We start from the raw sequence: 121221 nt of genomic DNA, 5'->3' as shown, positions 1-121221 counted from the left end.
ACATCAAACTCGTGCTCAGTGTCATATAATGGACATGGGAAGTACCAATGATTTAAGTAATACAAAACTCTTCTCCCAAGAGATGAGTACTGACTAAGCATGATATTGATCGATGTCTTTTTTTCTGAAAACCTAACCCTAAGTTGATGAGTACTCATCTCAGATACTGTACCTGTACGCCTCTAATGCACTACTAACATAGATCAGAATGTTCACTGTGCTGAAAACTCGAGAACATATTCAAATGACTGCTGCTGTTCAAATAGGCAGTCTTCAGGTGCTTCAACATGCTTTGTGAAACATCTATCAGAATAAGCTTGTTGTCGCAAAGCCAAATGTAATGCGTCAAACTCATAAGAAGACAAATAACGAGTAAACTGTTATGCAAAATTGGCATCCCTTCATGGACATCAAACTCATTCCACCCAACACTATAATTCCAATTCAATTTTTTTGTAAGACCAAATCACATAAATCAAGCACCTCCAAAGGTCGAGTTAACATCTCACTGCTACAACTATCATGTCTCTATGCATCTTACTTTATCTGAGGGCGTCCTCGTATCTTGGAGGTATTGCAAAGATGCTGATGGGAAGAAGCTGTATTTGATCTTCTGTGCCTTGAAGGATGCAAAACAGTTTTCTGAGCACCATAGCCCACAACCCCATCTGTTTCACATCCAAGTTTAACAGACTTTGGTGTCAAACTGGGTGAAGCCCTTCCATGTCTTTGAGCATCCTTCCTAGTGGCTTGTGGGTTGCTCTCTGGGAGCCTAAAACTAGTTAATTTTGACCCATGAAATCCTGCAATGCCAACATTGCTTTCACCTTTACGAGGTGACATGCATAGGAATTTCTCAACATCCAGGTTGCTGTACAAGCTGTGGTCAAATGGCCAATAAAGAGCTTCATCTGAATCACTATCAAGGCTCTGAACTTTACCTCCCTGACCAACAGATTTAAGAGAAGTAGAACTGGGAGACTGAATTTGTCGAAGTCGCATAGCACCAAAAGAAGGGCTGGGAAAATCAGAGCCAAATATGTCAAACTCTTCGCCTCTGTCAGATATCAATTCAGAGTCTTCATTATCAAGATCCAATGAGGAGACCCATATGCCAGTTCTATTAAAATCCCATGATGGTGCGTCTACATATGTAGTAGGCAATGCACATGAGCTGTTACTGGTTGATGGGTCCTCAAATAGTGTCCTGTAACAACTGGGCCTCTCTGAATGGGAAACCGAATAATCATTTCCAAATGTTCCTTGTTGTATGAGTTCCTCCACATCTTTCCCTGTGGAACTTGATGCTCTGCTAAGAGTTAAGGATGTTTCACTTCTGTGACTAGACTTTGACTCACCAGAAGCATAAAACCCATTGCCCTTATCTAATAAAGAAACATCAGAGCTTCCAGATAAAGATGACATTGGAGAGAACTGAACTTGCAGAAGTAGATTCATGCAATCAAAATCCCAAACATCTTGTGAGTCATCTGAGCTTAGCAGTGAAGATGACAAACTATCTGAATTTAACCACATATAGTCACTATCCTCAGACAATCTGTCAATAAAGCTAATCTGATCCTCAACATCAATGCCTTTTAATTCCGGTCCCGGAAAATTAGAGGCAGTTTTCTGCAGGTGAGCCTGATCCAAGCCAGATACCTCTTTAAGTCTGCTTTTATTTTTTGAGTGGTTATAGTTACAACCATCCTTTGCTACTGCCTTCAGTCTAGGTGACACCTCCTTTCTTCGTTGAGAAGATGGATCTGTACTGATGCATCCCCTTTTTTTATTATTATTGGTGAGACTGGTCATTTTTTGAGAAGATCGAGCTCTGCTATTGTTTTGATGAGCTTGATCCAAGGCTGCCTCCTTGACTCTCAAATGATTTTTTGACTGATTATGTGTATTACTAGTCTTTGGTGCTGACTTTGTTCCAGGTGAATCCTCCTTTGTTTGTTGAAAAGATCGATTTCTGCTGGTCAATCCCATTTTCTGCAAATTCAGTGTCCAAGATTTCTGCATAATGATAAATGAACAATTCATGAAGCAGAAGGGGAAGAAATTTAAATTAAATAATACCAATTGGCCAATTAAGACAGAAAATCTAATGGAAACTAAACAAATCATGGATTAGAGAAAAATACAAAAAGAACATAAGATGTGGTTGCATGAAAGCAGATGACATTATACATATTTGGAAAAAAAAGTATAAAACGGTCTGCAGCAAAAGGTTAGTTAAACCAAATTGGAAGATTTGCAGTTCAGTAGGCTACTAACTTCCAGATCTGGTGAAATTAAGTTCACTTATAATTAGCCATATTAGAACTTCAATTGCACCTAACAGACATTTAGCTGGTTAACTTTTAGCAGAAGAATCTTAATTAAGTCAAACATATGCCAGCATATGATCACTTTGGAAATAGTTCCATTCAAATATCACTTTGTGGAAGTATAGCTTGCATTTACAAAAAGCTTGGCCACTAAAGTTTGCTATTAGCTAATACGTTCATATCCACTTAAGAAACTGCAGGAATAGATAGGTAAATTCACAATAAATGCATCTGTTGACAATACCTTAATGTCTTACTATCAGGAATTTGTTACAAGGTGGGAATGTGGAAGCTCACTATTGCAAACAGTGGCATTCAACTATATCATGTTAGAGCAGAAATAATAATCTAACATAATTAAAATAAAAGGACTAAAAGGAAGTTTACGAATTAAACTCAGAAGCACATTATACACTGTCCTAAGGCTATTTCTGAACCCTCGTGAGGGTTGAAATCGAGAAATCCGCCGCAAGATACGACCGGGAGTCGTTCGGTTGCATGCATGAATGTGGGGATGTTGAAGACGATCCATGCACCAACAAGAAATAAATTTAAATTTTCAGAAAAATAAAATTAACTTTTTTCTTCCGCCATATCCCTATGTGGTTTGGTTAATACACCGGGGAGAGTAGTGCTCAATAACTAATGTTGGACTAAAGGGAAATTAGGTTTCCCACTTTGGGTTCCAACATATCAATCAAGCAAGAAAGAACTATTATTGAGTCAATAATAATGACAAGTTACCTGCTTGCTGGATACCAAGACCATCAGTATGAATGGAATACAAAGAAGTGGGAAAGCCAGAGAGACAAAGTACAACAGGAAATAAGAATAAAAACCAATTGACCACAAATGAAGTCAGAAACAAATAATATGTACATGGAAAAATCATGAGACTGATTGAACACAAAATTTTAGTAACCACTAGCTGTTTTATCGAAAGTAACAAAGTGACCAGATGGAGCTCTTCTGTTCCACCATTTCTGAATCCCACAAACAACTTGAAAGGATGGTCGGCTATCGTGAAATATACATTTGAACTTGCAAAGCTCTTGAATTTGACTATTTTGTTATCAGAGGACTATACTTCAGATAACAGGTTTTCATACGAAATATGCCTAAAAATCTTTTATACAAATCTAATCCAAAAACTTTCTAGACCCACCTACATTAAGCACATTAAAGACAAATAAACGAAGGTAAAAACTATTCTCTTTAGGTAGCACGGATAAAAAAACCAGATTAGTGTGTCAACTTTCTTATTCAGTATTAGATGGGCAAAGCACAGATGCTTACAAGTTTCGAGCTGGATGCAATAACTCTGAACATGACATGAAAGCGGAAGAAATAGGGTGCCATGCATTTTCTTGGTTCAAGATCTCCCGTGTAAGATCAAAAATTTTTTTTTTTGTTTTAGAGAAGCTAAAACGGCGAGACAAAGAAAGAGAGTGGATATGATATATCACCACCTAAAACAAAATCAGAATTTTCCTAATTGAATATCTCAGTGATTTTTAGATCTTCAAGATGGATCGAAGCACTTATATTTATCTTACAAAGCAAGCAGTCATTCTTATCAACAAATATCATCACAAAACAAACAAAATCATAAAAGAATAACAACTCGCAAAGTCACAGCTGGAAAAAAGGGTTTTTTTTTCTTTTTTGTTTAAGAATATAATCTATCACTTCGCTTTACTAGAAAATGTAGAATTTTCTCTTGTAAATCTAGAAAGGAAAATAATTTTCGCGATCCAATGTAGTGTACGATAGGCATTAAACTTGCACTAAACAACATAACAAATATATATATTAGTTCTCTGAAATCCTAATAATTGACGCCCGCACAAAAATCGAAGATATAATCCAACTCAATCGATTCACAATCACAGCACAAACGTGCACAAATCAACAAAAAGGTACAATCTGTATCAATAACAAAACGAGAGATGATAATGATTTCACTGCTTCGTCGACGAGTTCGAGACGAACACATGCAAGGGCAGATCCTATCCTGTGCCGAAAACAACTCAAAAAACACCTTCTTTTACCCAGAAAACACAAGAAAAACAGACGAAAAACTGGATCAAACCAAAATAATATATAAGCATCGACGTTCACGAGGAATAATGATTACGAAAAAAGAAGTATTACCCGAGGAGAAGACTTCTCGTGAAGCGAGTCAGAGCGAGAGAGAAGGGGGGATGTTTGTGGGGGGTTTTCCGCTTCGTTCGCTAATGTCGATGCATTCCGTCGCAGTCGAGTACGTTTTGTTGACGGAGATTTCCCGCGCCCAAAATAAAGGTCGTCGTACCACTTAAATGTATAATTACTCAAATACCCTTATCCAGCTCGACTTTTTATGCATATGTTGGCAATCACGTCCTTCCCGTGCAGATCGGACGGTAGATAGAGAGTATCATGACATGGGCAATATAGTCATTTAATGAATCGGGAAGAAGGGTAGTTTGGGGAGACAAAAAGCAGAAGCGTCAGGCACGTAAACGGAGGCCTGCTTCTGGCCGCTCGATCATGATCGGAATGATAATAGAGGATGACATGATAACTCCGTCAACGTCAGCCGTTAGACCTATCTGATAAATAGGAACGAACTCTGTCTGATTTACCAAAATACAACTGAAGTGGCTATCTCGTACGGATGCATAGATAAATACTTTTCCAACCTCTTCGGGATCAACGCATTCTCTTACCTCTCTTTTTACAGCGATTAGTGAACGGGACAAGGTGGGTCCAACAATGGACCCACAACACGCAAAATCACGAAGCGGGTGAGGATTCGGGGAAGAAGGAAAGTTTAGGAAGTTGTTTAGAGAGCACTTGCTTTTTCTGACACGAAGGTACAGCGCATCTGCCATTTGGGCACACGTAGCAATTAATTATGGTGATTGTGTGGGAGGAAGGCACTCATTGATGGAAATCAATCAGTGATGGAATTGTAATCACAGGTTACTGTGATGGGTCGAAATGTTAGAATTAGTTGTTTTCCTTCATTTACATGATTATTTATTTTGTTATCAGAATGTTAAAATTACTTATTTTCCTACATTACATTATGACTTGTTTTGTTGGGGCCAAAAATAATTTCCTTAAAATTTATTGTAATTCAAACAAAAAAGGTGGACAATTAAAAAAATAATAATAACATTATTAAGTCCTTAGCGTTCGACGTAAAATATAAAAAAAAAATCATAAAGAGAGAAATAATTAATAAACATAAGAAAATTTTATAAGTTTCCTACAAATATATAAATATCTACTACAATATTTATAATTAATGTAAAAAAACATAAAAAGAACTCGAAAGACTCTTAACATAAATTATACTAAAAATTATAAATAAATATTTTTAACTTAATCAAGTATATAATTTTTATATATTTCAATGATGACAAGTGATTCATATTGTCGATCTCTCTTGTATTGATATGTGTCTTCTTGGATCATCTTTAAGTATAATATGCATAATATAAATTATATTGTATAGTTTTTTCATCTCGAATTTAGGAACACTTTATGCCAAAATGCATTCAAATTGGACATTCTTTAATATGTGTTGTATATTGCATCGAGTCGTTTAATTCGAGTTTGATTACACTTGGATCGGTTTTGGATCTGAGTTCAAATTAAATACTTGATCGATTTTAAGTATCCAAGTAATAATTGGTAGAAAGAAATCTTTTATTACCCTACTCGTCGCTATATTATTAAGTTAATACCTATGACTCAATTAAGCATTGAATTATCATTTAATTGGCTTCAAGTTCGGTTAGAATTTAAATGGGCACGACTTATGGCTGAGTCGATAGCATGACTAAGCCTACTTGATATCATTACACTTATGATAAGACTAATTATATACTATATTGAGATTTTTATATTTACGAAACTGAAATATTGAAATCATATATAGGATTAAAAAGATATTAGAACAACAAAGTTAAATATTTTACTTTCGTATATATAAATATTTTAATATAATTTTTAAAAATATAAAAACTAAAATACGCGATTGACTTGATGACGTTGTTGACCTGAGGTCAACAAAACACCCTCAAACACATTCATATTGACAACACCCTCAAACTAAAATATGTGATGTGCCCTTTCACGATCTCCTCATGTATTTTAAGTAGGTAAAGCATAGTCTTCTTAATGAAAGAGTCTTTTTGATATTGATGTGTCCTCATTAGGCAAAGTGTGATGTTGTCGATGTGGCTTTAGCAACCAAAATCTCTCCTTGAGCTTAACATCTCCTAACTAAGCAAAAGCGTATGATGCTCTCCACATCCAAAGCATCTTCAAAGCAAAAGTGTGCAACACATCTGATACAACCTTCATGATGAAAGTACTCCCTTGTGCTCGATGCGTCGTAACCGAGCAACGGTGCATGACATGCTTTAGGCATCTAACCAAGCTAAAGTACGTAGAGTACCTGATGCGACATTGATAACCACATCATGTCATTGTGCTGGTTAATTGTGCTATTACTATGTAAAGATTGTGACTCACTCAATATGGCTTTCATAGCGTCTCTTTGCTCTCGACGCACCCTAACCAAATGATGTACGTAAAATTCTTAATGAACCTTTGTAGTCGATACATCTCCTCGTGCTCGATATGTCCAAACTATAGGAAACCGTCTAACTTGTCCCATGCGATCTTCATGGCTAAAGTATCTCTTTGTACTTGGCGATTCTAATGGGCAAAGAGTGTTGTAATGAATTTAGGTATTTTTGTTTAATTGTACGATACCGTTACGTGACAATCCATAAATGATCAGCATCCCAGAAAGATAAGATAGATTAAAGAAAATATTTAATTCGGGATTACATAAGTAAACATTTCAGTAAACACTTGATAATATAAATTACAAACATATATTTCATAAGATTTGAATGATCACACAACAAATGATCTAAGATGGTTTGCTCAGATGACGTTATTAAAGAACAAGACAACGAATAAATCCTAAACAAAACCCCAAAAACTTATCTAGTCATGTGTTACTTTTGTAACTCTAGTGTGCTATACTAACTGACACTCTGCTCCACCTTACGAAAGTGTGCAACACATCTGATACAACCTTCATGATGAAAGTACCCCCTTGTGCTCGATGCATCATAACCGAGCAAAGGTGCATGATATGCTTTAGGCATCTAACCAAGCAAAAGTACGTAGAGTACCTTATGCGACATTGATAACCACATCATGTCATTGTGCTGGCTAATTGTGCTATTACTATGTAAAGATTGTGACTCACTCAATATGGCTTTCATAGCGTCTCTTTGCTCTCGACGCACCCTAACCAAATGATGTACGTAAAATTCTTAATGAACCTTTGTAGTCGATACATCTCCTCGTGCTCGATATGTCCAAACTATAGGAAATCGTCTAACTTGTCCCATGCGATCTTCATGGCTAAAGTATCTCTTTGTACTTGGCGATTCTAATGGGCAAAGAGTGTTGTAATGAATTTAGGTATTTTTGTTTAATTGTACGATACCGTTACGTGACAATCCATAAATGATCAGCATCCCAGAAAGATAAGATAGATTAAAGAAAATATTTAATTCGGGATTACATAAGTAAACATTTCAGTAAACACTTGATAATATAAATTACAAACATATATTTCATAAGATTTGAATGATCACACAACAAATGATCTAAGATGGTTTGCTATAGTTAAAAATCTCCACGAGTGCTCAGATGACGTTATTAAAGAACAAGACAACGAATAAATCCTAAACAATACCCCAAAAACTTATCTAGTCATGTGTTACTTTTGTAGCTCTAGTGTGCTATACTAACTGACACTCTGCTCCACCTTACGAAAGTGTGCAACACATCTGATACAACCTTCATGATGAAAGTACCCCCTTGTGCTCGATGCATCATAACCGAGCAAAGGTGCATGACATGCTTTAGGCATCTAACCAAGCAAAAGTACGTAGAGTACCTGATGCGACATTGATAACCACATCATGTCATTGTGCTGGCTAATTGTGCTATTACTATGTAAAGATTGTGACTCACTCAATATGGCTTTCATAGCGTCTCTTTGCTCTCGACGCACCCTAACCAAATGATGTACGTAACATTCTTAATGAACCTTTGTAGTCGATACATCTCCTCGTGCTCGATATGTCCAAACTATAGGAAACCGTCTAACTTGTCCCATGCGATCTTCATGGCTAAAGTATCTCTTTGTACTTGGCGATTCTAATGGGCAAAGAGTGTTGTAATGAATTTAGGTATTTTTGTTTAATTGTACAATACCTTTACGTGACAATCCATAAATGATCAGCATCCCAGAAAGATAAGATAGATTAAAGAAAATATTTAATTCGGGATTACTTAAGTAAACATTTCAGTAAACACTTGATAATATAAATTATAAACATATATTTCATAAGATTTGAATGATTACACAACAAATGATCTAAGATGGTTTGCTATAGTTAAAAATCTCCACGAGTGCTCAGATGACGTTGTTAAAGAACAAGACAACGAATAAATCCTAAACAATACCCCAAAAACTTATCTAGTCATATGTTACTTTTGTAGCTCTGTGCTATACTAACTAACACTCTGCTCCACCTTACGAAACTATAAAACTCAAAAGATGATTGTTTATCGTTTGTTCTTAAATAATTTTACATTTGTATGATTATACATAACTTATATTTACATAACTAAAATAATAGTAAGTCAACTAAAATGAAATTATCAAATCTATTACAAATTCTCAATATGTTCTTCGTATAAAGTACAAATAAAATTAAAATATATTAATATATATAATATTAAACACTTTTTATACATATTTATAATGTGTCGCATATGGTCCCCGAAAGACCTATTTACAAAAAAAAAAAGAGTGTGATGCACCTGATGTGACCATCATATCTAAGGAATCTCTTTCTACTTACTTAATACACGTTAATCGAGCAAAAACATGTCGCACGCCCAACATAATTTTTATGGTCAAAATATCTCTATATACTCGATGCTTCTTAACATGCTCCACAGAGTCTCTACGCTAAAACGAAGAAGACTCTAAAGCATCTCTTCACATTGGACATGTCCCAATCGAGCAAAGCCACTTACATGCACAATATAGTCCTAACAAATGAGGCATCTCACACAAAATTATTCTTTGGAATACTTCTTATTCAAAGAATATTCCTCTCTCTTTTCTTTATAAAATAAAAGCATCTCATCTATTGTTATGAGTTTTTTTTTTTTTTTTTGGCCCTCGTATCATATCGCGAATTAACTTCAACATCATAGTGCACTTACCAGACGTTTTTAGCATAAATGATGCAGAAAAGATTTGCCTTAAATGGAATCATTATAAGGAATCACATCAATTGGCCGTCAATTCCAATACTAAGATTATAGTCAAAGAGTGTTGCGAGAAGTGGAAACATAAAAAATCTTACAAGATTATACATAACAGTTCCAATGTTTCTAATTTAATTTAAAAAATTATTTTTAGATAAAGTTGATAGGACATATTATGGTACCACTCTCACGATAACAGTCAACAGTCAGCAACCATGTTAGCGCCAACCTCAAGACTGATATGATGCATTGTGTTGACGTGACATCTCAGACATGATGGGATGATCATATGTTCCCGTGTTGTCCAATGTCGTACGAGACAACGTTGCATAGCACAAAGTCACTATGGAAAGTTCGAAACGGTGTCGTATGGTACAAATCCATACAAGTCGATCGACGCTCGCATGGGAGGTACAAGCTAATTGCTCGAAAAGTCAATCACCATTAATATATCACGTATAATCGACTCTCATTCGCAGGTATAGAAGCTAACTCCCTAATTGGCGTCATAAAAAGAACTTCAAGTATTTAACTTTTTTTTACTTTACTCAATACTAACTTAATATTCGAAAAGGTCGAGTCAGAAAATCTCTCTCCTAGCCTCAGTCTATCTATAAAGACATGACGAGAAAGAAGCATATCACTCGTCAAGAAAAAAAATCACACTCAAGAGATGAGACTCAAATTCAACTCGACCCGATGCTCACTTCCACCACACCGGAACATCTATGAAAATTCGTTAACACGAGTAATAACAAAAAGAAAATCCATACAATTGATTCCGAACATAACTGTCTTGCTGTTATAAAAATCAATTTATCCACTGTACTACGTCTCTATCCACTTCGCTCTGTGATGATATCAAGCCTCGTTTCAAACCCATAATGTAGCTTCGTCACCTGCCGTCATCTCTGTCTCCGTCCTTATCTTTAATATTGTCGGCGATCCATCAGCATCGTCCATCTTGGCATCATCGTCCATCTTAACGTCATCGTGGCCGCACGCTCTGCTCCAGCTCGGTTTAGGTTCGGGCTCGATAAGACGAGATAAAATTACACGTGGAAGCGAAACTTTGTGCTGTGGGACCCAGGCTTCACCCACTCGCACTTCACGGCATTGCACGCTGTTTCCTGTGTGGGAGGTAACAAAAGTATTCTGCTCCCTTATCCGTCCCCTTCTGCGACCTCTTGGGAGGGAAAGGGAAAGTTTACCTGTTTGTTTCAAAACAGCAAACGTAAATCGAATGACTATTTGCATTTGAATGTGTGGGACCCAGTAATTCAACCACCAATAAAGCGCACTTGACGCTGCTCCCAAGGCGAAGCTCCTCTGCTGATCTCCAATTGCCTTTGGAAATGAGACAGTGGCGGAAGGAAAAGAAGGAGACGAAACCGCGCCTGTGTCGTCTTCCGACCTCTGCGGAGTAGCAAATCCATCGATAAATTACGCCCCCAATCGCTTTCCTGCCGTTTTGGTAAAAGAAATCGAGCGAAGAAGGCTTCCCCACAGTTCCCTTAATTTTGTTTCCTCAAAGCTTTTTTCGCTTTCAATCGTGGATCAGAAGGAATTGGAACGAAACATCGGCTTGATCCATTTCGGCCCTAATTGATTCTACGAGGTTGAAAGGTCGTGATTTTGGAAGGTTTAGGTGGTTGCTTCGATCGAAATTTGAGGACTGATCGAAACCATTTGATGTTCTTCTATCGAATTGTCTGAAAATTTTGGATTTTGAGGGGAGTTCTTGTGGTGGTTTTGAGATCAGAATTTGGGGACTGAGCGGGCGGAACGATGACGATCCAGTCGTTCCCGGGAAGCTCGGGAATCATTGATGCCTCGCCGAAGAGGGACATATCCTACTTCAGCAATTTCTACGTGCTCGGTCTCACTCTGACGGCTGGCATCGGTGGTTTTCTGTTTGGCTACGATACGGGTGCGTTTTCCGTGTTGCTTCTGCTTTTTCTTTCTTTTCTTGTGATGAAATTGTTCTAGTAATATGTTAGCGTGGTGCTGTTCATTTTTTGCACCGAACTGCTATTCAAGTACTGTCTTGTGAGAAATTTGGCATATTTATACTGTTGAATTTAGGCATTTGCAAGTTCAAACATCAAAGAGGCATTTTGAGCTAATGAATCCTATATTTTAGGTGTCATATCTGGAGCCCTTCTATATATTCGTGATGATTTCGCTGCTGTTGCCGAAAACAATGTTTTACAGGTAGAGTAAGAGCTCTTACTTCTGTTTGAAGCTAAATTGTATCGAGAAAATATTGATGATCTGGACATGAGAGCTTATTGTTTTGGAGTTACTGAATTGATATACCTGTAGGAAACTATTGTTAGCATGGCAATAGCAGGAGCCATCATCGGAGCTGCAGGTGGTGGATGGGTGAATGATGCCTATGGGCGAAAGAAAGCTACCCTTCTTGCTGACATCATTTTTGCCATTGGATCTGTTGTAATGTGTGCTGCTCCGGACCCATACGTCCTCATTTTTGGAAGGCTTCTTGTTGGCTTGGGCATTGGAATAGCATCTGTCACTGCTCCTGTTTATATTGCTGAAGCTTCACCTTCAGAAATTAGGGGAGGTCTAGTTGGCATGAATGTACTTATGATCACCGGGGGACAGTTTCTCTCCTACCTTGTAAATCTTGCTTTTACAGAGGTAAATTCATCTTCCCTCTTCCGTTTCCTGTTGCAGTCCACGTAAATTTATCACTCCAGAGAATTTACATTCTTGGCTAATTGTATGTGTAACAGCTGCGTCAAAGCTGACTAGACAATTTTCTAATGGAAGTAATAGTTGAAATAAAAATACTCAAACTTGATTCTTGGAGCAGCAGGTACCAAATCAATGTAGTTGATTTTTTTGAATCAGTTGGTGCAAGCGACATTGATATATATCTATAGCATGTACTAAATAATTCATGGAATATATTTTGGTTTTGTAATTTTCTTTCAGCGTTGGATTCCTGGAACATAGTTATCACTGGAGAAACCTGCTCTATACATATATCTTTTTGCTATTTCGTATATGCATAATTTTGTTATAATCTAAAAATTACAAGCATCAATACGTAGTTGCATCATTAAGCATGCAACCAATGTGACACTTCAGATCAATTTTTTAGCTAGTGAGCCAATCGTTAATTGTGTTAGTATTCTTGCAAACGTGAGTAATTCTCACTTGTTTTGTGCCAAGAAGAAGGTATTTTCTTCTTTACAATCGCTGTATTGGGTGTTTGGTGCACTTTACCAGCTTCCTGGAAATGGCGAGTAACAATTTCAAGTTTTTGACCATCATCAGTTGCTTGATATTGTTTCCATTGCCATTTGAAGCTATCATAGACATATATTGTCAGTACTATGGTTGCTTAGATTATTATAATTATTTCTGCATCTGCTGTTTTAATATGTTGGTAGCTGCTGATCCTTTTAGCTTTACCTTGTATTAAATTAAATTAATTATAACATAGTTTGAACTGGCCGTTTGTTGTTTCATAGTTGAAGCTTAGTTGACGAGAAATGCCATGAAGATATAAGGCGCTAACTTTATTGCTAAGATCCGGGCATCCAAATTTTATTTTAATTGGATCCAAGGGTTTCAGAGTGCAATGTGTTCTATTCTTGATATCCATGGGTTCTACAAGGGCTACATCAAAAAAGCCTTTTCATTGGTCATTTACTTGTTTAATCAATTTTAGATCAAGTGGTCATCAACAAATTGTGGAACTATGCTTAGTTATTCAACCGAGTGCGAGATCATTCTGAACAAGCATTTCCATGAATTTCTTCTATAAGGCCTTTTCTAAGTCTGCAATCATTAAATTTGGCTTAATATGGTTTTTCTACATATACTGATAAATTTTTAATATAACTTTTAATGGCTATGGTTCTAAAATCTTGTAATCATGGCTATTCATCATTGATCACTGCTAGGTTATACATTTTCTTAGTGCATGTAGATTGTCCAAGGAGAATATTGTTTATCAATATCTAGTACTCTTTTTTCCTGGTCATTTGATGAGTCAAAAGCCTATGTCATGGAACAGGTACCTGGCACTTGGCGCTGGATGCTTGGAGTTGCTGCACTGCCAGCAATTATACAGTTCTTTCTGATGCTGTTTCTGCCTGAGTCACCTCGCTGGCTTTATCTGAAGGTGAACAACTCTGCACATCTTTCTTGTATATTCTTGTAATTACATTTTGTTTTCTGTGTCCATCAATATCCAACCTTCATCTATGTCCAGAATGAGAAACCTCAGGCTATTGCAGTACTTGCAAAAATATATGGATCTGATCGCTTAGAGGAGGAAATAGATATTCTGGCTGTTGCTTCTGAGGAAGCTTTTTGCTCCAAGAACAATGTCAGATACTTGGATGTCTTTAAGTCAAAAGAAATGAGGCTTGCATTTCTTGCAGGAGCTGGCCTTCAGGTGAGAAGCTTTTCACGTCCATCGACACTTCTTTTAGCATTTGTACATGATCAAATCTCATCAAGCTTAAAAGTGAGAATACCACTCTAAGGACAGCATAAAAGAGAAAATTTCTCCAATTGTTCACAAAAATTATACAAAAGATATTGTTCTGGTTGTTTGCTACAAAGATATTGTTGCAGTACATAACTATTGTATACATGTCATAGAAAAGGATTCAAGTCAGATTCATTAGTAGCTTTTAATATGGTGATGGATCTCACTACGGATTTCATACTTACCGTGGGAGTGAAGTGTTTGTAAACAAAAAGACAAATGAAGAAAAGGACATTTGTTAAAGAGTGTGCGAGAAAGATCAGGATTAATCTTGAATTACTAGATTTTTATTTTTTATGCAATGAGTTGTTAGTTTGTCAAACGGTTAAGACTTGTTCCCTGCCTCCTCTTCCTCTGTGTATTTTTTCTTCTTTCTGTGGTAGATGACATTACAAATATGGTGGCAGATGAAAAATGCAATGCAGCTAACAGTGAATGCAAAGTTGGCAACACCTACTCTCTGCTACAATCGCAATCACATGCTCTTTTACTTCTCTTCTACTTCCCTGTTCTTCTCATTCCGCTCCTTCAACTACCACTTATGGGAGTCTTTGAAGTTGTCAAATCAGTCGGAATTGGCCCAAATCAGCTAACTTAGACAAGTTTGATCGAATCTAGTCAATTCTGAGAAAGTTACGTTGATCTTGGACAACACCAGTATAGATCGCTCATACCTTTATAGAGATTGGCTGATATAAACTGAATTATGATTTTCTCAATTATGTGTTTCTTCTGCCACACATTTTATCATGCGTTGGAAACTAAAGATGATTAGACAATGAAACATAAAGTTATGGAGAAGAAATATATGGAGAAGAAGTTCTTGAATATTGATCCAGTCTGTTAGACAATGAAACATCTCTTAAATATAATCAATTCTTCTGGATTAAGCAGTGTAGAAAGAAATTGTACAAAGAATAATGCTTTTTCTGTTTTACACCCGCAAAACTTAACAATAAAGAAAAGAAATAAAACTCACTGACAATAATGTAAATGACATCTCTGAACATCATTTCACCACATTTTGAGCTGTCTCGGCTGTTTCTCTTGTGGATGATTGGTTGATATCCAAGCATTGCTCTTACAAATTTCTTTCTGCTAAATTGTGTTTGAAATTCTTTTTTATAGTAGTTTCAACTAGTTTTTCCCTATGCTGGTTGTAAGTACAGCAACAAGAGGATGCCCTTGTATATGGAATTAGATTTGGTACACACCTTTAAAAGATACATAAGCATTTATATACTATGGGCATGTCAGCAATAAAGTACACTGGCATACCAGTACATGGTTAGACCAGAATGCTATAGTGCACCTGAGTTATCTCATTCCTGTCTTGTAATTGTCTTTTCAGTATTGTTGACACTTACATGTGCAGATTTATTAATTTTTCAATTTTTGATGCCTCACGTGCAGTTTCTATACCTCTAAAACATTTTATTGTCAATCATCAGTCAGTACAGTCTTGTAATCAAATTCCTACAGAGTGTTACCCTTCATATCTTGACTGACTTAATACAGCATATTATGTAGATGCAAACTTCACTTTTCTATGACTAGAAAATGGAAAACATGTCCTAAAAGCTGTCTCTGTATCTGGATCCTCTATGAGCATTTTGAATTGTTAGAAGGTGACTTTTCTCAAAAGAAAGTGAGCAGTTAATGCATCTATTCTTGGAATGACTGACTACTGTGTACCCATCTTTCCTTGTGACATGATCAACATGTCTATTGATTTAGCCCTCAAAATACAAGAAAATGTGGTCATCCGAGTCTTATCCTTGCCCCCTATCTTTCATGCATTAAAGTTAAAATACTTCAGCAGCCTCGGCATTCTTTGGCATCTGACAATATTTTACGCTGTCCTTCAAGATGATAATAATATTCAAGATTGTGTTAATTATTTTGTAACTCCAAAATTATATATAATAATGACAAATGAGATACTAATTGCAACTGACTTGGACCATTGCTGATCTTTACTTGCTCTCATACTTGAATGGAATACTCTGTAAAATAGCTGGATATTTTTAGATCTATGTTATTTACGGACAATTGCTAACCAAATTCCACTTGGAGATGGCGATTTGTGCTGTCTTTTATGTGCAGATTTTGTTGCCTTTTATGCATATCTGAGAAATACATGTACATGGATAACATAAATCTTTGATCTGCTTTTGGGCAGGCTTTTCAGCAGTTCACTGGGATAAACACAGTTATGTATTACAGTCCTACGATAGTCCAGATGGCTGGTTTCACTTCAAACCAGCTTGCTCTGCTCCTCTCCCTCATCGTTGCAGCCATGAATGCAGCTGGTACAATTGTGGGAATCTTCCTCATTGACCGCTGTGGCCGGCGTCGATTAACACTCAGCAGTTTGTCCGGCGTTATCATCTCGCTTCTCATACTTTCTGGGGCATTCTTTCTGCAGTCATCTGAACTCAACTCCGGCTTATGTGAGGTGCAAACCCTTCATGGCACTTGTGGCACAAGCCTTGGATGGATTGCTGTTCTTGGTCTTGCTCTCTACATTGCCTTCTTCTCTCCAGGGATGGGCCCTGTTCCATGGGCAGTTAACTCAGAGATCTACCCAGAGGCCTACCGTGGTGTGTGTGGGGGCATGTCAGCCACGGTGAACTGGGTCTCGAACCTGATTGTTTCACAGACATTCCTCTCGCTTGTCACTGTTGTAGGGACAGGGGGAACGTTCTTGATCATTGCCGGTGTGGCCGTGGTGGCATTCATTTTCGTGGCGCTATTCGTGCCAGAAACAAAAGGCCTGAGCTTTGAGGAGGTGGAGAGGCTGTGGAAAGAAAGGGCATGGGGAGGTGAAGATGTGCGCCGGGGCCTGTTGGTCTGAGAAGGCTTCATCTCTAAAGAAATTTGTGCTTTCAAATGTATACTACTTGTATCTTGAGTCTCAGCTAAACAGCAACATGGAAGAACATTCTGTCTTGCTTTTTAGCAGATAGCATTCCTGGTGTTAGCTCATTGTTTCAGTGCAATCTCCATCAGTATCATTGTAAGGGACTATTTAAGAGGCATTCAATGTGTTCTCAACTTCTAGAAGTTGTTTTTTCTCTCTGTTTTAGACACAAAGGGATGATCAGAGATTATTGCAACACCATTCTTGCATCATATTTAGATGAGACAAGACATGAAATCTTGTGGCACATTTAATTTCATTTGAAGGGCAAAGTGAGCAAATAGGCAACATGGTTGCAAAAGATGGTTCTTCATCACCTGAGTTTTTGGATGGCTTTCATGATCAAAGGATATGCATGGATATGTCATTGGCATCTTATTATCACATTTCACTTGTTTAAATGATTTCTAGCTTTGTCTCTGAGGAGATATTCTGAGGGTTACGATACTATGCAAATCAAGATCAAAGGAGAAAAACAAAAAATAGTTGTTGAATTCAAGGACAAAGTGCCATGATTTGTCACATCTCTGAAATGAAGGGCTATGTGAGAATGAAATTAGAATTAGGTCACTTAGTTCACATAATGTCACCCAAAAAACATTTTTTTCACAACCCTCTTACTTTTAATCTTTTCATTTTGTCTGTTTAATATCATATGACTCACTCTAATGTTACTTGATATATTTTTAAAATAATAATTCTCCTCATGGTAATCTTGATTAATTAGAGAGCTCTGATAATAAACATGGGGACAGGGTCAACCAGCTTAACTCTACAATCACCCACAAACCAATTAGAAGTTTCATTATTAATTAAGAAAGCAAATATAGAAAAAGACATATAAGCATTGGATCCAATCAAAAAATTGGCCAGGAAATTTAATATGTTCCATGTCAGATCAAAAAGCTTGTAGGAATGAATGCCTATTATAATTTTTTATGACAATTTAATCAAGATAAAAGGTAATACAAAATTCAAATTAGGAAAATAACTTCTCAGATATTAAAGCCTTCTTAAGAAAGCTGGATGGGAAATGTACCCAATAACTCTCCCCTCTTTCTACCCGGCTTCTCACGGCCCTGAACTGCGGGCCCCGAATGGTTGGTGAGTTGGGCCAGCGACTCGGTGGAAGCGACCCGTCCGCGCACGAGCATGTGCCAGGCGTCAGACAGCGAACACTCGTCCCCACCAATTAAGTTTCGGAAAGGGGGAAACAAGAAACAAAAACGATTCCGAGAGAGAAGATAGCAAATAAGTGTTTTTAGAAACAAAAATCTCCACCCAAACTCTCATCTTAGCCGTCCATTTTCTGCTCTTCTGATCATCCGTATCCCGCTTCGACATGAAGCTCTTTCCTTGCATACATCTGACTCACACCCAATCGTGTCCTCTTTCGAATTCTATTCTGTGTGAGATGCGTCTTGCACTGTTCAAGAGGAGTGGAAAGAAGGAAGAGGAAGGAGGAGATAGCGATGGGAGTTGCCAAAGAGAGCAGAGCGCTGAGGAAGGGCAAATCGAGCCTTAGCCCTGCCCCCGGAGCGGTTCCCGGAGGGGCGATGGCGCCGGAGGTTGCCCCCGTCGCGTTCACCGTCGACGGCGCCGACGAGGATGAGCGCCTCCGACTCGCGGGTGCGCTCGCCCGGGAGGAGATGCTACGCCGCCGCGCGCGCCGGACAAGGCAGCTTGCCCGTTGCTACCGCCGCCAGTTCTGGGCCCTCATGGAGGAGGTCCGGGTGAAGCACCGGGATTACTATTGGGAGCACGGGTTGAGCCCCTTCGATGAGGGAGATGACGGCTGTGGGAAAGGACGGGCGAAGAAGGAGAATGGCGGGCGGGCGGCAGCTGGGGCTTTGGATGGGATCGAGGAGAACGGGAGGGCGCGGTTAGGGTTCGGGGAAGGGGAGGGCAGTGGTCGGACGATGACGGGGGAGAGGATGCGGTGCGCGTTTCCCGGGTGCAAGTCGAAGGCGATGCCCTTGACGAGGTTTTGCCATCCGCATATTTTGGCGGACGGGAAGCAGAAGCTTTACAAGGCTTGTACGTATGTGACGAAAAGGTGTGGACTCTGAACTCTCTGCAAATTAATTCTCTCTATCTGGTGTGTTCGATTAATATGTTAGATGGCTGTTTCTTTTTGTGGGTTTCTTCTGTTGAGGGGGTTTGGTTCTTGTGGTGGAATCTTTAAGGCAGATGCAGTTGATTAGAAACCCCAAAATTTGAATTAACAAGCAAGCATAAATCATGCTGCTGGGTTGCTGTTAGATTCTTGGTTTTGGTTGAGTGTGTCTTTGGAATCTTTCAGGCAGACGCAGTTGATTAGAAACCCCAAAATTTGAATTAACAAGGAAGCACAAATCATACTGATGGGTTGCTGTTGGGTTCTTGGTTTTGGGCAAGTGTTTCTTTGCCACTATCTTGTCTCATTAGTTACGAGTGCTAATGACTTGAAATATCTGATAGCATCTTGGTACTCCCTCCCTTTCTCTATGATGCTTTTCTTGATAGTGATGCATCATTTATGCCTAATGTTGCAAGACATGCTGGGCCTGGATGAGACTTGTCTTCTGTTTATTTAGTAGCTACAGAACCACATTAATGCATATCCATCAGCTTCTTTCTGGACATCCAACCTTTTGTTTCTAAAGCAAAAGGCTGCAAGTAATGTATGAATTTTTCATCTCTATTAGCCATACATGCTGGTCCTTGGGCATGTGCTGTTGTGGGTACATGATGCGCCATTGGTAGATAACTTCGCAGCTAGGATACCTGTCGACTTTTTTCTAATTTGTTAACTGCCTTCATTTAATTGTCTTCTCTCACAATAACAAAGAAAGAAGTTTCAAATTCTTATACAAAAACTATATGAAACATTAATAATTAACTGATTAACAATGTGTTTTTGTTGCCACATTTGCACACATTAAATATCCATATGATAGGAGTATTGGGGAAGTTCAATCAGGTAACTTGAATAGCACTATCCTTTTAATAGTTTGTAAATTGTTACAATCACATGATTGAAAATAAATAGATAAATAAACATATATTATGCAGGACATGCAGTTCACGTGATTGAGAACATGGCATATAATATGCAAGTTTACTCTCGAGATTTTGTTTGTGCCCATTTTTAACTGGCTGGTTTGTGGCACTATTTGGTAGTGTGAACTTTGCATATAAATGTTATGTTTTATTGGATGACATAGAATATGCCATCTGAAGCTCTTTTAATACTTAGGTCAATCTGCAGCCTTCACCTAATATCTTGTTCATAAGTTCCCATTAGTCAACCATTCTTCAATCTATTTGAGGAATGGTATTGCATAGGAGGCTTATTTTTACGTATGAGTATGTAGTCATTTAGCATCTTCTGTTGTGGGGAAAAAAGGTGAAGCCTAATTCATGAATCATTTGTGATGCATGCTTTTTGTTGATTTAAGTTTTGATGATGTCTTATCCTTTGTTATTTAAGGAATAACTTAGTTACTGTTTTCCCATTTGGCTACCTTGCTATTGGCTAACGGAAATTAAATAGAGTGCAAAAGCAGGCATTGCAGGGTTTGAGGATTTGTGATAGTTAAGCACCTTAGTTACTTATTTAATAAGATTGAAATACGGAAGTTGATAAAAAATTGGTAATTGTCATTTCTCAACTAGAAAATAACCATTAGCTTAGAAAGTGATGAAACAATGAATGAGCAAAATGTCATGGTGAAGGATTAACTTAGGAAAGATATCTAGTGCAATGGTAGATACTAATGATATGGTGGGGCAATAGGAATATAAGAGGGATCTTTATTTTTAAGGGGAAACGGCAATTGAGGTTACAGACTATGTGATCTATTACGGAGTACATGTAGCTTTTTTCCCTTTTTTTTTGTTAATATATTGATTTATAAGTGGTAAGCCTCATATAATTATTCTCATGAAAATTTAGATTAAAAAGGAATTTAGCACATGACAAATGTGATGGAGATATTTTTGATTTCTATACCTTTTATGGTGTTGGATGCATTAAGGTGTGAACCCCATTGAGGCTTACAATATGAGCCTTTCCTCATACAAGCCTCAAAAGCTTCATTAAGGCATGCCTCAGGCATGTGCCCCTTGAGCTTTCCAGAATGCTCAGTGCTTTCACATTTTTCATTAGATTTATCATTGTAACTAACCATGAGATTCTTTTGTTATACAAGATATAAACTAGATTTATATTGCGATGGAATGTCAATGACTTTATGTAATAGTAAGTTGACTTTTCTTTGTTTTCATCTTGGTCACAAGTCACAAGATTTTGCACTATGATGTGTTCTGATATTATGTTGAACATATAAGTGAAAATGGATTGGCCTGTCTCTTTATCGGTAATAATTGTATAGGTTTGTTTTTACTGGTCCTTTGTCTTTTTTGTTTAAAGAAATTGTTTTAGCTTCATTTACATGTATTGCTGAGTTTCTTGCTTCATTTGCATGCTTTAGAAGAATCAAGCAACTTTATAATTTAGATTCTAGCAAATAGGAGCTGTGATGCTCACTGTACAACAGCCTAATAGATATGCTTAATCTCTAGTTGCATTTAGCAACAGCTCCTTTCTAATGTTGATCATGTGGTAAAGCACTTGATGGTTATTGATTTATGTTATTGTTTTAGTCACAGCTGTGGGCAAAGCGGGCCAATTACCTGTGGGAAGCCAGTCCTGAGAGTTGCTGAGCCTTCTCTCTGTCATGTCCACTTCCTGAAAGTTCAGAGGAGTATCTCAAAAGTTTTCAAAAGTGGTGGACTTAACATATCCTCTTCAAGCAGGGCTGCCCATAAACTTAGTGTTTTAATAGCTGAATGTGTTCGTCAAATTCAAGACACAAGAAGAGAAGCATTGCAATTTTATGTGGATTAGCTGACGTATGTTTGTATGATGTGTCTCATAAATGCTCTTTACCCTCTACTGGTGGTGGAGGACCTCATCTTTCTGATCTGGAGATCATCTTGATGCAGCACTTTTCTGTGTATTCATTTTGAATATAACTGAAGGTATGCCCACTATTATCACATATTCTAAACAAATTGTATGCCTTCATTTTTCCATATGGTTTAAATATGTTTGTTTTAGGCAACAGTCCTCTAGCATTTTTATTACATTTTTCCTTCTTGCTCCATTGGCAATTCAAAATTTCTAGTTGATAAATTTCATATGATTGTTTTGTCCATGACCATTTTCTTATTGTAACTGTCATTCTTGACCTGTTATATTTTAGAAATATTGCAGGCTTGTCGCCGGACGAAATATGTGGACAAAAGATGGTCTTAGTGCTACTTAATATAGCAACAGATTTGTTGCATGGATGTGATGGCATATGATATCGACCGCAGAAGACCCAGTGATTATTATCACACTCATGGAACCTTAGATGTTTGGTTTATTATGGCTCTTGATTGATATACTGCCCAGACAACCTGAGTTCATGAATTCTCTGCCAAGAGGAGGTATCACACCATTATTCTTTTGGGTGACTTAGCAGAAACAAGTCATATGCCAACAAAATGCTGCAAATTCATACATTATCCTTCAGTCTTTGCAAGACTGCCTGCCTGCCTGTTTTGGATCAAGAATCCAACCAAATTGCTGCTGATATGGGTTTTGTGTTGGCTCTGACGTGGATAAATATTGATTTGATGATATCAAGTTTAAGAATATTTGCCTCCAGTGGAAGGCTTTTGATTACCACACTGAAGGATGACTGATCAGTGACCGGATGCTGTGCTTCACAATCTTGAGATCGTCTCAGTGCAGCCTATTGTTGGTATATTCATTGACCACACTTTCCTGGTTGTCAAGCAACGTTACATGGAGATTGGGGTTCCCTAAAAGATTAGGTGGCAATGTAAATGACTTATGGTGAATGCAAAACACAGACCCTTCTTTCTGAAGTATTATTCTACTATCTATCGTAAGTGCTTTGTTTATGTTTGTGTTCTTTGCTTCTCACATATGCTTTTTTCGATCTTTCTATCCGAGAACATTATTTTGGGTGTCTAATTAATTATTACCAGTCATAAAGCTTCAATTTTTTTCTTTAAAATAATTATTCTCAATACAAAGTGGTAGTACGTTGTCAAATGGTTCGTAGTATTTCTTATGCAGGTTATTAGATGATTTTAGCGTCTGATTTATTAAATTACTTACCTGACAAATGAATGAGTCTAGCAACTGAAGTTTATGCTACACAAACCTTTTTTTGACCTCTTAGCATCCCTATAGATTTAAAAAAATATATTAAAATAATTATAATTATGGAAGTTAAATATTTAATCTTATTTATCTTAATATCGTTGATTTTATTGATGGAAGATATAATATGTGATAATATATACGTGAATAATATAAAAATAATAAATAATAATAATAATTTTAATGATGGTGGTAGATAGTGATGTTGTGGGTGGTTGTTGTGGTGGTCGTCCGTAACAACGACGTGGTGGTTGGCTTTGTCAATATTGATCTGAACATCAATGACGAGGAGGCAAAGTGGTGAGACATTTGCATTAACATTAGAGAAGAAAGAGGAGAGAGGTGAGGCATTTACGTTGGCATTATATCACTCTGCCTTCTCTTCCTCTGATGCAGGTGAGGCATTTGCATCGATGCCATATTTAAATTTTCGAACGATCGCTTCGTCCAATGGTACGACGGATTAAAGGAGGGGGCAGTGGGCGACGAGAAGGAGGGAGAGATTGCAAGTAGGCACGACAAAGAGGTGCGCCTGCTTCGAGCTCTTGAGTTTTACTCAGTGTGTGAATGACGCGTACACCCTTGCCATAACGTGACTTGCTTTCGGATCAGCTCTGCCCATTATTAGAGGGGATCTGATCGGATGACAAGGATTGACAAAAGAGACAACAAATCTTTATCCTCCTTCTCACTCACCTGTTGCGTTATGGTGGTAGAGGGAGTATCAGAAAGATGGCGATGATAGATATGGCAAGTGCGAAGGAGGATGAGGGTTTGTTGTCTCTCCTGTTATCGGACATATACTCTTCGAACCTCCATTTTTTATGGCAATGATTAATTTGTTGTTCGATCAAATCCCTTCCGGTCGTTGGCAGAATTGATACAGAAGCAAGTCAGCAACCATGCCATTGTGGTCGAGCCGTATGCATCGTTCATGCACCAACTAAAGCTTGAGAGCTCAAAGCATGTGTGCCTCTTTGACGAACTCACTAGTAACCTCTCCCTCCTTGTCACTCACCGCCTCTTCATTGAATTCGTCATGCCATTGGATGAAGCAACCATCCGAGGATTTGAGCATGATGCTGACGTATATGTCTCACGTGCCTCTTTTTTCTCCTTCGATGCCGACATATATGTAGAGCGATGTTAGAGGAGGAAGAGCAATGTGATGCTAGCATAAATATCTTACCTCCCTCTTCTTTCTTTTCGTCATTGATGTTCAGATCAATATCGACAAGGTTGACCATCACATTGTTCTCGCCAACCATGGCATCATCATCCGTCACTATCATTAAAATTATTTTTTTGTCTATCATTTTCATGTAATTTATGTATGTGTTAGTATTTTTCATCGATAAAATCAACAATGTTAAGATAAATAAAATTAAATATTTTATGTTGATAATTATAAGAAATTTAATATAAATTTTTTAACTAGAGATCGAAATAATAAAATGTCTAACTATATGGGGTAATTTGTAATTAATCATAAATCTTGTTATGTTGTGATTAAATTGAACATAGTGTTTTCACCGAAGATGCGATCATTTTCATATGTATTTTCTTCTTGTCTTTTTTATTGGGCACTTATATAGAGAAGTGAATTGGTTGCAAAATTTTGTTAGAATTAATAGGCAAGTTTGTTTCATGAGAAGTTGTATTATCCACTACGACGAACGTGCTGTTTTCGTACTCGGCTGCTTTGTTTTGATTTAATATATTTTGTTTTTGGAAAAAAAATCACTTGCATTACTAACATTGTTACTTTTGTAGAGCCCTTGAATTGAACTTGCGTTTTGTATTATGCCTTTAATTAGATCGGAAGTTTTTGGTTGGTTGACGTAAAATCGAGGCATACGTCTAAATTGAATTATTATAAATGAACAGAATTAGATGTTGAAAATAAGAGAATTCATAATTCATATCCATTTTGTAGAGTCGACCAAACAAATGGGATAAAAGCAAGCAAAAATTAACTCGATTTTTCCTTAAAACCCAAGAAAAAGAAATATAATTGGAGCGGAGGAAATTTATTTTTTAGTATTTTCCTTTTCCAATTTTCTTTCCGCCCTGAATGCTTGCAATCACATGGGAATCGCGTTTCAGTCGGGGAAACGTTTCTCCTGTTCCTTCCCCATCTTTGCCGCAAAGCTCTGCGCTTAAAAGGGCTCCCCATCTGCTACTCTTCCCGACGCCGCTGTCTGAAGGCAGATGAACGCCGCGAGCTCCACCGCTCCGCCGGTGCTCCTCCCCTCCCATCAACACCGTCTCCGGAGGGCGTCGCTCGTGTTCTCCTCGCTCGTCCTCAAGCCCCGCCCTCCCCTATCCATATCCTCCTCCCTCTTCGGACACCGCCGCCGCCGCGGCCCCCCCGACCCTAAATCCTCCTCGCACGACCGAAACCTCGAGGTCGCCATCGATCCCAGCGCCATCGCCGCCCGGGCCTCGGCGGCCGCGGGGCGCCTCCGCCGTTTATCGGAAGAGAGACTCCGCCGCTTCCTTTCTGCCGGCGAAGAGGCCTACCACGATCTCCGGACATCCGTCAGGGTCGACCGATCCCGCAACCGCGTCGTGTTCTCATGCCGCGAGTCCTCGCTTCTCTTCGTTTCGAATCTGTTCCTCTGGAGCTTCGTTGCCATCCTCGCTGCCAGAGCTCTTGTTTGGCTGGGGTTAGGGTTCCGGTCGCGCTGGAGGTTCGGTGATTGGGCTGTGATTAAGAGAGATCGAAGTCTGGGCGGAAGGGAGGTTGTTGTCGGCAGGAGTTTTAGGGGGAGGGACTGGAACAAGAAGAGTTTCACGGTTTCGAGAAGTCCTCTTTCGCCTGTGAGAGGGACTGAGTTGAAGACCGTAGAGAATGTGGCTAAAATTCGGAGGGAGAAGCAGGAGAAGCTGCCCGAGTGGTGGCCAGATTCAATACCTGCACCGGTGATTGTGGCAGGAAAGCAGGATTACCAGAGGGAGGTTGATAGGCTAGTCCGAGGTGAGTATTCTTTGCTAGTGTGTTGTCTCAACTTATTTCCATATTTATTTGGAGGCCAGTGGCTGTGATAGATATGCGATTATATTGTCCAAGTCTCTATAAATAGTTCTCTGCATATAATTTATAAAATGAAAATTGTAGAATATTGTGATGTGTTTTTAATAAAAACGTCAAAAACACTGGTATAAAGTATTCAACGAAAAGTTAGAACATGAGATGAGACCGTCATTACAATGCCAGATATGATTTGCACATTCGTTTGGTCTAATCAAATTGTGATCAAGGTTAACAAATTTAAATTCCAATCACAAATACTCAAACTAGGAGAACTAAATTAATCTCATTTTCTGTCTCTTTATTTGCAACAACCAACTAAATTCACTGGAGCACATTTTCAGGAAATGACATGGGCAGTTTCAACTTTCAACCGAACAAGCATGTCCTTACAACAAATTCTCCTTGACTTCTAGCTGTTATATTTTGTCTTTATATTCTGATGACATTCTATTTCCATTACATTAGAAAATAATATATTTGAACTTTCATCTAAGTATCTTACTTGGACGGGTTAGAGTTACATAAAATATTGTGGAATCTCTTAAGGGTTAAATGTGGATGCAAGCATTTCATGAGAATTCTGTCCTAAACGTGATTGTCTCCAAGTTAGTGGGACTTTATTACACCTATCTTATGTGCTCCCATTCACAAGAGATATCGTCTGTTAGGTTAAATGTGATTGATATGAGACTGCTAAACTGAAAATCACTCAGCTCAAAAATAAAAACTGACACTATCACATACCTACTTAGATAATGCTTTAGGAAAATGGTCATGGAGATGCAACTCAATATAATATTGTTGGAGGGTATCATGGTACAATTGGGCACTTGCAAAACACACAAATGGTGGCCATTCCATTCTAGTGAAAGGTATTCATTTCAAATTGCAAGTCTATGGAGAAGGTGTCTTTCTTGGCAAACTTTTATGTGTTTTAAGTAGTATTTCTTTTTTCCTGCATATCTGAAGGGTCAGGATCTGTGAAGTTCTTTAACAAGCTATTATTTTCTGAGTTTGTCAATCTCTTCCCATAATGAAGGGTAATTCAAAATTTTGCTTTTGTTTTTTTTGCAGTCATAGAATAAAAAAGTACATATTGTGTTAACCAATCAATAGAAGTCATATATCATTAAAAGGGAGTATTAGCCCAGGAGATTGTGTTGTACAATTTCATGAGATGTTGAGCAACAAGCTGTATTTCTGCAATAGTTTGGATTAGTTAGTACTTTGGATTTCTCTCTCATTTGGTTGGTGTTCATCAATTACATTAATGTGTTTGATTCTAGCTGCTCACTGAGTTCTTGGAGATTATTTTTGTATACAAGGGAAACTAGAAACTAGCATATGACTGTTCTTTTTGCTCAAGAAAAACAATAATTGTCAATTGGAAATAGCATTTGGTTTCTGAAATGATTTAATTACATCGGGGTTAACAAAATTGATCTATAATTAGTTTCAAACTTTGAGGATTTGTTCTTTCTTATAGTCCTTTCCTGTTTAAGATATTGTAATTGTCACTTGTTTCTGTGTTTACTGGTAAAACTAGCATATCCCCATTTAAATTTGTCTATTGAATGTCAATGACATGTACTTTCTTGAACCTTTGAGTTTGAAGCAGTAAGCTATTGTCTCACACAAATGATATTTCTTCTGTTTTGTCTTTTGTAGGTAAATACTTCTATCCTGGAAATGATTTTGTTGAAGCTACACTCATGCTACTCTCAAATCATTGCACATTTACTTGTATCAGCGATATTGGATTATAGAATGAGCGGGAAGGACTATAGATATGATGATATAATCCAAGTTAGTGTTCTTGTAACCTATTTGAGATTTGTGCTACCATGTGTCTTATTTATTTTATATATTGTGTCAACATAAGTTTTCATAATAACAAGGCCTTAGATTTAAACATTATTTCTGGTTTATAGTTGATATTTTATTATTTGGAATCTGTTATATTCGATGTCTTTAGTAGAAAGATTTAATGATTTTTGCTAGTTTTCACCCTTAAATGTAATCCAATGTTGTCCAAATTATATAAAATGCAAAACATGTATGATTAACTGAGAAATAACCAAGTGGAAGTAGCAAATAATCATATGAAAATGAAACTATCACATGTTTTCTAGATTCAAGAAGATGACCCTGTAATGATAATTCCCAGTCTTGGATGCAATATATTAATTATGCTGAATATAGAAACAATTTCTTTCATTGAAGTACACAATCCAATCAGGATTCTCACAATTATTGTTATGATTCATTCATCAATTGGACTGCTTTTGGGAGCTTCTTTAAAGAAAAAGATTTGCCTGTTTACTGCAGAAAACGTGGATCGCTGTTTGGGGGTGGAATCTAGAAGTCAGAGTAGGAATATTTTGAGGCATGTGTTTGGAGAGGACTGTTGGTTTTTAGATTATCAATTTTGGAGGAAGAGAGCTATTGGGTGTTGTTTCAAGGATGAAAGAAGTTTGCATACTGATCTTCTGTTTCAGTATTATGTTTACATGTTGTCCTTGGTGGGATTTATGAGAAAAACAGTCTTCTGTTGCAGAACTTCTCAGGTTTTAATGTTTGGAGAAGGAAGAATGTGCACAGGTAGAAGTAGGTGTCTTTTATTTCGGTGTCTCAGGTGTTACTACCTGAAAAGAGAACAGGAGAAAGAGAAGAGAAGAACAAGAGATATATAGGCACTCACTTAGGGGCAGGCCTCTCAACTTGTCATTGCACAAGTAGCAAGAAGTTGAAAGAATCTAAACAATTTCAACTATATCTGAAATTTAAATACTATAAATGTCTACAAAAATATTCGGTTAATAGAACACACTTGAACATGGTTGTTACTTGTTACTATAAATCGTGTTATTTGCTTTTATAAATAGAAATAGGATAAAAACAGACATTGGAAGTTGCAATTCATGGCCCATTCTTCCAATTTAAAGCCTAATCAAGTAGTCTTGTCTCCAGTCACTTCTGAATCTGCCTTACGTGTTCCTTATGTTGATCGAAGGGCTTGACATCTAATGAGAATGATGATTATAAATCATAAGCCATTCATGGCCTCCATAAATTTTCGTGGCAAATAAATCTTAAGCCATGATTATAAAATGAGATGTTGCACTTATGAAGCTCCTGATGATCCATTAAACTGTTTTGCAATCAACAAACAATTATCTGTTCAGTTCTAATTTTTGAATACTTAGATGGACTGAATTTCTTCCCTTATTTCTTAGAGTCAGATGTTCTGGTCATAATAGCTTGGGAAGTGACTATCAACAGTATGGTTCGTCTTACCGGTCTGTACTGGTGTACCGACCAGTTGTTAATATGGTGCGTACTGAGCATACTGACACACGGTACATAGAGGCATATCAATATACCGCCTATAGCCTTCCCCTATCGGACTGGTACATATTGTACAATAGTATATTTGTGTGCTAAGAACATTAAGTAACTTGTTTGGCTTTCTTGGTAGTCCCTATATAGTTGGGACTTTATGGCGTTGTTATTGTTTAGCTTTCTTGGTAGAAGAGGAATAGGATCCTGGCCTTGAAGCTCCTCTGTTTTCCTTGATCACATTAGTCTGTATGTGGATGACTTCTATTGCTTCAGTTGGCTGCCTGGATGTCAGAATTTTGGCCACTTAGCCAATTTGAGTTGGTGGATGAGGGTATCATCGCATTCCTCATAGTAAAACAAAAAAATTTTCACATGTCAGTTCAGGTTTCTATTTGTAGCAGCCAAGTGCCATTAGTCTTCTTTCAAATAGTCTGCCTAATTAGACTAAGGTGTGCTGATTAGGACACTAAAGGATAGAGAATGGAATGTATTTTGCAGTTTACCACCGACACTAGGAACATATAGCAGTCAGTTGACTGGGAGGTGGACTACCTTGTTTCTATCTGTAATGACTATGATGCTTTAAGTATGAATCACCTTCTCCACAGAAGTTCTAGCTTACACTGGCATGCATATTTTCTTCCCCTTTCCTTTTTTAATCCCTCCAGCTTTTTCCCTTTCTTCCTTATTTTTCCCAGCAGGACACTCTGATGGTACCAGCCTATATACAGCTATACCAGCTTACTGAACTGTTTCAACCATGAATTGGTATATTAGTGCTAAAATGACAATCCCTGTTAGAAAATCTATCGCCCCTGAACAAGTTTCAAAAGAAGCAAACAAGGGTAATGGAGAGGAAAATGTAAAAAATGTCAAGAAAACATTGTGCTGTCATATATATATATATATATATATATATATATATATATATATATATATATATATATATATATATATATATATATATATATATATATATATATATATGACAGCACAATGTTTGTGTATTTTCTATCATGAGGCTGTCAAAAATATGTTGCCAAAGAGAAATAAAAGATAACATCCAAAAGTTTATAAATAAGACATACAGAAGCATTAGTTCAACTTTCTTTAATAAGATGGTTTGCTATTTATCTATCTCAAATTTGTGAGGTGATGTCTTCTGTCTGTGAGTGCAGCTTCGTGAGATATGCAAGGTGTCTGGTGCAAGGGCCTCTTTTGAAACAGCTAATGCACGTGATTCCTTTTATCGAGCATCTGTGGACTTTGTTCTTAACTCATGCAGCAGGTAATTTGCTATCACATTCGTTGATGGTTCGTTTCAGTCATGCCAAGAATTTGTTTTTTCACTTGGCTTTTTGATGTGAAAATGAACCCTTCTTTTTCCAGGTTGTTATTTCTTGGTTTCTATCTTTAGATATTCTACTTTGAATTTTTTTATTATAAAACAATCAGAGCAATAATACCAAGTGACAAGCCTCAAATTGGCGGCGAGGATGTCAGACAATTTATTGCTGGGCTTGCCGTTAACATTGGACTTACTAACTCCCGTGCTATTACACTTGTAAGTGCAGCTGTTGCAGCTCGCACTCGTTCATGTTTTCTACAATGTTGGGTAAGTTCTCTTTGTAAGGGTGGCTTTTTGTGTCCTTAGAGTATCTTTGGGGGTCATTGAACATATGTTTGCACGGATATGATGGCTCAAATGATTGAGCGACTTAAATCTCTGTTTCAGGCATTGGAAGTTCAGGGAAAACGAACTGAAGCTCTGGAGGAATTATTAAAGATTTGTCTTATCCATCGGACTTTCCCACCAGAAGAACACTCTGTAAGCTCTTGATTAACTTTTCTAACACTTTTTTACCATCTGTTTGCATTTAGTTATTCCCTGTTATTCTACCATATGAACATATAACACATATCACTAGTTCTATATACTTTGTGCTTATTTAAGTCTCGATATTTTTGGTTTCTAGTACTATTAGGTATTTAAGTTCTATTTAAGGTTCATCCTCAAATGACTTCATCTATGACCTCCCTAAATTAGGAGTATATTGCACCCTTGAACATTCTGTTGAGCTAAGATTCTAAATCATTGAAGGTCTCAGAGATGCTAAATTTGTTGTTTAGCCATGTCAAAGGTGTAATATGTTCTAAATAATAGGTAATAAAGGTGGCTTAGTGCATGTCTCTCCATCATTGCATGGGTTTGAAACATGGATCAAATTTCATATGTAGTGGTGCATATATGTCAGGATCGGATAGTTTACCATTGATGCATATTGAGATTAACATATCATTTTTTGTGGTCAATATACTGTTATGGTCTGGCATTGATGAAATCATATATGAAAATTTGCAGGCGGAAATGGAGATGGTAGGTAGTGGTCTCAAAAGACATCTAACCATAGAACAAAGGAAGCACTTGCTTAGTCTGTACAAAGAAACTTGTGGTGCTGATGATCACAGATCTATAGTGGAAGCTCTGGGTCTGGTAAGCATCCTCTCTTTTCAAAACCACCTAAATATATGAGCCTTCATCTCTCTAGCTATTATGGGATGTATATAACAAAAGAGGTTATATTTATTTTGTACTTTGGCTTTTAAAATATATTGAGTTGGTTTTTATATATGGTGCTGAACTTTTTCAAATCATCTGACTTGGCCATCGTTCAGGAGCGGTAGCAATGTACGACTCTCAAACCTGTGGGATATCCATCCTGGGAAAATTTTGATGAATTTGTGGATTTTTTTTTTCTCGCCAGACAACATGACAGCAAATTCAAAGTGGGATGCAGTATCATGATTATCTTCAAATAACATGATGAGTAACATTTGCTGAGATTCGTACCTATCTTTTCCTCCTGTAGAAGTCAAAGGCATGACACAGGTTAGAAGGCACATTCAGTGGCTGGGAAATCTATAAAGGACCAAAATAAGGAGGTAGACATCTCTGCCTCTTTTCGGATCGGTTGAAGATTTATATGTACCTAAAGATGATTGTAGTCTTCATTTCTTTGCACTTGTCATATAATACATGATTGGTTGTTAAATTATCTCAATTCATTTGAGCTTCCTTTTCAGTCTTTGTACCACTACAATGGTTTCTTTTGATTTGATTCACAACTTGTTGTTTAATGCGCACTTCAGAGAGTTGTATAATACATGATTGGTTATTAATTAGCTCAGTTTAAATTCTCGCTTTCTGTTCTGCTTTGGAGGAAAGATTGTGTAAGCACTAGAAAGTTGGGGTTTAGATTTTTCGTTTGTCGGAAGTATTAACTTTATATGCAATGCTTGTGCATGCAAGAAAGGTTAAACATGGCGAATGGCTGAACATTACTATTTGTAACATCATATTCTTTCCTTTTTTTTATTGATTCCCAAAAGCTAAACTCATAAATCAATGCATGGAAAGTGAAATTTTGGAGAAAATCCCAAGAGAAAAAAAGAAAAAGAAAATATACATCTCGTATTCGTGGGGAAAGGATAACTGTTTGTTTTACTTTGGCAGTTTGTGCTCCCCGCTTTGGATTATTGTTACTTGTTTCATGTCGTGTATGGTGAAGATTCCGTAAGTGCAAATGTTTATTATCACGTGATCTACTGCATTAATGTGCATCGTGTTCCACATCTTTTCTGCCGTAGATATAATGTGCATAATTATCTCTCTCTCTCTCTCTCTCTCTCTCAGCGAGTGACAGAGGCGTCCACGTAAAAAACGTGCTCACTACGGTTCCCAGGCTCGCTGTTCTATAAAGACGCATCAGTTCTCTTCAAGTCTCAGCTCATCGTCACCAACTCCGGCGAGCTTCCACACCGGGTACCCACCCTCCCGTCTTGGTTCTCTTGCAATGGCTGCTTTCAGGCTGCTCTTCTTGCTTGGACTGTGCTTGTGTCTCTCTTCTCTGGTCTCCTCTAAGTCCGCAGACTTCATGGCCTTGACCCTTGTGGTATGCTATGTCTAAGTTTCCTCTACTGATCTGTTGTGTCAACGCTGCTCTTAGCTTCCAGCTTATTTGCTATATGGTCTCACTCGCTCTTACAAGATGAAACAAAAACTAAAATCAAACATCAACTTCCTTATATATAAAGCGAGGAAGACGAAGCCATACTCTGACGTTTGATGTTCTTCTGAGTGCAGTGGCCGGGAGCGCAGTGCACCGGCGACATCTTGAGGATATGCTGCAAGCCGTCCTCAGGGATGCCGGCGCGGGACTTCCAAGTGCAAGCCATGGAGACCTACGACAGCAATGGCAAGCTCGTCAAGAAGTGCAGCATCTGCGCCTTCTCCGCTGACAGAGTAAGAACTCGATCTGTTGAGACCCCCACTGACTCAGGGAGACTACTGTGAATACGAATCTGTTACTGATACTTGGATAACGCACTAATGGCAGCTCAGCGACCTCCTCCCGACGCTGCACGACTACTGGAGCGACGTGAGCTGCCCCAGCAACGACGGGGTCAACCAGTGGCAGAACGCCTGGTGCACCTACGGCACCTGCTCCAGCCTCACCCAGGTGAACTACTTCACCCGCGCGCTTGAGCTCCGGGCCGAGGTGGACCTCCTCTCCCTCTTCAGCTCCTACGGTAACGTCGTCGACCCCCCTCGCCTGCACATGTTTAGAAGATGGATCAGTGACTGACACCGGCCTTCTCTCTCCCAAGGAATCGTGCCGACGAAGAGCAAGCTCTACGGCTTGGAGACCATCAAGGGCGTGCTGGCGTCCCACTTCGGGGCCTCCACCTGGGTGGAGTGCAACATCAACAAGCTGTGGTTTTTGGAGTCGCAGCTCTACAAGATTCACATCTGTGTCGCCGCCGACGGCAGCTCCATCATCGACTGTCCTGTCACCAAGAGGAGCAACTGCGGCGACACGGTCAGGTTCGTGCCCTTCCCCTGGACAAGCGCCGCGGCCGGCGAAGGCAAACTCGAGTCCGGCCCTTCCGGGAAGGCCATGGTCCTGTGATCGATCAACACATACCATGAATCCGGTGATGCCTCCAAGTAGAATAAATAAACGATCCCTCAAAAATCTCTGAATACCGAATTTGAGGCTTCGTCTTGTACTACTGCTTCTTAGCTCATGTCACACATGATGACCAGTAGCATATGCTTTCCCCTCCTCAGTTCCTATGTTCCTATCGGATGACTTGCTTGTTCTCGACTTTGTTGAATGGGAAGAGAATCAAAGGGTTGAAGCCAATAATTTCAAGAATACAATATGGCCTACTAAATTAATAACAAAAAATTTCTAGCCAATTAAGTTCCTTTGATATCCCTTGACTTTCCTCAACACAAGCACGATAGATTCAGACCCACCCACCATGTGAGGAACTCAAGGACAAATAATGTTGTCTTTGGCTTATCCTTGGCCGATGAGAATACTGCATTTTTGGCCACTTGATTAGATTTCTGAAACCCCACCAGCCTCCAAATTAGACTGCATAAAGAGAGGATGATGCTGTCAATAATAAGGCCACTGGCTTTCATTTCCAGGCTTGTCTTCACACACAAATGTTAACCCACACTACAAGAACATTGGCCTCATCAGTAGAAGCTTGGAATACGCCCATTCTTCCTTGGAAAAGGGGACGAATACCAGCCGACTGTACCAGTAAAGGTTGTCCATGGAAAGCATCTTAAATGGTGACACTGGTCATAAGAGAAAAAAAAAACAGATTATTAGGCATTTTTATGTGAAAACAACTGCTATAATTCACCATACTGTGTAATTAAAACAGAATAAAATTTGTGAGCAGCTTGCCCTGAATCTACTTATGAGATGAAACAGAATTGGAAACAATAGGTGTTAGTCATCGACAAGCATCTTGAGAATTGAGAATATTAGTCATGCAAATCCAAAAACAGTTTCTAATAATTTTCATGCTAGGGCACTAAAACAGACTGCCGGATGGTATCGGGGAGCAACTTGCTTGATTACTTCAGGACAAACACAAACACTGCTAGATCATTCAACCATGCATCAACCATGAGATGTCAGCCAACAGAAGCAATAATCACAGCAAACATCATAAGAAGGGAAATGAAGCCGTAAAACTCATATTCCATACAATTGTGTGAATTTCCCGAAACGCAATAGATGATGTCGATGCACTACATTCCAACTCATGTTTGATAGATAAGCATCAAATGTTGCAAGGATATATGTCTTGTTCAAAAATGTGAATAAGAAACCTGCATTTTCTTAAAAAAAAAAAAAGTAAGCAGTGATCCCTTCAAATGCTATAGTTTTCATCACCTGGAGAGATTCCATATGAACTCTTCTGATAGTAACCATGCTATTAAGCTTCTGCTCGGAACATCTAGTACATATGTTACAGATAATCCAAAGCCATATCTAGATAGAACCTATACAGGTAGATTGGACAATTACAATGCATATAAGCAAATATTAACAGAATTAGCTTCGAAGATTTTGTTTCAAACATGAGTTCATAAGCTACAAACAACACAACTATGAAATATGCAATCAAATAGATACAAAATTAGTTCAAAAAGGTTTTACTTTAGGCACCTAATTCATAAGCTAAGCAATACCTGAAGACATTCATCAAAAAATATATTTTCTACCACAGAAGAAATTATTGAAATACTGATTCTATCATAGGCATCCATCTAGAGATCACACTGGTGAACCACCACAAATGAAAGCTAATACACAAATTGATGAGAATTGGGATCGCTTGGAAGGTAAAACTACTTGCAGGAATACAAAAGTTAAATCCGCATTCCAGTATTATCTATTTATTTTTTATCTCAAGATCAAAGAGAACAAATTAATTATCTGAAATAATCTCTTAGATAAAAAGATTCAACCTGTATTCAACTTATATCAACGCCACCAAACAGATCAAGGATGGGTGCAATTGAAGATGTAAAATGACAAGAAGCATGGAAAGGCGAAAGCTTTATACCCTAGATCTTGATAATCTTGGCAGCTTTGACCACAGGATTAGCCTTAGCAATCTCCTCCCTCCCCAACGCCTTGTAATCGAATGAGCAATCATGGACGTCGGAATACCGGTGGCGACCGCAAAAGAGATCCCCGCATCGACACCGGAATCCAGTCAGCCCCACCTTTCTCCCGCAAGTGGAGCACCTATTGCTGAATCGTACCTGCGGTTTGGATTCCTCCTCAGGCTTCGACTCCTTGTCGGTCTTGGGCGTGGTAGATGCCGCGACGGCGGTCTCCGTAGCCGGAGTCCCCGCTCTCAGGTTCGGCGATTCCTCACAGGGTTTCAAAAACAGGGACGGCGGTACAGGGGACGATGATGGAGGAGCAGGGGTCGACGGAGAAGGGGAGGAAGGTTTGAGGATTTCGGCTTCGTCTTTGTCAAGATTACAGCTTTCTCGAGCCATTTGATGCCGTGGAAGAGATGCGAACACAAGCAAATCGAGGAGATTGAAGCCGAACAGGATTATTAACTAAGAATTAAGTTTCATAGATCGATAAAAGATGGATCTTCGAAGACTCGAATCGGAATGATGGGTGGGAAAAAAAGGGGGGGTTTCAGGACGTATTTAAAAGAAATCAAACAAAATTCAAGCTCAAACCTAAAAAGGAACGATTTTTCCAACAAGAAAAAAGGAAAGGAAATATCAGTAGTCAAGAAGGATTAAAGCTGCAGCGGATCGATCAAGAAGTAAGCTTTTTTGACAACCAAATCAAATCGGAGACAGGATGAACGAATCCGGCTCAAAAGATCAAGATTTCTCCCCGTGCTTCTGACGAATCAAGATTGAAGGGCAGTAACAACTGACCGGATAATTAGAAACAAGAGAATCCTGGTCGATCCGATAGAGGAAACGGCGAAAGAATCGGGGTAATAGGGGAGGAGGGAAAGGTAAAGGTGGGAACTTAGGATGATTCGTTAGAACTCAGACTTAAAAATTTTATATAATTATGAAAATAAAATATTTTGATTCGATTTACCCCCGTCGATTTAATCGACGGAAGATACATCACATATAAAAATAATAAAAAAATAAAAAAAATAATTTTAATATCATAATAATTTTTTTTTTGTAGTCGACTGTTATGGTGACGATAAATAATGATATTGCTGGGGTTACGAGTGATTATTATGATTATGATCGATGATAATGATACAATGATCGATGAGAACAATATAATAATATCCTTGGAGACGACCAGGATAGAGCCTTGGAGGCATAGTTGAGAGATTTTATAGCTTCTTGCGAGGGGAGAAGGAGGAAGAGGGAGAGCAATGACAAGAGATAGATGCAAAATGAGAGGAGGAAGAGGATGATGCTCTGCATTTGCGTCAACGCCAATACAATCGCAGAGCAGTAAAAGGATCGCTCGGCATCTACATTGACGTCAACACAAATATAGAGCGATAAAAAGGAAAAAAAGGACGAGTGATCGGAAAAGGGGGAAGAACGAGGAGAAGGGAGAGCAATGGTGAAAGGTGAGACAAAGGGAGAGGAAAAAGAAGACGATACAAAGGCATGATGCTTTGCATCTATGTCGGCATCGATGCAGATGAAGAGAGACAAAACGGGAAAGAAGGATGTGGGATCAAGGAATAGGGGAAAAAGGGTGAGCACCATCATGCATTTACGTCTGTACTCACGTAGATGCAAAACAATGCCACCCTGCATTTACATTGGCGCTAATACAAAGGTCAAGTGATGCTCTGCATTTATATATGCATTAGTGCTAATGTAGATGTTAAGCAGCGCTTTACATCTGCATTTGCATCGGCATCGATGCAGATATAGGGTGTTGCTAATCATTCTTCCCTCCTTTCTCGATCCCTCATCCTTCTTTCCCTTTTTAGCACTCTGCATCAGCATTTGCACCAATGCAAATGTAGGGTGACGCTTAACTTTCTTCCCCCCTTCCCTGATCCCTTATCCTTTTTCCCTCTTTTGTTGTTTTGCATTTGTATTGACATCGATGGATATGTCAAGTGTTGACATATACATTGTTCTCTTCTTAGTCAATTATGATAAAACTTTCGATGAACGTCCGGACTTCCGATGAACTCTCGAACTCCCAACTAAATCTCGTTCTTGACTCCGAGACTTCATTTTGCTTTATGTCTTAATCACTATCGTAGTTAATCTTGCACACTTAAAACATATTTTGATCTAGATAATTATTACAAAGCTTAAATCAAATGTTGTCCGGCATGTTATTGGTTCATCGACGCTTCGTCCGATTCTTCGGCGCATCGTCCTCTCTTGTAGCCTATTGCCTAATCGGCCAGTTGACCTCTGTAACTCTGATTTCTTTGATGCAATTTTCGCTCTTCTTGGCTCGAAGCCCGAACCCATGGCCCGAAGCATTCTGTTGATACATCGATCGATCCTCCGACTCGGCATCCAATCTTCTGACATGTTCTACTCCGGCCCAATATGATTCTTCTTGGTTTTAATTATCTTTTCTTGATCGAATATTCCTGCGTCACTCAAAATGTAGATCAAATCATAAATACTATCAATTGGTTTCATCATCAAAATTTGAGATTCAACACACCCGACACGTCTCTAAGGACATCCTCGCATTATTCTTGCCAACCATAACCACAATAGCCACCCGCAGCCCATCCGATGTTTAAGTTAGCTTTAGGATGATTTTATAAAGTAAAAGGGTTAGTTGTAAAAAGATCCAACCCCCTAAACATATTGGATGGAAGGAATTACTTGTAACGATTGTAACGCTTTCCCTCTAGTGTTTCATTCACGGGACCAATAAGCTTGTGATGACCTAACATATTTCCTCTAGTGTTTTACCCATGAAGATTTACCGAGAGGGGATAAACCCGATCAATCGCCCGTAGATTACTATTTATGAAGATCGATCGGATCGATCCAAATGACTTCGCATGGACTATTGTCTCCGAGATTGATAGATCATATTTTCCTCCGTATCAGAGTGTCTTGTGGGGGATGATTGACCCCCTTTCTTTCTTTTTTTACGTTAGTACCTCACCTCTGTGATCACCAGCGGGAGGATACTAGTTACCAAAATAATTCCTATCAATATCCATTATAAAAATTTATCAAGCTATTGTTAATAGAGATTATGTGATCTTGTCCATCGTCAACGAGAGCATCAGAGAAATCAGAATCATCTTGATCATTATCCATATTGATTATCAAACCGACAAAGGCATCTTGTTCAATCACATCAAAAATTTATGACGATTAAAATCGATTTGGACATTGCCATCATCCATATTAATTATTTCACGCATCAGATGGCCAATCACCTGCTTGTCGTTTTCTTGGTGGTCATATTATACATTCTCCTCGACAACGCTAACGTGGCTTCCACATGTCGAGTAATTATCAAATCCACGTGACGTTGACTTGACGCCAACGTGGCAAACTAGATTTCCACACATTTGGATAGAGGGCAAAATAGTGATTTTATGGCCCAATTGCTATGTAATTAATTAATATTTGAAGAATTATAACTGTACTTCTTTCTTCATATTGAAAATTAATTATAAACACATTAACTAGAAAATTCTTAACAAAAGGGATTAATATATTTCATAATTTAAGAATTTTCATCGATACAATTAAATAATAAATAAATAATTCTTGGTTCCCATCCAACCCCACCTCCTACCTTCAACTCCATAGAAGAAAAAATGATGATTAGATAATATAATTCTTCTTTTAGATGAGTATCTTTTAAATTTAGTATCCTGTCAATGTCTGTGTTCAAATTTGCATCTACTGATCAGAAATAAATATGGAGACATTGATTGTGCTAGTTAGCTTAGGTAGTAAAACTTTTCGGATCACTGAAAGTTTTTGCGATTAGGTATTATTTGATTTACAGAATCGATACGTTGACTGCAATACTTCATGCCAATCTTAGTCCAGTTTCTTAGATATTAGTTAAAAGTGATGTGTTGCGCACAAGACTCTCACTAGTGATAAGGTCATTTAGTCTTGTATTAATTGAGGGGTAGTCTTGTATTAATCGAGGGGTATGGAACTAAGACTCATAAGTTTGTTGAGTCTCCCTCACCCTTAAAGATATTTTTTGAAACTTACTCAAAAGGATAAAATCATACTGGTATGCCCATCGCTCAAAACAAATAATTCTTTACGAGACTATACATCACATCAATGATTAACCGACTAAATGGTCCCTTATTAACTAGTGTATGGTTTTGATAAAGCACAATTTGGTAGCATACCCTCTAACAATTGCTCACAATCACATCAGTGCCAACCAGGAGCATTAAAGTCAACATGACGGACCGCGTTGGCACCATGCCCCTCGAGTACGATGCCGCCCCCACAAAGATCGGGACGACACCGACCGAGTACGACGTCGCCTCGCAAAGATCGGGATGACGTCGATCGGGTACGATACCACCCCACAAAGATCGGGACAGTGCCGATCGGGTACGAAGCGCCTCGTAAAGATCGAGACGATGCTGACCGAGTACAACGTCGCCCTGCCGAATCGGGACGACGCCGATCGAGTGCGACATCGTTGTTTACGGCGTTGTGGTATAAAGGACGCCCGATGTTTGTACGAGAAGTGAGTTCGCTGCTTAATGAGTCGACGACCATAAATTGTGTCAGGTAAGGTTGGTCCCCATGCTCAAGGTATAAAAACCCATCTCTGAGTCAGCGCCGATAGGGATTTCCTCGTTTTCACCCAATTCCAACTAAACCTTCGGATGAGTCGAGTCGAGAAATTTTCCTCCCGACCCCAACCTGTGTGCAGGAGTCAGATGATAAGGAAGAAGGCGACTAATCAAAGGGGAACCTTCGCGTTCTGGAAGTGGGGTTCGAGCTCAACCCAACCGGACGACGACTTCCGCTGCCCGAGTATTCACACGGGCGATCTTGCACATCCGGGACAAGACCGAACCGTGCTAACTCCTCAACCACGGTGCAAAGGTTCACCGACCGGTTTAAAATGGTCAAAATTCAGAGTATTATTCTTACGAGAGAAGAGACTTTTCCTGTGTTAATTAGATCTCAAATACATTCCAGATTTAATTTTAATTTTATTTTTCTCTTTCCTAGGAAAGGAGAACAAGAATTAGTGAGAAGTTGCAGGAGCTTGTGCCTCTAACATGGACAAGGTAGTACATTCAGGAGCTTATCATTCTTGTAATATAAAATCATCAATTCGAATTTTTCCCTGGCGAACAATGGTGGATAGAAACGTATCGAGGGTGACACCATTACCGTTGATCGTCGTTGAGGACCTCTGGAAAATTTCTCGACCCAGCTATTTATGGTTGGGGCAGTCGACACTGTTCCTCCGTAGTTGAAAGAAGACCTCCAAGCATGAGAACATCAAAATAAAATCCTTGTGATTTCTCCAAAGTCGTTCAACCCAACTTGTGAATCGTAGAGTGACAGTACTTTATTTCTCCTGTGCGGTTTGCATCATAACCCATGACTTGCACTTAATGATATATTATATGCAGCTGCAATAAGTTTGCTTTGATTAGGACGCCTTTGCTGAGGGATCATACAGCTCAGCACTGCCCATATTACATACGTGTGGTTGGTATCACACTCGACTCCGGTAACCTTACCGGACCCTCCCGCGGCCGCCTCGTTCCAATAAATTTGGAGGCAGCGCTGGATGTGTGAAGGCGGAACGAGCGGAGGCGTGCGCTCCTCGCATCACATTGCGACTGCGCGACGAGAGAACGGGAGCGGTAAGCGCGCCACGCGTCCTGCGTTACTCGGCTTTTTCTATTTTCTCACGGTCTCCGCCGACGTTGTTTCAGGCTTCGGCGGTGGGATGGCAGCGGACAGCTCTGAGAGCTTGTGGTTCGCGTCGAATCCGAGCAAGAGGTGGGGGGAGGCGTTCTTCTTGATCTACACGCCCTTTTGGCTCACCCTCTGCCTCGGGATCATAGTCCCCTACAGGCTTTACGAGGTCTGAACCTTTGTCTTTTCACTTTGGGGTTCCTTTTCGCACCTTGCTTGGGTTCGATTTGGGATCTATTACTGCTTTTTCACGGGAGGGTTTGAGATAAAGTTCGAACCTTTTTACGTCTTTTTTGTTTTTACTGATGACCTTTTTTGTGGTCCATTGAGGTTTTTGATCCATTAAATCGATATATCCATTAAAAAAAGTAAACTTTTTTCTTAAGCTAATGAATGTATCTAGTCATTTCACCATTTTTTCCCCCAAATGTATCGATATATCTACACTTCTGGTCACCAGATTGAAATGTGCGGTGGGGTTTAATTTGAGAGGAAATAAATGGACGGTGGGTTAACTTGTTGAGCGAGGAACTATTCCTTCTTTATTATATGATTGTTATATAATTTGATGTAATGCTGGTGATGAAGACATCATGAGAGGTTGTAATTTGATCATCTTAAATGACAGAGATTCACAGAATTGGAGTATCTGATCATCGGGCTGGTTTCTTCTGTCCCAGCTTTCTTGATACCCCTCCTGATCATGGGGAAGGTGCGCACTTTCAGATCCTGACTCTTGCATTATAAACATTTCTTGCTGGTGTAATTGTTTGAGAACAGTACCATTTGGCTATTTCAGTCTTTTTCATGGCATTAGTCTCCATCGGCTTTGTTAATGATTGTAGGTTCTGGTTCTTGTGAGTGGTTATTCTGCCTTCAACTAGATGCCAGTTGAACTTTGCTTAGTCTCTTGGATTTGTAATGTTATGGGGCAATCAACTATTTTATTTCTTTGCATTATTTAATCTATAGGTATCTACACATTGTATTGGAACTACAATGGATATGTTGCTTGTATCTTGCACAATGTTCTTTTATTTCACTGCTTTAAAAGCGTACTCTTTTATGTGATCATGTGAATGTTAAGACCAATACTGTCTTTACATGTGGTTGGAGTTTTTTTTTTTAAGTCTATCGCCTTTAGTCTCGCTTTACTACTTTAAAGCATGCTATTGATGCAAATATACTCAAGATATAAATCTCTCTTTTAAATGCCTTCGAACATGGTTAGTGATCATTAGTTATGTAAATAAGCTTTTCACATCATTCATTTTTTGACTGCATATTTGAAGAACAACAACCAAAGACAAACTAACAATGGAGAAAATGTTTAGAAATAGAAAACATAAAGTCTTTTTTTAACTGATTCACTAAAGACAGAGAAAAATAAGTACTTAAACCGGGGAACAGATAAGAGTTTCCCAGTACATGTCTACTGATGTACCACTTACATTCTTGGTTGTACAAATTTTCTGTCTACTCATAATTCACAATTCAAAGAAGCTTTGATACTGAATACACTAAGTATATGTAACTCATATTAAAGGCAGTATCCATTCACTGTTGCAGGCAGACAGTTGCAAATGCTGGAGAGATCGATACTGGGTGAAGGTATTTTCTTTTTGTGGAACTCTAGTAATTTTTTTTATTGTTTAAGTGCATACGTTGACTTAGATTTGTCTCTCAGTCATGTTGTAGGAGTTGCGATCCGTTTACACGATGGTTTTCCTAGGCATGAAGATGCAAGTGACTCTGTTGCAGTGATAAATTGTTGTGTACAGATTTATCAGTTTAGGAATAATGGAAAACTAAAATCACTTGGTGAAACTTCCATGATCTATTTAGTTCTGATGATATCATCACAGAGTAATGATAACCATAGTCATCTTGTATGATTTTGCTTTCTTTTTAAATTGATTTACTCATTTTATGGATTCTGCATTTATGATGGTTTATACAATTATTGTCTCATACAGATACATTATGATAAATACTTGAAGCTTATGGTCTTCTGATGCAATTGTGAATATCCTCTCATGATTGGAGTGTTCTGTTTCTTATTCAACAGAAATCAGTAGCAGAGAAGCATTAACAAAAATAACAGATCTATGCATTACTAAAAACAGTAAAATGTTTTCTATCAATATTGCCATTTTTTATATAACCACTTTGTAGTTTTTGGTAAGTCCAACTTGTTTCAGGGACTTGTACCACAATCCTTGCTTTTTTTTAACATCATGTGAGATCTTCTCATCTTGTTGCTGCAGGCAAATCTGTGGATTATAATTTTTAGTTATGTTGGGAATTACTTCTGGACTCATTATTTCTTCACGGTACTTGGAGCGTCATACACTTTTCCTTCATGGAGAATGAACAATGTAACAAACTAGACTTAATGGTGCTAATTTTGTCTTTTTCCTTATAATTTCTGTTTGGCTTGCATCTATTAGTATATAATTTTGTAAGAGAGTTCAACTTTGGACCTCAATGAGTTATGTATCTAATATCAAAGTTTTTTTTTAACTCGAAGAGTTTGATGCATAAATTTGAGACAAGCAATGCAATTTAGGATACTGGACCGGTGGGTAGTGTCCATGACGGCGTATAGACACACGATACATGGGTCTGTACCATGGTACCATTTTGATACATGGGCATGCACAAGACCTTGGGTGGATGGTGGGCCTACGGTGCAGTGTGTGGCTCTTGAGTATCATGTTTATAATATATATATATATATATATACACACACACACACACACACATATATATATATATATATATATATATATATATATATATATATATATATATATATATATATATATATATATATATATATATATATATAAACCCAACTGGACCACCGGAAAGGGGTGGTCCCTGATTCACACCTGTAGTGGTCTGGACAGTTTTGCATTCCTTGGTTTAAAATCTTTTTTACCATAAACCTCCTGTGAAGTATATTATAGCTACACATGCATCTACTTTTTGTTGTATTATATGTTCTTTCATGCTTCCTCTATATATTTGTTTTAATTTTCAGAAAAATGCAGTAGCCATCCCTTTCTAGTCTTCTAAATTTGTGCCTTATATAAGACATCAATTTTGTGTTCTCTTGGGGACAAGTATGGTGCTTTTACATTTTCTTACGAGTCATTTCCTTTTTCATCTATGCTTGTGACAAGGCCAACTTCCATGGAGCGAAACCTTAGTATGAATATAAGATAAATATATAGGATTTTCTTTCATAGATAACTCATGGAGGTGCTGAATTAGAATTGCGATCAAATTCATTTGCATCTTGCAAAATTTGTCTAATTTCCTATCTTGACTTAATTCCAATCTTCCATTAATATCTACTGATTCCACTGATGTGAGCATTAAGGAACACTAATATTCCTGCAGAAAGAAATCACATGCCTAAAATAAGTTGACTTTGACAACTCTCGCCCCAAAATACTTGTTCTTGTGTATTATTTTCTCTCAAACTTTTTATGCTGGACTCTCCACAAGTTTCTCTGATCTTCAAAATCTAATGACAAACTAGTGTTTACTAAACGGTTGTACCTACTGATACTTGTTTGGTAAGGTCGAGAACTAGAACATCCAGATGGTTTTTTTTAACATCAAAATAGTGCCTTTTGTTCAGTCAGGATATCATGTCAGCAATGAATATACTATGAAAATTTATTCAAGTAGTAAAGTGCCAGTTCATATAAGATAAGGTGACACAAGCCCTCTCTATTCACATATGCCCACAGATATGGTACCTAAAATCCATGATTTAAATTTTTGCTCCCTTGTGCTTTCTTAGAAGAGAATATATGTAAAGGGAGGTTTAAGGATTAGTTCCTTGGCAAGTGGCAACTATATGTATATGTATATGTATATATTTATGTATGCACATACTTGCATGTTCTTTTGTAACTTGATTTGAGACATCTGCTATTTATGATACTGGAAACATAAAGTTTAATGGAGAAATCTCAAAACCAATATTACTTGAAAAAACTGCAGAAAACACCAAAAGTCCTCGAAGTTGCAGATATTGACCTTGTATTATACATAGGATATACAAGCAATTGCAACAGATGGTATTGACTATTGCATTCATGTCAGGCATACACAACAAGTTAAAATATACTTTTTATGTATTTTTGTCATCGGTATCACATTACATTTTTACTATGTTAGACTTCTGACACTGTTGTGATTTAATCTGCAGAACCATATCTTTATACCATTTAATATGCTATCTTGCATAATCTTTTAGCATTTAGTTTTCAGGAAAAACAATTCTTACTGTCTGAAATTGACCATCTGATCTTATGTGACAGGTCCCACATACAACTTTCTTTCTCACTCATTCTTGTTTCCTGTTTTACCATATGACATCTAATATAACACTGCGTAGGCTGCGCCATGTCATTGCTGATTTTCCACAGTCAATTCGACTGGCCAGTGAAGCTGCATGGATTTTGGCTCTTTCTTATTTCATAGCTTACTTGGAGACTTTAGCTATTTCAAATGTACGCATTGCACACTTATATCATTAATTTTTGATGATTTTGTGCCATCTTCTACGTTGTCTATTTCTTGTTACACATGGAGGCTAGTTCTCACAAATCTTACAGCTAGAGTGTTTGTCTTTGATAATTTCTTATGATCAAGTAATTTTAAATTTTAGTTATTAATCAAGTAACATTTTGGCCAATTACAAATTGTCTATTTGCATAATAAAAAATTGTTAAACTGATGTAATTTCTGCTAAACATGGTGCTTTAAGCCAAACTTATCTTTCAAGAATATATTTAGAAATGTGCATTGCATTGCCTACTCTTTTTCTTGTGTTTTCTCTTTTTTTCGATGAATTTATTGCATTGCCTGATGTTACACAGTGATTTAGAAATGTGCCCAAGCGCTCGGGGAAGGCAAGGTGAGGCCCAAGCACCTCGCACAATAGTTGAGCAACACACTTCAGTGAAGCATTGCCTGAACCCAGGCGTTAGGCGCCTCGGGCGAGTACTCGATTGAAGCAAAGCAACCGAACCAGATGATCAACTCTAGTTCGATTGAACAATACCTTAGTTGGTTGATTGAACCAACTAAGCAAAATAGTAAATCCCCCTGTGTGACCTCGACTCATAAACCCTACTTCGTTGCTCCGACTTACCTCTACACCCTCCGCTGCTTTTGTGCGTAGTCGTCGCCAACGCACAAGTCCGACGCTTCCTCTACCATCAACGGATAGCTTCGAAGTTTCATGCACAGTTTCCTCTGTCACTGTTGCTTCCATGTGCAGCTCCTTCGACCATCGAGGGATAGGACCATAGTTTCCTGCACCACCCATATAAAGCTTCCTCCGTCACTACTGTTATCGTCCATAATTTCCTCCGTCATCGCTGTCGTTATTCAAAAGTTCCTCCATCACCGTTGCCCTCTCCTTCCCCATGTTCCACCATTAGTGTCTCTTTTCTCCCCCCTCTTAACTACTGTTAGTAGTGGATTAAATATTGTTAATAGTAGATTGTTAATCCTTGATATTAAAATTACAACTAAGTGTTAACTACTGTTACCATATAATAGTCCCTATTTAGATTGTTAATCTCTATTTATTTAGAACTGTTATTAGGGTTTTAGGATTAATGACAAGTGTACAAAGCAATTCAGAATATTCATCAAAAATTTCTATAAAGGATCCTGCTTGGAAATACAATCATTTAAAGGATCCTAAAGATCTTAATAATTCAATTTAATGCCATATTTTTATTTATACAATTATATTGATCAATTGTATTATATATTTTTTATATGTTAATATTTCATAGCGTCTTGTTTCGTTCGGGCGATCGCCTAGTGCTTCGGGTATTTTGGGACCTTGGCGTCTTTTGGCACCTAGCATTTTTTAAAACATATTAAATGTATATATGAGCTTAATGCTTTTGTTTCAGAATGCAAGTTGGCTATAATGTCAAGCAGATTGTCAAAAGGAAGCACTAGTGCTCTTGGTTGTGAATACATGCTTTCATTTTTCCCACCTTATCACTTTTCATCTATACGAAGTCCTGGAAACTTCTCTTAGTTGGTTTATGGTTAGAGTCATAGGATGATATTTATAATTGACTCGCTCGCCTTCTTCTTTGAGAATTTTCTTATTTAGTTTAGTTGTTCAATTTTCTCAATAAGTAGTAAATTTATTTCTTTATTCACTGAAAATATGTTTCTACGTTGTTGTACTTGTACCTTATGCAGTAAGTTCTTAAATAATGATTATGTTATTCATAAAGCTATGTCTATAGGTGAATCATTAATTAAAATTTTAGCTGCTAGTGTAGCTTGAGCTAAAATGTCAATGTTCTTCAAAGTTCAAACTGAAATACAATCTGCTTTTTTTTCCTTCTTTCCCCTTTTGTTGCATCAAGAAGGACACTTACATAAATAACTTGTGGTCATTTACTTCATTGCTCATATAAATATAACTTCGTATGATATTTGTGTATACTCTGAAAACTTGCAGTTCCCATATTATGAGTTTGTCAATCGGGAATCAATGTACAAAGTAGGATCATTGTTCTATGCAATCTATTTCATCGTGAGCTTCCCTATGTTTTTAAGGTAAGGTAATTTGGGAATATTCATTAATTTGATTATTTTTTGTGATCTGGATGTGAAATATGCTTAACTTAATCCATGCACCTAACTGCATTGAATCTTATGGATAATATCTGAATTTGACCAGACAGCTTCTCTTTTGTATCAGTGAAATCTGTTTTCAATGGAATATATTATCATTCTTTCTTGACAATAATGACTTTGCCATTGCCAAATCTAAGATTTCCCTTTGGTTCATCAATGACAAGGCAACATAATCTTGACAACAAGTTACCATTTATCAGTGATAAAGTATACAGTGTATCATGCATGATAGCTTATATTGGCTGTGTCTAACCTATCTCGTACATTTTTATGGTTCTCAGGGTAGATGAGAAAGAGGATGAACCATGGGACCTTCCAAGGGTGGCTGTTGATGCACTGGGTGCAGCAATGCTTGTAACTATAATACTTGATTTATGGCGTATATTTCTTGGTCCTATTGTTCCAATTCCAGAATCAAGGCAATGCAGTCAGCCAGGACTTGCATGGTTCCATATACCACAAAGCTCCATGAATATGTGACCTGTAGGACGTTCCCTTTGGCAGACAAACTTTAACTTAAGTTTTAATTATTTTGTATTAACATTATTGTTGAATGAGGCTTGTGGTTCTGCTGCTTTTTAGCATAGCTTGATTAACCTAGAAAGCAAAAAAAAATACTGATATTTGTATTGCAACATAATCATTGAAACTATGTTAGGTCATGGACATGCCATTGTTGTTTCATACTGCTGCCTAAAAATGTTTGTTATGGTTCTTATATATTAAACTTGAAAAATTATGCTGGAATGTGATCCAAAACTGAGTGCAAGAGATATTCCCAACAAATAAGACAATAGTATTAAAGCATGCAGTTGAAAAATTGAAATGTACATGGCACCAGTTTTAGAATAGTCCATGTTTTAATGGAAAGTCATGTTTCATGTTTTATCTTCATGCTGTATGTTTCCTGAGAATAAAATTATGTCAGACTGTTGTTACATATATTTATGAACATACTTTTTGACTATTAATGTGCACTTTGATTTGACATGACTGCTCCATGACTGCTGTGTAGTAAGTGGAAGTATTCAATACTTTTTCTCTGAGCTGGTTTTTAAGTTTACTCATGAACTACACAAGTTCTAAATTTATTAAGGCAACCAGACAGGAATCTTGGATGGCTTCTGGATATCTTCTGATTTGTCCTCCCATTTCTTCTAATGTGGATCTATTCATAAACAGTGCTGAAATCTTCAATATTTGCTTTGTTTTGTGATCTGCACTGTGTAACCCAGTTTGCTTGTTTTTCCAAATACATCTCTCTCTAGTTCCTGGAATCTCATTTTTTGCAGAATATCCCATCCTAGTAATGAACATCCTGAGAAAGAATCAGAATCTGCAACGACCACAACCTGAAGCCAGTGTTAAGAGACCAGTCAGATCGGCATGTATTAACCGGAAACTGACACTCAGAACTGGATGTTTTCGCCTTAAGGTAATGGCATATAAATATTAGACGAAGATAAACTGTGTAGAACTGAGCAATAGCAGCATGGAAGGGAAGAAGTACGCATTCCTCTGCATGTCATATAGATGGAATCCATTCTACAAGTGCAGTAATTAGTCTGAAGTAAATACATGATAGTTGACATCTGACAGCACTGGACTATCAATGATAAAGGCGAGAGGCAAATCGAGTTTGCGAACTGAAACAAATATTTTCACCAGCAAGTGATTGCATTTGCCTGGGAGTTCAAGCATGAACAGATTCTGGTAAATATGGATATCCCAACAGCAAGAACACAAAACTCTGCTCTGAAGTCAATGGATAGAAGACAATTAATTACAGATGGAGTGATTAGATGCACAAAGTAATGATAGCAATGGGATTGTGGAGAACATGAAAATGGAATACGCAAACAGGGATTGCTCTTCTCGGAACGTCTCTGTTGTTACAGCATGTTGGGTAACATTTCTCCAAGCCTAGAAACCTTGTTCACTTGAATCTCTGCACTGAAGTAGTGGCAAAGGGCCACATTGAATTTAATCTCTGTGATCCATGCTATAGGAAACTCCAAATCAGGATCATGCTTGTGATACGATGTCGGACTTCCGATCACCATCTGCCGTGGCTTGTACTTGCTCAGCATACTGTAAGTTCCACAGCACGTCTTCGACTGAAGGGCGAGACGTTTCCTCGTACAAGCATTTACTTGTTATGGAGATCACAATCGATAGGGAGTCCTGTGATGCAGAAGCTAGTACGACTGGATCAAGAATGCGTGCTTGCACTGTTTGCCCAGTGACTAACATAGCCTGCAAACAAGAAACAATGTTGGAGTGACATTCTTCCATGGAAATAAATTTAGCTTCTATCCGTCCACATGAAGATAAATACCAACCTGGCTGAAGCAATTACATGTTATAATATCATAAGTTTTGGAATCAGATATATGAAATCAATTTAATAAGCTTTTATTATAAGTAATCCATGTGTTCACTAGGTCAAGGCAAGCTAAACCTGGGCTTCTTGGTGGTTTTTAGTAGCATTTTTCCTTGCAGCCTAATCAGTACAACCGAGTCTTGTGTTAGAACAATCACCTCAGCATGAGCTGCAACTCCAGAAGCTTTTCAGTACGATTTTATATCAGGGATTATGTATCGAGTTTAGAATGAGTATACTTCAAAACAAACTATGAGCATATACACTAAATTCAGGCAGCAAGACTGATAGAAAATCTAAGACAAGACTATCATGGCCTAATTGGAGCTCAATGAAAGATAAGAAGTAATATATGTTTGTACCTCAATGCTCATAGACTTCATCTCTCAACTAAGAAAAGAACAAAAATTCCTGGTAATAAAGAAATTAGTAAAAGAATCATTAAGGAGCATAGACGTGTCATGCAGATGATGTCAATTAGATTTGGGTCATCATAATGCAGCAGCAGTGCAGAAAAAGCCATTGGATGATCTGCAATAAACCAGGTGAGACCAGGTGATCATTGGTATGACATGGCAACCGATGCACACTGCCCATATAAGGAGGTACCCACGGGAATGGATTTCATGCATGTGACAGATCGTTGATAATGGTAAACATTTTCTAATGGTATTGTACAGGTTCACTTTCTTTCAATCCTCACCTAATGAACCAGACATGATTTCTCATTGCCATCAACTCCTCTAAAGGGTCACCTTAAAAATCACTACAGCCACAGGTACGTACCTACTCCAGTAAGATACTGCATACAAGTGTGTAGGTTTCATTTTGGAGGTGGTCTATCAGGCTAAATTCATTTATTAATAGAGATAGAATCCGAAAAGGGTGGAGCTTACCAATTCTTTTAAACAATGTTCGGAACCTTGTTCAGACACTGATGGTCCCATGAGTGCCTCGAGTAAGATAAAGCCCAATGAATAAACATCATCCTCCAAATTTGCCGTCTCCCTACAAAGGCAAATGTGTCAGTCAGATTACCAGAAGTATTAATTTAATCATATTTGCTTCGTAACTGCTGGAACTGTTTGATGCAAACTTTTATCAATCTTACTGTGGGACTATGTCAAACCAAAAGTTAGAATCCGTATCAAATGACGAGTGTACTCGACTTCATTGTTCAGAGCAGAGAAAGAGTTTAGAACCTCTACTAGATACAAAGTCGAAAGGTCCTCCATCCTTGTACACATGGATTCCGAATCACGTGGTTTGATGTGAAGTAACATGTTTTTATTGGGCTAATTGTAGGTTCACATGCAAATCTGAAATCAGAATTTAGCTGTCGGATATGGATGTATGAGAGAAGTACTCACAGTTCGGGAGATTTGCTCTGAATAGGTTTCTGACCTTCGGCCCTTGCCTGCAGATGGAGGGTAATTCTCGTGAGCATCGATGCATCAAATATGCAAAATACCATAAAATTATAGGCTCACAAGCAAAACATAATTTCCCATTCTGTCAATCTCGATACGGACCTCATGTTTGTAAATTTCTTCCATGATAATGGACAACCCATAGTCACTCACTTTCGCTATAAAGTGCTCATCAAGCAAAATATTCTTGGTTTTCAGTTGATTATTGTATAAACCAGGAATAATTCCCGAATGTAAAAAGTGGACTGCTTTAGCGATGCCTATCAAAACCACCAACCTATCTGGCCACTTAAGAGCCCTCTCCATACTGCGTTCTGCTGGCAAAAACCAAAGCCTTTAGGAATTACAGGGCATAGATGAAAAACTTTAAACTGCATGGAGAACCATTACCAGAAAGATGACTTTGAAGATTTCCATTAGCTACATATTCATAAATTAGGAAGACTCTGTTGATGCTAGAATCATCTTGTGTGGTATCGATGCAATGCCCCAAGAGGCAGACCAAATGGGGGTGGCGAAGTTTTGATAACAAATCCAGACGAAACTTCAGATTTCTTATAGAATGTCTCTTGAACAATGTCAAGCATCTTATAGCTATAAAGGTTCCATTATCTAGTCTCCCCTTGTACAGCTGAAAAAAGAATAGGAAAAGACTGTCAAAAACATTAACTTACAGTATGAAAAGTAATATACAAAGTGGAACTGCGAAGAAATAGGAAAGATTAGCACATGGAAGAAACCAAATCTCACATAACTATAACTTGTTTTCCAAATCTATCTCAAGAACTAAAAATTGAACGTATACTGTGACAACTTGGGCCAGAAATAGTATTTCTAATTTGTGCCTAAATCATTTATTTTAAAAAATCACTTCTTGATGTAGACAAAAACACTTTTACTATTAGATATATATACCTTTGAGTAAGCACTCTTCATTCCATGATTCATACAAAAGGATCTACCATGTGAGAAACTAAATAAATCAGGGTATCAACACTGTTGTTGTAAAATCATAGGCAAAATTGAAGAACAAGGCTAATGCATGACCAAGAAATCCAGGCAACCAAGGAATTCAATCTCTAATCTTCTGTGATTTACATCCGTGGAACTCTTCCAAGCATAAGAGTTCTGGTATGAGGCTAAGTTATGCATATGACACTAGTAATATAACCAAATTCAAATGTTCATGTCAATAACTAGCTTATATTGCTGAAAAAATAACTTATTGTATGCTAATCTCAGTTAGTAGAGTAGATCTATCAAAAGAGCAGTAGAATATTGATTGAACAAGACAGATCTGCCCCCAGATTGATTACTTGTGCCCTCCATTTAATTTTGATTCAAAGGGAATTCATTCACTTCCTCTAATAAATTTTCTTTGTGTGGATAAGCATCTTGACAACACAAGCCTATATTAGTCTGCAAACACACTACAATCAATTTTGTTTTCAAATCCACTCAGTTCTTATGTTATAATAAATATTTGGATGAACATGTGTGGTATATGATGCATAAATGACTGAAAGAAACATCTGAAAATTAAAATTTTCCAAATTAGAAGAACCTTTCCAGTTGAACCCTCCCCTATAAATGCTGAACCTTCAAAATTATTTGTTGCTTCTTTCAACTCTTCTAAGGAAAAAGTCCGATATGTAGGCAATACTTGTGTTCCTAGCTTCATTGCTTGAGAAACATATCCTGAGAAGAAGAATTAATTGATTGTGTCAACATATGCAAATATCTCGGTATATGTTAGTTCTTTCTTCAGCAACGACATAACTAACAGGCCAGGCATTATTAGATGTAAGCAGATTTTTAAGTCAAGATAACGCTAAATCATGAAGCCACAAACTATAGACAAGGATACTGAAGCAGAAAAGAAAAAAGATCATCTAAGAAAAAAAAAAAGCTTGCAGTTATGTATGTCTCATTGAAATGTTGGAGTAACATATTACAACTTTATTAAATAAGGATGGCTCAGTGTATGATTCCGACTTACCCCTTTTAAGAAGAGAGCCTCTTTACATGACTCACCTGTTGTCACCAGGTGAAGATGAAGCAAACTAACAATTGCACAAAATCTCAAAATTCTAGCTTCATTAAGCAGTAGCAAAGTTTTAGGCCTTCATGATTCATTAAGTCAAATTAGAAGGAAGAACTTTTCTCTTACAAGCTAATGATTTTAGACCTAGCATCACTCACAATGCTGAAAACCCCATACTAAAAGTTGAAAGGGCCAAAGTCTACTAAATTTGTATTGCCACATGTATAGCATTTTCTTTATTAAGCTCCAAGATATACTTTGACCAAATTTTTTGACATTTAGCATTGGCAATAACCTTGCTATAATTCTTGTTCATCTTCATTGTTATTCTAATTGATCATATTATGCTTAACAGAATGCCTCAGAACATGACTATGACCAGTTTGGTTGATATGAGATGAAACTAAATGGCTCTAAAATTTCATCAACATTACCAAGCCTTCACAAAAGATGTTAGCATACATCCACCAAATCAGGAAGGTTAAAGATGGCCCACATTACCAATTTAATCTCAGACAGCTAGATGCTACTCTTTTGCAGTTCCTATAGAAACAAGGCCGCAGGATAGGGAAATATACAAGGTTAAGCTTGTACAGGAAATATATCTTAATTTAATCTAAGCTTCCACAGGGTCTAAGCTTGTCCAGGAATTCCAACCCATCTCACTGTAAATGCAACAAGAGATCAGTCGCAATTTAATCTCAGACAGCCTAGATGCTACTCTTTCTAACACTGGAATTCACATTTTGATTCATCTAAAGACAAAAGACTGCCTAAGATATAGCACAACCATCAAGAAATCTCCCAACCCTACTTCCAAAACCCTTAATATATATGGACTATATCCTGCATACTCTTGGATTGGGCAATCTCTACATATATTAAGGAGCCAATATCCATTATAGATGATGCTTTAATTCAGCCTTAAGGTTTGCAGCAGATTCTGAACTTATTGCCGTAATGACAAAATCAATAGAGAAAACAAAATCTTGGAGGAAATTGAAAGCCTCAATATTTGCTTGTCCCAAGGAAACTAGGCAATGCTTGGGTTTTAATCATAACAAGTAAAAAATTCTCAAAAAAAATCACAAGAACTATCCATGGCCCTAATTTATCTGTATACTTCCAAAGAAAAATGACTTATCATGTAAGTTCTGGAGAAAATAGTGTCAGGAAATGGTGTTGTCATGCCAGTGAAATCATGAAATGGGTGCATTATATATAATTTAGAATCATGAGAGATGCTTCTGGCAAAGAAACCTTCCCTTTGTATATGTCCTCTTTTAACAAACAAGACACTTTCTACCTTACAACATACTAAGTCATCCTATGAAATGAACTAAGAGAGACATGCACAAGTGACATTTTTTCATGCTTTAGCATCCTACTGATTCTGTTGGAAGCCATGCACACTCCTGATGACCTTATCCCATGCATAATCTGGCTATAAGCAAGCCACCATAACCATTTTCTTATCAAGGCAGTGATTTCAAACACTTATTATCAAGGCCTGCGCTCCTTCTTGGCCATCATAAATCACAAAGATGTCCCCTGGATTCCAGCACCCTAACTGAAGATGTCTGTCAACGACTTTTCTAAGTGCTCAGTCAATGCAGCAGGTATTCTAAACTCTAAAGGCCATTGGGAGAAGCAGGTTGGTAAATTTGAAAAGATTAAATGAATTACCAGTTAGATCAAGCACTTAGGAAAAAAGTACCCTGCCACTAATCTAATCACTCGAAAATCTTGAAATTCAAAAAGATGACGATCTAGGATAACACTTTAAAGTAACCCCAAGATAGATAAGGCCCATTCCTAATTACCGTGTTAATCTTGAAGCATAACTGAAAAGAATATCGGTTTTAAGGTTTACTCAAATCTTACTCTATGGAAGATTAATTTCAAGAATAAATATCCAACCCAAAGCCTATGAGTGAGGACACATGTAAAAAGAATCACCAGTTGATACGAGAAATATTGCAAATCAACTATACAAACACTGGTCTCCTTATTGCCCAAGTGAAAAACTAGACCCCTTGATACTAGTAACACCTACCAGCCAAAGGCAGACATAAAAGGTTTACTTATCTGCTTTCATAAATCATCCACCAAATAGTCCCTTTTGTGTCAGCTAGAACTTAATTGAACTTTTACTGAAAAATATGAACAAGATATCAAAACAGAGGATTATTATTGGTTGAATGGATCAACAATAGAAACAACAAAAAATGCTTTGTCAAGCATGAAGACACTCTAGTTAGTAAAATCTTTTATGATCACACCATGGCAAATGAATGTGGCATAACCAACATTCTGATTGAAAAAGCAGGAAAATCTAGAAGATGATTACTTACTTGCATTAGTAAGTAGCTCAGATGAGAACCCTGTGGCTGATGGCACCGACTTTGGCAACTGTTGTTTCTCTGCTATTGCTCGATGACAGTTTCTTTTGCAAGAAACAAAAAGAACTAACAAAAGCAATAGCATAACTAAGACAATTCCTCCAATGATAGAAACTTTCAACCAAGTGTTCTTCCGCTTGGACTCTTTCCCGTTCATGTTATTTAGTTGGCAATTATTCGCTCCACGCTGATGCTGGGTGTTCAGAGATAAACAATTCAAGTTGAACTTTACAACTCTCCTATCCGAATTTGAGCTCAAACAAGAAGGTAATTCACCAGTGAGTTTGTTACTAGATATGTCAATAAACCCAAGTTCGCCGCTGCAAGTTAAACTGCTCGGAAGGGACCCACTGAGCATGTTAGATGCCAGATTCAAATAGCTGATGTTCGGCAAAGAAAATAAAGCTGCCAGTGGAGACCCCTCAAGTAAGTTAAATGAAAGGTCAAGGTGTTGGAGTCGATCCAACTCCCCAAACTGCTGTGGAATCTCACCAGACAACAAATTCTTGCTGAGCAAGATAGTGACGAGACCTTTGGGCATGATAGGCAGTTCAGAGTCCAACCTGTTGTCTCCCAGGTCCAATGTCTCAAGGCTGTTTAGGCTACTTAGGTCAGGGATTTTACCTGAAATGCTATTGCCTGACAAGGCAAGTTCAGTTAGTGTGCTGACTCTGCTAATTGATCCGGGCAACAATCCCTTCAGGCCATTTCTCCGCAAGCTCAAAATCATGAGGTTGTCCAATGATGCAAACCAATCAGGAACGGTGTCATTGAAATAGTTTCCATCCAGGGAAAACGTGTGAAGCTTCTTCATGGCAGATATCTTGGGAGGGATGGAACCATAGAAAAAGTTTGAGCTTAAATCAAGCACTTCAAGCGAGTACAGCCTATGGATCTTGTCCGGGAGGGGACCCCATATCCCCAAAGAAACCAAGATGACCACTTTCAAGCTCGTCAATCTAGTCAGAGTTGTGACAAAAGAATCAACAGAAAAGCCCGGCGAAAGAGTCTTGCCGGCGACTGAGTAACCGTCATATCTACCAGGCTTTGCAAGCTTATCTCCCACTATCTTGAGCTCTGTGACGGAGCTTCCATCACAAGTAATGCTTTGACTAGGTGAAGACGGCGCATAGCACAGATCATTGGTGTTGTTCCAAGCACCAAGCTGAATTGGGTACTCCAGCTGCTTCCTCAACTGCAGCAACAACTGGGTATGGGTCGATTTCTTTTGTTCGGTGAGAGGCACCAAGAACAAACAAGACAAGATGATTGTTGGTAACATAAAAGTGCATGCCATCTTTGATCGAACCGAACAACTTCACTTCCTATGGTTTAAGAAAACATTACGGATTTCTTTGCTAGATGTCAAATATCATGTGTTCCTCGCTACATTTCTGTATGCCAAAGTCTTACAAGCCTAGATGACAAGCAGCTGCTCTAATTGTTGAGGCATGTCATGGCTGATGCAAACCCAGCAAAACCTTACGGAGAGACGCTAAGTTCTTCTTTCGATTGAATAAATAAGAAATCTTTGCACCAACACAAATTAACTTCAATTAAGCATGACATCCTTCGCCTCGTCTAATTTGTTTATAGCGCATCAGCCTACAGAACTCTGAACAATAAAACCAAAGCAGCTTAAATTGGTACCCCAAACGCAGCAAATGTAGCCTTCAACTGCAATAAAGAACTTCTACCTCACCGCAAGATCAATATTTAAGGCCAAACTCGTCTGTTTCGAACCAATGTCGAGAAAGACCAAAAGGATCAAAAAGTCCAGAATTCCGCACCAAGGTGGCTCCAAGAAACGATCTTTACTCCAAAATCTCAGCTTCCCGAACAACTCGAGCTAAACCCACCAAGAAAACAGCGGCGCAACGAATTTATTCCTCATCCTCTCCCTAGGTTCTGGAAGTTGAATCAAACGAGAGACGGGGAAAAGAACGGGACAGAAAAAGCTCGGACACAGATTGCAAGGCGGCGGTTCTCGCTCGGAATCTTTGGTACTCGAAGGAAGCAGGGATCCTGATGAGCGCTTTGACAATGGGTGCGCGCATTAAAGAGCGCACATGGCCTTTGCCTGTGGACGACAGGCATCCGTCCGTCACCACTAATGGAGGTGGACGAAGGGGAGCAGCAGCTGCAGTGGTGGCAGAGTTCAGCAGAGAGTACAGAGAGAAACAAAGAGAAGAGATTAAAGAATAACGAAGATGTCATCTTTTTAGATTAGTGACCACTTAACTATGGGTTTGTTGGACATTGGGAGCATAAAAAGGTGAACTTGATCTGAAGGAACATGGATTCCTAGCGATGGTTTCTTGGAATGTTCTTGTTTTCTTCTTCCTTCCACCTGCAATGTAATAATACTAGCTTCCTAATATTATGCAACAGAAAACCTGTAATTTCATCAAACAGAAATCCTGTTCAAGGGTATTTCATTGTTCATGGAAGAACCACATGAAGAATTGAGTCCATCTTAATCCCAAGATTTTGATGGCAAAAAATATATTTTCAAATTCTAAAACTGAAAACATTTACTTTGAAACATATTAAAGTTCAAAAAACACTAGGAATGATGTCTAATCTATAGTACTGACTTTGAAATAAATGATGTTTCTATTTGTTTCAATTACCAAGAAAGAAGAGATATGCAAATAAATGGAAAGAAAGAGTTATGCAATGTATACAATTTTAATGATCTTAACTTGACAAGGGATTAAGTTGAAGAAGAGAGAATATTTTCTCAACAAAGGACAAAAGTGTGATCCCCACAGGAAAACCATCATTACCACAATTACACCTACAAAGAAATTCCAACTCATTCTGTCCCTTGCCCCTGTACCTTTGTGGTTTGTGTGCAAGCAACAAAGGAATGGTCTGCATACAGAAGACAAAAGAATACTATGATCAGCTAGCAGAAATAGAGGAAGCCTTTCTTTTGAACAGCTCATCTTGAGATGGCAGAGATGGAGAAAGCATCCAAGCATGCTGGGTTTGCATAGGTTGCAAAACATTGGCATTCTTTCCTTTTGGAGCCCATGCAAACAGTAACACTTGACTTGCTCTGTTTGGTCCTCAACAGAAGAGTTCATTATCTTTCTTGTTTTTGGTTCCAACGAGGAGAATGGTTAAAGAGAAGACAGCATGGGGTTGTACTTATTTTCTTTTGGTTTTTCTCCATGGTGTTCTTTCTCTGGTTGATTGGATGAGCATCTAAATAAATCAATAGTTGTTCCAGTGACAAAGCCAATAATTCAGTGGGCTGCTTTCCTTTTCTCCACAATTATTATCAAATCTCATTTTGCTCGGACAGTTTACCCAGAAAAATCCTGTCCTTTATCTTTCGGGTTTATTACCGGATTTGTATCAAATCAAAAAGTATATCGCTTGGTATACAATACCGTATCATACCGAAAGAACGTCGAAACTTCGGTACAGAACGATATTTTATTAAAACAATTGGCATCGAAAACGATTGAAAATTTTATAATTTTATTCTTTTTTATATCAAATTTTTAAGTCATTATACTCATTATACATCCATTTTTCAAAGCTTAGAAATCAAATCATAATTTTTTTTCATGTTTTATTTTTTAAAAAATAAAAAATTAATGTTTCCAACTAGAACCATAATCGTCGAAATCAGAACTATCGGTTTAACTCAAGAACTATCGGTTTCAGAGTTATGTTTGGAGGAGATACTACTCACTAAAAATTTGTTTAAACATGCATAATATGACTATTAATTTAAATATAAAATAGGCATTGTCATGTGTAATAGAACTAAAATTAAAAGGAAACTATTTACAAAAAAGAAGAGAGATTTAAGGTCGATCTTTCTCTAATAAGTCCTTTGTCATCTTACCAAGTTGAATGATCGGAGATGGATTAGTCACTTTGCAAGTTGCATGCATATGTTTAATGATTTCTCAAACTTGAGATTTACTTGTACAGATTCAAGAGCTATATGATCATTAACAATAACGAGTTGCATATCTATTTGCAAAAGCTCATAAAATGAAACTTAGTCAATCGCCAAATACGATTCCATTAATAGCTCTTATTTGCTTCAAAAATATAGAGAAACTCCAAAATTAATTAAATCTCCATGACTAGGTAATATAATCATTGTCGTCATCATTTATTTCAACTAGAAGTCGGAATAATCCATTGCATCAAGTTATATCCTAATAGCCCTTTGTCAAATATTTTGATGCTATGATTTTCTAAGTTGTAAATATACACCGATATCCAATCAATGAGATATATACAATTCCTAAGACATCCAGTTTCATGAGCTGAGACAGAGACACCGCTATTTTTATTGTGTCTCTTATTCAGGAATATTGCTCGATCACCCAAACTCTCCATCTCGATCCATTTTTTGTTCTTCAAATCAAGTCGAAACAAACGGACTTTCGAGACTTTTAAGATGCACACCAACAACAACTCCCCACAAGATTCGACTAAATAAACGTCATTGTTATAAAGATCCATAGGCGGTGGCACCTCCAAATCCTTGCGTTGAAACGGAGCAACTTGGAAACACACAAACTGTCTACTTGAAATCTTTGAATAACGTATAGCATATAATTGCCCTCGGAACATGACGACTGACTTATAATATTTGACTTCCACATTTTTGTCAACGCTCCAAAAGTCGTCTCCGGGCCTCCAAACGAACAAATACTCACCGTTGTGTCCGAGAACGATGCAGTCAGGATTCGTCGGAGCTGATGTCATGTAAAAAGAATAAAAGGATGAGAACGGGGCAAATGGAAGGTCCAATCTCAATCGAGAGAATGGATTATACAAAGAGATCGTGACATCCTGTATCACCAGCCAACCATGTAAGACATTATCGATGAAAATACTTTCACCGGAATAACAAGGAAGTTTGATCTCGAACGATGTATCCTCGTTTACCACACTTCGTAGGATGCAGGAATTGGTGGAACGCAAGATGGTGAAAAACCATGGAGTTTTACGTGTAGTTGGATCATATTGTGGGGTTGTGACCCTCCATTCCTTGCATGTGGTGCTTAGGCGCATGGCATCCTTAGGGTTCATATGCATCAACACTGATTCCACGAGATCGATGGAAATGTATCTACTGTTGCCATTGGCCTTCGTCACCTCTCCATTATGCTTCTTGTTGCTTGAAATCATATAGTTGCTGCTAATTATTTACACCACACCTTCGATTCAGAGAAAATTTTAGAAGAATTTAGTATAATCAAATGTAATTGAGTGGAAGATGAAAAAGAAGCACATCTTCAATAGACATGTATGATAGTATTCCATCTTCAATATCCTCATCTTCAATAGACATGTATGATACATTCCTCCTAATAGTGAATGAAGGAACCATTTAATAGTCACAGTATGTTACTTCTTAAAAATGATCGTCCTATCGATACCAACCTATATGTCACTTTGTCCTCTTTTATTATCGTAAACATCATATTAGGACTGATCCACACTACAGTCCCCTTAGGTTAGATCTCGTGGTGATCCAACCTGAGTCAGTTTTTTAAACAAAACTCAATGATGACCCATCAATCCAATTTTTTTTATACAATATTAAGTAAATAACTTATCTACTTTATTAAATAAAAATATACAATTCCTTATGGTGTGTCATAACACAAATAAAATAACAAAGATAAGCAATTAAATTTAATCTAATGCAACATGAACTTTAAAAAGTATTTGACATGCTTTAAATTTATTTAATTCATCTAAAATCAACTATGAATAGAAAGGTATAAACTTTTATGAAATTCATAATTTAAGATTAAGGTGATTTAATAACCTGATAAATTCCAAAATTTACTTCATGGATCTCAAAATGCTTTTAATATCTACCTTAAATAATATCCATAATTTATAAAGAATTCGAGGTAATTTGATAATATCATAAATTCTAAGATCTATATCATGTCTCTTTTCTTTTTCTAAAAAATCTATCATCAAATAATATATGAAATTCATAAAAAATCAAGGTAACTTAATGACATTGCAAATTGGCATCATGCATATCAATTTTTTTAAAAATAATACCATTAAATAATATCTAAAATTCATAAAGAATTCTAGGTAAATTAAGAACATTATGAATTCTAAAATTTACATCATGCATCTCAATTTTATTTGAAATATACCATTATATAATATCCAAAATTCATTAAGAATCATATAAATATAAATTAAATATGTTTAACTGAAATTAAAGAAATAATGGAGGACTTACTATTCTCCTTTGGTGATCATTGTCTTTCCTCCTGGTCTTCAAACTCTTATTGTTCACCACTAAAGTGAATAAGAGAATTCTTCCAACTTAAATAGATGAGTAGAGAAGATGTCAATTAAGGTAAAAACTTTATTTTCCTTTGGTTTTCATATTTAATATTTAATTAAATAAATTATATTTATCTAAAAATTCTCATTTAATAATTGAAAAGTGCTTAAGGGCTGAAAATTAAATTTACATTTTAGGAATACACTTATTAGGAAATAAATTATAGTCATATGGTAAAGTTTTAATTATGAAATTTTTTATTTAGGAAATACAAATAAAATTCAAGTGATTACATTCCTTCATCTTAAAGAATTTTATTTCTAAATTTAATTTATCTTTTTGAACAAGATGTTGGTACTATTCTTAGACATCTTCTTCCCAATACCCAAGTGGCCACATGTATGGCTACTAGTGGAAATTTCTATAATTTAATTTATAACGTATTCCATTTTCAATCATAGAAGAGGTACGAGTACACATTACATGGGTCCTTAATATATTTATTTTGAAAATATCAAAATATCAAATTCGTTACATATGCCTACAAGTGTTTGGGGGAGGGCTATAATTATTAAGAGATAAATTTGATCTTCTATAATATTTCAAAAAGATATAGAAATCTTGGTCGGTTATCCTATAAAGTCTGGGTCGTTATATTTGATATCGGAACTGATCTGATATTTAGGCATGATGAGGGGGCTTAAGTGAGAAAAACTATATGTGAATGGAGTCAGAAGGACTCATCACGACTTGGAGCTACTATTAGGCTACACCTCACAAGTACGATATTAGGGTTTGATCTAGATTATACTATATCTTGACGAGGACATTAAGCCATTGAGTGATGAAAATTAAAACACTCCAATTAATCCTACGAGAAAAATTAAGATTGACTTATAAAAATCTGATGAGTATATTATTATTAACTTTAATTTAGATATTTTAACTAGTGATTTGAGTCAAACAAAATTGATAAGCAAATTAACCAAATAGGTTCATGACAATTATAAACTGTAAATATTTTATAGACGTGAATAAGAATTTAATGCTTTTAGTATCCTCAAATTTTATTTCTTAGATCCCAGGTTTGGATTCTAAATAAATCATAATTTTCATGATTTAAGATAAGTTCATACCTCCATCGATTTGATATTAAAATCCTACATCGGAAGTGAGCAAAATTAAAATTAACTTATAAAAGTCTAATGAGTATATTATTATTAACTTTAAATTAAGTATTTTGGCCTATGGTTTGAGTCAAACAAAATTGATAGGCCAATTAGCCCAATAAGTTCATGACAATTATATATTGTACATGTTTTATAGATGTGAATAAGAATTTAATACTTTTAATATCCTCAAATTTTATATATTAGATCCCGGGTTTGGATTCTAAATAAATCATAATTTTTATGATTTAAGATAAGTTCACACCTTCCGAATGCCCCGACAAAAAATCGATTTGATACTTATTGATTTTTTCACAATCGATATCTCCATTTCCTTTGGTTATTGTTAAAACTTGCTCAAATATTTATTTTCTAAACTAAGAATTACTTTTGATCGGTGTCCAAATCACATCGAATCAAAGTTTATATCAAGCCGATTATGTCAAAAATTGACTTAAACTTACAATATGAACTAACCCCAGAACAGCATCATCGACTTAAACAAGATAAAATCGATCCGAAGTCAGCTTAAATCAATCGAACCGGTTTAATTTGGTTCAACTACATAGAGCTAAGCATAGGGAAATGAGTCCACGAGAACTAGACCGTGGGTGTCGAGTCATAGGTGTCGGACTAATTTGGATCATTGTATTGAGGCCACATTGAATCCAAATCACATTTAATTAAGTTTAAAATCTCAATTATGTCAAAAATTTGCTTAAACAACTAACCCCATAATGGCATCATGACTTAAACAAGATAAAATTGATCCGAAGTCACCTTAAATCAATCGAACCAATTTAATTTGGTTCAACATAGGGGAATGAGTCCACGGGAATTAGGCCATGGGTGTCAAGTCGTAGGTGTCGGACCGATTCGGATCATTGTATTGAGGCCACATCGAGCCAACCTCACTAAATCGTCACCATGGGCGAACCTGATCTAGCCTTGACTTGATCACCCGATATGGCTGACTCGACTCGAGCGCGGTTAAGTTCCAAGCCGGACATTAGCCCAAACCGAGCTGAGCCATCAAAGCCCAACCAACATTGAGCCCATCAGCCGATGAAAGTAACGACATACACGACAAGCACAATCGGAAGCAGCACTATATAAGTGGGACGGCGATTAGGGTTCAAAGTCTTGCATCCCTCGACGAACCTTGCCGTCGCCTCTCCCGCTTCAATAATGGTATGTCTTCCGAGTCCTCTACATCTCTTTTCCCTCTTCTATTTTCGATGAAGTGGGGGGTTCTGGATTTTGTTTTTGAAGTTTTGGTTTCTGTAGCAATTTTGATGGTTTTCCTTAGATCCTTAATCTGTTACGAGCATAGTGTTTGGGGTGAGTTAATGGATTGATTGCTTAGTGGTGTTGCTCTGTTCTTCTCTAATCTAACAAGAGTAGGCTCTAATTGAGTTTATTGTCTGTCGTGTGCGATCTGCAGTCTGGCAGAAAGAAGACTAGGGAGCCCAAAGAGGAAAATGTGACGCTTGGGCCGGCTGTACGAGAAGGGGAGCAAGTGTTCGGTGTCGCTCACATCTTTGCATCATTCAATGACACTTTCATTGTGAGATACAATGCCTTATTTTCGAGCTGATGGTTTGCACAAGGCACATGATTTCTAGTGTACCATTAACGGGTTCTGTTTTATCTCGCTTGCAGCATGTTACAGATCTGTCTGGGAGGGAAACACTTGTTCGTATTACAGGTTTCTTTAACTGCCTGCATTTCTTTCTGTGGGATGAGATCAGATGAGATTTTCAGCCGTTTCCCTAGATTAGCTTGCTGACGTACTTCTTGAGTAACATGAGCTGATTTGAATTTTGAGTAACATTGCTATTTCATGATCGGTAATGTTGTTGAATTGTTGTATTATGTTAGTATGTTGTATTTGCTGCATAAAAAAACCATTCTCGGATAAATTGTGTTGCATGCAAGATGGTAGAATAATAGTTATGGATTTCTTGGCTCTGCTTGAAAGTCAAAAGAAGTGACAATTGAATAGTCATGACCATACAATTGCATGTCTGGCTGTTGGAGGAAAGGATTGATCTAGTAAGGCTGTCATGCAAAAGTTCAGTTGGTTGATTATGTTTGAATTTTCTGATCACTTGATGTAATTTAATGTTTTTTCTTGGTTTTCTATGCATGGCCCTTAAGATCATCCTCCATCACTTTATGGAAGTGTTTTGAGTCATAACCACACAATATGAATGTGTGGTGGCTAAGAGTTCTTTGATACCTTTCCTTATCATTTAATTTCTAGGCACTCTTTGGAGTTGTATTCGATTTTCCTTAAATTGATCACTGGATTTGGGCTACATTTCTTTCTTTTGCTTGATTGTTGTGATTCAGTGGATATCACTTGTTAGTGCACTTGTGAAGTGCTTAATTCATCTAAGAGGGTTACATTTAGTTTGAAATTGAGTATTTCTGAGGTTGTGTAACTAAAACATGTGTATCTTATTAAAGTTAAGTTACGATGTTACTTTCTGAAATGTTCATTTTCATCATAATTTGATAGGTGAACTGCTTTCCATGGTTTGAAGTGGGCAGTGATTAAGACTTGCTGATTTCATCGTAGGGATTGCTACATACGAAAAAGTCTTTCCCTTTGTTTTTTTTCCTTTGAGGCTGGTACAGTGCATGAATTTGAGTTCTTGGAAAGATAATATTGAGGACCATTAGTGCGGTAAAGTTTCTGGATCTGTAACAATGTGTAGGATATAACATGACCACAATATGACAAATATGCACAGTGTCTGTGGTTTAGACATTAGTGTCTCCGTTGATAGGCAATCTTGGATGTCCTTTTGTGTAGCATTCTCTTTTGCATGGGGCGTATCTGGTCACATCTATTATAGGTGTCTGCTATACTTTCTGCTTCTCTCCCTCCTCCCAGTTTCTCCCCTCGTCTGTCATTGACTGTTGTTTTTATCTTGGATAATGTTCTGTAAAATATGGATATCTTGCTATTTACAGGTGGTATGAAGGTTAAAGCTGACAGGGATGAATCATCTCCATATGCAGCCATGCTTGCAGCACAAGATGTTGCACAGAGATGCAAGGTCATTTTCTGGTCATTTGTGCTCATTTTCTGGTCATACTGATATGCTTACTTTTTCTCTGTTATTTCCAATAGGAACTTGGTATTACTGCCTTGCATATTAAGCTGCGAGCTACTGGTGGGAATAAGACGAAAACTCCTGGTCCTGGTGCTCAATCTGCTCTCAGAGCACTTGCTCGCTCTGGAATGAAAATTGGCCGTATTGGTAAGTTCCTATTGTTTTGGTATTTATCATCACTTCTCTCTGTGTTATGTGGTACTGTTGGTATATCATTCATTTTGGCACTACCTTTTGCTACTGTGGTTTTTTTTCCCTAGACATGCTTGTTGCTTCAGTATAGTTTGTGTATTAAATGGCGTTAGTATTGTTCTAATCTTCATAGTTTCAGACATGTTTTACTAATGAGCTAATTAATGCCTGTTTAAAATTTATCTGGCTGAATTACGTTAGATTATTTATTGGTCAGAAAATGTGTTTTGCATGTTTAATGGGCAAAAGTGTTGGTCCATGAGACTTGATTGTCAATTGGTCTGCCAAAAAATCTGGATTAACTATTTGATCATGAAAATGCAATTTGTATTTTAAATGGTCAAATGTGTCAATCTCTAAGGTTCATTATGTTTAGTCAGCAGAGGACCTTGATTAATTTCTTCAATCAAGAAATGCATCTGATGTCTCTGTACATATAGTCATATACACATATCCAAGGCAGCATATTATTTGTCAGGAGGTCTCCGTCTAGAGGTGTTTTTTTTCTAATTAAAGATTGGTAGTACTTGAAAGTCCTGTATAAACATTATATATTACACTACTATCTAAATCTGAGTTTCTTTAATGTGTTGTCTCCTACTGCAGAGGATGTAACGCCGATCCCCACAGACAGCACCCGCAGAAAGGGTGGAAGAAGAGGAAGGAGACTGTAGTTCGTCAGCATATCCCCATTTTTGTTGTCACAAACAGTTCGGTAGTTTCTTCAAGATGAACAGTTTAATCTCGCCTTTATTTAGCTGAGGATATTTCTGAATGTATGTTTCTCACAGTACTGCTTTCCCACTTTTGAGATTTGCATGTTAAATTTATATTGGTTGAAGATTCCTTGTTAGCTTGATGTTGTTACTGTGATTGAGATTACGGGATTATGCTTCGTGAGTTCCAGAACTTGATTCCGTTTGACATGAGTGGGTAATAGTCACAATATGATTTGTACTAATACTCTTTATCGTTCAATATTATTCAATGTCGTATTGGATGTTATGCTACTAATTTGGACTGTCTTATAGTTTCAATTACAGCCTAGATTTTTCCATTTAGACTATGATCTTATACAGTAAATAATCTGTTAATGTGTCAATTATATCGAGGGTATGGGTACCCATAGGGATCCACTCCTAATGGGGAGGGGACGAAGGATGTGACCTATTTTTTACTAGGTTATGTGATGTGGGTAGAGGTTGGGTTAAGTTTTTGAAAAATCGATTAAAAATCAATTATGAATCGTTTGGATTAATATTTGGATATATTTATATTTAAATATTATTATGATATATAAAATTTACAAATAATATTGTTATTTATAAAATTTGATATTATTAATTAATTTTAATATTTTTTTAAAAAGAAAATTATTAATTATGAGAATATGAAAGTTTTGTGAATGTTTGCGGATGAAGTGAAGATGGAGATGAGACGGGATGGGGATGGGGTTGAATAAATTATCTATACTTGTAAATAAAGTGGTAAGAAGAGACGTCAACAAGCGGGATATCATTATAATTATTAAAAATTTACAATAACTTAGCTACTGTGCCATCATCACGTCTTCTATCTAGCTGTCCTTGTTTTCCATATTTTTCTTCTTCTTATTTATTCGGCAAGTCGTAGCTTACATGGCAAGTCTTTTCTAGAACAACTCTTACGCATCGTAAACTCTTTGTTGTCCTATTACCTACCTAAAATATGCTGTCAAAAATAGAGGACGTCATTTGATTTTTTTACTTCTCTGATGTGACATCCTTGCTCTTATTTTCTTTCATATAACAAAACTTGTAGGCCATACAGAAAAAAAAAAGTAATATTTGATTTTAGAAATATACATTTCAGGTGGTAGGGACCATATTGAATGTGGTTCACGGCCTAGGGAGTCTCCACAAAGTCACCGGCAGCAAGGACAAATTTTATTGTTTGGCATCTTGTGCTGGTTAGCACACTAAGGGGCTTCCACAACATCCTTCTCGATAATAAAATTAGATTTCAACAACAAAGACAAAAACAAGTAGCAACACGGGATTGTAAAAGAGATAAGAGGCGGGGGAGATGCACAAGAAGACACACACAATTATATTATTATTATGCTCATTTACAATCTCACACACAGTTGTACTACTATTATACTAGTTTACAATCTCTCACTAATTCCGCCAATAATAGGGGACTAGAAAAAGCAAACAAAAAATACTCCGGAAAACAGAAACAAAAACAGCATTACGTGCGTGTGGAGGAAACAAAAGCAGAATATTTTCTGCACTAACAATTCTAAAGTCACACGGAGGCGGACCCGTCGGCCAGCCACTCCAGCTGCGCGTCCTCCAGCGATCCAACAGACCGTCGCCTCCCGCACTCAGCCGCCTCCCGGTCCAACGGCCTCAGATCCACCCCCCATGACTCCGGCCGCCGCACTGACGCGAACCGCTTCATCGCCGCAAGCCCCGGCGGCTCCTTCGCCGGCTCCCCTGTGGTCCTCCTCTCCGCCGCTGTCTTCGCCGGTGAATCCCCCTTCGTGGTCTGCCTCGTAACGCTTCCGGCCTGCCGCTCCCCGTCGCCGCAGCAGATCACCGCCGATAGGCTCGCCCAGCACCCAGAGGACTCCACCCTCCCAACCTTCTCCTCCTCCTCACTCGGCGATAGACGGCGCTGCCTCCGGCACCGGTCCCGCTCCCTTTCGGACAGGACCTTCCCGATGCAAGACACCTTGGGCGACCCCGGGTCTTCGTCGGGCACAGCGGACTTGCGCCGTCCGCCACCGTCGCCTCCGGGGCGAGCGAGCTTCTTGGGGAAGATGCGGCCGTTGGCGGGGCGACGGACGCTACGGCCGAGGTAGCCGGAGTGGTGCTGGATCTTGCCGGGGATGCCGATGATGGGGGGCTTGGACTGGAGGCCACCGGATAAGCGCTGCGAGCTGGATCGGGGCTTGTAGTTGGGTTTGGCGTGCTGCTGCTGCTGCTGCGCCTGCGCCTTGGGGTTTGTGTTCCCTTTGGTCGAGTCGTCGCGCTCGTAAACGGCGCCGCCGCCCACCTCGCCCCAGAACAGGTCCCGGCCGCTGCCGACCCGCGCCACCATCGACTCCGGCGGGAGGTCGTGGTCGTCCGGCGGGGGCAGCGGCGGTGCTTCGATCTGGGTTTCGCAGGCCACCTTGGTGTCGCCGCCGCCGCCGCCGCAAACGAGGGCTTCGAAGTCTTTCATTTGCGGCATCCAAATACGACTTCGAAGAGTCAACAAGGAGGAGAAGAAGATAGGTGGGAAAGAGGAAGTGGCATCGAGAGGGAGTTTTAAAGCCTTCAAGGCTACATCGGTAAATTCCTTATCAAAGCCTCAACTTTATTATTTTCGATGAATTTAGATAGAAATATAGGTATGTTAATTGAATTTAGGTTTTCATTCGGAAATTGAATGCACGGCCAATTAATCAAGTTCATAATTACAATTCATTGAGCACCCAACCAACGGATGGGAATTCGATTTGGGATGGATCCACTTTCATACCTCCAACAAGTGCATAATACACCTTCTATTGTTTTCTGGTGGAAATAATAATTTCTAAGCGGTTGGGAAATTTAAACTCAATAATTACTCCTCGAAGAGTCTTTTGCATCACGTTGGGTGTATATTACGATGGCGACGTGCTTAGTTTTCTTTTGATTGTTGCACTGCCAAGCTTATGCATCATGTGATGGTGTCGTCCGTTTAGGAGTTTGGTGATGCAACTTGCTTTGACTATGATGGCTATGATAACAATGGAAGATTCAGGTCGGATTAGCTCCCTAATTCGAATTAACAATAGCTTTGGCAACAAAGTGATTGCAAATGTTATGGTGCATTCATTTCAATCGGAAATTAACTCCATAATAGAAAAAGAACAGACTATCTGATCTTCCATTCAAATCAAATCAGTTCGGGCTGCCTTCTTTCTTTCCCTCTCTCTCTCTCTCGCTCATTGAGGCTACTGCAAGTAGAAGGCGAAGAAGGAGAGGACGGCGGCCCCGACGGCGGCTCCAACAGCGGGGGTGACAGCGAAGGAGGCACTGGCGGGGCCGGGAGCCGGGGCCTCGGCTGCAAGGGCGGTGGTGGCCGACGCGGCGGCAACGAGGACGGCACAGGCGATCTTTCCCATCTCCATTGCTGACGACGGTGGCCTTGGAGCTACGGCAGAGATGGTAGCGAGAGAGAAAGAGAAACTTATTTGGGGTGGCTTGTTTCTCCTCCTGTGCAGGCCTGAGGAGGAATGTGGGATGGGAAGGAGGGTTTTATAGCGTGTTTCAGTTGCCGGGATGGATAGTCGGAGATGCTACCTCAAAGCTTGGTGGTTGCGAGGAGCGTTTTACGTGCGTGGGAATCGGTCGTCTGGCCAACGTTGTTGACCTGTTCCAGTTGTGGCATGAGGTTTTTGGTGATGTGAGGTTAATATTATAAATATTCATATTTTGTGCATGTACATTTATTTTTATTTTTATTATATTAAATAACGTACATGAGGTTAGATTTAAATCTCAAATCTATTACTCATACTATTTTTACCGTGCTATTTTTTTGGAAAAAAAATTATCTTGAGTTTTGTATTCTGCCCTATTTTGGTCTTGAGAGGCACTTTTTAAAGCTTTTCTTGACTTAAATAATCTTTTTGAGTAAAAGAAAATTGATATTCGAAATATTTATTATTATTATTCTCATTTCTGATCTCTCTCTCTCTCTCCTCTCCGGTAAAGCCGTTTCCGCCGGTTCGCCTCGATTGCGATAGAGATTCGCCACGGTTCAGTAGGTAGCGGCGTTCGGTCACGTGGCCGGCACGCAGGTGGAAGTATGCCTCCGACGACCTTTTTGAATGTCGTCACTGCCGCCTTCCTTCACTGATCGGGTCCCACCTGCGTATAGGAGGTACACAGTAGTCGGTATCCGAACGGGTCAACAAGCATGACTTGGTTGTATTTTTTTTTTTACTCCGCCACGTGCACCTTCGAAATATATGGTCCAAATTACAAAGAATCAAGCTCCGCCGCTCATCATATTGCTCGTCGGTACTTTGATGAGATCCAACGGTCAATATATCAAGTCCCGCTGACGATGGTTTGCACGTTAACAGAAAGCCCTTTGATACAGCACAGGAGTGGCTTAACCGCTCCACTCCCTCTCTCGGTCTCGTCGTTGCGTTTCCAACGCATCTCGCCTTGTCTCCGAGACAAGAGGGAGACGCTTCGGAAGGGTAAAACCCTACTTCCATATGAACTCTTTCTTGATTTCTAAGAATATGAATCTATTTTAAAGGCCTTGTCGTTTATGTGATTGCTGATCGTGTATCTGAGTGGATCGATCGATTCTTGTCTTCCATCTTTCTATTTTCGAGTCTTTTTGAAGATATTTAGAAGTGTGCTCTCTACTAAGTTTCGGATCGGTGGTATCTTTGATTAAGCTATCCGTTTGGTAGATATCTATTTCTTTCTCCATATCGTTGTCGCGCTTTCCATTTTCTCGTTCATACTTCGATCGATTTAGGGTTGGGAATCTTGTTTTAAGACATGGATATGGTGGGTATGACTGTTGATTTGGTTGTCCTGCAAACTGTTAGATCAGGTAGATCTGCAATGGTTTTAAGGGTGATTTTGTTCTATATACTTGATTTCGTGTACGAATCCCATCTGCTCTCTTTTGCTGTAATCCTTGTTGGCAAATTCCGTCCTCGATAGCTTTCGAGGTGGTTGACCTCTCAGGGTGACTTGGAGGTTTTAGATCTTGCAGCTTGTAGCTTCTCATCTCATCACGATACCTATTTTGATTTATAACTTGCGGTTTTTATGTGGCTAAATTTATAATACATAGTTGAGATTGTTGGGGATGATATTACCCATATTACCTTGTCAAGGGTGCCTGTTGGGTATTCGTGATTGCAGTTTTGGCTTCATTTGCTCAGATCTCTAAAGAATATCCACCTTTTCATCTATGAGTTATAAATTAATAGAGATGCATGAAGCCAACGCAAAATCTGCCAGCTGCATCTTCATTGACCCATTGATTTTTTAAGAATACAAAGATAACAGAGCTGTAGCAGTAGTTGGAGCAAAGTTTTGTTGTTTAATGATCAACTAGTAATTAGACTTTGTGTTCCGTGATCATGGCAGTTCAGTTGGAACTAACAATAGAGTTTGCTTTTATGATGATTTATTCCTTCTATTTTGTTCATGCTATTACATTTTGTATGTCCTGTAATGCAAATTGTTTGTTCATTTGACTTTTTCCTACCTCACCACATCTGTAGACATGTTAATTCTTTGAAGGAATACTACGACTTGGTAATTGCTCATGCTTTGAGTTAATATGGCAGTGACCATATGTTATAATTTATCTTAGTAATGTTGCTTGAATCTCAGAATATCTTCTGCAGAACTTCAAAGTGGTTGTTTTGTAGGTCATTTTATCGGCATGCCATGGCTGATCAAGTTAATCACCCAATCGTAATGCAGAAAGTTGCCAGCCCATTCCCCCTCGGGTCCAGATTTTCTCGAGGTCCACAAGCTTTGAACTGCAGCCTGTGTAGCCATCTTTGTATGAGAGACAGCTTTGCCTGAACGATTAAGGATGAAGGTGCTTTGTCTCTATGGAGAGGGAACACAGCTAATGTCATTCGTTATTTTGCCGCTCAGGTAAACTTATATGTGTTTGTGTTACACATTTATTCAATTTAATCCCAGAATTTCTTCATACAAAAATCACCATGAAGGCGTGTTGGATCGTCAAGTTTCAGTTTGCACCTGCTTCTTTAAATGTCTGGTAGTTAACAGGCTGGATTTGGCTTGGTTTTCATGGTCTTTTAACTACTTTGATATTGTTCTTTTGCTCAGAAACTCTTCTTACTGTGTCATTATATGTTTTTCTTCGTTAATGACATTCTTGTACTATAGATCATGTTTTGTCTAAATATCAAAACTTATGTTGCGAACATAGATAAGCCATCATCAAACAGTGATTTCAGTGTTATAGTCTCAGATATTGATCTGTAATCTAGTTTGTCAGCATAGTGGTGGTAACTAAAATTGCGGAATCTGTGTGACCATCAAACTTCATGCTGCTTGGTCTTGGCTTTTGATGCATGACCTACTTATTGGAATGATTTCTGTTCTCTACAAGCAGTTGTTACAATGTGGAAATGGAGCATCAGTCGGTTAAATTAACCAGTCACCAGTTGGTTCAATTTACCCATAGTTATCATGTTTTATGATAATTTGTACAAAAAAGAATGTACAATTTTTGCAGTCACTTTATATATATGAAACAAATGGCATTATTTATAGTTTGATTTATAGTTTCACTTTCTGGAATACCAATTGCCCTTCTTACCGTTTTGCTTATTGTGCTTTTTCCCCCCTTCAGCTCCACTTACTGATAAACTGAGTTTATCGCTTCCAGGCTCTGAACTTTACCTTGAAGGATTCCTTCAAAAGGATGTTTAATTTTAAGAAAGACAAAGATGGACACTGGAAATGGTTTGCTGGCAATCTAGCTTCAGGTGGTGCTGCTGGTGCTCGTTCAGTGGTTTTCGTGTACTCTGTGGACTATGCTCGTACGCATTTGGCAAATGATGCAAAGGCAGCGAAGAAGGGCGGGGAACGGCAATTCAGTGGTCTTGGTGATGTTTACCGGAAGACCCTGCAGTTGGGTTTGGCATTGCTGGACTTTAGAAAGGATTTAATATTTCATGCGTTGGGATTATGGTCTATCGTGGTCTTTACTTTGGGATGTATGACTCTTCGAAGCCAGTAGTCCTCGCTGGAAATCTACAGGTAAAATTTTGGCTTTCCGTGCAAATTCTACTTGCTTCATATTCTACTACATTCTTTGGTGAAAGATTTGATGTAAGTTTTCTGGATCTTGGTTTCTTAATTTTATAAGATAATCTTAATAGAGGTAATACTGGCTTAACTAACGGAAGTCTTTGGTTCCAATATTGTTTGATAGTTCTTATTGGATAGGCACTAAACTTTTTACAAGTACTTCAACTGGACTTGTAGGCTTTGTATCTACAGATTGGAAGAAATATGGATGACTTTCAGTCGACATATTGCATGTTATGACACGTTAATCTCTGTTACCATCAGCCCTGATTGCAGGATATTGTTGTGGTTGATCACCAACGGAGCTAGCCTTGTATCTTTATCCTATTGACACGGGAAGGAGAAGAATGATTATCCTATTGACACGGGAAGGAGAAGAATGATGATGGTTTCGGAGAGATTTAAGAGAAATGGTTTCGCAGAGAAATATCTTGTACTCTGAGGATCTTTACTACAGAATGTTAAGAGAGATTTAACGACTCTGTTCTTCTTTCTGCATTGTGTTTGGCAAACATTTGTCAAAAAAAAAAAAAAAAGAACTCTACTCGGTTCAAAGGCTTAATAAAATCTTAATAAAACTTCATATGAACTGTAGAAAATAGAGACCATGAGTGAACTGAAAACACAACTTGGAAACATGTAAAATTGTTAGAAAACACTAGCCCACAGACCGAGCACAAGTTCTCGACCGCAAGGCTAATCACCATCACCTCAGTCTAAAGAAACAGTAGCAGCTAATTACCAGAAGCTAAAACATGGTGCAAGAAGCCTGGTGATTCCGGCTATACCAATCACAACCAGTAGAAAAAACGATCCTCCAGATTCGATCCACGCGAGTCTCGACTAAGACAAAGATCAGTCGCGTCACACAACCATCCCGAGTCCAATCACACGGTAATTATTTTAAAGAAAACATAAACCACAAACAAGTCGACACCAGCAGATAGTGGGTTAAGCAACTAAATTTCACTTGGTGGTAGCCATGTGACGAATCAGATCGACCACACGCGAGCTGTAAAATTCAAAAAAGAAATAATAATAATTTAAAAGACAGTAAGAGGAGAAGTCCACCAAATACCTAAGATACACAAACTTTTAAAGTACCTGTAACCCCATTCGTTATCGTACCAAGCCACGAGCTTAACAAAATGTTCATTCAAAGAAATCCCAGCTTTGGCGTCAAAAATGCTCGACCTGTTTGAACGATTCAAATTAAACAGAATAAAAAGCAGCTGCAACAGGGAGTTACTCTCAGTAACCACGAGTGTTCCTGTACTAATTTCTTTGTGATATATATATATATATATATATATATATACATAAGACAGCACCTGTTATCACCAACAAAGTCCATCGAAACCAAGTCCTCATCAGCATAACCCAAGATTCCTTTCAGCTTGCCCTCGGATTCTTCCCTATCATTAATGATTGAGGAGTAAGACTAGAATAATGCAAGATATACATATAAGGAACTCCCACCATCAGAACAAATTACACCACCTCCCAAGTCTTCTGGCATCAAAATACTATACCTGAGGTCTCTGACACCGTACATAAGCCACACGAAATAGAATAAGAGATCGAGCATAGCAAGTACTCCTATTAAAGAAAGAATATATCTAAAATCTGATATCATGCATACGACAACATTATACTTGAACTATTTAATGTTTTAGAATAGGTATCTACAGCAAAATATTCAGAATACATACTTGATCGCTGTTTTTATCTGATCGTATGTTGCAGCCTTCTCAATCCTAACAGTGAGATCCACCACAGAGACATTCACAGTAGGAACACGGAAAGCCATCCCCGTCAGTTTCCCATTCAAAGCAGGGAGAACTTTCCCAACAGCCTAGACAATCAAGAAAACACACAACTGTAAGTGAAGCCACTGATCAACCAAAAAATGAGACATGAATCAGTAATCAAATTAAAAAAAAAGATTCATCCACGATCCGATCCAAACTCAGGATGCAAGCCATAATATTTGAGGATAATAAAAGCATTAAATTATTATTTATATCTATAAAACTTGTATAATTTATAATCATTCAACACATTACTCAGATGATTCATCTCCACACAACAAGGCCAACTCAAAAATCGTAATATATATGATGAGAAATGAGGCCTTTAAATGGCATTTAATGTTTCCAAAACTTGCTCAAACACTACAGATATGGAAATATGGAATGTCATGTATGAAGTCATGATCAAACTAGAAGTTCAAACATTTTTTAAGCATTATTCAAACAAGACAGAAGGATAGGAGACATACATATTTGAAGAATCAAACAAAGATGACCCCAGCTAATGGGGGTGTGACTGACAACTAAACTCTGTTTTGAGAGGGGATTAACGTTGACAGAGTAACGTATGAGCATACCTTGGCAGCTCCAGTGCTACTCGGTATGATGTTAAAACTAGCTGCCCTTCCACCCCTCCAGTCCTTGCTAGAGGGTCCATCAACAGTCTTTTGGGTAGCTAAAAACAAAGGAAAAGAAAATAGAACAAAAAAAAACCATTGAGCATAAAAATAGAGTTACAAAAAAAGAACAAAAGTGATACTATGTTTCACAAAAAAATTACCAGTAATTGCGTGTACTGTGGTCATCAACCCCTCAATGATACCAAATCTATCATGGACAACCTGCGATGATCCAGACATACATAAGATGAGCTCTATTTCTAAAAGGCTTCACGTTCTTTAAGGTACACTATATATGAAGGCAAATGAGACCTTAGCTAGGGGAGCCAGGCAGTTAGTGGTGCAGCTGGCATTGGAGACTATGTCAATATCCGGCTTGTACTCATGCTCGTTCACGCCCACCACAAACATGGGAGCATCTTTGCTAGGAGCACTAATGATCACCTTCTTTGCACCACCCTATGATTATGAAAAGCAATCAGATAAGGATAAGAAACGGAAGGGTAAAGCGAAGATATTTTCTCAATCTCAAAACAGTAAGTTGAAGCTTGTAAAATATCCATCACAAGTCAATGAATATTTCGCATGACAGAGATTAAGGTTGCAATTTGTGAGCGATAGCTAAATGAACTAAGATTCATCACCTAATAGCAAAATTGAATCGAGTTTCCTGTTCATTTTAGATTGGTCATCAAGTGCCATCATGACACCATCTCTGACATCAAGGCAAAGTTAAAATAAGTTTGATCCACCTTCCTTATCCGTTAGATGCAAATTACTTTTCAGGTTGATAATCCAACGCTAGCATGAAAAATATGTACTGCTAATTAATTGCATTAAATTTCTTTTCTTTGGACATTTAAGTCGAATAAACGTTCACTATTGGAACTGGAATTAAAGAATGCACAAAAGCAAGTAAAACATCAGTGTAAACTTCCATCAGTATGATAGCAAAACCAACTGAGAGAATATCATCAGAAAAAACATTCTAATAGAGATGACCTTCAAATGTGCAGCAGCCTTGTCCTTGTCAGTGAAAACTCCAGTTGACTCAACAACATACTCAGCACCAGTCTCACCCCATGGGATCTCCTCAGGGTTCCTTGAGGAACCAATTCTAGTAAGTTCAAGTATCCTCCAAACGATATGAAGTATTGAGTTTGATCACTATCAGGAAAAAGAAGACTGAAATCCAACCTACCGAAGTCCAAAAACAGTGACTTCCTTTTCACCAAAGAGAAGTGTCTTGGAATCCTTAACCTTCACATCGTGGTGTTTCCATTGACCATGCACGGTGTCATACTTAAACATGTACGTCTGCGAAGTCATAAACAGTGAGCAACTCAATCCAACCGGAAGATGCTATAAAACACAAGATCTAGCGATAAGTTTGAGCAAACCAAGTATTCAGCAAATTGCAACCGGAGGAACAATATGAGGGAACATTTGATAGGATTTTCTTTTCTGAACGTGTGAATTTATGCGCACACAAAGATCATAAACTGCATCAGTGAAGTCAGGAATAACAAATAGGCAATCTCAACACCGGAGGCCATGTTCTTGTAGAGATGGACCACCAAATAAGTGACTCGATCTGACTAGAGAAGTTGTATAATTTTAACTACTAATGGCATGGTCGTCGATTCTTCTTGCCACTTAGATGAGAAAGGAAGTTCCATCTTCTCCATAAGTGACCACAAGGGTTCCGAGTGTTCACGGAACATGTCTCTTCTGAATCTGAGCAAACAAGTCAGGCTTACTCTTGGACATATAGTCAATCCATTAGCAGATAGCTTGTCTTGTATGGATCCTTAAGGCTTCAAGTAAGAACGGAATAGAGAGGCGAGAAGCGTCTTACCATGTAATCAGTGGTGATGAAAGGATCGTTAACAGCGACGAGCTCCACGTCGCTGCTCTGGAGAGCCACTCTCGCCACCAATCGCCCGATCCTTCCGAACCCTACGATATTACAAATCAACGTATATCGATAAAGCATCGCTCCATTTACAAACCAAAAAACCCTAAAAATCATCACCGGTACTTCAAAGAAACATCCCTCTAAGGAGATACAAGGAAGACAGAGGACAAGAGAAGCGCACCATTGATCCCGATCTTGATCTTGCCTACAAATCCGAACCAACAAATAAGATCACAAGCCAAATAGAAGACTAAGAAGATGAACGATGTGAAGGGGAGAAAGACTGTTTTACCCATCACGATCAGAAACTAGAGCGAAGTCGAAATGCTATCGAGGAGAACGGCGAGAAGAGAATTCGAGTTCGAGAAACAGGCCAGGGGTTTGTCCTTATATAGGGGAAGCCAAGGTGGGTGATGGAAATATACGACGAGCAAACATTCCACCCGCGGAAATACCCAGCGACATGGATTGGGAGCAGCTTCGGGTCCCACATCGTGGCGAACCGGTACTCCTGGCGATGGCAAATCGCTTTTTCTTCGCTCTCCTAACGATTCGATGTGCCCGAGGACCGTTAACGAGCCGGTCAAAACGCCACATGGCATCGAAAGTAGGATAGCCTGGTGCCACGTTTCAACGCGCAATGGCGGGAAGCCGCATGGGGTCCAAGTGGAGCTTGCCATCACGTGACATGGGTTGTTGGGGGCTCGAGTCACGTGGGCATCGAGAATGTTACGCCGCAAGATTTATTTATTTATTTTATTTGTATTATTATTATTATTATTATTATTATTATCTGAGAGTGGGAACGAAGAAAGATAAAGTGTGACTTGGCACTTAAGGTTTCTGGAACAAAGGCCAATGTCTCTGGAAGAAAGAAGAAAAGGAACACAAGGATGAAGACGTGCTTTTGGCTCTTCTTCACTGAGAAGGTAGGAAATTATTGTGTTCCAAAAACATAACAAATTCAAATAATTAAATAATAAAAACATGAAGGAACGTGTTTTCAAAAGCCCGGTTAGAATATGTTGTTTAGTACTCGAAAAATTAGGAACATTGCATGGCCTCCATCACGCATCCATGCAGGTTTGATTCACATATTGAGTTATATAAAGGCTTTATGGCTGTACAACCATTGATTTGAACTTAATTATTTTGAGACAGCGGTCGACGTGAGAGAACCGCGAAGCATACATGACTTCCAGAAGATAGAACTTAATTATTTCCTGTAGTGCAGATATTGGTTAGTGCTACAGCTTCTCAGATCCAGATAAAATGATATAGATGATAGGAACACTCAAATTCTAGACCATGCATCATTAGACAAACATGAAAGTTCTACCTGAGAGAGGGATTTATCTCAAGTGGGCACACCTCATAGATGAGATAACCAAAACCTGTCAGGTGGAATGCAGTGAGAGATCGGGTAACACAATAGTTTAGAACAAAGTTTGAAATATCATATTATACCGATATTTCAAACATATTCGTTTGATACAGCATGATGCTATATACCAAACGATATACCGTTCAATATATATATATATATATATATATATACACCGTTCAGCAACTATTTCCTATAGATGTGACACAAGTGGAGACCATAACAACCATACAAACATAGATAGCAGAAACAACAACACTGGACACAGCATCCTACGCTTGTTAAGTGCTACAGCATCTATTTGATGCTGTCAAAGAAACAAAATGATGAAATCAGTATATAGCCTTACAAAATGAGTATCAACCTCCTGCTGCTAATAAAGCCTTAAATTATGGGACTGGTATGACAGTCCAATCAAAATTCATGATGCTCTGATTAGGATGTATCATTAAGTGGTAACATGATTCAAAGAAATTATAATATCTTGCTTCATCCAGCTGTTTTCTACTAGACCCTAAAGATGTTGAATGCATTGAACATAAGATGCACTTTTGTAGCTTGGAGTGAACAGTGATATTAACAGTATTTAACTGATACTGATGAGATATGTCAAAGAAAGATATTGGTTTAATGTTGAAACTAGTCCAATACCATATTGGTTTAGCTCAGATAGATACATACCAAGCATACCACCATTATTCTACACAAGAGTTAGAAAAACAGCTAATTGTGTGTTTCACTTATATTAACAAATTAAACAAGTATATGTAGTTCATAAAATAACCTTTTAATTGTATCTGTACCTCATAGGATGATGCAAGTTATTTGTTGCTTCTGCAAGATAAAGAAGATCAAGCAAATGATAGAAAAAGAGGGCATAAGTACATCAAAATCCAACTACAGATTGTTCTCATTTCTTATCTCATGTTCGAGAATGGTATTATAATATCATCCAACTTCAAAGGTAGGGTATTTGTTCGTGCTTTGACAGACTTGGCCGACTCAAGTGCACGGGATGTTTGGAGAGCCATCTCAGCATGAAGCTGAAGACATGTCATGGCCATCTGCATATTAAGATAACTCGTTGTCACAGTACATATATGATGTATCAAGTAAAAAATGAATAAACAAATAAGCTGAAGAATATATGATAAGACACCCCAATCTATTGACAGATTTGCTGCAAAACAGTAACCAAGGTATGAACTAGAATTCTTTCAATACTTTTCATTCATAAATGTCACACTGAGGATTTTGGATGATGGGGAAGAGTTACTTTAATAATGTCTTCTTTAGTTGATGAAATTTGCTATTGATTCGAAGTATCAATATCAATACATATTTCCAATGAAATCAGAAGAGCATTCATGTTGCTATTTTTCACATTATGGAGATTGGTCATTGATAGTGTGGCTAGTTAACCAGATCTGTCATTGATAGAGTTGTCAAACTGTTATCTCATTAAACAAGTTATCTATATAACTAGTCTTAATAATGCGGACAAGTAACCTTATGTTACTTCGTGTTGTAATCCAAGATTCAAGTTAATATATTTAAGAACATTTAGATGAAGATCTGCAACATGTTTGGAACAAAGTTCATTTCTCAGAAAAGAAAATCCATTACGGTGTGTTGTAGTCCAAGCTTCAAGTTCATAAATCAAAGGATATGTTGATGAAAATCTGTAACCTGTTAGCAATAAAATTCATTTCTTGTAAAACAAAATCCAATACTTATGTTCCTAACTTGCATTGAGAATCACATATTATATTTTTTAGATTTATTGGCAAAGTGCAAACAAAGAATTTTTCTTTTAGAATGATATATGGCCTAATGGTGATAGTTTCATATCTTAATTTCCACATTTTAGCAATAAGACACATGTAAGACTCATGGATCATGCTAAACAAAACTAAAAAATGTTAAAGGAATGACGGAATTTATGTGCATAAATGAAAGCAGAAACTTTCATTTGTTGAGGCCTGAAAAGGAAAGGATATAAATGTAAAGAAATGATTAAAAACTAGTGCAGGAAACCATGCAGCATCTTCAGAAAAGGAATGTTTAATCCTAAGCCAACACGGATTCTAAAATTTAGCAATTTTGAATGTATTTGGAATTAAATAATCATATTGCAACTATTCTTTACTATAAATTGCTTCTTGGAGTACTATTATCAAATAAAGATAATCAATTCGAAGTTAAAATTTTCATATTTAAAATTAACAAATGGAGACAGCATGTTCTGTGGTTGGGGCTTTAATATACATACTGTTGAGCATTCTGCATCTGGATCCGATTCGGCAATATGAAGTGCCCATGTCCGAATCCACTCGAGTCCATCGGAAATTTCCTGATTACCTTCAATTAAAGCAGATGCAACATGTGATGGGTGTAAAGCAACCAGTATGCATGATGCAGCAAAAAGCACAGATCTTCGGACATATGCTTCAGCATGATGTGATAACTCCCTGAAGAAAATTCAATAAAACCACTCCTGTGAGGTCATCAGTCTTTAGATTCACATATAAAAAAAGAAATCAAATTTCTACTACCTAAATCTAATCATATCAAGAAGTGGAGGAGCCAAAGCTGATGCTTCAGGATGCATACTACTGCATTTCATACATACACCAAGCATGTAGATTAGTTTTCCGAGGACAACAAAGTCCCTGTTGAGTAGGTCTACTCCATGCCTTTTTTTGTCAAATCCTTGCATTACAGGAAGCATAAATGCAGCAGCATAAAGAGGAAATCTGTTTCTTGATGATTCCAACTCTGGATCCTTGGCTTTTACAAGACCCCATTTACGAGATTTTCCTGACTTTATTTGACCAGCTCTTGAAGGAATTTCTCTTTCATAACGGTGGGACCAACTGATAGAAGTTCCAGGATCAGAAACCTCTTTCCAAGGACCAGCTCCAGGTGGTCCTCTACTGCTAGGAATAAACCATGGTTGACCTGAAATGTTTGATATTAAATTCCTTTGCTGATGTTTCATTCTAATGATCGTACTCTCTGAAAGCTCTTGTGCTGCCTCAGTCATGACATCAAGTATCAGAATCCGTTGGCTAACATCCACATTTGGTGAATATAGTAATCTGGTTAACACATCTAACGATTCAAATGGGCATGTGACAAGCAACGCAACCAGTGCTTTTTGCCTTTTCCCTTCAGCAGAATCTTCCTCTCCTTCAACTGCTACATCAGAGCAACGAACATGCACTAATGCTCTGACAAGATCACCTGAATAATGGGGAAGCTCATCAGGTGTTGCTCGTACAAGCTTTTCAGCACTGTCCAGTGCTCTTTCCACCTATAAGTAAGGCATTATGAATGTTCAAATGGGGGCATTCATTAATAGCTTCACTAAACTTTCAAATAGGTGAAAATTTTTGATAGACGATAACCTGACAAAGACTATATAAAGTAAGCACAGCAACTTACACCATCTGGATCATCTGGTTTCCGTAATGCTGCAGCAATATCACCAAGCTGGGAGAAAAGTTTCATATCTGTATCACCGTCCGACAGATCATATGGTTCTAGTGAGTCACTTGATGATGCATCAGAATTCTTGCCTTCACCATCATCCTCTTCAGCAGAGGCATGTTCATTGTTTGGCATGCCAGCACAATGATTCACCCTGCATTCTGAAATCAATTTACCACCATCTACAGCATGATGCTTTGTATCTTTCAGCCTTTTAGCATGAGAGGCACTTTCTGTAACCTTGGGCAGAGTAGCATCTAGTTTATCTTTTTCCATATCCTTGGATAGAGTAGCATTTAGTTTATCTTTTCTAGTTTCATCTGTAGTTACCACATCCTTTCTTTTAAACCCAAATTCCCAGTCAATAATTTCAGAACAATCATCATCAAGGTAGAGAGGGTTCTTTGGATCAACAACTTTAGAAAATACCAATGCAACAGAGCTAGCCATCTTCCGAACTAAATCAATTGGGCTCTCCAGTCTACCTACAAATCTTAGAACCAAGTTTAATAAAAAAATATTATAGAATCTTTGGTAGAAATTCACATAAAATTATTTAATCTAGAAGAAGAATTTACAGCTGACTCCTTGAAGAATAGAATGCAATATATCTTTGGTTGTTTCTAATTCCTCTTTAGACATTTTCTCAATGCATAAAGCAACAGCATAAGTGACATCTGGTTTTCACTTAAGGAAGTACAAAAGAGTAACGGAAAAGAAAAATAAACTAAGAAACTATTGCTCAGAAGGATACAAGCTTGCTGCTCCATAGAAGATGATTGAACAAACTCACGCCTGGACCAAATGCTAATTACTCGATGCAATACATCTAGAAAAGATGATGTCCTCTGGGCTCTTGCCTCAGAATCGAAATTCGGTGGGCACTCAAAAACCGAAAACTGAAGAATCCATCTCAAGCAGCAGATAGGAAATACTTTCCAAAACACAAATTTGTCAACAAAGATGTACCTGAAATGAGCATAATTAAAAAGTGCAGTTAAGGTAAGCATACTGTATTTTTACACACTCAGGCATCAAACATCATAAATGTGTGTCAAAGTTGAGCTCCAGATTGAAGCTATATGTGATTAAATGTCAAACTTAAGAAACCAGATGAAATGTCAGTATCTGCTGTATCAGATCAGAGTTTTATCATGAGACCACAACTAGTTAGATAATGACTTAACCAGTCGTAGCAATGACAATATTAATCATTGAATAGAAGCAATGACTTCTGTGGGGGAAAAAAAAAAAACTAATAATGCAAGATATATCATCCAGTGTAGGCATTTTAGATTCAAGATTTCATATACACATGCATGATCTTACTCATTAAGAGCAACCTATAATTTATAGATAGGAGTTTGACAAACTATTGCTTGACAGTAGATATCAAATCTTTTCTGTTTTTTTTTTTTTGCTGAAGTTCTTTTCCTGGAGCTATTGATTTAGGGAATTTGAATCTTTAATATCAAAAACACATTCAGAATATGCACCAATTGGGAGGAAGAATATTAACAACACAATAGCAACAAACTTGCTATCATAGATAACATGGTGACACCATCTCACCTAATATTAGTTTTTTGCTTGACAATCCGATGAAACAACAACCAAAGCGTCCAATAAGCTTCAACATCACTTACATTCTGAGTTGCTAATTGCCGTAGTAGCTCCTCAGAAAATCTTTCAATGGCATATTGATCTTTCATTGCCTCCATAATGAACAACCAAAAATGGGATTTTGGACTAGATTCAATCATATTAAAAGCAACAGAACCAGCATTCGATGACAAGCAGCTTCGGATGTGATCAAGAATCCTAGGGATCACCTTTACGAGTAGAATATCTGAAAAATAGTAACTTAATGACTAAAACAACATAGAAATAGGACACTAGCAAGATCTTAAAATTCCCAAATCTGACGATATTGCGTGGCATACATTACATTTAGTGGTCCATCCAACTTGTAAATCAACAATTAAGATGCTAGCCCAGTAATATATGAAGACTGTTCTAATTGTGAAACACAACATGGAACAGCCCAATGATATTCATGGAGCAATATGTAAAAATGAAAAACTTTCAAAGAAAAAATAATGGTTAACTACATTTCATTCTTTTATTAAAGATCTCTTACAATTGTATACTAGAAGGTACAACAACAAGCCACAGATCCAAATTATTTGGGATTGCTTGCATGAATTTTTTCTTCCCATTAAGCTCTGGGTAGGTGAATATCCCTATTTACATAAAGCAGTCAAGTTTCCTTTTCCTGCTCATATAAAATTTTCCTATGTGTCCTCTACTTTTCCTCATCACTAATATTGATCAATTCATCTTACCTCACCAGGGAATTTATAGGTCTCCATTGAACATGCATATATCCTTCTAATGGTTTTTCCTCATTTTATCTTCTATCAATGGTACACCTAAGTGTTAAAAGTAAAGTTTTTGTGATCATTTTATATCAATTGCTCATATTAAATGTTAAAAAGTAAAATTTTAACATCTGCTTGGCCTATAATTAACCTATCTACTGTCAGGTAAGTTAACTTCAATAAGTTGCTTTGCTGGAACAATAATAATTTGCAGGACCAGACTTAGCATTAAACTATTTTTTATCACCTGTTGAGCCACGCCTGCAAATCCTTGAAAATGTTTCGCCGATAAATAACAATGAGCCATCCACAGTATTTGCATCGGAGGCATCTCTTGGGTTCAACATTTCAAAGTTACAATCTTCTGCTCCACACAGAAGTTGTCTAGCCATTTGCTGGAAGAACAAGCTAGTAGCTAATCAAGGATAAAAACAGAAAATAGTTGATAATGGAAGGTATCCTTGAAATGCAATCTACATCAGGAAATAGAAGAGATTTCTATGACTGATTTTACTGAGAGGAGATGATGTTGATAAAACATTATAAAAAGAAAAAAGGGCAAATTAAATGAGCATATGATCTTAATGTGAAAATTTTAAGAACCAACAATGAGCGCACTCCTGGTATCAACATGAAAAGGAATCATGATACATGACATGAAGCTCCAGAAACATCAAACAGAATCCAAATTGAGCTTTGAATGGTTAAAATTACATCTATAGAACCAAGACAATATCTCAGAAGGATACTGCGATGAAAGTGCGGATGAGGCTTGCAATCTTGCTTTGTCAGGAACAGAAGTGAGAAGCTGTGCAACCCTAGACATGACTGCTAACATCTCTGGCTTAAGTGCATAATCATGTTTGCTACTGCTACATTGGATTCTAAATTCGCCGACAATATGCCGTATCCCTTCGCTCTTAAGCAAGCATCGTACCAGTAACCTGTAATATACATAGTAGAGGAAAAGATAAATGCTGCCTGCTTTACACATAGAAAGGGAATGATAAGAAATATAATGAAGACCACAAGAACAAAATCTGTTAGGTTAGTCTGGATATTGGGTTATATTTAACTAACAAGTTAGTACACATCATTTACAGTCAGTAAAGATCCAATATTGATATAGTCACTAGAAATCATATCAAATTATAATGAGAGATGGATAAATGGAGTGGTGAGACAAGGGATTGGCCATGGCTATATGATCCTGTACATTTGCCACGTAAGTGACAGAGCTCAAAATTCCGAAAGTGTGTAAGTGATAACGGAAATCATTATGACAGTCGTTGCTTGCATAGACCAAGTCGGTAATCTTTTGTTCTTTAACAAATTGACAGACATTTCCAATAACAGTCAAACCAGCAGTCAGATTGATGATCACTAATCATCAATTATCCAATAGACCATGATGATAAATGACCAAAAACATACTATATATTCAGTCAATAATCTTCAGCATACCAACAACCATCAGTTAATGATCACCAAGTGTCAACAAGCTGACAATAGATGATTGTTGATTGCCAGCAGATGACCAATCAGTAAGTGATAGTCAATGGACAGTCTATCCTGTTGAATGGCAATCATCAATCACCAATGACAATTTGATAATTGAAAGTCAAACAATAGATGAATAGCAAAAGTTGATCATCAAAACACATCAACTAACAAACATTGACTGATCAAATTTTTGAACCATGATAGAATCTGCTGATCATCAAATGATGGTTGACTGTTAATGGTTATATTCAAATCTTCCAAAAACAACCATGATATGCAAGTGGCCTAAGTATCACCTAGTGCATCTGCAGCGAAAACAATGGATAGATTTAAAAAACGAAGAAGAAACTAAATTATGCTATGATTAAATTATCAACTTATATGATAATATTGATAGTTTGTTACTCATAAAGAAATTATGCAAGTGATAAGTATAAGTAATACAAAAAGGTGTCTTTAACTAAAATTATATTATCATAGTCCTTGTTTTAGAAAAATAGAATAATACAACAGAAGAACGATTAGTAATGAGGTGAAAACATAAACCAATATGGAAGCAAATGATCTATGAATCTCAAGGACTTGGCATCATAGTTATCATAACGGAACCAGAATAGACTCGATCAAGCCTTGGTTCTCTGGGTCATTGGTTGAACCGGTGGATCAATTGGTCGAACCACATGTTTAAATTAAAAATATTTTAAAATATATTAAACAATTTAAAATTATATATAGTAAAAATCTAAAATATTAAAACTAATTAAAAAATAGATAGAAGATGTGGAATGATAATATCAAGCAACATTGTGTATATAGTTATAAACATTTATCCAGATCAAATAACACATGAAAAAATCTTGGTCGTAATTACATTAATCCAATCTAAAATCAATTGTTCAATGATATATAAGAAATAGTTTATCCAACATAATTATCATGAATTCATGATTAGATGGAAACTTTTTAGTCATCAATATGCCATGATAATTCTAACCCATGTAGTAAATTTTGTATTATAATCTAAATTTTCGAACTCATTTTTATCTGTTCCAATATTTTTTTCGTTCTCCTCATTTCTATTTGTCCTCAAATCAAATTCTTCTTATATAGCGTGCTCTAATTTCATCTCCCTTATCTTATTTTTGATATCATTAAAATCTCATCAAGATTGAGAGTATCATCTGTCATATTTAAATAAGGTTAACCCTAATTTCAAATACCCTCTCGAATAAATAATAAAAAAGTTTAAGGGTATTTAAGTAATTTGGATCGATTTTATGTACTCGGTCAGTCGGTTTTATATTGGTTATCCAAAATCCAACCGGGTTAATCGGTTCATTCCCGTTTTTGAACATATCCATTCCAATAATTGAATTGGATTGGTTAATGGTCCGGTTCCCGGTTTTTCCAGCACCACCACTTGGTTCGGTCTGATCCCGATAACTATGCTCAGTATTAAATCAGTATAATCAGCATATCAAGATATAGATAAACAAGAGCATTATATATGGTTGATCACATACACATCTTATCGTGTACCAATAAAAACTAAAGTTTCTAATGATTTTTCATGACATCTGGATTCTCATACTACCACCAAATATAAGTAATAGCTAAGGATTCCTCAAATGATTTGGTCAAATAAGGCTAAATCATGGTATGTTAAAAGAGGTTTGACGAGTAATATGATCTAGGAAGTACATTTGTTGTGACGCACTAACGTGATTTATTATTGCAGTCACCATTGTTGCTAAATGAGGCACAATCTTAATTAACTCTGCTGTAAAATAAGTTTCACACTGCTCCAAAGTACCAAAATCAACTTAATTGTGGCATCAATCAGATGGTACAGTAAGTACCTCTCAATATTCGAGTAGATAGCATCATCATAACCGTGCATCAAAGCAGGAACAAGGACCTGTACTATTTCAGTTGGAGGTCCTTGAATGAAAAATGAATCATAAACCTGCTTCTTCGTAGATGAAGAAAAGCATGCAAGCCAGTCTTTTGCAACATCTGCACATTAGATATGACAATTATCAAGCACTTAGAAAACCTTTTACTAAAACGTGTGTCAGTCATCTAAAGCTACTTTCTTTACAAAGAATGTTACCATCAATTCAAATTAATTCTGCATTTTTAATAGCATGCACTCGCACAGGCTTTTCAATGAAGAACAAGTTCTTACAATAAAATTGTTGCAGTCTATTTTTCCTAATAGAGATATGAATTATAATTACTACAGAATATATCACATTCACAAATCAAATGCTAGTTATTAAAAAAGTATTTGGATGCATCATTCTAAAGGTTCATGTTTGCACATATACACCTTAATTTTCAGTTTAGCAGACAAGCATGGCTCACCAAATCAGCCAACCTGATTTAGATCGTTTTGCCCACTTCAATGCCAAAAGCCAGAATTGATCAACATCAACAGATCTCTAACAGAATTGGACATCTCGACCAATTCAGACAGTTCCAATTGTCAGATAATAAACTAGAAAGGAAAATGAAAAGAGAGAAAAAGGATGCAAGAGGAAGGGATGAGGAAGCAAAGTTGATGATTCCCAGACCCAACTAGCCCCATCCGAGAATGGAATGAGAATGATGAGAGAAGGGGAGGCAATCTGGAAGGGTGCAGCCAAGCCTGAGAACAAATGAGGAGGAGAGAATGAAGGAAAAAAGGGGCGGAAGAAGTTTATTTTTTCCTGCTTTCTTCGTAGATAAAGGAATGAAAAAAAGAGAGGAAAAAGTTGAACACAAGATTAGTGATAAATCAGTACATACACATGTTAGAACCATAAAAATCAGTACATACGGACAACCATAGGATTTGAAAATTTGAAGATAGCATTAGTCATATGGTTTCATAGGAAAAAATTGATATATAATTCATATATTTACATATAGAAATATGTGTCAACTTAGAGAAAACTCTATTAGGTCCAGCATATCTTATCACAATAAAGATGTTTCAAATAAAGAATGAAACTTACTATAGATCAATATCCTAGCCAAGGTTGGAAACGCAGGTCCATAGTAGAAAGCCTGCCTCCATTCACCGCTTTCAGCAGGGGCAGGAGATAGTATCTCATGTACCTGAAAAACAGTGGTAAACAAAATAAGAAGGCCTCAGTTTGTGGTATTTGTCAATTTTGATACAACACATCCGATATGTATCAATAGCATCCAAGGTTGATCCAATTTTGACCAATTTCTTGACCATATTATTAGCAGGAAGGGTTTGATGTCAATCAAAGTCAACTAGATTAGGCTGATTCGCTCAACTGGAAGCAAAAACATAACACTTAACTTCAGGATTTTCAAAATTTTGTTGCAGCTGAAAGACTAGATACAGTTCTCCATGCTTAGTAAGGACAGTGCAGCTTCTTCCAGAATGCCTCATGCTAACATGGTAAGGCATGGATCTAGTCAGCCACAAGTTACTATTATGGTAAGGGTTATTTGTGGACTGTAAGCACCATGTGACACCCATCACTGAACCCCCACACATAAAACAAAAAAAATGGACACTCGAAGTGGATCAAATCTCAAAATCGTGAGCTCAGTCTAATATAGGAGATTAAAGCATGCATAGTATGTTTATTCATATAATCCTTTCAAAATAATAAATATGGATGATGGACAAAAAAGAATCATCTGTAATCAAAAGATTTGTGTAAAAGTAAGAAAACAAAGAATGGTTAATGCTTCAACCACTAATCTGGCAAAGAACACTTCTAACATTCAAAGGATGTAGTGATATCTAAAGCAATACACCCAAAAATTAAGCCATGAAGAGTGTCCCAAACTACATATTCATGCAAGTAAGCAACTGGACTAAATTGAATGCAAGTAAAAGAAGATTCATAATCTGAGTTCAACTCTATGTTGAGGACATCCTAGTTTACCACTACGGGGTGTACAGGATCTTTGAACAGGTTTCAAGATATGCAAAATGGATCATTCATTCCAGCCATCGCAAGTTCCAGGAAGAGAGAATTTATTCATAAATGATGATAACTACATGTTTGTAAGTATATAAGTGCATAGCAAACAAACATGATTTTAGGGGACCTTATACAACTGCTACTAAACTAAATATAGATAATTTTTGGAATTGAATGTCAGGGATTGTATATAGCATAAGTTCTTGTTCAAAATAAAATTTAACTCGAAAGTCCCTGAGAAGAAACACCCCTTAAATTGAAAATCCACAGGTGTACACCAGTGCACAAGGCCTTGGGCACTGAGCCACTCTTTTAGTTTTCAATCTTTAGCTGGATGTTCACCCTAGCACCTTTTTCTTATCAATGAATTCTTCTTCTCTGCATCTATGTTTTCGATTCCAGGCATTATCTCACCTTTAATTAGAATTACAACCATCTTTACATTATTTATTTTTCACATCAAGTTCAGATTTTTCTTGTGGACACTATTGTAGTTGCATAAATAGATAACACAAAATGTTAAGAACCTCCTCTGTGTGAGATATAAAACCAAGTAGCATTGTGGACCAGAGTAGTACCTTGCTTCTCTGAGCAGGATCGATGGTATCTGCAAAGTAACCAAATATTGCAATGAGCCGTTTTGTTTTAAGAAAATAAATAAATTTTCAGACACGTCAAAAAATTCGGATGCCTCCCCCAATCATAAGCTCCTAAGTTTTTTTTTCCTTTTCAGTGCAAATCCATCTATCATTCAACAAATAAGTGACACTACGACAGAAAAAGTACGACAAAAAGACCCATTCCAAGAGAAAGAGACGTGAAGGATCCGAAATCGAACCGCAAAGGGCAGAGTAGTCGACGGGAAATATGCGGACAGCAAGGGAGTAGAGGGCGCAGATCACTTCGTCGACGTGCTTCGCGGCATCGATCGCGGATGAGACCTCCCCAACCTTCTCAAGGACTAGGGTTTCGAGCCCTGAGCTTCCGCTACCGCCCTTCGCTCCCTCTTCCATGGCCAAAACAGTCCTCGCGCTTCGTCTTTGTGATCGATGGGATTTTCTTTTAATCCTCGAAGGCCCGACGATGACAGATTCTCGAGTCTTCTACTGTTGATCAAGGGATAAGCATCAAACACGAATGTTACGGCACGGAGAAATGGAAGGATTCCCCTCCTGCCCAGTGTAGTCAAAGGCGCTGGGCTGACCGGATTCCGGTCAAGACGGAGCTGTGACGACGGAGGGGAAGAGGAAGGAGGGCGGAGAAGGGAGTGTGAGACGGCGAAGGAGGAGAACGAGAGGCAGAGAGAGAGAGATAACGGGAGGGGAAGAAGCTGCCGCCGTTCGCCGATGGAGACGAAATCAGTCACCGTGCACCGAGGCTAAGCCGCACTGCCGCAGTCGATGGGGAGAAAGAGAGGCTGCGTTTAGAGCACGGGTGCGCGTGGGGTTGGGTTGGGGTGGTGATTTGGGTTGAAGGTTGAGCCATGTGGTTCAATCGGATCAGAGGACAAATCAGCTCGACTCAGACTCGACCCGATCTGAGTTGAATCAGGCGGTCGCTGAGACTCGATCCGTTCTGAGTTGAATCGGGATATTGGGAAAGTCTTTTTCAAAAATTAATTAATAAATATTTTTAATCTAATTTAAGTTGACTGAAATGTGTTGCGGAAAAGAAAAGAATATTACAGCGTGGAATTTCGCTTGGACACGAAGATTATTTCGACCATTTTGCTTTATTTTAATCGCCTTATCATTTGTATTGCGACGGATGTATTCCCCATTTATTCGTCCTTTTCCTCCACCGCCTCCGAAGTTCCCACCTTTACTTTTCCTTCATCTTCCCCTGTTTCCACCGATTCTTTCGCCACTTCCTCGATCGGATCGATCAGGGTTCCCCTCTTTCTGATCATCTTCTCGGTTGTCGCTGCCCTTCGAACTTGATTCCTAGGAAGCATGGGGAAAAATCTCTGACAGCCTCATCCTGCCTCCGATTCGATTTCGCGTTCAACGAAGCTTACATCCTGATCGATCCCCTGCAGATTTAGTCCCTCCTGACTACTGATTTTTTGTGCTTTTTTTGTTGGAAAATTCGTCCCTTTTTGAGGGTTGAGATCGAATTTTATTTGATTTCTTATGAATCCGTCCTGAAAACCTCTTTTTTTCACCCATCACGTCGATTGGAGACTTCAGATATCCCTCTTTTATCGATCCTTGAAACTTATTCTTAGTTCTTAATCCTGTTCGGCTCCAATATCCTCGATCTGCTTGTGTTCGCATCTGTTCCAGTGCATCAAATGGCTCGAGAAAGTTGTAATCTTGACAAAGACGAAGCCGAAATCCTCAAACCTTCCTCCCCTTCCCCGTCGACCCCCGCTCCTCCATCATCGTCCCCGTTACCCCCGTCTCTGTTCTTGAAACCTTGCGAGCAATCACCGAACCCGAGAGCGGAGACTACGGCTACGGAGACCGCCGTTGCGGCATCTACCACGCCCAAGACCGACAAGGAGTCGAAGCCTGAGGAGGAATCCAAACCGCAGGTAAAATTCATCAACGGGTGCTCTACTTGCGGGAGAAAGGTGGGGCTGACCGGATTCCGGTGCCGATGCGGGGATCTCTTCTGCGGTCGGCACCGGTATTCCGACACTCATGATTGCTCATTCGATTACAAGGCGTTGGGGAGGGAGGAGATTGCTAAGGCTAATCCTGTGGTCAAAGCTGCTAAGATCATCAAGATCTAGGGTATAAAGCTTTCGCCTTTCCAATTGTTGTCCTTTTACATCTTCAATTGAACCCATTCTTGATCTGTTTTGTAGTGTTGAGACATACTGATCACGGTAGTTAAACCATTTGAATACAGGCTTAATCTGTTCACCCAAAAGATTATTTTCAGATGCAGTAGTTCTGTTTGATCTTGGTACTTGGAAAAAAAAATAAAACAACACCGTTCTCGGATTGAATTTTGTATTACTGCCATATATGTTTACCTTTTAAATGGTCTCCACTCATATTAGCTTTCATTTATGCTGAACCACCATTTATCAGGATTTGAACCATTTATTCTGTGGAAGAAAATAGAATTTTTGATGGATGACCTTAGGTTTTGTGTAGCTTATTAATCTCATACATTGTAAATTGGATGCCTAAAAGTAAAACCTTTCTGAACTAATTTTCTATCTATTTGATTGCATATTTCATAGTTGGTGGATAACTTCATAGTTGTGTTGTTGGGAGCTTATTAAGTCATGCATGAAACAAAATCTTCAAAGCTAATTCTGTTAATATTTGCTTATATACATTGTAATTATCCAACCTACTTGTGTAGGTTTTATCTAAATATAGCTTTAGATTATCCGTAACTTACGTACTAGATGTTTGGAGCAGAAGCTTAATAGCATTGTTATTATCGGAAGAATTCATGTAGATTCTCTCAAGAGATTTAATTGTTCCAGGTGATGAGAACTATAGCATTTTAAGGGATCACCGATTACTTTTTTCAAGAAAATGCAGGCTTCTTATTCTCATTTTTCAAATAAGAATATCCTTGCAACTTTTGATGCTTATCTCTCAGTTTAGTGCATCCACATCATCTATTACATTTCAGGAAATTAACATAATTGTATGGAATGTGAGTTTCATGGTTTCATTTTCTTCCTTATGATGTTTGACGTGTTTATTGCCTCTGTTCTTTGACATCTCATGAAGATACATGGATTCATGATCTAGCAGTGATTGTGTTTGTCATGAAGCAATCAAGTAAGTTGCTTCCCACGGCTTCCCGGTGGTCACTTTTAGTGGCGTATCATGCAAAATATTAGAAACTATTTTTGAATTTGCATGGCGAGAACTTTCAATTCTTAATATGCCTGTCATATTCTGTTTCATCTCATAAGTAGATTTAGAGGAAGCTGCTCACAAATGTTATTTAGTGTTTTAATTATTTAGTATGGTAAATTTTAGCAGTTGTTTTCACATAAAAAAAGCTTAATAAATCTGGTTTTTTCTTATGACTAGTGTCTTCATTTAAGATGCTTTCCATGGACAACCTTTACTGGTGTAGTTGGCCAGTATTTGTCGCCTTTCCGGGGAAGAATGGTTGTATTCCAAGCTTCTATTGATGCCTTTTAATGCAGGTGTGTGTGAAGACCAGACTGGAAATGAAAGCTAGTGGGCTTATTACTTGCAGCATCATCCACCACAGTTGGCCTCAAGAAATGCGTTTGTTCGGACTGCGCTCTTTATGCAGTCTAATTTGGAGGCTTGGGTGGAAGAAAACTGTTGTTTCAACGCTCTATTCAAGAGGCTTTTGATTAAAAGCAGTGTTCTCATTGGCCAAGGGTAAGCCAAAGACAAAATTGGTTGTCTTCCGAGTTCCTCACATGGCGTTTGAAGCAGATTGTGCTTGTGTTGGTTGAAGTCAAGGGACTTGACAATGTCTTGCAACTTGCAAGTTCTTCTTGATGATAAATCACGTTTTCTTTTGATAATTGAGTCCTGGATACTGTAGCATGCCTCTATCTGCATTTGGTTATTATCATTGCTTTAATCGTATTACTTGTTACCCGGACCATAAAAAAAAAAGAAGAGAGGAAGAAAACTTAGATGGCTTGTTTATTTTTTACGTCTAACTACATGCATGTGATGAGGAGTGGGAGAAAAAATTGTTTACTGGTTTCATGTGTAAGGAATGAAGGACAGTGAGAAGGTTAGAAGATGAGATGAGGGGGGGATCAGACTCCACTAAGTCGAACAAGCTTAAATCATTAGATTAAGAATCCATAGAGTAAAATTGGTGAACTAATGCATGGAGATAGCAAATAACTATATTTCCGTAACAAAGCAAATTTGTATTTCAAGTAATGTTTTTCCAAATTTGTATCTAACACTGAATGAAGCAAATAATGCTCGTATTTGTATGCAATGAAGCAAAATAATAATATATGTACACAGCTTACAGTAAAATGATCGATCCAAGGGATTTTAGAATGCTTGAACATGTCATTTGACACAATGATTCATGTGCATTTGACACTTGATTAGAAGCTACTAAAAGAACCGTTAAGAGGATGAATACCAAGAGTCATTATGTCATCCCCTTCGACACACACTATCACGTCCACCTTCCAACTCATCGCTACACGTCCTTGAAGAGCAGCTGAAATCTGGGTATCCTCTCTGGTGGAAGTGGACAGCTAACGATCAGCTTGCCTTTCATCGCCCCTCTAAATATAGCCTACGAGAGGCAACAAAATATAAAGGTTATATGGCTTCTTTTGGGAGAATCTATTTATTATAAAGAGGCATCATAATAATATTACATCATAGACTGCTGCTAGATAACAAACATTAGTGAGAAGAAGGAACTATTGATGACTCAACAAGTAAAATTTCTAACTGCAAGTTTCATTCTGGGTATGGATGGCTACTTTGCGAGAGGTATTTCTTTTTCGGGTAGGGAAAAGAAACTTTTGAAGAGGATAAACTTACCAGATGAGAACAGCATGCCGAAAGGTAAAGCAAACAGCCTCGAGAACTTGTAAAAGTGAACAAAGAAAGAAAAAGGAAACATGAAAAGGGAAGAAATTTAAGGTAGATGGAAGCTTGGGTCCTTTTTAGTCGGATGTTACAGCATGCTACTGAATATTGAATAATATTCTTAACTAGAGCTAGACTTTGGCTATAGAAACCAGCAGAAACTATAAAAAATAACAAAGTTCTACAAACACATTTTGTTTTTAGTGACTTGAGGGTATTGTTGTTGCAGGAGGTGCAACCATAGATGACTTTCTGATGCTTTCCAAGCAGAATGTTTGGCAGTTAAGTGGGGCTTCAATGTGCACTACAACTTGGATTTACTCAAATCTGGGTGAGATCAGATTCTAGGCAAGTAATTAGTGTGCTGCACAATGCTGGTTGTGTACCCTGGCACCTGAGATTTCTATGCAAAGACATCCTCCATCTAGCTAAGACAGTGAAGGTTTCCAACTGGAGTTACATCCCAAGAGACCTTAACAAGGCTCACAATCTTGCTAATTATGCTAGACAGAATGTATCTGCTATTTTTTTGGTCTAGAGAAACTCCGGATATTTTATAAGTTTGTTTTCTAAGTTTATCTAATTTGCCTTTCTTTCAAAAAAAACACAAAGTTCTACAAAGTTCTGCAAATTTTCAACCAGACTAAAAGCAAGTTCAAATATGATTTCATCAAATCAGTTGGGAGTTAAATATACAGAATATACCCCAAAAACAGATGGTCCTTCCACTGTCCAGAAATGTTGGTTGAACAATGAGATACACATCGCCACTAAATTCTTGAGCACTTAGTAGTTGGTTTATGTTGATCAAAATATTAGAACTTTCTGTTGTTGTGTTTTGAAAGATAGTCAGAATGTTAATGTATGAGTTAGATGGTGAATTATATATCATGTAAAAAAAGGTTATGCCTAGAGCAACTCTAAAGGTCATCCTCCGTACTCAGGTAACAGTCAACTGTGTTGGTAGATGAGGGTGGCGACATCAGCAGATAGCAGTCTTATTCTAAAATGAAGACATCCAGTTCAGATATATTATCCCCCATCATTTCTAAGGTATCATATGCATATCCATAAGGTAAACTTCTAAGGTTCAATCATCTATGTATGATATGCAGCCCATCCCATGGAATCACCCCCAGATTGCATAAGCTGGTACATAGACAGATATTTTCACATTTTCATACATAAGAAGTTCAGGAATACAATGTGCAGCTATTCATATTAAATTAAGATATGGCCAAGTCAAAGAAATTAGAAACTGACAACTGTGGCTTTACATAAAAACATATTGTTTTACTCTTTCAAAAAACTATCATTTTTTATATTTTGTTTTCCAGACTTTGTTATTTTTATAATTTCTACACTTTTCATGTTTAAATTATTTTCTCAATTTATCCTGCTCCAATTGATCAGATGTAATGAATCTCAATCATAATGCAGTTAGCTAATCCCAATCCCATTCTTGATCATATGAGCCTTGATGACAGGTTTAATCTCTTGCGAAAAATATTACCAGAAGAGAAAAACCAATATAACAGACCAACTATACTGGTAATCATGGATGAAGATAATTGCATTTGGAAGCCAGCTAACTAGATTAGGAAGATCTGATGATAAAGTCTCAGTGACAAGGGATAATTCCTACTTATTCATCAAAAAGGACATCTTCATTTCTTACAGACACAAAAAATTATCAAAGTTCTACAAACTTTGCTACGGAAGTCATTCAGTTCCATTTTTTTTTTCCCATACAATCCAAGAAAGAATAAGTATCTCGGACGTCCAAAATCAAACTATGTAACTGTATTCTCAAATTATGAAATGAAAAAAAAAAATCTTCTAGCTTTTGTTCTACTGATATTAAGACTAACCTATCATGTGGCATCATCTTAAGCTTAATGAATTCAGTAGATGAAACTGAATATAATATATTTAATTCAGAAAAAGGACCTTCCAAGTGAGGAGCATGGCACTCACCTCAACAACATCGATTAAGTCTTGTTTGCTATGAAAAGATCCAACCCACTTAGTATGATCAGCAGTCCTGAATACAATAAAAAATACAGTTTACCAAGAGACACATGGCCGAAAAATTCACTTATCAAGTTACATTTAAGGTGAAAATAGTCATTAAAGAATAGAACCAAATCACTATAAAAAGGAATAGAATCCATATCATTATCGTCAAAGGCCACTCCAACTTTTGTTGACTTCCCAGTTTATAGTAATAAGTCAGTGGATTTTGACTAGAATCTACAAATCATTACCAGAGTTGGCCAGTTTTGACCAATTCCAGCCAATCTGACAGCCTCAAAAGACAAAAAAGAAGAGAGGAGAGTAAAAAAGCGGGAAAGGAGAAGAGAGGGGAGCCATAATTTGGGATGGCAGAGGTATTTATTTATTTATTTATTTATTTTGCACCTTGGTCTACTTGATCCGCTTATAATGAACTTGTTTACCCTTTAATCAGCTAGGAAACAGGTTCAGGTGAGGATGAATGTGCTCCAGTCGGGTTCAGGTACATAGGTAGATAGACTGGTTGGGTTAGCAAGTAGCCTAACCTAATGTTACTTCTAGGTTCAGCTTAGTAGGTTGGGTTCTTTTGAGCATCCAAATATACCCAACCGAGCAAAACAAGGTTCTGGTACCCTTAGATAGGGTTTCCTTCGATAGGGTTTGGGATGAGTTCGGTATAAAGGTAGGTAACCCGTATATGGTTTTAGTTCAGATACCTAGATAATTAATAGGGTTCAGCTTCGGATGAAATTTTAGGATATCCAATCAGGCTACGATGTGAAACAGAGGAGATGATGCTACTATTGCATTTGCTATTCTCTACAATCATCGTAATAACATGTCAAATGTCAAATTAGCGGACTTTTATCTACAGACTACACCTAATAATTCTAAACATCCTTGTGACAAGTATTCATGTCAAGGAAAATTTACCACTAAAATTTAGGGCAAAATAAATAAGATATCGTAGAAAGGGTGACATCTTGTGCATGCCCTAATAAATTACAGCCTTCGTACTTGCAGAAACCTACATATCAAATCAAATATTTAGGGCAAAAAGAAATTACCTAAGCGGAAGGTTAAAATTTCCTACGAAACGCAGAACCGGGCAAGACATAAGGAGAGTTGATGACAGAAACAAGATGTTCATCTAGGGATGTAATTGAATTACCCGGAGTCCATCTTCATATGATGAGCATTGAAGAAGAAGACGGTGGAGGGTATCAAGGTGATATCGAAGTACTTGACGTAGACCTGAATCTCCTCGGAGTCGACGTCCACCAGCGCGATCGTCGCGAACTTAGAGACCTCACGAGAGGTCTTGGAGAGCTGCGCGCCAGAAGGCCACACGAGATCAGAGGCTTCGCCAAGCACCGAGTAGACGAAGTACAAGATATGGGAGGAGAGGGGCGCAGCGTACGATTTCGTCGAAGTGGGGGCACAGAGGATCGGCGGCGCGGCCGAAGCGGAGGACGAGGACCTTGTCGAGGGTGTCGCGGATGATGCAGTCCACGTCGCGTTTCCGCGACAGCGTCGGCAGAAGGAAGTCGCTCATCTTTCCCAACCCAAACGACGCCATGGTGTTCTGCTGCAGTAATCGATCAGGTTGGGTCGGGTAATATAATTGATTATGTGGGCTTGATCGGTCCGTAATGACCCATAAGGCTTCTCCTATTCCACGACTCGACCCGTCGGGGACTCAGACTCGAACCGAGCCGAATCGATCTTTGAATTGAATCTGACTTGAGCTGGCTATGGATTGCAATCATAACATATGATTAAACCCATTACTCAATTTGGCGAAGTAGAAGAATGGAAGCAGGACTGGACCGCGGAGACGTGGGGGGTGGCACGGTGGCGAGTGGGTTACCGCCGGGGATGAAGCGATCGAGGGGGGCGGTGGCCAAAGGCTGAGGGTGAATAGCGGAGGAATTTGGGGACGAGATGGTGCTGTGTCGTCGCCGTTTAATTTCCGTCTACATGTAAAATGACTAAATTACCCTCATGTCTGTCCACTATATAAGCTCTCTCTCTCCCTCTCGATCCCTTCTCATCGTCTGCGGTGAGCGTCGAAGCAGCGGTGGTATTCGGCGAGCACACCGGCGACAGGTTAGCTTTTGATCTTCAGCGCGCTGTTGTAATATTTAATTCGTACTTGTCCCCTCTCTTTCTCTTCACCTCTCCTCCCATTGCTTCTTCATCTCCCAATCCGGTTGCTGGAAATCGCCCGCGACGGTAAAGGGGGCTTAGACATTCGGCGGCAACCGGAAAATACTGAGTAACGGATCACCGATCGCGAATTGGCCTATGAAGAAACCACAACGGGGAGAGGGATGGAGGATCCAAAACTAGACTGATGGAAGTTCTGAAACTAGGGTTGCTGAAAATTTTGTGCTCTTAGTTTTGTGATGATAAAAATATTAAAGATTATATGATTATGTTTGTGCTTATTCGTCATAGAAAACGTGTAATCAATGGGAAAATTGTTTAAGATGCCCTAAGAAGACCCATAGATATTGTAGTTAGAAGAGGTGAAATGATTGGTATGAAGAGAGATAGAGGAAGGCCTAACAACATTTTATTAAAAACTATTAAGTAAAAATTTTAATTTTAATTAAGGATATGGCTTTTTTATATAGCTCAATGGTGGCAAAAGGATCTAGGTAGAACCCTAAATGTTGAGACATTACAACCTTGTTGTTGGTGGTGTTATTGGACTTTTATGCTCATTCATATAAGTATGTAAATATATAATTTCTAGTTTCATCTTAAGCTGTTTCTCCACTCGTGGATAAGAGATTGAAACCGATTGTTTCAAGCAAACTGAAGCACATTTTAAAGATAAGCATTTGTATCAGCCTACCCGAACATCAATAATTTCTCATAGCTATAGTTGGTCGGTCAGTTTCGCGCAATTTATGTCTTCTTTGATAATCGCTTTTCTGTACAAAGCACTAACGTTATGTTAATGTTTCCAGCTTCCAGTTTATTGAATCATTCTGCTTGGATGCGATGGTCTTCTCATGGTTGGAGTTGTTTTGACCATGTTCTTGGGAAGCTGTACTAGTACAAAAGGTTCACTTTATATATGGATTTCTTTTAAAGATGATGCTTGCTTAGGATTTCCTTGCCCTTTGATAATGCCTGGTGGAAATCTGTAAAAGATGACCATCATTTTTTATGCAGTGGAAGGAAATTTTTCCTAGTGCGTTGAATGCATGATGGCTAATATTGAAATAGCATCAGAAAATATGAAGCATGACAATATTCAGCCTGTTAAACCAAGGATCCTCTTGGCTGTGTCTGGAAGTGTTGCTGCTATTAAATTTGAGATTTTATGCCGTAGTTTTCTGGAGTGGGCAGAAGTTAGGGCAGTTGCTACCAAATCATCCTTGCATTTTCTCGATAAAGCATCATTCCCCAGGGATGTGATCCTTTATACAGACGATGATGAATGGTCTAGTTGGAAGAAGATTGGGGATGGAGTATTGCACATTGAGCTTCGGAAATGGGCTGATATCATGGTTATTGCCCCACTGTCAGCAAATACTCTTGCGAAGGTACAAAGATTACTTGACTACATAGTTTGTGTGCCAAATATATATTTTTTTCACCTTTTTCTTTAAGTTTTTGCTCTTCGTTGTATAGATTGCAGGAGGATTGTGTGACAACCTACTGACGTGTATTGTGCGAGCCTGGGACTACAGCAAGCCTATATTTGTTGCTCCTGCTATGAACACCTTCATGTGGAATAATCCCTTTACAAAGCGCCATCTAGATGCAATCAACGAGCTTGGTGTTAATCTCATCCCTCCCGTCACCAAGAGGTTGGCATGCGGAGATTATGGAAACGGTGCAATGGCTGAACCATCTGTAATTTATTCTACCGTGAGACTTTCATACAAACCACCACTTAATGGGTCAAGTTGATTCTTGCCTTGAGGTTCGTTGGCTAATCCTGCAGTAGCATTCTTGCCATTAGATCAGCTTCAGACATTGCATCTCTAGCTAGTCTCGTGTTTGATATGATTTAGGCTGCCCTCTGACTTCCAGAGTTCTTATTGTTAGATACTTGTAGAGCTCCTTGGATTTTCTTGAATGATTTTGCTACTGCAACTGCTGGTATTTACTCATGAGGCTGCTTGTTTTGGTAATCAAAGATCCTCGACCAGTTGTTCTGCAGTTCTTTCAGTGGTGGTCTCTTTGGGCAAACAAGAACCACAAGAGGATGATGTGCCTTTTCTTATTCTGATTCGAAGATCGGATTTGAAGAATTGGACAGCTTGAGGATTTGTTACTTCAGTCTGAGCTGAGACCGGAGCATAATCTGACAGTTAGCGTAGAACTCTTTGAACTTACCGTTGTTGAATGGCATCTCATTACCTGTGATAAGATAAGAAATTTTGATACTGTGTGATGATGTTCGACTATTAGAAGTTCTCTACTTGTCACTGGCCTCTGTAGTCAAAGCAAAGAGTTCGATCTTGACATGAAGTAGTTCATCCCGTTATTAGACCTTGCATTGTCCGTGTGGCAAGGAGTTCCTCACTGAGCAAAGGCCCGAGTACTCTCTGTTGGGACAAGTTCAAAACCTTTTTCATCCCTCACCCCAGTGTACGACTGAATCTAGATCTTACAGATGTCAAAGTCATGATCTAACCTTAAAATACACTTTTTTGGGATACATTATAAACAAAATAAAACAATATAAGATCTATCGAATCAAGACAATTCCTCGTGTGTTCGTGTTGGGGAAGACAACACAAAATCTCACCCGAAAGGAGGAGCAGCAAAACCATGAGAGGCTCACCCGATGTAAATAGTTTTCATGAGACAATAAAGTCACCCTTAACCCTTATAAGTTCTTTTTAGGACTTATCCAAAATAGATAATTTTTCAGGAGGAAGGTCTTCTTATGAGCATCAGAGTCATATTCTATCCTAAGAGATCTCTTTTGGCAAATTATGTAAGGTTTATAGTCATATTCTATCCTAAGAGACCCTTTTGGTAAATCATGTAAGGTTCATCTAAAATAGATAATTTCTCGTAAGTACACTCAAGATATAATTTCTATAAGTACCAAAGTCACTCTTGACCCTAAAAAAAAATATTTGGATCCACTCAAAATAGATAATTTCTCGTGAGCATAAGGTCTTATAAACATCAAATTCACTCTTTATCTTACAAATGATAAAATCATGATATTAGAAAGAGAAAGACGATAGGAGGAAGAAATGCACCAAAGAGGTCATTTTCTATCTTAAGTTAAACATAATTTTAAAATTAACATAAATATCCTTTTGAATAAATAATTGATATTAGTTTATTAAAAAAATATATGCTATATGAGATGAGGAATGGAGGGAGAGTGGGAGAGAGAATTGATTGCATGGGAGATATTACTTTCTTATATTAATCCTAATTTCAAAATTGATATAAATATTTTTAAATAAATTAAAACAATTAAATTAATGGAATCTAAGTAATACTAATATATTTACAAAATCAAATTAGTTTTATTTAACTCAATCGATTCTTACGTGGCTATAAAAAAAAATCGGTCGAGTCGACCGATTCATTTTATTCTTAACATAACTCGTTCAATAATTAAATCGATTCGATCAAAAATCTAATTTTTATTTTTATTTTTCCGATCATCTCAGTTCGACCCGATTCCGATCACTAATAACCAAACCCTCATCCGAAACCGTCAACCGACGTTGGATCCATTAGCTTCATTACGAACGCTGACGTGGCTGTCGCGGCATGCGTATAAAACTCAGCAATTGTCCTCCACCTCATTCCCATCTCGGTCCTCTCGTTCCCCCCTTTCTTCCCACTTCTTCCTCATCTCATCCCATTCTTCCCCTCGATTCCCTGCGGTCTTAATCTATATTTGATCCCGATTCAAAGAACACAAGTGCTCCGATCGCTTCCATTTTCCGAATCGGACTCTGATCTTCGATCGGGGAGAGGAACAGGGAGAAGGCCAAGGGAGGAGCACACGAAGCAATCGCCCTACTGTGGGTCAGTCGGCCGCATCCTAGACTTCAGGGGGAATCAGTGGATGTTCTGCTGCCTTTGATGTGTACTGCGCGTTCCCCGTCGTTGCCTTGCTCCATCTGACTTGATATAGACCGTAAAAATCCGATCTTTTCTCCTGCCTCTGTTTCTCTGCCTGGGCCTCTCCATCTGTCTCTTCCCGTGGAATTTGGTCTCTTTTCTTTGTGAAGGATGTTTTCGATCCGTGGTTTTGATGACGAACCGACTCCAAGATGCAATTGCTTTTTTTGGTTGAACGAAGGATGTGGTGTTCTGTGTTCATCGGTGTTCGATTGTGTTGTTCGTATGGGTAAGTTGTCTAAGAGAACGGATCTTGCTTTCGAGATATGATCTTTTGGAGTTGAAGTGGTGTTAATAATTATGTGCTTTGGGAATTCTATTCCCGACTTCTTTGTATTTTCTGCTTTCTTTTTCTCGAGTTGATTTGGTTTTAGATTCTTGTTCCTAGTGCTTGACTAATTGTTGAGTCGATGGACAGCTATGGATGTTTTTAAGAAAAGTATCCTTTTGGAGGTGAAATGCTTTTCTTTGTAGACGATCTTTGATCGTTGGGAATATGCTTTCTTTGGGAGGTGGTACTGCTTACACATCATTTCCTTTCCTTGTTCTACTTGGCTTTTTACTCTCTTTTACTTTAAGCTTGTTATTTCAGCTTCTTTAGTCCAGTTGTTAGTCTGGAATTTCTCATTACTTCTCTCGCTAATGGTTTTAGCGAGTATGGCCATGTTCATTCTTGGTCTGTGCCTCCATTTGCAATTTGCAATTGTGTTTTACTTGTTTGGTGCCTTCTTTTTCTTATTATGGATTTATGGGTATGTTATCTGAAATTTTATGTGAACTTTACAGAAGCTTTTGCAGTTTTATTTCATGACTTACAGTATGCTCCCGGACCCTTTGTATGTTCAAAGCATAGAGGTTTGAAGATCGAGAACTGTGGAGTTGATATGATCTCTCAGAAATACTGCAGCCATTAGTTCTGAGTGTTGCTTTGCTGACAATCGGGGTTTTGTCAATCTTATAGACTGCTGCTTTGGAGTTAGTTGAACGAGGATATAGCCTTGGATTGGATTCACTCTACTGCTTGATCCTTGGGCACTTGCCCGATGGATCCCACCACTAGTGGTAGCAGTTCTTCCCTACCGTTTCAGACCATTGTAGATCCATCCCTTTCTTTGGTGCCCCCATTGCAGCGAACCTTCAAACGTGTGCAGAGGCATTGCTTTGGTGACTCGAACCCAGGGGAATTCCCCTTGGCTGAAACCCCCTCTATCGTTCTCATTATTCTAACCAATTGCGATTTGGAACCCCGGGATCTTGCTAATCTGGAGGCAAGTATCATTGTTATGTTTCTCTTGTTGAAAGGATCTGTAATGTTGCTGATAGATTTCGATATTCATGGCAGGCAACATGTACATTTTTCAGAAAGCCTTCAAATTTTGCTCCTGAGGTCCAGTTATCTATCACAGAGCTCGCAGCATTAGACATGTGCCAGGAAAGGGCCATCTTCAAGCCAATGAATTCAGAAGAAAAAGAACTTCTTAAACAACGCTGTGGGGGATCTTGGAAATTAGTTCTTAGGTATATATTGGCAGGTGAGATATGTTGCCGGAGAGAAAAGTCTCAGGCAATTGCGGGTCCTAGTCACAGCATTGCCGTGACTTCATCTGGATCTGTATATTCCTTTGGATCCAACAGCTCAGGACAGCTCGGCCATGGCACCTTGGAGGAGGAATGGAGGCCACGACTTATAAGGTGCTTTAAAATTTTCAGTTGCTTCATAAGGTGCTTTAAAATTTTCAGTTGCTTCATACACTCAGGTGCACATTAACACGTACCATGAACAAGAAAGGTTTGGTGCTTGACAGATCGCTGCAAGGCATTCGGATTATACAAGCAGCCGCCGGAGCAGGGCGAACAATGCTGATCAGTGATGCTGGACAGGTTTATGCTTTCGGGAAGGAATCATTTGGTGAGGCAGAACACACAATTGAAGGGTCCAAGGTTGTCACTACACCGCAACTGGTGAAATCATTGAAAGACATATATGTGGTTCAGGCAGCAATAGGAAATTTCTTCAGTGCAGTTCTTTCTCGAGAAGGCAGGGTCTACACTTTCTGTTGGGGAAATGAATCAAAGCTCGGTCATCGCACAGAACCAAATGACTTGGAGCCACATCCGCTATTGGGTCCTCTTGAGAACATACCAGTGGTTCAGATTGCCGCTGGCTACTGTTACCTTCTAGCACTGGCATGTCAACCAAGCGGCATGTAAGCTTTCTTCCACTCTTAATCTCTTGATACTTTAAAAGATCAGCTATAGTCCTTATTTCTTTCTTGCTGGATATGAGATTGCCTGAGTAGTTTGCAACACACACACACACACACATATGTATATGCAAACTTTATGTGGTGCTCAGACAACATCAAGAGAATTCTGCTATGATGACATCTTTTGAAATGTTCTTCAAGAACACATAGTTTCCACAATTGCATTACTTGTTATTTGTAGGGATTGCATTAGCTTTTTCATTGCTGTTATACTCCACTGGTTTTGCTAGGGGATTCAAGAGCATACTTACAGTGAATTCGAATGTTTAATTATATCCTAATGTTTATAATTTCATTGTAATGCAGGTCGGTCTACTCTGTGGGCTGTGGCTTAGGAGGGAAACTTGGGCATGGTTCCATGACTGATGAGAAGTATCCAAGGTTGATCGAGCACTTCCAGACTTTAAACCTGCAGCCTAGGGTGGTTGCAGCTGGTGCCTGGCATGCTGCCGTCGTGGGACAAGATGGGCGGACATGTACATGGGGATGGGGGCGCTATGGGTGCTTGGGCCATGGGAATGAGGAGTCTGAATCTGTTCCCAAGGTCGTGGAATCCTTGGACAACATAAAGGCTGTACATGTCGCAACGGGCGACTACACTACATTCGTTGTTTCTGATACTGGGGATGTTTACTCATTTGGTTATGGAGAATCCTCAAGTTTGGGTCATTCCTCCGTCATTGATGGACAGGTTTGTCATGTTTTCCTAGTTGATCTCTCATTGCACGGTATATGAAACTAAAATCTAACACCATTGCATTCCATTAGTCCCTGAGGTTTTTGAGGGCAACGCTGCTTGTTTGCCTCTTTTTTTAATCCTTTTCTTGTTCTAAGTGAACCTTGTTAGGGTCTTCAGATGTTAAACTGTTTGCAAACTTGGCAATAGATTGCATCCCCTCCAGTCTTAGCATTGCCCGAGCAATTTCGATAATGTAAGCTAATTCCAAGCTTTGTCTTGTTTGCAGGGTAACAGACATGCCAATGTACTCAGCCCAAAATTAGTGACTTCACTTAAGAACATCAATGAGAGGGTAGTGCAGATTAGTCTCACCAACTCGGTCTACTGGAACGCGCATACCTTTGCTCTAACAGATTCCGGGAAACTGTATGCATTCGGAGCGGGTGATAAGGGGCAGCTCGGCACTGAACTTCCTGCACAGCAGACCGAAAGAGCGATGCCAGAGCAAGTCAACATCAATCTTAGTTAGTTCAGTCGCTTCGTGTCCTGACGCCCTGCTGATTCTTTGCAGTTCCATTCAATTGCTTCCAGCACTAATCAAAATCTCCTCTTGTTCATATGACTATAGCTTGATCTGTTCATAGTTCATGAAGTGTATATAACAGTGAACCTCGTTAGATGATGCATCCTTGCAGTTCAAGGAAGTCTCAACAGGTGAAGCACTTTGGATCCTTCAAATGTATAAAGCTGACAAATGTACTTAGGTAATTTAATTTGCAGTGTACCAAATTGTTTGCCTTCTTTTTTCTAATTCAATGGTTCATAGATTCAAATGGTCCTTCTCTTGCCAAAGTTCCCATAGTTTGGTGGCAATCCATCCTCAGATCTTTCTGGTCAAGCTACATATGGTTGACTTGCATAAGGTACTCTCACTTATTACGCATTACAAGCAATAAATCAATGATTGCTTGCGATATGTTGAGCCTCGTTTTGACACGCTTACAGTTCTTTAAAGCAGCCACTTACTGGAGAAAGCGACTCCAATTCCCTGTGGTCCTATGCAGTCTTCTTATATTATTGTTTGCAACAGGTCCATAAATAGAGCTTTTGGCATCAATGGCATCTCACACCCAACCAATTCTATCACCATCCCGCTGGCCATATGACACCAACTACCAACTAACCTCGCGACGATCCATATCGAGGGGATAAAATGTCTAGGTCGAAATTAATGATAGTCATCTAATTCTATTCAATTCTTCTTCTATTTTTGAGGTAGAATTAATCAAGTGTATTATAAATTTGAGTACTAACATAGTATATGTGGGCAATGCTTCCATATTATAGTGATGATCCATCTTAAGGGGATAAAATGTCTAGGTCGAAAATAATGATAGTCATCTAATTCTATTCAATTCTTCTTCTATTTTCGATATAGGATTAATCAAATATACTATAAATTTGAGTACTAACATGGTATATGTGGGCAATGCTTCCATATTATAGCGACGATCCATCTTGAGGGGATAAAATGTCTAGGTCGAAATTAATGATAGTCACCTAAGTCTATTCAATTCTTCTTCTATTTTCGATGTAAGATTAATCGAAGTGTATTATGAATTTTGAGTACTAACATGGTATATGTGTGCGACGCTTCCATATTATAACAAAGATCCATCTCGAGGGAATAAAATGTCAATGTCAAAATTAATGATGGTCATCTAAGTTTATTCAATTCTCTTCTATTTTCAACGTAGGATTAATCAAGTGTATTATAAATTTGAGTACTAACATGGTGTATATATGTGCGATGCTTCAATATTATAACGTGTTCCCTAGTTCTATCTACCGATAGTCTAAATTAATCCTCATATAAGAAGTCAAAGAAAACTTAAGTTAGTGTATAAGAACTCGATTATTCTACTAATTATTAATTCAGACTTAAAACACTTAAGATCCAACAAAATTAATAGATGAATTATCCAAGCAGTGCATGTTTCTTCCACAATCTTAGTTACATGTTGCTTTCAGACGTGGACAAAGTGATTGCCTACCGACAGTGCCTGCATGATGAAGAATGGGAGGCAGCGGTGGTGCCGTCTTTCTTATATACTGCCGTGCCAGCCACGCTTTTGGTGGGAAGGCTACGGTTGGCTGTTCCATGTCATTACGCATCCTCCAGACTCATGAGAGGTAAAGAAGATTAGAAGATGCTGGCTGTGCAGGCAACTTGTTTTAGGGACTTTCCTCGGGGGAGAGAACAGTGGAGTGTAGGCTCTTCCAAGTCTCAAATATTCAAAACCCAAAGTATCGTGTGATCCTGTTTGATACGAATCCTCAACCATATGCCATTATACTCCATTATAGGATTTTTCTTTTCTTAATCATCTTCCAAAGAAAAGCTGCTATATATTCTTCTTTTGAGTCTTTAATTTTCTACTCCTAAGGATTGTTCATACTTTGTACCCAAGGAATCTTACCACTACACCAAAGACTCCACAATTTTATCGCGAATTAAGCATGGAACATCTTTAATCTAGAGGCATCTTTTCCTTTGTTCTTTTGCTTGGGTTTCATAGTCCAAAAGACCCCATTCATGGCAGAAAACAATATTACCAACTAGTCTTATAAAATAAATAATCACCATATTCCACATTTCCGTCACTATCATGGTTGAATACACATGAATTTTGACAAGAAAGAGCTAAATAATAAAGAAATAATAACTTAACGACATAAGTGATCTACTAGTTCAAAATACCTAAACTCAAGTTATGCACTCTGTCTAATATATTAACAGTTCTACTTATCAAAATTTTCCAATCAAGGAGGACAATAATGTCGGACATTGCAAAGAAAATCTAGTTACCCAAGTCCTCAGCTGCAATCCAGATGTTCATAAAATCTGTCATGTTGAGTGCCGCCTGCCAGTGGTTTTCAATTGCAACAATTAGTCAACTTCTGCGTGATCCGAATTTCAGATGACCAATTTGCCCAAAAATACATGCATCCATAAAATGCAAATGATGCCTGCAGAGAAACCGGTGACAAAATTATTGTAAGATCAATAATCATACACTCGCAAATCAATAAAAAGGCACAAAGGAGATACAAGGAGATGTCTCTCATGCCTGGCTGATTCTTCTCCCACTAAGCAATGGCGAATTCTGATAGTTTATGTCCTGGCTCACAACCTCAACCACCAAAATCGATAGTCAGATGGAGTGATCACATCATCAATCTTCAAAATCATTCTCACAACTTGTGTTGCAAGCAAGATCTGTCGTTGTTTGCCAATCAGTGTTTCAAACACATTCTGCTCTTTCATGTTATTTGTCCCAACATCATTGCAATCTATGCCGCAACATGGATTATTTTCCTGCACCAACTATGGGAAAGAAAGTTCAGGCAACAAACATTCATTGTTCAATCTTACATTAAACATGAAAAATTCTGAGTAAACTTAAAGCATACAATTATCTACCAATTGTAAAGGCCAACTGAGTATACCATCTGCAAATGCTCACAGAGAAAGTCCATTTCAACAAGGCGTAAGGCATGAGAAATGTAAGAGATTAGACATGAACAGTTAATCATCATGTGTGCCTAAAATAATATTGCTAATGGGAAATATGCCAGATGTGCATTGACAAGGTTGATGGCTGAGAAGTTGACAGTAAATTTCCCCTATAATGGGTGGTAATCCAACACTACCTATCATTGTCGCAGCATGCTGAATCATCTAAACACCTACTTTGGGTAGGAGGATGTTCTTACTTCTTAATATTGCTAGATATGACCAAGATATAAATCATCACAGTTCATAAAAATAACATTGTTATGCTTAAATTTAGAGCATTAACACTCAAAACATCTAAACTTATGGCTGCATGGCTATCTAGTGTTTGCAATGCAGATGCTATGAAAATGAAAGTTACAAAATAAACTTTCATAACTGATACCTAAAAGATTATGAAGTTAGGCCTGAAGCATTTAATACCTAAAAGATTTTGCATGGTTTCAAACACTATACTAACCATGCTATAGCAATCCCAATGTGTACTAGTATTCTGTTGTACCAATTGTACCAGTATTTAATTTTTCACATCCACTGTCATCAAACCAATCCTCAAACCAAAAAATAAAGACAAGGTGACAAAAAATAGGGTTTTTTTTCACTAATCGTCGCCATGATCAGCAGGCAAAAACAATATTTAAGCAGAGGCAATGGATAGAAAGAAGGGGGCGTATACTGACTGATGACGACGTCGCCGTCGGGGATCTGGAGCATCTTGTCCATGCCCATGGGGCCAAGCGATGTGCGGAGGATCCCGGCGACGGCCTTCCCGGCGGAGATGTTGGGCCCCTTCCCTCGTGCAGGTGGTGGACTGCGACGTGACGGCTTTATACTTCGACAGACGGGTAAGTGGAAGTTATTAGGGTTGGGTTAAAGACTCGCGTCGTCAACGGCAGAATGACCGACTCCGACGCCATTGTGGAGATCGTTGCGGGTTCTCGCGTCCCAAATGGTGCCTCAACATAAAGAGGTTAGAAGATTAATTAATCTGGACCTTCCGTGCGGCTCGATGCTTTTATCTCGACCGTCGTTATGATTCGTTATCTTCTCGTGACCTTTGTGCTCAATAGTAATTTCGGACACGAGAAGCCATGATTTGGCCTTCAATTTTCTTCTTTTTATTTTAGATTTCCCTTTTTTGATCTTTTTCATGCGGTTAAACGGGTAAACGAGTCGTAAACGTCATCGGGCGGAAGTGGTCGACCCGCACCCGCTTTACGATGGGACTCGCGACGATGAAACGGACGGCCAAGATGGAAGCAGCTTGAGAAAGGCCGAGAGCTCTGGTCGAACGATTTCTTCGTCGCCGCCAAGAACGAGCGAAGATATCGGGGGTGAGGCGTTGCCGATGGACGGGGCCGCGGAGGGCGCGGCTGGTGCAGCCGGCGGTGGCGGCGGCATGTCCCACAAGGAGTGCGTCGATGGCATCAACAAGAGCCTCGCACGTTCGTTTCTTACACTCGGCTACGGAGAATTCCAATCCGTGATTACACTTTACCTTTTGGTAATGTCTGTGGATGTTGTATCAGATCCCACGGTGAAGTTCCTAAGGGAGAAGATGGAGAAGGCCGGTTGCCCCGTGTGGCCGCGCCTGCTCACGGCGATCACCTGCAAAGGCCAGAGTTCCGCCGGTGGCTACTCCAGTGGCCGTGGGGTATCTTTAATTTGATATAGAACTTGACCCTTCTCTGTTGTCTTCTTTCTCGTACTCTTGGACAACATGTGGTATTGCTTCTTGATAGAAAGTGATTCTGCTTTGTTGTTGGACAGTGTCGTTTCTCAACAAGTGGAATTATTGACATTTGATTACGTGCTATTGCTTTGCTTTTAAATATGAGTTGGACTTCAGTACATCGCATGCTCAATTCCTGTTTTTAAGCTTGAGATGCTAGTCTTGAATAATATAGTCAGGTTCAACATCAAGATTTAGTCTTTTGGTCGATTGGCTTTTTAATCATTCCCAGTCATGGTTAGAAAATTTTCATCACAGTTTAAATGTGCCCAAGGAGAACATTTTGTCGATGGTCCATTGTAGTAGTAGATGAAAGCTTCGAATTTTATCTCTCCTTTTTCACACAAGATCTGCTCAGTCCTCTTTTTGGTTTAAGTTATTAGTGTGTGTAGTTCGAGTCTTGTTACTTTTTTTTTAGAACATAAATCTTGGAATGAAAGAACATAATACTTAAGAACCAACCAAATCATGAGGGACTAACAACTTGAGGTGCAGCTTTTTTAATTTTTAGTTGTATCACCATTGACCTTTCTTCTATTAGCGTTTCACAAGGGAAAGTCAGCACAAAGGCTTTCAGTGATCAGCAACTATTAGCAGTTGATAGTGATATCAGCCCAAGGGGTACATTGTGCTGAATAAGTTGGGAACCACCACCTGTTGTTCTTTACATGATTAGAATCCTAAAGCATTGAAGTTTGAGAAGGGAATAATGCTCCAAATTTAATTAGAGTAACATATTCTCTTCTCATGCACCTTTGAGGTTTTATGTCTTAGTAGCAAATGAAGGATATGCACAATTCCACATGGGCTGACTCCTAGAGGGATCGAACTGTATTTCAGGTAGATGTGAAATATCATCCAGGAATTAACAAACCTGTAGAACATGATTAGGCCATCAGGTGTATAGAATTTCTAGAACACGACATAAAAGACCAATGATCGGAAGACCAACAGGGGAAGAACAATCACTAAACTGAAGGAAGCATGTCATAATATCTATGAGGGAAAGTATTTGGGGAGAAAAGTTGCCAATACAAAATTTTTAATCTCCTTGAAAAAAATTTAGAACTTTTATCTAAGTGATCTTTTGGCACTTGCTAGTGTAATATTATAGCTTACGTGACATTTGTTACAGGTTTTTTTATTATATGGAAGTATGGATAAAAATCTAGCAGTAGCCTCTCGCCAAAACCATCAATTAAATTGTTAATGGTCAACTTCCAAGACTGCTGCCAATGCGTTACCAACCATCCAACCTAATGCAAAATCGTAGTGAAGGCCAGATTAACTGCAAGCATGTGGAACATGGAACAAAATGTTCTTAGGTTGTTTATAATAGTTAGAATTTATCTGGTCCCAGAGCTACCTACAGTTGAACATCCAGAATTTGAGATGACAACTGCATCACAAAATTCTATAAAGAAAACTCATTTACTTTTTATTTACAAACTAAAAACCAAAATGTGTAATAATGCTATTAAATTGTTATGCATAACTCTTGCTTCAATGTTGGAAGGAGCAGGGTAAGACTTCTTAGATCGTGTAATGACTTTCATCTAAATGGTTTGCCTAACCTAGCAAACTTTTATCTGCCTGCTCCATGTTTATACTTAGAGAGTTTCTTGTATTTCTTTGGTCCTGGTTTGCCTCTTTGTGGGTCTTACATCATTTGCCAAATCTAGTATGTTTCCCTGTGGAGAGTTCAGAATTGCCAATTGATTTTTGGGATTTGATTTGTAGAGCTTTTTCTTCATGTCTTCTGCAAATTTCAGAAATATACCATAGACAAAGGTACATTGTGGCTTGTTCTATCTGTGGGTCAAGAATTGTCTTGGTTCAATTTGGTGACATCTTAGAATTGGATACTCATGCACATTGCAGTTTACATTGTTCCACTGCACCCTGTAAGCTCTCAAATGAATAGCACAAAAGAGAACACAGTTTCAATTATTTCTGATAAATTTGTTCTGCAACTTTGTGTTCAGATAATATAAGAAGTCTTAGCGAGTTGTTTGATTTAATTAGCCTTTGTATTTGTCGATGCACAAGATAGACCATCTGAGTCTAATTCAACTTTACTAATTTTTGTATTTCAGATAACAATTTGTTGTAATCATATGACTTTTCAAGATGAGATAAATCAAGTTATTATTCATGAGTTAATCCATGCTTATGACGATTGCCGAGCAAAAAACATGGAGTGGACAAATTGTGCCCATCATGCTTGCTCTGAGGTACAGTATTACTAGGAGGCTTTAATACTTGCTGGTAGACATTTATGTAGTGTTGACCTTTCAGTCTGTTGCTGAGCATCGGAATGTCAGAGAACTGTTTCTTATAGTCTTTGATCGAGAGCTTATGCATCAAAGTTTTCAGTAGCATTCACAATATCGTTTTTTCTTGAAAGTGAATGAATACTCTGACTTGTTCTTCTAGATTCGGGCTAATCATCTGAGTGGGGATTGCCATTACAAGCGAGAACTGCTACGTGGGTTTTTGAAAATACGAGGCCATGGACAAGTGAGTTTATGTTAGAACTTGGAAAATCTATTGTTCAGCTTTTCTATTTAATGTAACAAGGACTAGCATAAACTTGTATATGTTGTTTTGTGAGATATATTTAGATATATATGAATGTGTTCTAGTTCTCAATGCAGAGCGGGGCACAATAATTGAATTTTACACATGGTTTATTGAAAGTTGTTGCCTGCCCTGCACTGACCTTCACATCATTGTGGAGAGATTACGCTAGAGATGCATACTTCTCCAAGAACAGTCACTGATATTTAACCAAAATTTTGTTTGACTGCAATCACTTCAAGATGATTTATTAGAGTATAGTATTGTGAACCTATTCAATGTCATCGTGATACTTGAATCATACACAGTTTCACTTTTTTCCTTTGTTAGGATATCTGCTCAACCTAACATCATCATCATCATTTTGTGAAATGAAACTTGAACAAGCACCATAATATCCCTTTTGAAACCACAGTATGGAGAATATGCAAGTGAGAATTAGGGACATGGACCTTGGTATTTATCATGAAATTTGTCAAGATCAGCATCATTCAGCATATGTTGATTTTGGTACATATGAATATACATGGAGACATCTATTTCCTGATTGTCACTGGAAAACTACATTGATATAATTTATAACATGATCTTTTGTAATCCACTTTTCAATTTTTTACTTATTATTATCTATTTCTGAAGATTTTTCCTATGATGTGTCTTGATTCCTGCTGTGACCTGCTGCTAGAAGTATCTTTGGCCAAATCTTTTTGTCAAGAGCCTTTTTTTCTTATTCTCGATTTTCTTCATACATCTATAAGTTATGATTTTAATGCTTTCTTTTTTTGCAATTTTGTATTGATTGGTTGTCATTTGAAATTTGTAAAAACTGTAAAATAACAGTTGGCTGAGTACAAGAACTACCATTACTTCATCTCTATCAATCATTTGGAACTCAATATGAACTTTATGCAGATATTGGATTTTGTAGCTATATGGCTTAGTAAGCCCTACAAACTATTTTTACTTTGGATTTGTGATTATTTATCTATGGTCATGTCAAAAGTTGCTTATAGGGATTTTCTTGGGTAAAGTGAAAAATGTTGCTGACTTATCTCATTTAGTTAGTGAGCAAACATAGAAGAAAAAAAGAAACGAAAAAGAAATAAAATAATATATATGCAAAGTCTTATACATCATTTGATATCGCCCCTAGCTTCCTCGGGATGACAAAATAGATTGTGCAAAGAGCTTTTCAGAAGTTTAGTCACTAGTAGAAGATTGACTTCTTTGAAGGGAGAAGTTGTCGGTGACCTCTCCAATCAAAGTACAAGAATCCTTGGTACTCCATTGAATGTTCTCGTATTTCATTCTTTTCTCTAAATGTCCATAAAGGTACTATCCCAACAATTTCTAGTCCACCTCTTTCTCCTGCCAATTTAGATGTGAAAAAGTTTTGAAGACCCTGCACACACACTTTCTTTCTGTATTCTTGCATAATGATAATGACTTAAGATATGATCAATAGTTCCATTATTATTATCATGACCATGACAGATGCAAAAAATCTGAAATTTGTCCTTTATTTTGAAAGTATTTATTCTGACTGGGTTTTGTTTCTTAGAGTGAACTAAACGAAGAACTAAGCTTTAGGAGTGGGGTTTTTCTGGATGAGTCTAGAGAGAACATATTAGACCACAAAAATTAGGACTTGTAGAAATAAAGAAATAAAGTCATCATGCTGATTTCATTGAGGGTGAATATCTATTGCTGGTGATTTGAGTGAATATCTAACTCAATATTAAGAAACTAACTCTATTGAGAGTGAATATCTGATAAAATTAGAGCACTTATGATTTCAATGAATGAATGCATTCTGACACACAGAAATCAGTAGTGATAAGAGACTGATAGCAGCCAATAAAGCATGGATATCATGTAAAGAAGTTGGTTCTATGAGGTTGTTGGACATCAACCACATCTTCAGCTTAGGATTTCGTGAGCTCTGGTTTCTTATGGTTTCTTAATAGGTGATAGGCTTGTTCATGATAACTTGATGGTTTTTTATGCTGCAAATCGTCCATCCTACGTATAATAAATGGGTCTTTATGGTCATGTAGATCGAATCCTCAAACCTTTGTGATAAGAACTTGCAACATTTAACCAAAACCTTATAAATGTCAGTCTGGATGGACTTAGGAAGTGCCACCTGTGTGGACAAAAATAACATCGAATCTGAAAGCAGAATTTACACCAATGCAACTTATGCATTGGACATATGTTCAACTTGACCCGATTGTTTCTTTATATATTTACAGTTGGATGGCAAGATCTTGGTTGAAGAAATATTTGCAAAAGGTCAGGAAAAATCTATTTGATCAGTTTTGTTATCATTATATTTAACTAAAAAGTTGTATAAGAGAATGAACAAGCTTTCTTGGGATATGAAATCAGTTGTAGGTTGCAAAAGCTTAACAGAGTTGGCTGCTCCTGTAGTGATGCCAAATTTCTTTAACTTCTAGTTATGCAAGCCAACTCTTTCTCTCTTTTTCTTTTGTCCTCTTCATATGCTATTTAATACACATGAGAAATTGTTACCATGCTCCATGAATTAATCAAGTATGTTGTCTGATGATTTTTCTACTCTGTCCTTGTTAATACTGTCAGCGTTGTATTAATCAAATAATGGCTACACTAATTGCAATATTTTGTCTCATATTTATTGGGGACAAAGGAATGTGTGCGAAGGCGTGCTCTAAAGTCGGTTCAGAACAATCCATATTGCTCAGCTGTAGCTGCAAAAGATGCCATTGAGGCTGTCTGGGACATCTGCTACAATGACACTTCCCCCTTTGACAGAGCCCCATAAGTTCTATTGCAATTAGCTTCACATATGAGAAGAAGATTCTTTTTCCATTTTCTGATGGATAATGCTGATGCTGCTTATCGTCGATGCAGGAATTGCTTCCTCTATTTATGGCCATTCGATAATTTCACAGCTGCCTTCATTTCTTCCATTATTTTTTCCTTTCTCAGTCTACAGAGTGTCTGAAAGAAGAAAACCAGACAATATTTGATTTCATGTAGACCCAATTTAATGAATGCTACAGGGATCCAGCATGACAAATCACTTGAGCAACACGGAAGCCTTTTCTTTTTGGGGGGAAATGGAGACAAATAATAGTGTCATTAGTTTCATAACTTATGTTTCTATTACAATCTGCATATGAGAGTTGCATTGATGTTGAACACTGCTGGAACTTATAGTTCGATATCTGATGTTGTGGGTTGTCGCCATGTTTCTCTTTGTTCGGTATTACAATGCGTGTCAGTCTGCAGCTGAAGTACACTCTTCCATTTGAGCAGAACATGTCTTCTATCATCAAACGACTTCCATACAACCAATTTGATGTCGCCCATACTCGGTGCCGCTGTCGATGACCACTGCAGGCCAGGAAGCAGCGCCCACCGGGGAACCAGAGAAGAGTTTCCACCGGCGAGATTCGGCGGCGATGCTAGCGACGACGACGAAGCAGGGTCCGCGTGTCAGAAGGGGAGCGGGTGGCTCGCCTTGAAGCAACGCCGTAGCGGATCCCGTGATTTTGAAGAAGAAG

The 121221-nt window shown here is 38.1% G+C and overlaps 15 protein-coding genes and 3 long non-coding RNA genes across 32 annotated transcripts; 11 read left to right on the top strand and 7 right to left on the bottom strand.

Annotated features, from left to right (window-relative positions):
• The first annotated feature begins 11038 nt into the window (after positions 1 to 11038).
• LOC135649920 (inositol transporter 1-like) lies at positions 11039 to 17295 on the top strand. 2 transcript variants are annotated; one of them, XM_065168887.1, is made up of 7 exons: positions 11189 to 11327; positions 11464 to 11631; positions 11845 to 11915; positions 12027 to 12362; positions 13750 to 13857; positions 13948 to 14133; positions 16412 to 17295. In XM_065168887.1, the coding sequence occupies exons 2-7, from the start codon at positions 11490 to 11492 to the stop codon at positions 17084 to 17086; spliced, it is 1518 nt and encodes a 505-aa protein (XP_065024959.1). In that variant the 5' UTR covers positions 11189 to 11327; positions 11464 to 11489; the 3' UTR covers positions 17087 to 17295. The 2 variants fall into 2 exon arrangements, with proteins under 2 accessions (XP_065024957.1, XP_065024959.1); XM_065168885.1 differs by having other exon boundaries at positions 11039 to 11631.
• Positions 17296 to 18481: 1186 nt separating this feature from the next.
• LOC135585764 (uncharacterized) lies at positions 18482 to 23110 on the top strand. 3 transcript variants are annotated; one of them, XM_018817971.2, is made up of 3 exons: positions 18482 to 19208; positions 21806 to 22177; positions 22413 to 23110. In XM_018817971.2, the coding sequence occupies exons 1-2, from the start codon at positions 18625 to 18627 to the stop codon at positions 22041 to 22043; spliced, it is 822 nt and encodes a 273-aa protein (XP_018673516.2). In that variant the 5' UTR covers positions 18482 to 18624; the 3' UTR covers positions 22044 to 22177; positions 22413 to 23110. The 3 variants fall into 3 exon arrangements, with proteins under 3 accessions (XP_018673516.2, XP_065023829.1, XP_065023828.1); XM_065167757.1 differs by having other exon boundaries at positions 18490 to 19208; positions 21800 to 22177; positions 22402 to 23110; XM_065167756.1 differs by having other exon boundaries at positions 18492 to 19208; positions 21800 to 22177.
• A 2405-nt stretch (positions 23111 to 25515) lies between these two features.
• LOC103996750 (uncharacterized) lies at positions 25516 to 32960 on the top strand. Of its 2 annotated transcripts, none has more exons than XM_018817968.2 (7): positions 25516 to 26355; positions 28163 to 28218; positions 30933 to 31042; positions 31210 to 31369; positions 31490 to 31582; positions 32117 to 32248; positions 32520 to 32960. In XM_018817968.2, the coding sequence occupies exons 1-7, from the start codon at positions 25587 to 25589 to the stop codon at positions 32526 to 32528; spliced, it is 1329 nt and encodes a 442-aa protein (XP_018673513.2). In that variant the 5' UTR covers positions 25516 to 25586; the 3' UTR covers positions 32529 to 32960. The 2 variants fall into 2 exon arrangements, with proteins under 2 accessions (XP_018673513.2, XP_009416011.2); XM_009417736.3 differs by having other exon boundaries at positions 25517 to 26355; positions 32431 to 32960.
• Positions 32961 to 33329: 369 nt separating this feature from the next.
• On the bottom strand, positions 33330 to 34010 carry LOC135649941 (uncharacterized). The gene is made up of 2 exons (XR_010501432.1): positions 33870 to 34010; positions 33330 to 33795 (listed from the first exon to the last, which is right to left on the bottom strand). It is a non-coding gene; the product is annotated as an uncharacterized LOC135649941 (long non-coding RNA).
• On the top strand, positions 33553 to 34884 carry LOC135649940 (extracellular ribonuclease LE-like). The gene is made up of 4 exons (XM_065168922.1): positions 33553 to 33707; positions 33899 to 34057; positions 34152 to 34344; positions 34423 to 34884. Exons 1-4 carry the CDS (start codon positions 33609 to 33611, stop codon positions 34722 to 34724), a joined length of 753 nt encoding a protein of 250 aa, XP_065024994.1. The 5' UTR covers positions 33553 to 33608; the 3' UTR covers positions 34725 to 34884.
• A 1810-nt stretch (positions 34885 to 36694) lies between these two features.
• Positions 36695 to 37138, bottom strand: LOC135584821 (zinc finger AN1 domain-containing stress-associated protein 15-like). Its single transcript, XM_065168988.1, has one exon. It carries the CDS (start codon positions 37136 to 37138, stop codon positions 36695 to 36697), a length of 444 nt encoding a protein of 147 aa, XP_065025060.1.
• A 5167-nt stretch (positions 37139 to 42305) lies between these two features.
• LOC103996747 (cycloeucalenol cycloisomerase-like) lies at positions 42306 to 51533 on the top strand. The gene is made up of 9 exons (XM_009417733.3): positions 42306 to 42456; positions 42529 to 42680; positions 43140 to 43223; positions 44081 to 44122; positions 44779 to 44889; positions 46852 to 47043; positions 49032 to 49129; positions 49492 to 49693; positions 50503 to 51533. The coding sequence occupies exons 1-8, from the start codon at positions 42381 to 42383 to the stop codon at positions 49688 to 49690; spliced, it is 954 nt and encodes a 317-aa protein (XP_009416008.3). The 5' UTR covers positions 42306 to 42380; the 3' UTR covers positions 49691 to 49693; positions 50503 to 51533.
• Positions 51236 to 59837, bottom strand: LOC135586121 (probable inactive leucine-rich repeat receptor-like protein kinase At3g03770). 2 transcript variants are annotated; one of them, XM_065168598.1, is made up of 8 exons: positions 59712 to 59837; positions 57422 to 59609; positions 54588 to 54721; positions 53414 to 53654; positions 53126 to 53340; positions 52964 to 53010; positions 52490 to 52601; positions 51236 to 51466 (listed from the first exon to the last, which is right to left on the bottom strand). In XM_065168598.1, exons 2-8 carry the CDS (start codon positions 58764 to 58766, stop codon positions 51236 to 51238), a joined length of 2325 nt encoding a protein of 774 aa, XP_065024670.1. In that variant the 5' UTR covers positions 58767 to 59609; positions 59712 to 59837. The 2 variants fall into 2 exon arrangements, with proteins under 2 accessions (XP_065024670.1, XP_065024671.1); XM_065168599.1 differs by lacking the exon at positions 59712 to 59837 and having other exon boundaries at positions 53126 to 53337; positions 57422 to 59650.
• A 6181-nt stretch (positions 59838 to 66018) lies between these two features.
• On the top strand, positions 66019 to 69109 carry LOC103996746 (small ribosomal subunit protein uS11y). Its single transcript, XM_009417732.3, has 6 exons — positions 66019 to 66130; positions 66384 to 66506; positions 66602 to 66647; positions 67922 to 68007; positions 68082 to 68211; positions 68863 to 69109. Exons 1-6 carry the CDS (start codon positions 66128 to 66130, stop codon positions 68928 to 68930), a joined length of 456 nt encoding a protein of 151 aa, XP_009416007.2. The 5' UTR covers positions 66019 to 66127; the 3' UTR covers positions 68931 to 69109.
• A 1212-nt stretch (positions 69110 to 70321) lies between these two features.
• Positions 70322 to 71694, bottom strand: LOC103996745 (uncharacterized). Its single transcript, XM_009417731.3, has one exon. The coding sequence runs from the start codon at positions 71473 to 71475 to the stop codon at positions 70546 to 70548; it is 930 nt and encodes a 309-aa protein (XP_009416006.2). The 5' UTR covers positions 71476 to 71694; the 3' UTR covers positions 70322 to 70545.
• Positions 71695 to 73391: 1697 nt separating this feature from the next.
• LOC135649349 (uncharacterized) lies at positions 73392 to 76557 on the top strand. Of its 2 annotated transcripts, none has more exons than XR_010501237.1 (4): positions 73392 to 73480; positions 74681 to 74915; positions 75679 to 76052; positions 76368 to 76557. It is a non-coding gene; the product is annotated as an uncharacterized LOC135649349 (long non-coding RNA). The 2 variants fall into 2 exon arrangements; XR_010501238.1 differs by having other exon boundaries at positions 73405 to 73480; positions 74736 to 74915.
• Positions 76558 to 76715: 158 nt separating this feature from the next.
• On the bottom strand, positions 76716 to 80863 carry LOC103996744 (glyceraldehyde-3-phosphate dehydrogenase 2, cytosolic). The gene is made up of 12 exons (XM_009417729.3): positions 80745 to 80863; positions 80634 to 80657; positions 80393 to 80493; positions 79736 to 79851; positions 79537 to 79636; positions 78847 to 78993; positions 78696 to 78756; positions 78493 to 78590; positions 77816 to 77958; positions 77435 to 77518; positions 77208 to 77297; positions 76716 to 77115 (listed from the first exon to the last, which is right to left on the bottom strand). Exons 1-12 carry the CDS (start codon positions 80746 to 80748, stop codon positions 77070 to 77072), a joined length of 1014 nt encoding a protein of 337 aa, XP_009416004.2. The 5' UTR covers positions 80749 to 80863; the 3' UTR covers positions 76716 to 77069.
• A 1684-nt stretch (positions 80864 to 82547) lies between these two features.
• LOC103996743 (uncharacterized) lies at positions 82548 to 94600 on the bottom strand. 2 transcript variants are annotated; one of them, XM_009417727.3, is made up of 14 exons: positions 94370 to 94600; positions 94004 to 94271; positions 93744 to 93772; positions 92212 to 92314; positions 91072 to 91228; positions 88459 to 88653; positions 87957 to 88117; positions 86901 to 87177; positions 86083 to 86297; positions 85907 to 86005; positions 85284 to 85813; positions 84392 to 85152; positions 84109 to 84307; positions 82548 to 82900 (listed from the first exon to the last, which is right to left on the bottom strand). In XM_009417727.3, the coding sequence occupies exons 2-14, from the start codon at positions 94176 to 94178 to the stop codon at positions 82754 to 82756; spliced, it is 3048 nt and encodes a 1015-aa protein (XP_009416002.2). In that variant the 5' UTR covers positions 94179 to 94271; positions 94370 to 94600; the 3' UTR covers positions 82548 to 82753. The 2 variants fall into 2 exon arrangements, with proteins under 2 accessions (XP_009416002.2, XP_009416003.2); XM_009417728.3 differs by having other exon boundaries at positions 94482 to 94587.
• Positions 94601 to 94893: 293 nt separating this feature from the next.
• LOC135649766 (uncharacterized) lies at positions 94894 to 97648 on the top strand. Its single transcript, XR_010501390.1, has 2 exons — positions 94894 to 95903; positions 97295 to 97648. It is a non-coding gene; the product is annotated as an uncharacterized LOC135649766 (long non-coding RNA).
• Positions 97649 to 98051: 403 nt separating this feature from the next.
• Positions 98052 to 102309, bottom strand: LOC135649765 (uncharacterized). The gene is made up of 4 exons (XM_065168530.1): positions 102133 to 102309; positions 101884 to 102041; positions 100674 to 100740; positions 98052 to 98394 (listed from the first exon to the last, which is right to left on the bottom strand). The coding sequence occupies exons 1-4, from the start codon at positions 102289 to 102291 to the stop codon at positions 98296 to 98298; spliced, it is 483 nt and encodes a 160-aa protein (XP_065024602.1). The 5' UTR covers positions 102292 to 102309; the 3' UTR covers positions 98052 to 98295.
• A 372-nt stretch (positions 102310 to 102681) lies between these two features.
• LOC103996739 (phosphopantothenoylcysteine decarboxylase) lies at positions 102682 to 105122 on the top strand. 4 transcript variants are annotated; one of them, XM_009417722.3, is made up of 5 exons: positions 102682 to 102821; positions 103691 to 103787; positions 103899 to 104272; positions 104361 to 104655; positions 104885 to 105122. In XM_009417722.3, exons 3-4 carry the CDS (start codon positions 103931 to 103933, stop codon positions 104640 to 104642), a joined length of 624 nt encoding a protein of 207 aa, XP_009415997.1. In that variant the 5' UTR covers positions 102682 to 102821; positions 103691 to 103787; positions 103899 to 103930; the 3' UTR covers positions 104643 to 104655; positions 104885 to 105122. The 4 variants fall into 4 exon arrangements, with proteins under 4 accessions (XP_009415997.1, XP_018686771.1, XP_009415996.1 ...); XM_018831226.2 differs by having other exon boundaries at positions 104781 to 104903; XM_009417721.3 differs by having other exon boundaries at positions 104361 to 104903.
• Positions 105123 to 106522: 1400 nt separating this feature from the next.
• Positions 106523 to 110614, top strand: LOC135584574 (ultraviolet-B receptor UVR8-like). 5 transcript variants are annotated; one of them, XM_065168579.1, is made up of 6 exons: positions 106523 to 106851; positions 107797 to 108103; positions 108178 to 108527; positions 108641 to 109042; positions 109409 to 109793; positions 110068 to 110614. In XM_065168579.1, exons 2-6 carry the CDS (start codon positions 107879 to 107881, stop codon positions 110308 to 110310), a joined length of 1605 nt encoding a protein of 534 aa, XP_065024651.1. In that variant the 5' UTR covers positions 106523 to 106851; positions 107797 to 107878; the 3' UTR covers positions 110311 to 110614. The 5 variants fall into 5 exon arrangements, with proteins under 5 accessions (XP_065024651.1, XP_065024653.1, XP_065024650.1 ...); XM_065168581.1 differs by having other exon boundaries at positions 107689 to 108103; XM_065168578.1 differs by having other exon boundaries at positions 107654 to 108103.
• A 3924-nt stretch (positions 110615 to 114538) lies between these two features.
• LOC135649172 (mitochondrial inner membrane protease ATP23-like) lies at positions 114539 to 120904 on the top strand. The gene is made up of 5 exons (XM_065167325.1): positions 114539 to 114803; positions 114888 to 115012; positions 117187 to 117324; positions 117527 to 117610; positions 120342 to 120904. The coding sequence occupies exons 1-5, from the start codon at positions 114707 to 114709 to the stop codon at positions 120474 to 120476; spliced, it is 579 nt and encodes a 192-aa protein (XP_065023397.1). The 5' UTR covers positions 114539 to 114706; the 3' UTR covers positions 120477 to 120904.
• Positions 120905 to 121221: the final 317 nt, after the last annotated feature.

Source organism: Musa acuminata, chromosome BXJ3-9 (genome assembly GCF_036884655.1).
Source record: "Musa acuminata AAA Group cultivar baxijiao chromosome BXJ3-9, Cavendish_Baxijiao_AAA, whole genome shotgun sequence".
NCBI classification, from domain to species: Eukaryota; Viridiplantae; Streptophyta; class Magnoliopsida; order Zingiberales; family Musaceae; genus Musa; species Musa acuminata.
The sequence above is the reverse complement of the archived record's forward strand: the minus strand, read 5'-3'. Positions and strand labels throughout refer to the sequence as shown.

What these genes read in the sequence shown, in the direction of transcription:
- LOC103996739 (XM_009417722.3), top strand. Translation starts at nt 103,931, where the DNA reads ATGATGGCTAATATTGAAATAGCATCAGAAAATATGAAGCATGACAAT. An exon ending in CAGCAAATACTCTTGCGAAG is followed by an intron (nt 104,273 to 104,360) that starts GTACAAAGATTA and finishes TTCGTTGTATAG; the next exon opens with ATTGCAGGAGGATTGTGTGA.
- LOC135584821 (XM_065168988.1), bottom strand. Translation starts at nt 37,138, where the DNA reads ATGGCTCGAGAAAGCTGTAATCTTGACAAAGACGAAGCCGAAATCCTC.
- LOC135649765 (XM_065168530.1), bottom strand. Translation starts at nt 102,291, where the DNA reads ATGGCGTCGTTTGGGTTGGGAAAGATGAGCGACTTCCTTCTGCCGACG. An exon ending in GCCCCCACTTCGACGAAATC is followed by an intron (nt 102,042 to 102,132) that starts GTACGCTGCGCC and finishes TCTGGCGCGCAG; the next exon opens with CTCTCCAAGACCTCTCGTGA. An exon ending in ACTTAATCGATGTTGTTGAG is followed by an intron (nt 98,395 to 100,673) that starts GTGAGTGCCATG and finishes TGCCTCTCGTAG; the next exon opens with GCTATATTTAGAGGGGCGAT.
- LOC135649940 (XM_065168922.1), top strand. Translation starts at nt 33,609, where the DNA reads ATGGCTGCTTTCAGGCTGCTCTTCTTGCTTGGACTGTGCTTGTGTCTC. An exon ending in TCATGGCCTTGACCCTTGTG is followed by an intron (nt 33,708 to 33,898) that starts GTATGCTATGTC and finishes TTCTGAGTGCAG; the next exon opens with TGGCCGGGAGCGCAGTGCAC. An exon ending in GCGCCTTCTCCGCTGACAGA is followed by an intron (nt 34,058 to 34,151) that starts GTAAGAACTCGA and finishes CACTAATGGCAG; the next exon opens with CTCAGCGACCTCCTCCCGAC.
- LOC135585764 (XM_065167757.1), top strand. Translation starts at nt 18,625, where the DNA reads ATGGGAGTTGCCAAAGAGAGCAGAGCGCTGAGGAAGGGCAAATCGAGC. An exon ending in TGTACGTATGTGACGAAAAG is followed by an intron (nt 19,209 to 21,799) that starts GTGTGGACTCTG and finishes TTATTGTTTTAG; the next exon opens with TCACAGCTGTGGGCAAAGCG.
- LOC135649920 (XM_065168885.1), top strand. Translation starts at nt 11,490, where the DNA reads ATGACGATCCAGTCGTTCCCGGGAAGCTCGGGAATCATTGATGCCTCG. An exon ending in CTCGCTGGCTTTATCTGAAG is followed by an intron (nt 13,858 to 13,947) that starts GTGAACAACTCT and finishes ATCTATGTCCAG; the next exon opens with AATGAGAAACCTCAGGCTAT. An exon ending in TTGCAGGAGCTGGCCTTCAG is followed by an intron (nt 14,134 to 16,411) that starts GTGAGAAGCTTT and finishes GCTTTTGGGCAG; the next exon opens with GCTTTTCAGCAGTTCACTGG.
- LOC103996746 (XM_009417732.3), top strand. An exon ending in AACACTTGTTCGTATTACAG is followed by an intron (nt 66,648 to 67,921) that starts GTTTCTTTAACT and finishes TGCTATTTACAG; the next exon opens with GTGGTATGAAGGTTAAAGCT. An exon ending in AATGAAAATTGGCCGTATTG is followed by an intron (nt 68,212 to 68,862) that starts GTAAGTTCCTAT and finishes CTCCTACTGCAG; the next exon opens with AGGATGTAACGCCGATCCCC.
- LOC135584574 (XM_065168579.1), top strand. Translation starts at nt 107,879, where the DNA reads ATGGATCCCACCACTAGTGGTAGCAGTTCTTCCCTACCGTTTCAGACC. An exon ending in TGGAGGCCACGACTTATAAG is followed by an intron (nt 108,528 to 108,640) that starts GTGCTTTAAAAT and finishes GGTGCTTGACAG; the next exon opens with ATCGCTGCAAGGCATTCGGA. An exon ending in GCATGTCAACCAAGCGGCAT is followed by an intron (nt 109,043 to 109,408) that starts GTAAGCTTTCTT and finishes ATTGTAATGCAG; the next exon opens with GTCGGTCTACTCTGTGGGCT.
- LOC135586121 (XM_065168598.1), bottom strand. Translation starts at nt 58,766, where the DNA reads ATGGCATGCACTTTTATGTTACCAACAATCATCTTGTCTTGTTTGTTC. An exon ending in CAGAGCAAATCTCCCGAACT is followed by an intron (nt 52,602 to 52,963) that starts GTGAGTACTTCT and finishes TTGCCTTTGTAG; the next exon opens with GGAGACGGCAAATTTGGAGG. An exon ending in AACATTGTTTAAAAGAATTG is followed by an intron (nt 51,467 to 52,489) that starts GTAAGCTCCACC and finishes TCTTGTTTGCAG; the next exon opens with GCTATGTTAGTCACTGGGCA.
- LOC103996745 (XM_009417731.3), bottom strand. Translation starts at nt 71,475, where the DNA reads ATGCCGCAAATGAAAGACTTCGAAGCCCTCGTTTGCGGCGGCGGCGGC.
- LOC103996750 (XM_018817968.2), top strand. Translation starts at nt 25,587, where the DNA reads ATGAACGCCGCGAGCTCCACCGCTCCGCCGGTGCTCCTCCCCTCCCAT. An exon ending in GTTCTTAACTCATGCAGCAG is followed by an intron (nt 31,043 to 31,209) that starts GTAATTTGCTAT and finishes TAAAACAATCAG; the next exon opens with AGCAATAATACCAAGTGACA. An exon ending in CATGTTTTCTACAATGTTGG is followed by an intron (nt 31,370 to 31,489) that starts GTAAGTTCTCTT and finishes TCTCTGTTTCAG; the next exon opens with GCATTGGAAGTTCAGGGAAA.
- LOC103996743 (XM_009417727.3), bottom strand. Translation starts at nt 94,178, where the DNA reads ATGGAAGAGGGAGCGAAGGGCGGTAGCGGAAGCTCAGGGCTCGAAACC. An exon ending in GGCTAGGATATTGATCTATA is followed by an intron (nt 91,229 to 92,211) that starts GTAAGTTTCATT and finishes TCTAATGTGCAG; the next exon opens with ATGTTGCAAAAGACTGGCTT. An exon ending in AACCAGATGATCCAGATGGT is followed by an intron (nt 85,153 to 85,283) that starts GTAAGTTGCTGT and finishes CCTTACTTATAG; the next exon opens with GTGGAAAGAGCACTGGACAG.
- LOC103996747 (XM_009417733.3), top strand. Translation starts at nt 42,381, where the DNA reads ATGTGTGAAGGCGGAACGAGCGGAGGCGTGCGCTCCTCGCATCACATT. An exon ending in TCCCCTACAGGCTTTACGAG is followed by an intron (nt 42,681 to 43,139) that starts GTCTGAACCTTT and finishes CTTAAATGACAG; the next exon opens with AGATTCACAGAATTGGAGTA. An exon ending in AGCTTCCCTATGTTTTTAAG is followed by an intron (nt 49,130 to 49,491) that starts GTAAGGTAATTT and finishes TATGGTTCTCAG; the next exon opens with GGTAGATGAGAAAGAGGATG.
- LOC135649172 (XM_065167325.1), top strand. Translation starts at nt 114,707, where the DNA reads ATGGACGGGGCCGCGGAGGGCGCGGCTGGTGCAGCCGGCGGTGGCGGC. An exon ending in CCCATCATGCTTGCTCTGAG is followed by an intron (nt 117,325 to 117,526) that starts GTACAGTATTAC and finishes TTGTTCTTCTAG; the next exon opens with ATTCGGGCTAATCATCTGAG. An exon ending in AAATACGAGGCCATGGACAA is followed by an intron (nt 117,611 to 120,341) that starts GTGAGTTTATGT and finishes TTGGGGACAAAG; the next exon opens with GAATGTGTGCGAAGGCGTGC.
- LOC103996744 (XM_009417729.3), bottom strand. An exon ending in GCCTGGCTCCCCTAGCTAAG is followed by an intron (nt 78,757 to 78,846) that starts GTCTCATTTGCC and finishes GGATCATCGCAG; the next exon opens with GTTGTCCATGATAGATTTGG. An exon ending in GATAACGAATGGGGTTACAG is followed by an intron (nt 77,116 to 77,207) that starts GTACTTTAAAAG and finishes TGAATTTTACAG; the next exon opens with CTCGCGTGTGGTCGATCTGA.